Raw genomic sequence first — 144,179 nt, forward strand, 5'->3', positions numbered from 1 at the left:
AGCCGGTAACACTTTTGAAAAAGTCACGCCGCGCCACTGATTGTAATTGATTTTGCTAAGCAAATGCTGACTCAGTCACCTCTCGGTTCTTCCTGGGTTCCAATCTGTTTACCTGTTTACATCGTTGACAACCCGGTAAAGCTTAGGTAAGGTCTGACACTGGATTCCTCAGGCGGGTTCCTGTCTGGAATATGATTGTTGAATGACTGGGATTTGGAAGTTCTTTGTACTTTCAATTTCCAATGATTTTATAGACTATTACGGAATCTCGTCTCAGTGGCTGTTGGAAATGCTCTCCACGCCATCTACTGCCCCGTGAATGAATTAATAATGCAACAGCTCAGCAGCATAAGTTAAATTGAAGGAATCTATGGGACAGTGTCTTTGTGTCAATATCCTGCTACCTCAGAAAGGACAAAACGATGAGAAAGTTCTTTCAAAACCTGATTCTTCCATATTGTAGTACTTTGTATCGTTCTGGCAGTTGTCCCGATTGCATAAAGTGTCCAGTTCTTAAATTGGACGACACAAACTGCATCGGTGCAGGCTAACAGGGCTGAGGCGCCTCTATTTTCCGTGAGAGTGCTTCCTCTACAGGTCAGCCAGTGACGTGCACTGAGGAGTAGCTAGTCTAGCAGAGATAGATCAATCAATCTCACATCTCGAATTATATTCAAATCACAATATGTATTGTCTTGTTAAAGCCACAGTTCATATGCAACTCTTTCTTTTCCACGCGCTTCTCGTCCATCGGTGTGATCCGCGGACAAACTGGCTGGATACCCTAGCTCGCTCTTCTTCCGCCAGACCAGTTTCCAGGTAGAAACGGCCGGTCGAAGGAAAGAGGAAGATTTCTACCTCTACCTCCCTTGCCCCGTCGCTCCCCGCTGCAATGGTTGAAAGCCCAGGCTTCCAGGTTCCCCAGTCTATCTCCTATATGACAGATAGGGGATTGGTTTCTCATATTTTTTTTTTGTAAATCCTCTAAAGAATTCAGGGTAAAATTTTCTGCAGTACTTATGTTCTCTGTATTTACACAACCTTTTACACGTTGTACAATATGTATGTATAATATGGATGTAGTTTTATTATTTATGAAATGGGAACGTGCTATGTGCAGACAATAATGTTATACTTTCTTTCTTTTTTTTTCATTTATGGAATATATAATGATTAAATTACAAATGTGTGCTCAAGCTCTCTCTCACTCTCGTTTTAGTAGTGTTTTATTTAAATATACTACTCTTGACCTCTGACAGTCATAAATACGGATGTAGTATTTATTTGGGCAAGAGAACGCGTGTTCATATTGTTGTTGGTTTGGTTTATTTTACTTTACTTTTCTGCCACATTTGGTTATCGCAAAAATGAGGATGAGTATGATATTATGAAATAGATGAACAATCCAGGCCCGTGATGAGTGCTCATTCTTATCCTATGTGTTGTACTCTGCAATGAATAATGAAATAATTTGGAATGAAAAATGTATCTCAGAACTCAAAAGGCCAAATGAATATTATTGAAGAAACTACAAAAAAGTGTGTTTGTTACCTGTTTTGTTTCTGTGCATAACATGTACTTAAAACACCAAATCAACCAACCGTGGGGGAGTTTTTATAACAGCGCGCTACGACAACAGGAGTTCCGGGTTCGTACCCCGACCTGGGCATGGGTGTTCTTTGTGTTTGTCCCGTCATTAATTTTATCGCATCATCTTCGCAATTAACCAAATGTGAAAAAAAGCGACGCTAAGTAACAAAAATGAAATCAAATCATTGATTGATTGCTGGATTTGGTTTATTTTACTTCGCTTCTCCGCCACTTTTGGCTACTCGCAAAGACGATACGATAAACTTGATGAAGGGAAAGGGAGACACACAAAAAGAATACCCATGGTCAAGCCGAGATTCGAACCCAGGATCTCTGGCTTAGTAGTCAAATCGTTTTTTTTTATTTCGAATTTGGGTGGGGGTTACGTGTACTTTCTTTTAGTACTCATTCATCATTTTGCAATCTTTTCCTGTTATTGACATTCTTTTTTTAGGAATATTGGGCCCCAAAGGGGGAAGGGGTGTGACCCGCACTTCCCCTGAGTACTCCACTGACTGCTACCCCAACTGTCGACGTCACCGCACGTCACTGAGGTCAGCACCCCCTTCCTGCAACCAAGTTTCATCCTAACAGTAATAATAACAAAAAACGGTTATATTTGAAGGCAAGATTTCTGCATATTGGAATCACGCGATCTGCTCCTGCATATTAGATGGCGATACTCATGTCTAAAGTGTAATAATCAACTTCAAAGCAGTGACGCTTAGTTCCCATGCTGTTTACTATAGTGCGTCACTCATACGAAATTCGGCTAGTTTTCCATTACCTACTGCTTTCTTTTTTTCATTACAGTATTAATATTTCTTGCATGTACGGCATGCAAATTCTCATTCGATTAGTATTAAATTTACCAATTTTAAGCAAGGGCCGCCTGCAAACCCATACTATAATATATTAGATAAGTATTATAATTAAACTTCTAATGTGCGTGTGTAGGACTTAAAGCTGAACTTAAAATTATAAAAGATGCAAAATCAATCATGCAAACACTGTAGAATAATTACAAGCTGAGTCAATTTGTGTAAAAATAAATAAGTTTTTTTTTATTTTTTTTTATTTTTTTTATTTTTTTACGAAATAAGCCACGCACCCTTCATAGTAAACTCTGGACGCCTGAGCACCCATAGATGTTACATGTGCGTCTACTTGTCTTCGTGAGAAGCTTGTCTGTTAGCTATTACAAGTAACCAAGAAAACTGTCCACCTAAACTATCCTATCAACATTATAAATAACGTATTATTTATTAAAAAAGGATATATAATTAACATTTTGAGATACTCACCGCTGCATGCAGTCAGTGATGGCATTTGATTGTAGTTACATAGATACAGCTGTTGTATGCAGGCACGTATCCAGGAATTCCTTTCGTGGTGGCTTAACACCATCTTTTTAAGGGGTATAGATAGAACCTCACAATTGTGTTTAAGGCCAGTGGAGGCGATTGGGTTCCATAACGGGGAGGGGGGCGGTGCAAGGAAAGTTTACTTTCTCTTGTTAGACAAGGCTTGGTATTAAGAGGCCATAGTGATAGTGTGGAAGCAAAAAATTGAGATCAACTATCCCCTAAATCGTCGCCACTGTTTAAGGCTGCCATTTTAATCAGAACGGGAAACCGGAACTTTTTTATCAATAGACTCCTCTGTTTCCATGCATTAACATTAGTGCCCAAACGATCTGAGTTATGATTGAATTAGTGTTTAAAGTCCACTTTATGCACACTAAGACTAATCGGGACTGGACCTTCAGTTTAAAGTGGAATGCGAACCACTGGGTGCCTCCACTGGGTATCGAACCCGGGACCCTTGATTACAAGGCGACGACGCTACCACTGCGCCACCAGGGAGGACCTGGAACCATCTGAGTATATGTGTGTCCATTCCTTCTATAAAATCCGAAACCAACCAAATTGTTCATATACAGGCTTAAGCAATCGAAAGTGTTCAAAATTGTCTGTTACAGCTTCCGCGGTCTTGCTATATACCGGCACGAAGCAAAGGAAGTCTTCTCGAATACAGTCTCCCAAATTGATCAGAAGCTTACTCATTTTTCTCCAATGACGTGCCCAAAGGAGGGTTGGCCCAGTTGGTGGGGCCATAAGCCCATTTGAACAAGTATTAAAAAAAAAAAAAAAAAAAAAAAAGAACGTCAAAGACGGAAAAAGATGGGGCAAAATGAGGACTGACCACCAAAAATAACATGCATAACCCGTCTCCCTTCCGAAAATCCTGGACACGCCACTCTTTATCTCCTCATCAAAAGTTTTTATCATTTTGAATTGGAGGCTTAAGTAAGGTGTGTTCTTCCTGCAGGTTTGAATATTATCCTTTAGGGTGCTGTCACCTGCCTTCGCACCTAATTTTCCATCCTTGTGACTTGGATCTACAAGACTTAGGATGATTTCAGACCGAATGGACACACGATACATGTCGTTTGGAATGAGCTAATCAACAGCAACGTTTCACACCGTAGCGACACAAAAGGCTGCACAAACATGCGTTCGACATGTGAAATCCTCAGGCGACACGGTTTGAAATCTCCCTTAGTAGGCCACTGTCATCGTCACCTCCAAGCGGCAGCTCGTGTTGACTACAGAAGTAAAATGTCTCCTCAACCGGTGGGAATGCCCCTCAGTTTTTTTCTTTCTCCTTTATTTTATGTGCTTGTTCGTTATACAGGCAACATATTACGATTTGTCATACACAAGACATGTACTGTAGGCTACAATGTAGACATTTTAGCTAAAAATCAGTAGAAGTCAATGGTGGCTCTGTGGCTCAGAGCTCTGATTTGGGTCCTGGTAGAGTCTGCAATTTCCGCTAAAATGTCTATGCAACATCTTGCTTTCTCTTCTCGACATTCATGAACTTTTCGCCTGTCCCTTCAAGGTAGTTAAGTGTTTGAGTGTGTGTTGAACCCAGTAGGCTTAAACAAAAGTATGCCATGAAATTCTCAGACTGCATAACCGAAATTTGGTCCGGGCACAACTAATTCATCACTGAAAACTTTGATTTTCAGTTGATCTGTGCAGCTTATATATTTTTTAATAAACCACTCCAATACCCGGTACTGCTGAAATATTCACTTTAGAGATAGACCTTCCATATATTCGGCCCTCCACCTGAACTAGCACTACACTGAGGCTCTGGAAGTTCCACTATGGTCAATGTCTTCAGCTTTCGACCCAAACTGGAACTAGTAGACTTCGTTACCTTACGGTATTTAGTCCATTTCATTTTCGAATCATTAGAACTTATAAAGCTACTAATGGACACTGACTGATCACTAATCGACTGTGTGAAGTCACACTTACCTCTGAAGTCTCATTAACCGATTCTCTGTACAGATCAACCGGCAAATTGAAGCCGCGTATTTATATCCTCATTATATTTTAGAACGTTCCGCAGATAAAACTATTCGTAAGTATTGCCAGTAGTTCGACTCCTTATCTTATTCAAGAACGTTCCCACTCGCGCTTTCCAGAGATTAAAAATTACAACGAATCGTCCTACATGTGGCGCTAGCGCTACCTTTGTTGTGCAGCTTCCAATCTTTTCATAGTACTCAAAGTTCACTGCGACAACACCGAAAGCGTAAGAAAAGTTTACGTGCAATATTATCAACAATAGGGTTATAGAACATTCTCCGTTTTGCCTCGATAATATTTCTTCTCCCTAAATTAGTGTTAAATGTAGTGTAAACTGAAAATTACCCTGAAAGGGGTGGTCGAGCCCCATGTACCCCACCTTGGATACGTGCTATTATCAATAATAGGGATACAGAACATTCTTCTCCGTCTTGCCTCGATAATTATTTCTATCCTTAAATTATCGTCACATTATTTTATTTCACACCACAAGAAACCAAAAACCTCATTTTTATCTAATGTAAACCGAAAACTTTCGGGGGGCTCGAGTCCCCAAGCCCCCCCCCCCCCCCCCCCCCACTGCTTCCTTGAATATGTCCCTGACTACAACCAACATCTGACTGACTTTCCACTTCCACGATTTGAAACAAATGAACAACGAGTGCAGAAGTCTAGGAAAGAAGACTGGAAACTCGAATGCTGCAAGCTATTGGCTCGATTGCTCGTTTACTTGGTGCTTTCGAACTGCACTAGGTGACGTCACTTCCGACAAGACCGTATTTCGTCCTGCATTTTGGACCTCTCGAACAGAGCCTATATAGGGGCTATCCACCGGAAGGAAGTGCCTTCGCGCGGACGCCATACCTGTAGCACAACAGCTTCCGGTTCGTAGGCTCACAACATGCCGCTAAAGGGAGCTGAGATTGTGTCATGTATGAAAGGAACGAATGAGTGTGTACAAGGAGGATGTAAACTACGATCAGGGCTAAATGATCTTTCATGGATCTCTCTTCATCCAGTTCCTCGAGATCTAGGCGCCAAATAATTGAATTCAAGCTGTCAGGCGTGAAAATTGGAAGACCATTAGCAGGAGTAGACTGCGCAGTAATGACAACGGATGTGCAAAAACCCAAAAAGTCGGGACCTAAAAAAAAAAAATCCGATCCAGATTTCGGAAAAAATGATAGTTTAAAAGTAGTTTATTCCCTACATTTTTTTGTACTAAATGTCCGAAATTTATTGAAATTAGCAGTTTTTATTCCAGAAATGCAAAATAAATCATCACCTGAGGGTAAAATTGTGTGTATAATTAACATTTTTTTAGTATCGGATAATGTTGAATATTTTCCGCTCCTATAATCTCCCAATTTAGTCGGGAAATAACATTATTTTTCCCGTTTTGAACGTCAGGGCTTTAAAAATACCCCGTCCTGTTTCCTTCCCTACCAAAAATTTTGCGTCCCGCACCCCTTGCACTCCGTTAAAGGTAGAAGAGAAATCATTCAAATCTCGATTTTCTCTGTTTTAGTGATATGACCAAAAATATTACTTTTCCTTTCAAAAGATGCTCGGTCATGGCCAGATAGGTTACACGTTAAGTTCTTGAAGTACACACGAACTGTATTAAATTTTTGTGTAACCAGATTTTTTTTGTGTGTGTGTAACCAGAGGAAATACATTTTTGTGCAACCAGAGGAAATATTTTTTTTTGTGCAGCCAGAAAATTAAGTGCGGGTACTATTATTAATTTTCGTCTTTTGCAATGGAAATCTTTTCAACATTGATAGATAGAGTGCCTCCCCGATGGCGCAGTGGTAGCCTCGTCGCCTTGTAATCAAGGGGTTCCGGGTTCGATTCCCGATGGAGGCATATAGTGGTTCGGATCCCAATTTAAACTGTAGGTCCAGTCCCGATTAGCCTTACTGTGCACAAAGTGGACTGAAAACACCAACTCAATCAATCAAATCAACATTGATGGAGAAGAGGTCCTAGGTTTGAACACCATGGTGAGGCAATGGTGTGTCATTGTGTTTGTCCCATCATTAATTTTTCCAGTTTATTATTCATCTTCATCGTCATGTTTAACACAAATAGCAGAAAACTGACTTAAAATAACAATGAGCGTTTTGTATTTCTGCGTTCAAACGAGAACGAAACCAGCAAGTATGCATTATCGCATCCCTCTGACTCGTCCTGACTGAAGAAAGAAGAAAAGAAGCTCCTTTTTCCGTTTTTTATATGTCCGTACATCTCGCACGTTTTCACTTAAAACATAAATGTATGCATTTAAGCGCTCTCGCTCTGTAGGAAAAATTACTTTCTATTTAATATGTAGGCTACAAATATCGCCAATGAAACGACGATCAGCAAATGGATCTCATCTTGGAATAATGCCGTATTACTTCCTAGTTGCTCATCCAATTGACATGCAAAGGCCTCTACTTTGCCCTGATATCTCTTATTCTCCTCGTCGTTAAGTGCTTTTATATGATCCATTTCATCCGGTATACAAAACGGGAAGAAATGCCACAAGTACGCGCTTGAATTACCCGGCCGCCGTGAACCGGAAGTTGTTGTGCTACAGTTGGACAATCGATTGTGCCGTTCGATATGTTTTTGTTTACTCGTGGATAGCCCCTATAGACCATGATATAGACTGTACGTACACCGAGTGCGTGGCTATCTGTTTTAAAATAGAGTTGGAATTTATTGTTGGCTAGAGTTAAAGCTGCATGACATAATTAAGTATATTGCAAAATCATGAGCGAAGATATTTTTATTCTATTTTGTTATGTAAATAAACACATGCCTGCAATAAACGTGTTCGTTAACAGTAACATGAAAAAATATTTCTCGTCATTAAAACTGAAAATATATAGGCTAACATGGTCATTTATTTTCCTTGAGGAAAGCGGAATATAGGGGGACCAGGGTTCAAAGATATGGCGGCGTCAGAAATCCGCCTTACCCGAGTGAAAATTTTATTCGAGAGATTGGGAAAAAGCACTCTTTCGAAGCAAGATGCATTGGTACACCAGTGCTCTGCTATATGTTCGTATATAATTCAGCGACATATTCGTTGGTCATGCCACTAAACACGTATGGAAAGGAAAACTATGCAATGGTACAAAAATCCAGACTCTATGAAGCTCGTCCCGATCCCAATTCCAAGACCACATAATGCAGTCGGATCGCAAAGAATGCACCGACTTCCTCCTGCTTTCCCAGAGAGATTATCCCCTCCCCCACCCCTCGCGCGCTCTCCCCTCGTTGATTCGTATCTGACAAGTAGGCGGGAGGGAGAGGTGGGGAGGGGTTCTTTATTCCCGCCAATTTCTCGAAAACTTAAGCGTCTGGAGGAGAAGCAGTGGCAGTGTTGCCACATGAGGGAGGGAAACTCCATGAAAAATACCACGATTTCAGGGAAATTTGAAGCCATCAGACTCAATATTAGTACATATCATGCCCCCCCCCTCACCACTGAGATATCTGAGAAAAGACGATGTAATTCGAATGGTGATATATTATTACAAAATAATACTGCTCTCTGTGACTTACAGGCTATAAGTTACAGCAATTCCACGTCTAAAAAATTTAACGAAAGGACGTTTTCACAACAGACACTAGAACCATTTTGACTGCCGTGGCTAGGGGTGTGCGGAACGAAAATTTTTGATCGGGACTTGTATAATCCTCTCTTTCGGAACTGAAAATTACATTTCCGGACAAGTTTCGGGATGGGAAGCTTTCGAAATTTTCCGACGGGTGAAAATCTCGAATTTTACACACTATTCGTTCCCTCTTCAAGTGATCGTTTTTGCACTTCTGGAATAAAAATTATTAAATCTAACAAATTTTAGACACGTTTTCGCACAAAAAATATAATCACTGTTCGGGATCCCGAAAAGCCTGAAATAATTTCCAAAGTTCCGATAATTCACGAGCTCTCATTTTGAATTATTTTCTTATAAAGCATTTGACACGAAAAAACATGGATCATAGGTGCCACGAAGGAGAGCAGATTAAGTTGTCCTGTTTGATATCTGTGCATCGTAAAAAAATGCAAAAAGTTAAAGGACGTATTTAGGGGGTCCAGGAGGTCCGGAGCTCAACCCCCGAAATATTTACCAAAAACTAAAAATAAGATAATGGAAATGTAATTTTTAGCATTTGTTGTTGTACTATAATGGATAGTTGTTTATTTCCTCTGAACTTGGAAGGCAACGATTATTATATATTGGTCTCATACTGTTTCGAAGGATATAGGCTAGTACGCACACTACTACTTATGATAATATATTATCATAATTATATATTATCATACATATATGTATAAACTATTAATCGGGAACTTTATTTTTCGTCAACTGGATCTTACATCATTTTTTATTATTCAATAAATATTCAATTGTTTATCAATCTGACATTAATTTCCTTGGCGATCTTGAGTACACGTAAGCTAGTTAATAAATATGTGATGTTCTATATATGTTCTTATACCATCTATTCATGTAATAAAAAGCATGCAATGTTAAGAAAATTAGATATTTTAATCTAATTAATTTGTTCGGACCTTCACGAAATATATTTCTATATAGTCTACGTCTTCTTTGAGTTTAAGCCTGTATCTATTTATATTGTGTTTTATTTATTGTAAGTCACTCTTATGCATCTTTGGATAATAGCAATGATGAAGATACACGATTGTGGATGCCTGACCACAGGGTTCAAACCTGAGGACCAGGAAGCAATGAGGCTGACATGTATGTGATTAATTTGTTTAATATTTCCGTACGAACATGGATCAACGGAAATATTACTACTGGTACTACTTACTACCACCTCTACTACTACTACCACAGCCAAATTTAATAATAATAATAATAATAATGTTTTAGGTAAAGGGAAAAATTGGTTTAAAAAGGGATATTTTGCCCTTTGGAAAGGGAATTTATGCCCTCAGATTGTGGCAACACTGAGCAGTTCGCCAAAGTTGCCATGCAGCTGAGACATTGTGTCATATCCTCGTCGATTTGCCACGGGACAATAGAAGCGGATAGAATTAACTCTGGAAGCGGTACAATACTACGACCCCCTCAACTTTCACACGCTGGAGGAGAAACGTAGACCTTGGTTGGTTCAGTGACAATTGTTCGATAGAAATTCCCTCGAAGGAAGTAAAGAAATTCCCTACTTCTTTTAAAAATTCCCTCCAAACAAGAGAATGTTCAAAATCATGGCAACTACAGCCCGGCTTATGCCAAATCCTTAGACCACAATCTGATAAAACGAGGCCCTACATGGCTGATACATTTTCATAAAGTAAAAACACAGACTGTTTTCGTTTATCATAACTGTCTACGGGACAAACAAATAAGTTCTAACTAAAGTTGGTAACATTTGCGTTTTTTAAAAAGAAAAAGAAAACTCGTTTTAATGTTTTAAACAGTATTTTAATCAATAACAGAAAAACAGTATTTTAATCAATAACAGAAAAACATGTTTTAAACCAATATAACGCTTCAATTAATGTCAAGAAGACTTCATTCTAAGAATCATCCAAGGAAGGACCGTAAAGTAAACATTTATTAAAATACCCAGTAGTGTACGCAGGATTTCATCAAGAGAGAGGGGGGGTTATTTCGAAAACTTTCTACAAATTTATATTACCATTGTTTTATTATACTTTAATTAATTAATAATACTTACAATTAATTAATTAGTTTAATTACTACTAATAATACTACTAATGCAGCTGCTGTTGCTACTTATATCACTACTATTATTAAGTAGTAGAGATCTTCATAAATATATTTATGAAAGCAATAGAACAAAATTACCTTTTTTGTTTTCTTGTTACGAAATAATTGTCTAGTCCACTGTTATTTGTATATGATAGGTGAGACATTCTAAGTGTGAAGAAAATCCATAAAAACAAGCAAATATATTAAATTTATTGAAATAATCAAAATATGAAACTCATTGAAGGAGCCGCGGTGGTCTAGTCTGACAACCTCGTGGGAGATCCAGGTTCGATTCCCGGAATTGGTTGGAATTTATCCAGCCTCATATCAATGGGTACCTGAGAGCAACCCTGGGGGATAAAAGCTGCCGGAGCATGGTGCTGATCACATCCCTGCAAAATGGCCGAGATCGAGAATGTGTGGGCCCCAGCAAACCACTACACGTGCTACATGTGCCTTCATGGCACGGTGCTATATGCACGGGGAAATTTACAATACCTTTACCTATGGAACTCACCCAGGATGATGATGAGGCGCGAGAATACATGTTGCCAAATTCCACTGAGTCTATGTTTTCGTTCAAAAATAAGTTTATAGACATTCCAACACGTTTATCACTTCTAGGTGATTCACAAAGCACTTCTTCAACATTATTTAATGATGTGGATGTAGACTCAGCTTCACTTGAGAGTTCACAAGGGGATGTGAAATCAGTACCGGGAAGAACGTTTGCAATAAGGTCGGCACACTGCGACGAAGCAAGGAATTTTCACAATTATCGCGAGAGACTGCGCGACTTTTTGCAAAGGAATTGCAAAATTGAACTTTGTGGCCGCTTAGATTGTGTTTGGAATGTTGTTTTTCTCCATGCTGCATTGGAATAATAATTCAAATTATAATTATTACTATTATTATTATTATTACTGTCGCAGATCCTAGACTGTGATAAATTAGCCATTTTTATTTTTTTCTACAACATTTCCCATAAGATTTCAAAAGCTCAAGGGGAGGGGTTTAAACCCGGTAACCCCCCCCCCTGCGTACCCCACTGAAAATGCCTATTTTAAAAGTCGCATGTCTGCTCGAGAAAGTCCAACCAAGCCCCACTCAGCACTCTATCCCCGTGATACCTATACTCTATTTTCCGAATTATCGCATTTTATTGTGAATGTAACAAAATGCATTGACATTAACAACAATGTACCCTAAGCAGTGGCAGTTGCCACACTATGCTAAATCTTATACCAAGGAAAGTAAACTGTCCTTGGCCCCTAGTTTTGGACGCAATCGCCGCCACTGACGCTAAGTAAGGAACAAAGCTGTTTTATCCATATATTATTCAAGGGCCTTCCCGATGACGTAGTGGTAGCGTCGTCGCCTTGCGTCACGATTGTTATGGTCTCCCTCCCCCAGAATGGCCTGAAAAATAAACATTTACCAGGCGGGGGAAGAGGACTAATTTAACCAGTGAAATAAGATATTCCCTGGAAATAAATTTGAAAAACTTAGAAGGGAAAACAAAAGAAATTACAATGCAGGAAGTTTCATCATAATCACACGATATATATCACTTTAAGAATACTTCTGAATTTTGCAAAAATAATCTGAAAAACGATTCTCAACGCATGGAGGTTCGGGAAATTATCTTGAATCAGAATCTGAATTTGTCATGCCAACAATGGAGTTGTCCCGTAAGCCAGTGTATCTGCACCGGAGACCAAACTGCACTTCCGTATTCTTCTCGAAGGATGGACGGAACATTTTCAGCGGCGGCGCCAGGATTAATCATCTAGGGGTGCTGAGGGGGTGCGGAAAGAAATTTAGGGGGTGGGCATGGGTGTTCTAAACGGGGGCAAGTGGGGGCCGTGGCCCCCCTGGAAAATGAAAGTCAAACAAAAATTACGTATTTCACACATATAATTTCTTTTTAGCCACAATAATATGTGTTAATTATTGCATGAACACCATAAATTCAAATTTAAGCAATGTTTTTTAGGGAACAACACTATTTTTGGGGAAAATGTGCCTTGTTGGTCCCCCTCGGAAATAAATACCTTCCTTGCCCCTCCTTGGAAAAAATCCTGCGGACATGCATGGGTGGGATGCTGAAAATAAAGAAAACATGAAACACACATGCAACCTTTCAAAACTAGGGAAGCAAGGTGCCAAAACTGGGGATGGGAGGAAGGACAATTTACTTTCCCTTGGTAGATAAGATTAGCAAAAAGCGAGGAGCAACTGCACCCCTAATCGCCGCCTCTGATTAACATAAATTACTGACTGAAATGAAATTATATGTGTGAAGTATATAACTTTAGATTGACATCCATTTTCCAGGGAGACTGTGCCCCCTTGCTCTTTCCCTGGACGTCCATGATGATATGTATTAAGTCTTATACTCCAAGATAGTGGTCATACAGTGCAAACATTCAGATACAGGTTACAGTCTTATTGAACTATGTAGTGAAATACAAAATGAAATTACCCTTGTCTTTAAAAACAATTTTTGAACCTTTTCAATGTAACCCATGGAGGTACTACAAAATACATAGTACCCTCCGTCTGCTACTTCAGGACAAAAGGCGAAGTGCACAGCAACTGCGTTTTCGTTAAATTCCCTTCTGCCGCACTATTCCCAACAACGAACTGTAAAATTTCTTCGCGAACATTGGGTATCTTCCTAACAGTTTTCTTTTTAAACAAGCCTGAAATGGTACGTTTACTAGACATGTTACGTGGAACAAATACATAGAACGTGTTAACAAGAAAACAACCCTTCACGTTACAACTCGCATTAACTACAATTTCCCGATACCTTACCTTTGAAAGCAGCTGAAATTTTTGCTTCAGTGCGAGGAAGAACAAGCAGGAGGAAAATAAACAACTCACATTAAGCTACAGGCAATTATCGAAAACCAAGCAGACCACTTGAAGAAACAAACGAAGAAATATTCATAACAACAATGCTGACGAAATTAAAAACATCCTCTGCTCTTTATAGAGGCTGCCACCAGTACAGGGAAGTATGTGTATCGGCATCTCTTTCAGTGCTTGCCTGTTGCAATAATAGGCTAACGGTCTTACTTCAGTACTTAACATTCGGCGCTCAATATGACGACATGACATAATATGACACTCTAAGAGTTAGCGTTTTTAGTTGAACGTAGGGGATGCTGAAAATTAGAAAATTAAGGAATGCGCAAGCATAAAAAGGAAATTACGAAGAAAACAAAGTTGACAGTTTACAAAACAACGTATGCACCTACACTAATTTACGGGTGTGAATCATGGCCACTAACAACTAATTATTCTAGCAAACTTCAAGCAACTGAAATGAGATACCTAAGAAGAATAGAAGGAAAAACAAAACGAGATAGAGTAAGGAATCAGACAATTCGAATGAGCCTTAAGACCCAACCTTTACAACAACAAATAGAAGCGTCGCAGTTGAGGCGGTTTGGTCATGTTCACAGAATGAGTGAAGAAAGGATACCTAAAAAGATATGGCAAGCTAAAGTAGATGGAAAGAGACCAAAGGGAAGACCAAGGCAGACCTGGGACGGCTGGATGGAAGAAGTTTTGAGGAGAAGAGGATTGGATACCAACAGGGCAAAAATGTTAGCCAGAGACCGAGAAGGATGGAGAGCTCTTTGCAAAACCTCTACGCCTGACGGTAGAAGAGGATCGACTAAGTAAGTAAGTAAGTAAGTAAGCAAGCATCCCCTCGCGCCCCCCTGGCGCCGCCCCTGAACATTTTTGATGGACGCTACTAAGAATATTTAGTCGCAGTTTCCAAGATGGAATGAAGGTGCTACACTTTTTTTTTCTCTCTCTCTCTCCCCTTTAAGTCCATCTCTCTCTCTCTCTCTCTCTCTCTCTCGTCCTTCCTTTGTATCTTTCTCCATTTCTATCTTTCTCTCTTTCATCTCTCTTTATTTATTTTTATCATTCATCCTTTGTATCTCTCTCTCTCTTTGGCCCTACCCTTGTATCTCTAACTCCTTCTCTTTCAAGTTTCTCTCTCCTTTTCGTTCTTTCCTTGTATCTTTCTCTTTATCCACCCCTCTGTTTCTTTCTCTCCTTCAACCTTTCTATTTCCTTTTTCCTCATTTCTATCGGTCCTATATTATCCTCTTACTTCCTTTGTACATCGTCCTCTTTCGTTTTCTTCTTTTGCTGTACAGTTATCTTTCTTTCCAACTTCCTTGCTTTCTTCCATGTTCCATCCTTTCTTTTTCTGTTCATCACTTTCTCCGTTACTCTTTCTCTCCAGCCTTTATCTATTTTATACATACCCATTTTTTTTAAAAAAAATCTTAATACGCGAACTGTTATCCAATTTTGTTTGGCTTTTATTTGATTTTTTTTTATATTTAACGTCGTTTTCTGCCATTCTTGGCTGATCGCGGTGATGAGCGATAGAATGGTGCATTTGATGAAGAACATTCCTGTGGTTGCGCCACTGCACCCCTTTCCCCCGTAGTTGCTTTGAAGTTTAATCGGCTTGAGAATACTTCATTTTCTTTAAGAGTATAATATCGTTTAATAACGGCGATAACATTCTTCTCCACTATATTTCTAGGTGAAAGTACAGTACAATTTATTTATTTATTTATTTATTTGTCTTATTTATTTGTGGCGGAGATTAAGGCTCATGCCTTTTCTTACACTCAACCACAATAATGTTGGAGGTACATGGAGGTCTGGAAGGGGGGCAAGGATGGCCACACCTCCCCCTTAGAAATCGAATGTCAAGCTAAAAGTATATATTTCACACTTATAATTTGATTTCAGTCATAATAATTACATTAATGCGATAATTTCACATTCAAGTGGTGTTTTTTGAGGGGGCAACACTGTTATCGGGGTAATATGCCTCATGGAAAAATACCCTGCTTGTCCCTCCGTGGAAAAAATCTACAGACGTCCATGATTAGTAGGGGGCAATTGCCCTTCCTTGCAGCCCCCCCCCCCGTGTGCACGCCTATGCACCCTAATTGGAATGGAATATTTCCCATGTATGTTATTTGGGTTAGGGCCCACCTTCGCACATCCAGTGGCAATGTCCTGGCTTGAACTATAGCAAATTCTCTCGAATGCTCTAGGAGGAATTTTAAATATCTTGGAGAGATTTAGAATTTCCGTGTTTCTCGAAATGAAGGAAAACCAAAACCTGTTGAAACATGCCAGCTGAACAATCACGATAAATCAAATCCGTTCTCTTCTTTTTTACTTTTTCAGAATTTCCCTCCAAAGAGTGATTTTTCCCTTCGTCGCTTGGAGGCAACAGGTAGTCGTGGGAGAAAGCATTGGCAACGTGCGTGACCACTTGCCCCTGCCCTCAAGGAATCGCCGAGGTTCTCGGCTTCTCTAGCCTCCTCCCAGGGCACGCTTTATTGTGGCGAGGTCTGGGGGGGTTCATTAGTCCCTTTCATTCCACAGCCCAAATTCCGAAGCCGACCGCTGGGATGGTTTTTCAGTGCAGACATTAGGAAGATAATCAGTGTTGCCAATACAAGGCTCGGAGATTTCTCCAAACTTGGGTGCAAATGTAAACTAGGTCCTGCTACTTTTAAAACATTCAAATTATTCCGAATTTGAAGTTGCAAGTATCAAATTAACATGTCACAAACTCTCTCTCTCTCTCACTTTCTATTCACTTTCAAACTGTGTTGTTTCTATCTTTTGCTTTATCTCCTCTTGCATTTGTCTTTTCTTATGAATCTTTCAGCTTTTGTAAATAGTTACTGCGTTACAGTTACATTTACTTTGCTCAAAAGTAACTGAATAGTTTGATCAAAATGTAAGTCAATTACAGACAGTTAACCTTTTTGAAATTGCAGACAGTTAGTTACCTTTAACATTAACAGTACATTACAGTTATTTTATTCGACAAGAAGTACCTCGTAGAACTTGATGAATGTATTACCTGCAAGCAGGGTGCGAAATCCTGGGGGGGATTTCCCCCACCAACGATCTTGGCCTAAAAAATCCCCCACCAAAAATTTCCGGTGGGGAGAGTTTTTGTTATAACAAACAAAAGATATGCAATTACTTTTAATTTCAAGTATACTTTACTAAGAATAATATCGAAAACACACACAAATTAATGTAGTTGTGAGTATCGAATTCATTCTCTCTCGTTAACAAATCTACATCAATCCGCGCAATAAAAGTAAAACAAAAATGCAAGACAAAAATCTATGATTTATCATAAAGCACAAACTTGATAAAAACTTATTCATAATAAAACCACTTGAACTATTTCATAATTTATTAACATCTTTAACCAGGTAGTAAAGGAATTAATTAGCTGCTTTGCAATATCTGTAACGATTGAAAAATTTTTGGCAAATCTTTTTAATATTTAATAGCCCTCGTATAAATTCATTTGGAGTTTTAATCTTTTGAATGTACATTTTTATCTTTTATCTTTGTTAACATTGTAACGCAGTTTCGGCCCAACGAGAAAGAACGCAAAGCAAGTAGAAGCTTGCGTTGTTTTTCTTCCTTAACAACAATGAGTTCTTTTCGTTCGGCGCTGCGTGGGTTTGTAAATAAGTTTAGCTTGCATTGTGTTTCTGGATATGTCTTTTGGAAAGGGTAATTGTTAGATGCTAAAAATAACTTTTGAGTTTGTCGAAATCTTTTGTTGAGAAATAGGATTGCGCAATCTCGCAAGTATAAATATCAGCGTTCTCGCTGGCAGATTAATTCAGTATAGCAGTAGATTCCGGAATCGTTAGGTGATTAAATCGCTTGTCGAGGTCCAGGGCTGGGAGAACACAGGCGTTGTGAGGGGAGTGGCTGGTCAGCTCTCCCTTCTACAATGTCCTGAGTTTTCCGTAAGCCACCTTTCTGGATTTGTGCTGGTCAGCATGATCCTTAAAGGGGATTTTGGCAGGCTTGTAAATAATTTGATTTATACATAATTAATCTTAATAATTTAAAATTTTGTTTCATAAATTCTATCGAAGTCGGCACTGGTCAGTGTGACTCCGGTATAAATTCAAGTTATACTTCCTTCTCGTCGAGTTATTTGTTTTAATTCTTAAATCATTTTGAATTCTCCTGGTCAGGAGGTTCATTTAAATAAATTTGTTTCTTTGATACTTAAATCCGAGAGCATACCTCTGGTCAGAGGATGTCTCTTAAATCTAATAACTTATATAGTTTTACGTCCGTTTCTAAAGTCTGAGTATCCGGAACGTTTAATGGGTTTTCTTATTTTGGTTTTATGTTAGATATAATTTTGAAACAGTTATAATAGGTGACCGGTCGAGTAAATGTTTTTATAGAAATTCGTTTTATGTAAAAGTCTATTGTTTTGCTTTTGCAATGTAAGTAGCCAAAGAGGGTAGACAGTGTCCCCTGTTATGTTACGGAATTCCAAGCGAACATTTGTAGTTTGTGGCCGAGAGATGGCTTTGGTAATTGGGTAGAGACAGGCTCCCCTTATCTTTAGTTATGAATGTTATTGGAGGTTGGCCCCGAAGAGGGTAGTATACCTCGAGAGTTCTAAAGAACATAATACTGAAGTGAAAATATGACAGAAGCACAAATAGATATTTACGGATAAGAAGTTTATGTAATTTTCTTTTGGTTTTGGTTAATGGAAATTGTCGATCATTACTGTTAATTTGTCACCTGTTTATTGAAACCAAGTTAAGCTGGGATATGGACGATATATATATATCTATATAAGAGAGAGCTCTCTGGATTGTATTTTATGAGAAAGCAAGTTTCAGTCTATGTTTTTCGGAAGTTATTTGAACAGAAATTAAATTTTGGCATTGTAAATTTTTCTCGATCTGAAGATTGTATACTTTCTTTTATCCTAACGTATATATGGATTAGTAAATAAATTTATAATCGTTATTTGGTATTTCTTTGAAGTAAGTTTGCCTAATAAGTATAAATTAACTGACTTCCTTTTGGTTGGAGAGGTGTCCCGCCGTTACTGGTCAGTGAGGCGGAGGCCTTATCAATCCAAAGGACGCCAGAATTGATTATGCTGATTTCAATCGCGAATCGTATGCGTATCCTCACTGGTCAGTGGGATGCGGGTGCGATTGCGGTGGAGTTCAAGCATGAGAAAGGGCTAATATAATTTGAAGTCTTGGTTATGTAAGTGTAAATTTAACTTTTGATGATATTATTATCTTGAAACAGACCCTTACCCGAACTTTGGGATGCGGGGTCCCATGCCCCGCAGGAACTGAGCGTAGTCGTGGCATATATATATTAATAACAGAAAGATATTTAGTAGGCAGCGACGCCCGGTCTTTGTCTGTCGAGGGGACCGAGCCGGTGTGTCGTGTGTCTTGGCAACGGGCTATCCGCCTACTTGTTGCATATCTAATATGTATAAAAGTAACAAATTAGTTACCTTTATGTAATTAATAATAGTAGTAGTAATAATAATAATAATAATATATTTTTAATTGAGTAATTTATTTTTACTTTTAATAACATTACAAATATGTATCGTATAATTTACACGTATGTTTGTGGGGGAGGGGGTTTATAGATGAAGAACTTTCTTCTCCCACCAGTTTTCAATGATTTCGCACCCTGCGGCTGCAAGAACACTTTTCGTTACTTCCTACTAGTGGTCATCTAAAATTAACATTAAATTACAATAAACATTATGTTTACATACAAAACAAATGAATACATCAAAATTGACATTATGTTTCAATTTTTCAAACATTCATTTTGTTCATCATTGTTGAAACCTACACAAAGTAGCTCCTAATTATATTACTTGTTACCTGAAAAAGAAACTGAATTAATTTTATAATTACTCGTTATAAAGGACCAGCCCCCGTGGCAGAGTGGTTAGAACATCGCGCTGCGACGCCAGGGGTCCCGAGTTCGAATCCCGGCCTGGGCATGGACGTTTGTTAATGTCCATTCGTCAATTTCATCATATCATCACTCATCCCCATCTTCGCAAATAAGCCAAAAATGGCGCCAATCAATCAATCAATCGTTTTAAAGGGTAACAAGTTAGAGTTACCGTTACCCGAAAAAAGTAAGGAGTTTTACTTGTTGCAACGTTAAAAGTCACCATTACTTCGAAACGCTGCTTTCTCTTTCAAATTCAAGCAATTTTTGAAAAAAAAAGTTCCTTGCTAACCCCTTCTTGGAAGAAATCCTGCAAACATGTAGGAGAGAGGGTGGGAGAGTATGGGAAAATAATTTTATGCTATAGGCATGCAGTGGCGTGCCCAGGATTTTCGAAAGGGAAGGGGGTTACGTATATTTTTTCTTGGTAGTCTGTCCTCATTTTGTCATGGCTTCCTACCTTTGACGTTGTTTTTTTTAGGAATGCTGTGCCAAAGTGGGCGGAGGTTATAACCCCCACCAACTCCCCCTTGGGCACGCCACTGCAGGCATATAGGAAGAGGGAAAGTGAGATTGTATGGAGATCGAGGATTATTGAGAGGTACAGGTACAGTGGTATGTCCAAGGAGGACTGGGTTGGTGGGAATCATAACCCCTCTTTTGTCCCAGTATTACTAAAAGAACGCAAGGAAAGGAAAAATGTCAAATTGAGGGGTGACTTCTAGAAAAAAAGTATACGTACCCCCCCTTCTTTCGAAAATACTGGGCACGCCACTGGAAAGGTATAAACTTAGAAAGAAAGTGAGAAAGAGAGAATTATGGTATAAGCATGGAGGAGGAGAGAAGAAGAGATTACGGAAAAAGGATCTTGGTATAGGCATGGTATAAGCATACAGAGAGAGAGAGAGAGAACGAGAATTTAATTATTTCAGTCAGTCAGCATGGGTTTGGATGACTCGCAGATGACTGTTGTCTCTGAATAAGTTTAGCATGCTAATTCCAAAAATGAAATCCATTTTTACTCAAGTTTTTTCAGAAATCAGCAATATATTAATTGCCTTAATTTCACAATAAAATGTGTAGTTTCATCATTTTCTCAATAGATGGCTCTGTTTAGATGGTCGTAAATTATTGGTTTTCTACCATACAAATTCTCCAATTTTGAACTGTAAATGCATATAAAATATTAAGCATTTAATTTACCTTCTACCTGAACAAGAAACATTGGCATGAAAATTGTAAACTTTGATTACGTAAGTTCCATTTTCGACATCCCTCATAAAAATTTATTTCACAAAACGTCTTAAAATCAATGTTATAATATGGGTTGATTGCAGTGGCGCAACCACAAGGAGGAGGTAGGGGGCATTGGCCTTGCATTGCCCGCCTCCCCTCAAACTTGGACGGAAATGACGGTCAAGGGGTATCTGCAGGGGGCATTTACGGCCCCCGATTTCAAGTTTGGGGATTGCCCTCCCCCCAACCTTGGACGGAAATGAGCTCTGGGGGGGGGGGGCAAAACTAACGGCCAAGGGTAGCAGGAGGCACTTACCGGCCCTAATTTCCAATTTTATGTAAAATAAAAATACTTTTCGTAAAATTTTCTTCTTCGCTTCGCTCGCAATACTTTTCTTAGTCTTATCAATTCAGAACAGTAGCTATAGGGGGCGGCGGGAGTCGACCCTGGGCGCCGAACAATCAAAATGTAAAAGTTGGAAAAGAGAGAATGCCATGGCGCCCCATGAAATTATTTGCGCCCTATTAAATCAATATTGATTTCAGTCTGCAAAATAATAATAATAATAAAAAATGGGTCTAACAATTTTCTTGGTCGCTTCGCACGCAATGTGTGATTCTTTTCTGTAATGCATTGTAAATTACCAGAGAGGGAGAGAAGTAAAATTAATTGACTTTCTCTTAAATGCATGAGCAATTGTTTTGAGGAATGGGGCGTGCACATTAGTGTAATTTTTGCTGTTGGTTCATTATGAGGTGATGAATTGATTGTGTAATGTATTTAAATAATATATGTTGTGTATATACGTATGTATTAAAGAAACTTCGAATATGTACACAATTTAGTATTGGCAGGCACGTTGCATATGTATTATCTTATTTTACGTCACTCCATGTTGCAGGTATGTGAAACGTATACTATCGTGTATGTAAGTTATACATGTTAATGTAAAAAAATATATATATATTCAAGCATTTTCTGTCTTTCAAAAATAGGTTGTGTGCTTGATTTCCATTATTAATGTGAAATTGAACGTGTTGAAAAAATAATTCAAATAGTTTCTTCGAACACAAATGCTCTAGCACCGACTTCTACCTCTTTTTTTGCGTAATTTACGAGGATAATAACGTCTTTGATACTACTACTTCTAAATAATAACAAAAATAGAAATAATAATAACATAATAATAATAATAATTATTATTATTATTATTATATTATTGGTACGTTAATCCTGGTACTTGCCAGCCCCCCCCCGACAAAATTTCGTGGTTGCGCCTTTGGTTGATTGAACTTTTAATGACGTGGAGGAAATTCCTTCTTTAAATTTATTTTGTTCGTTCTGAAATAGATGTAATGTAATGGGGAATATGAGAATTTTGATTGTGAAATTGTGGAAAAGCCTGACGTAATGGGAAGAAATGGAAGTCATTTCCGTGATCAGCACTCAAAATACTTCCACAATCACCTATTGTTTTGCAATCATCAGAATTTCTTCCCCAAAATGCAGGGCTGTGTTATGGTCCAGCTATGGAGAATTCTGAGTTTATAATGATTCCATTGAAAGTTAATGGGATTGTTACAATCCAGAAGTATCCGGGACCTCGCATGTAAGAATGTAAGATGAGAGAGAGAGCTATGGAGAAATAATTATGGCAGAGAGAGAGAGAGAGAGACTGATAAGCTAATCGAGACTCTACCTACAGTTTAAAGTGGGATCCGAACCACCATGTGCCTCCACCGGGTATCAAACCGGGGACACCTTGATTGCAAGGCGATGGAAATAGAGAGGGAAAGAGTGACAGAAAAAGTCTAAGATCGAAATCCGAAGAGAACAGAACAGGAAGGGTGCAGATAGTGCGGCGCACACAAACTAACAGGCACATACACACACAGAGAGAGAGAGAGAGAGAGAGAGAGAGAGAGAGAGAGAGAGAGAGAGAGAGGTGGAGAGAAAATTAGAGAAAGAGAGAGAGAGCGTGAGAGATATAATATACATAGAGAGAAAAAGTGAGGCAGAAAAGTGGGCGACATTGAGACAGGCAGGGAAGGAGGTAAAGTGGGTGACAGAGAGAGAAAAGGAGACACATACACACAGAGCGAGAGAGATATATATAGAGAGAGAGATAGAGAGAGTGACTTAAAAGCGAATTACAGTAAAACCTCGTTAATCCGGACTAATGGGGGATAAGTTGACCGGTTTAACGAAAGTCCGGATTAACTGAATAACCTAAAAGGACAGTTGAAAGTGCATTAAAACTCCGTTTGTAGCAACAAAACACGTTTATTAGGGTGTATTTAAAGGGCATAGGCCTAACTACACTATGCAGTACAGTACAAAGTCTGCGGGAAACAGAATTCCATCAGTGGTTGACTGCCTTTTCTTTGGGAAGTTGTCTTGTTGACTTCTAGCCACATTTATAACCTTGCATTCTGCTTTGGGGGGGGGGGGGCTTTGCCTTTTGCCTGTCCGGATTAAGCAAAGTCCGGCTTATCGGGGTCCGGATTAATGAGGTTATACTGTATTTGAATTTCGATGATAATAAATAATAAACAATTTGTTTTACAATTTATTCACCACTTCTACAAAAATGAACCAGGGCCAATGAGTGATTTTTTGTTATTTAATGCATTTTTTGTACCAGCGGATTGATCGCGACGATGTAGATTAGTGGATGATAAATTTTAAATGAAAGAAAATGGCCTTTTCACGGTCTTTTTTCCAGTCAAAAGGGGCTTCTTTGCTTTGAAGTAAATTGCCGTGGTTTACACCTCCATTTCCTAACAAATGCTGCACACACTAAACAAGAGACTTTATGTCAAGTCATTTCATTGCAATTTCACGGCTAATAAAATTCTTCATAATCAAGTGAATCAGTTGCAGTTAATCGCTTCTTTTGATTCCTCCCGGTCAGTGATGGAGTGGAACAGTTTCCATTTCGCACAGATTAAAGACACGACCGAGCAGCCACTAAACAGGCCTCGCCAATAACTGCCGGGTGATTTGCAGAGAGCTACGTGCGAATCGTGTCGAAATGGCGCTTGAATGGGGCAGCGGTCTCCATTGGGCATTGCGTCATCAGCAGGTGAACAAAGGTGCAACGCTCCCATAATGCTCACGTATGTATGTGTGCATTCCGCGCTCTTTCGAGACTTAATTCGAACTCCAAGAAGACAAGCTAAGAAATTCGAATTATCACGAACGTGCATTATTAAAGAATATCAATGTAACACTACTGTACTGTACTGTACTGCAGTATGTATAAGCAAGAATAATGAACACTACAGCACACAAATACCCAAAAGACATCCATATCTCTTAGATATTCGTGTCGGGAATTCTGGATATCCACTAGATATCTATTGGATGTCCCCTGGATATCCATTTATCCGCATACGTGATACACAGGAGATGTCCAGAAAAGTATATGTTAAGGATGTTTCCAAATCACTTATAGACATATTTTGGACATCAAGTAGGACTTTATCTGGACGATATCCAGCTTTTGACAAGATATAGCTATGTATTAAATATCAAGAATTGGGTGAGTTTTAGATATCCAGTTCTGTATATCCCATGGACCTCCAATGGATATCTGAATTAGATATCCCTAACTGGATATCTAGTTGATATCCAATGGATATCCATAATATCCATGGATCTGATCAAGACATTGTGGATATCCAATGGATATCCTTTGGAGATTTGTGCTGTATGAGACTTTACTACAAAAATTGCCATATTTTTTTGTGCATGGTTCTGTAGTGTAACCAAGAACATTTCCTCTCACAACAGTAATTAAGCTACCAGTAAATGGAAAACACATTCAAATAAGTACAGTCACGGACAGTTCTGAGTTGTAACTGCGCCATCTAAATTCAATGGGATGGTATAGTACCCAGAAGTTCCGTGATTGTACAATGTATTAACACAGAGAATCAATTACACGTGTAACAACATTAGCTGCCTGTTCTCATTTATTGAAGTTGGTGATTTTTGTTTGCTTTCGTTTGTTAATTTTTACACGGTTAACAAATTCTTCAATTTCATTTATTGCGTGAAACAACATCACTAACGTTTGCTTGAGTTTCATAGCGCCACGCTTCGACACTGCATACCCTGCCAAATCACAACTGACAACTGAGGGCAGATAAGACGATTTTCACAAAACATTGGATAGTGGGGGAGGGGGTTCAATGGGGCGGTGGAATAACCGCGAAAGGGATTAAGCGCGAAACGGACAAAGAGCGAAAGAGCACAACCGCGTAGCATAACACAGGATTAAGCGCGAAAGGAATAAGAGCGAAGATTAAGGGCGAAACCGATTAAACGCGAACGAAATAACCGCGAAGAAATAAGCGCGAAAGCAACAACCGCGAAACGGAAAAAGTTCACTTTCGCGCTTAATCCCTTTCGTGGTAGTTCTGGCGACCCGTTCAAGGACACGAAAGGAGTGGGGGTCGTTCCATGTCAAATCATCCAGAATTTTGTGAAAATGTCACCCACCATCTCCGATTTTGATGAAATTCTGTATACTTATAGAACTTTTGATGCTAATTACAAAAATGACAACTTTTTTGAGATTGGTCAAGGGATTCAGAAATTACGGGTTTTTAAAAATCTCCGTGTACGCCACATGCGGCTCCACTTTGAATGACACGCATTACGTTATAAATTATAGTATCTTCTCTCAGGTTTGCCGTAGAAACTTCAAGTTTGATTTCTTTTGCTCAGGATAGTGTAAGCTTTTATTTAAATAAGATTTCAGATCAGTGTATCAATAATCATGTATTTTATGTATAGTTTCATGTATTTTTTTAGGAAAATAAATGACTAACTTCAAGAGCGAATTTCGTGCAATGCCCCCCCTTCAATTTCCCCCAAATTTTATATACAGGTAGTTCAGAGTGGGTACTGATGCTTGATGGAAAAATTGGGATGGGCGGTTCAGAGACAGGGTGATAAAAAAATCATTTGCATTAAAAGTTAATCTTATTAAAAATGCTTATGTATTTAGCACAAAGTCTGAAGTACAATATGTTTTGAAGTATAATATTCAAAATTTCTGTTCACTATGTGTGAAGGTAAGCATAGGCGTAACCTGGTGGGGGCAATGGGAAGCATTTGCCCCTCCAAAATTTATAGATTAATTAAAATTTACAAATAATAATTGCAGTGGAACCCTCATTTCAAGTTCGTCGATTTTACATTTTCCTGCATTTTACATTCAATATTGGTGGTCCCAACAAAGCAAATTGCTAAGAAATTTTCCTCGGTTTTACATTTTCTCGCATTAAAGTTTTTTTAGCTTGGTCCCCTGAACAACGTAAAATCGAAGTTCCACTGTATCTAAGTTAGTTTCAACTGTCTTCAATCTTTTAAAAAATTATAATCCTCATCATTAGCATTCCCAAGTTTAGCAAATTTTCTTCGAGAACATTCTTCTTTTTGTGCATTTTATCTCAATATGGATTTTTTTGCCACTCTTCACGGAGATACGTAATATGAAGTAAGAATTAATAATACACATTTGTGCTGATTGAAGTTTTTCCAAATGGAGCTTTTTTTGCCACATTCCACAGAAAATCTCCTTGTGATGGGGTGGTTGGAACACTTAGAAGACTTGTATAGACATCTACAGTATCAAGTAACAAGTGCAGCAATGAAGTACCAATTCCGTAAAAATAGTATTAGAGGCAAAAATTTCTTATTAATTACGTAAGGTAAAATGACAACAACCCGTAGTACAATGTGTCAGCGATTGCAAAGTGCTATACAACAGCACCAGGAAGATTAAGTATGCACTGTTTTGAACTTAGGCTACAGTCTATTTACAGTATTCGGTAAGTTACTTTTTACAAGTAACCGAGTTACAGTTACTGGTAATTTGAAAGTAACTGTATGTTACTTTACAGTTGCTGTGAAAGAAACTTACAGTTAATGATCATTGATTTGTGTAAAAATTACAAATTTTGTTTCTAGTACATAATATGTCTTCATATATTTACATTACTATTGCAAATAAATGATGAAACACAGAGTCAACTTTGCTTGAACGATTATAATTAAGAAATGATTTGTATGCTGACCACGGTATTTTGAATATGGTGTCATTGATTCCACTTGCACCTATTTTTTTCTCCTCCATTCCAAGTTCAACAAGATCCAAAGATCCACTCCTTCAACAATCACTTTTTTCTAGTTCGATAGTCCACCTAAAACACTGAAGTTTTCACATACAAATAGATATGAATTGAAGTAAAGCGTGGATGAAGTTAGCATGCAACAAAGCATAGCTTCCTTGCCAGGCCAGAAATTCCAAGAAAATCATTTTACGTAGCATCCAGAGAAGGTACAGATATATTTTTACAGTTGGGAACAGAACATGTGAACGGCACAATTTACAGTGCATGAAATTTTGGAAATGCATAGAGTACAATAGAGTAAGTATTATTAGGTACTATCTTCATGGGCGTAACTTGGGAACTATCTTCGGGTTAAGAGAATCACAAAGTTTTCCATCCCATAAAAATAGTGTCAAAGATTATTTGCTAAATACATTTGAAAAATCACAATAATTACTCTTTTTTGTTTGTTCCTCAAGTGCCAGGAGATTTACAAAATATATTGAACTTGTAATTTTTAATTAATCTATAAATTTTGGAGGGGGCGAATGCTTCACATTGCCCCCATCAGGTTACGCCTATGCTTACCTTCACACATAGTGAACAGAAATTTTGAATATTATACCTCAAAACATATTGTACTTCAGACTTTGTGCTAAATACATAAGCATTTTTAATAAGATTAAGTTTTAATGCAAATGATTTTTTATCACCCCGTCTCTGAACCGCCCATCCCAATTTTTCCATCAAGCACCAATACCCACTCTGAACTACCTGTATATAAAATTTGGGGGAAATTGAAAGGGGGACATTGCACGAAATTTGCTCTTGAAGTTAGTCATTTATTTTCCTAAAGAAATACATGAAACTATACATAAAATACATGATTATTGATACACTGATCTGAAATCTTATTTAAATAAAAGCTTACACTATCCTCAGCAAAAGAAAACAAACTTGAAGTTTTTACGGCAAACCTGAGAGAAGATACTATAATTTATAACCTAATGCGTGTCATTCAAAGTGGAGCCGCACGTGGCGTACACGGAGATTTTTAAGAACGCTTAATTTCTGAACCCCTTGGCCAAACTCAAAAAAGTTGTCATTTTTGTAATTAGCATCAAATGTTCTATAAATATACCGAATTTCATCAAAATCGGAGATGGTGGGTGACATGGCCTGGATGATTTGACATGGAATGAATGACCCGTGGGCAATCCCACGTTTTGAGGAGAGGGTGAAGACTGCTTACCAGCAAACAGAAACTTTTTTTCTCTCTGGGCTATCTCTGATAGCCGCCTTCGAATTATTCAAATAAAATGATCTAAACTTGTAATTACCTATGAATTTACAAAATTGGTTCAATAGGAAATTCAAGGGGGATAAACTTCTGTTCGAATTATCCTAGTTCGAATTAAAGAAGAGTCATCTGATACCCAGGCGCCCACGGGATTTTTCTCAGGGTGATCAGAGTCATAGAAATGTTTATTATTATTATTATTGTTATTATAATTGCTATTATTATTATTGTTGTTATTATTATTATTATTAGTTACTCCTGTACTACTACTACTTTACAAATAAAATTCAAATTGGATTGAAAATACTTTGGCGTTGTATACAAGTTCAGACCCGAGTCTACTATTTAGATAGAAACAGGATTACCCTTTCTTCCTTTAATAAACATCTAGGCTATCACTTCGTTAATGAACAGTCCTTTATCTTTTTGTACTTTTTTCGCAATGCACAGATATCAATCAGAGTCAGAGACCACTTAATCTACTGTCCTTCATGGTACCTCTAATCCATGTTTTTGCATGCCAAAGGGCACTGAAAAATAATAATAATAACGATAATACTACTAATAATAGTTGCTGTAACTTACGGCCTGCAAGTCACAGAAAACAATATTTATTTTATTATTATTAAATATTGCTACAAATTCACCATTCGAATTTCATTTACCAGTTCTCAATCATCCTAGATGTGGAGGCTCGTTCTATATGGAATTTCATAACTTTTAGGACATCAAGGAGTGTTCCCCCCCCGAGATTATGTTAAAAAATAATCTACAAGAACTAGTTTATATATTTGCCAATTGATGGCACAAATTTCACTTTCCAAAAATATCAATTCAAAACACGTTTTTTTACACAAAGTACATGGATGATTTTAGTCAAAGTATGTAGACATTAATATGTCCTCTGACTATTGGAAGAGCGTATGATCTTAGGCTAATAATATGGTGGATTATGAGACTAAGATACTTATAACTTGTGAGTGTATGTGTGCAATTTTTCCTTATCAGTATCTCGTTTCCTAACCTAACCATTTAGTTGTGAAGAAAATAAAGTTAATTTATCAAAGCATCAAGAAGAAGGCTAATCCTAGAGCTGTCTTTACCACAACCGACTGTGTGGAAGATACTCCATTGCACCCTAAAAAAGCGATCACGCCACCTTCAGGTGTTGCACAAGTTAGAAAGGGAGGACTAGGTTGTCGCGACACAATGTGTGCAGAGCTGTTACAGGCAGTGGAGGAGGACGATTTGATGGAACAAGTGTTTAGTGAGGAAGCCACATCTCACACGTGTGTGGTGTGAAACTGCCAACCGACACAAGTGCAGGGTGTGGACCAATGAACAGCCACACGAGGTCCTACTATGGGAACAAAAATTTGTGGTTGGGAATCACGAAGTCCAAGGTATACGTCCCATTTATCTTCGCAGGACACACAGTGACAGGCAATGCGTATCTCAATATGCTGCTGGAGCAGGATGGCATCTTGGAAACCGTGGTTTTCCAACAGGATGGAGTCCCACCTCACTTCGCAAAGACTGTTCGTGCGTACTTGGAAGCTACGTTTCCACGTAGGTGGATTGGTAGGGGATCACAACGCATATGGGCACCACGATCTACGGATCTCACAACTCTTGACTTCTTTGGATGAGGCTACATTAAGTCACAGGTGTACATGGTGAATATCACCTCCCTTCAACGCCTACGTCAACGTATACAGCACGCTGTGCGGAACATGACGCCGGAAATGGTCTCAAAGATGTTTGGTAAAGCGTTGCGCAGTTGGGATGCATGTGTAGACATGCAGAGTGCTCATGTGGAAGTACGTTGAGGTGACACTTTCATGGATTTTGTTCTGTACACCACTTATCATGTCCGAAATTTTTTTTCTTTCCATGTTGATTATATGTGTTACCATGTACCAGGAAGTTCATTCAATCAAACCTCTTTTTCTCAAAAATGGATCGAGACTTTATAATCACCCTGTATTATTGACAGTATAACTTTAAATTTTCTTACGTTTATATTTTCATGTTTAAACATACTAGGATAATGATCATTTAATTGAAATTAATGCAAATATTTGTTAGTCATCAGTAAAATAAAGAGCAGTCCGTTTGAATTCTTGCACGTAATGCGTTCTACGAGTTTTAACTTATCTGAAATAATGTAACTTTCCAGATACTGAACAATCATATACAGGCTGGTTAGAATTAAAGTACCCCTACTCAGAGCCCTCTGGAACCAGGTCCGTAGCCAGACAAGGGCCAGTGGGGAGGGGCTGAGCACTCCCTGGCGCTGTCGTCAGCCCCCTTGACATTAGGTAAAACTATCTTGTATAATTTCTTTGCAGTGAAACGTGAAAATATATACAGCATATATTATTTTGCTCACAACTTGGTGAAGGATATTCACAGAAAATGAACAGCAGCTATTATATTCGTTTAATCTTGTTTATGAGCCGAAGTCTAAGTAGCTGCAAGTATTTAGAAGATTCTCTAGACTTTAGAAAGTTCTTTCATAGGAGAAGCTTGTTTATCAGTCCCTGTTGCGGCCTATCTTTTAGACAGAAATCTGAGACTTTGACGTCATCATCCACATTCCTTGATTGAGCTTCATTGCTTCGGCCAGATGTGAAATCTATAGGAGGCACTATGATTGAATATTGTGCATTTTCTCTTGCATGATATAAATATCTGCATCATTAAAAGAAGTATGGGGTGTGTAACACGGTGCGAAATCCTGGGGGGACCAGGGTGATTTCTCCCCACTAACAGCCTTGGCCTCAAAAATCTCCTCCACCAAAAATTTCCTGGGGGAGAGTTTTTGTTATGACAACAAAAGATAAGCAATTAGTTTTGATTTCAAACATACTTTACTAAGGATAATATTGAAAACAAACTATCTCTAGGAGATCACTGACAGATCTACACAAACAGCAATGTGTGCACAATAAAAGTAAAACAAGAATGCAGTAAAAATGTAAGTATGAAAGCTAATTGCTTTATATTAAAAACCTATTTCATTTCAATCATTACGTAATAAAACTATTTTAACTATTTTGTAATTTATCGGCATCTTTAACCAGTTAGTAAAGAAATAATTTTGTTACTTTGTAAATATCTGATACATATAAACAGTGCTCGAAAATTTTCTTCAAAGCTAGGCGCCAGCTCTGAAAATCAGGCGCCAGGAAACCACCTACTAGCAATTGTGCATACTACAGTATGTTTCAAAAGTCGCGCAATCCAAACTTTGAAAATGTATATCATGAAAATCGTAAGAGACATTTACACCGGGTTTTCTGCACTAAACTAATCCTGAAGGCTATCACTGGGTTCATAAATTTATGTTAGCATTTATCTAAATAAAAGCAATTACATTATTTTAAAAAACATTGTTAATTTACTGAAATCATCTGAGAACTGATTTTCAACTATAAATACCCACTCAAGCAATTTGTGGGATCATTTGTTTGTGATTGACTGGCTGTAAAACGGTTGCTTTGTGAGGTACATCAGAACCAGGGAATTTTTATTGGAAAACCTCTTGCACATGAGTGTAAGAATGAGTAGTAAAATACTCTTCGGCAATGCACACGCACTGCTCCAATGAATACGCCATGCTGAATCAATTTAAAAACAGGCACAGTAGCGGCGAAAGTGAGCCAGGGGCAGCCTAGGATTCTCTCAAGAGTCCAATTTCGGCACAAAATCTTGATTTACGATTTTTCACGTAAATATATAGCCAATACTTACAACACATGTTGCATGCAACTGTTGGCATAATTTCGACCTGCTGGTGTTGACATATACGGATATACTTATGTCCCAAAAATGGCACTTTTCACTCAACCCATAAAATCGCCAGTTACAAATTCATCAAATGTTGTACATGACCAATATTGGTCGCTAATGACAGATTGACATGGCATCAGTCATCAAATGTCTAATTATGACCCTTCTATAATTTCTTACATATATTTTTGTACTCAGAAGATCATTTCTGGAAATATTTGAATGCTGCTTTCCGTCAGTTATTAATTTATATATTTTTCTGTACGGAGTGAACTGATAATTTTAAGCATTGAAAAATATATTAATGGTTTATGCTTTATAATGCAGAAAACCTGGTGTAAATATCTCTTACGATTTTCATGATATACATTTCCAAAGTTTGGGTTGTGCGACTTTTGAAACACTCTGTATAAGATGCTGAGCATCACGGTATTCAAAACATCGCTAAATTATTTGAGAAAGCAAAAATTGGGGTATTGGGGGACAAAGAGTAAGAAATTGTTAATGACTCTATGGAATGTTCACAACGTTGATAAAAAAAAATAATTTGCTAACTTACGCTGTACTGCAATTTGAACTTAGAATAATCAAAATTTCGTACATATTACAGCAAAAGATCACAGTCGCCAGGCTGAAATTTTTAGTCGCCATGGCGACCTGACGACCGGAATTTTTCGGGCCCTGCATATAAAAGTAACAAGTTAATTCCTTTCGACGTATTTAATAATAAAGTATTTTTTTTAAATATTTAGTAATTTATTTTATATTTAATAACATTATAAAATATTGATTGTTGTTGTTGTTTTAAGTCCACTTTGTGCACAGTAAGGCTAATCGGGACTGGACCTACAGGATAAAGTGGGATCCGGACCACTTTGTGGCTCCACCGGGTATCGAACCCGGGACCCCTTGATTATAAGGCGACGACGCTACCACTGCGCCATCGGGGAGGCTAACATTATAAGATTTTTCTCCCACCCCCTTTCCACCAGTCTTCATCGATTTCGCACCCTGGTGTGTACTAAGGGATAATGTAGTAGCAGTCAATTAACACTTCAAGAGAGATGTTTTAGACGATAGGCTATAGAAAGAAACTGTAGGTAGCATTTGTATAATACCCCCTCCCCCACCCTTAGCACACACATAATTTACCTTCATTTAATACTGTTGAACTTTTGAAAATTGGACTTGGTTTACAAAGCGCCCGCTGATAACCTGTGACCCCCCCCCCCCTCCCTCACCTGGAGATCAATTCTAACTACGCGCCTGTCTGGAACCCTTTCGAAGCAACGCATTGCTGTGAAACTTGGTATGAATGATGAATAGGTAATAATAATAATAGTTATAATAATAATAACCCGTGTTAGGTTAGGTGGCAGAGCAGCCCTTGGATGAACCTTGCCCGCTTAATAAAGAAAATTTATTATTATTATTTATTACGGCCCGTAAAGGCCTAGGTCTATCTTCCGACTGCAAGTCTCCCTTCCACAATCCTACCTAGAGATGTGTAGATCTTCAACCGGTAGTGGGGTGACATGGGGTCAACACGTCGAACCCTCAGCCGTTATAGGAGAGTTCCGAGATCAGGTTATGGCACTCACTCGTAGGTCCCCAATCTTCTCACGATGGTGGGTTGTCACCAGTCCTATACATAGTCCGAGAACCTAGAGACTGAACCCAGGCGGACTCGATCATATGTCGTCCCACAATCGGATAATAAACCTTTTCCTGCTCCCACAAAAATAGGCAATAGTTCCGTCCCACAATCGGAGTCCGAAGCACAGCGCATTAGACCGAACGGCCACGGAGGAGGACGAATGGTGCCCCTGAAAGTACATATGTGGGTGAAGCGGGCTCTTTCCGAGGTTTTTCCCCATTTAATATATATATATATATTCTTGATAGTAAATGTTGATTTTACGCGGACTGTAAGTATATATTTTGATCCAAAATGGCCATAAAATGATCTCCTGAATAATTTTAATAATTTTAAAGGATTCTGGGGGGGGGGGAACTGGTGCGAAGTTAGATGGACTGTTGAGCGAGGATGTATTTAGAAGGGGTCCAAGGGGTCCGGATCTCCCGAAAGACTTACCTAACTAACTAACTAACTAACTCTCTAGCCTTCTTAAACCCGAAGGTTCATGGCTGCAGCAACACAGGCCTTCCATGTTTCCCTATTTTGAGCAAGTTCTATATACTCTTTTCCATCCCTACCGATTTCCCTTAGGTCCATCTCAACGTTGTCCCTCCATCTTCGTCTTGGCCTTCCTACAGGTCTCTTACCATAAGGTTTCCCAACAAGAATCCTGTAAACTCCTCGTTCCTCTCCCATTCGTGCCACATGGCCTGCCCACCTAAGTCTTCTTGATTTAATTATTCTAATAATATCTGGACATGAATACAAATTATGTAGTTCTAAATTATGTAACCTTCTCCACTCACCTGTCTCCTCATCCCTTTTAGGTCCAAAGATTTTCCTAAGGATCTTATTTTCAAATACTCTCAATTTATGTTCCTCTTTCAATGTAAGGGACCAAGTTTCACATGCATATAATACTACAGGCAAAATTACTGTTTTGTATATTTTAACTTTCAGTTTCTTAGATATTAAACGAGAAGACAAAAGTTTATGAAGAGAGAAGTAACATGCATTTCCTGAATTAAGCCTACTTTTTATTTCCTCTTTAATATAATTTTCATTTGTTAATATTACTCCTAAGTATTTGAATTTGGAAACTGGTTCAAACGAGTTGTTATCAATAATTAGATTTTGATTATTACCTAACACTTGGTTTCGGCCTGTAAGCATATATTTAGTTTTCTCTTTGTTAACTTCCAAACCTATCTCTTTAGCAGTTTTGAAAAATATTTTAGCATTATTCTTAATTGTATTCACATCATCCCCCAGTAAGTCTACATCATCTGCATATGCTAACAACTGAGTCACACCATTTAATTTTAGTCCTTCTTTAGTTTCTTTTACCTTCCTAACAGCATATTCTAAGGCAAAATTAAAGAGCAATGGAGATAATGCATCTCCTTGTTTTAACCCATCATGAATTGTAAATTTGTCAGACATATTAATACCCACACGAATTTTACTTTCTGTTTCACTGGTGCATACTTTTATCATACTAACAAGCTTCTTAGGTATTCCAAACTCAACTAATATATTATATAGTTTATCTCTTTTGACTGAATCATATGCTTTTTTGAAATCAATGAATAGCTGATGGACATTTTGATTATATTCCCACTTTTTTTCAAGTGTCTGTCTGATGTGAAAAATTTGATCTGTAGTTGATCTGTTACGTTTAAATCCACATTGATAATCACCTATAATTTCATTAGCATATGGGGTTAGTCTTGTTAAAAGAATGTTAGATAATATTTTATATGTTGTTGAGAGTAGAGAAATTCCACGGTAATTATTGCAGTTCATTTTATCACCTTTTTTAAACACAGGAACCGAAAGACTTACCTAATGCTAAAATTAAATTATGAAAATATATTTGTTTAGCATTTGTTATGTGCACAAGCATTCCATTGAACTTATTGGAAGACAAGAATTATATTGGGATCATCCCGCTTTGAAGGACAGTACCAAAGATTTATACACACTGCTACTTGTAATAATATGCATAAAATATTAATCAGGAACTTTAGTGTTCGTAAAGTGGATCTAACATCCTTTTTTGTTAGTCAAGAAATATTCAATTCTTTATCCACCGGTATTGGACATTAATTTCCTTGTCATTGCACTTGTTTTATACAAATTTTGCCGATCTTAACTACAGTTAAGGTAGATAATGAAAAACTGCTGATATATCTATATTCTTATACCATATTTACCTATAATTGTAATAATAACAATACAATATTAATTCATTTACATATTTTAATTAATGATAATTTAATTTAATATAGTTATTTTAATTTAAACACTATAATTATAATAAGTATCGTTATTTGTGCATAATATACTCTCATCACAGATTCTTAGCGACTATTTCATGATTGCATACAAGGTTCCCAAATATAACACTAGTCAAAATTCCTTTTCTCAGTATAGTGGTAAACTAATATAAATACTAATAAATAATTTAAATGACGATGTGTTATGATTAATTTAAAATAAGTGGACGTTGTGATGTGTCTGGCCTTTAATCTGCTCAGCATTATTCATTTATTAGAGGTATACAGTAGTAGAGGCTAGAGGGTCTCATAGAAGACCATATCTTCAAATGTAAATATTTTGTGCTGTATTAGGTTGTATACTGTGCTCAGCACTTAAAAATAAACTATTAATTATAATTATTTCTGAGGCACTTGGTTAGTAACCCCTACCATATATTTCTAGATAAGTGCTTGGTGTTGAGGGTGTCCGCATAAATAAATCTCTCTGTCAGTAATACCGATTTTTCTATCTTGCTTTTTAGAGTTTTCCGAAGACTGGAGAAGAATTAGAGGAACTAATTCTCAAATGAAGTAATTTGTTGCTTCAGTAACGACGGAGAGAATCTGTGATGGCGGCGTCAGCAAAGCCACAGGAAGTGACTCAGCCGTTTTCGTTGCTTTGGTTAGCTGGCCGGAGAGGGTGAGGAATTTCCACAATCATCTGAGGAATGCGCATCGTCTTCTTCAATTGGCCTTAGCTTCCTTGGCTCGGAAGAACAACCGTTAAGTCATTGGACAAGCTTCTTCGGTCGAACGGTCGCGTGTGGAAGCAGTGGCGTGCCCAAGGTGGGTTTTTTGGGACCCTAACTCCTTTGGACATGGACATCGCCAGGAACTATTTTTTGCCGCGTTCAAGTCGAAATCGCTTACGAAACCATAACATTATCAGAACAATATATTTCACGTTGTCGCCTTGTAATCAAGGAGCCCCGGGTTCGAGTCCCAGTGGAGGCACAAAGTAGGTAGTTCTGGTCCCTCGTTAAACTATAGACTCACATTCGATTAACCTAACTGTGCAACAAGTGAACCTACAACAACAATTCAAGAACAATATATTTAATTTCAGTTTTGTTATTTAGCGTCACTTTTCTGCTACTTTTGGCTAATCGCGACGATCAGGATGAGTGGTAATATGCAGGCACATATCTAGGAATATGTGTCCGTACGGTCTGTGCTTTGGACTCCGACTGCGGGACGGCGTGCGTTCGAGCCCGCCTGGGTTCAGTCTCTGGGTTCTCGTCCTGTGTATAGATAGGACCGGTGGCAACCCACCATCGTGAGGAAATTGGGGAGCTTCGAGTGAGTAGCGTAGCCCGGTCACGGATATCTCCTTTAACGACTGGGGGTACGACGTGCTGACCCCACGTTACCCCCTTTACCGGTTGAAGATCTCCACACCTCTGGGTAGGATTGTGGGAGGGAGACTGGCAGTCGGGAGATAGGCCAAGGCCCTTCGAGGGCTGTCGCGTCATGGGTTATTATCTAAGAGGGGCCTCCCCGATGGCGTAGTGGTAACGTCGTCGCCTTGTAATCAAGGGGTCCCGGGTTCGATACCCGGTAGAGGCTCATAGTGGTTCGGATCCCACTTTAAACTGTAGGCCCAGTACCGATTAGCCTTACTGTGCATAAAGTGGACTTAAAACACAAAATTAATCATTAATTAGTATCTAGGTATATATTTCCGAGGGCCCGAACCAAGTGTCTCAGGAAAAGCAATAATAATTATAAAATTGATAATAATATAAATAATAATAATAATGTCTAAACTAAAATAAGTATATTATAATTATATTAATTAAATAAATACTAATTAAAATATAAAAATGAATTAATATTATATTGTTATTATTACACGAATAGGTAAAAAAGACGTTATAAGAATAAATATATAACAGCACCTTATCTGTAGTTAAGATTGGCATAGTTTGTAAAAAATCAATTGTCCTGGCAAAGAAATTAATGCCAAATATATGAAGAATTGAATATTTATTGAATGACGAAAAAGGATGTTAGATCTCGGAAAGTAAAGTTTCTGATTAACATTCTATGTATATTAACATAAAATAGTAGTGTGCCAGCATAAATCTTTGGAACTGTCCTTCAAAGCTCAATGATCCATATATAATCCTTGCCTCCAATAAGTTGAGAGAAAATTAACAACCATCGTTTATACAACACGTACTAAACAAGTATATTTTCATTATAAATTTTAGTACTTCCTATGTCTTTCGGAGGGGGAGGTCTGAACCCCCTGGACCCCACCTAAATACGTCCACGGTGAAGTGATAGAATTGATGAAGGGACACTTTCTACAAAGAACATCCATGCCCAGGCCGGGATTTCGAAACCGGGACCACGCCATCACAGCAATATGATCAATTATTATTATAAACTTCTAATGAATGTATTGGTACAGTCAATAGGATGTCTGACTGTCACGCGGGTGACTCAGATTCGATTCCTGGAGTTGGTGATCTGAGTTGAGAATTCTTCAATGTTCCTCCATAAGGCGGCTCTTAGAGATTTATTCAGGCTTCTGAAGATATACAAACACTTTTAAACAGACAATTCACCCGATATAACTTGTAGGCCTAAACCTATTACTTATACCGCAGCTTAAAACCCTGGTCTTTTGATGATGCAGGAGAATGTCTTATTCAGAGTTGGGTAATGAAATATCCGCCTTGGAATACAAGAACCCCAAAGCCGATCCGAAGAACGAGGCAAGATATTTCCCCAACGTCCCCTGAATCATCAGCCTTAATGTATAAAAATTGTCCCACATGTTTACGAAGCTATCGCTCTTTTATACAGAGAATTTGTTTACAATTTTCCAAGGTAACTCCATAGTTGTTTATACAATCATAGATACAAAACTTTTACAACGTTTTACAATTTTCTTTTAATTTAACAAAATACCAAAATCTTTTAAGTTATTTTTAAGTAAAAATTCCGTTTAAAAATCCTTTACATATTGTGATATTAGCAATAACACATTTTTATAGAAAGAAATCTAACATCCTTTTAAAGAAAACTGATTCAACATAGATTCATAGAACACAGATGCAACAGTTAGAGCTTGAAAAAGCTGCAGTCGACTAGGGCGACACAGGACAAACTTGACGAAAGTTCGACCTTACTCAATATTGACGAGGAGTGTGGCTACAATATGTAGTCACCTGCAATAAAAAAGAGACACCTAGATTCTGAAACACCTGCTTCCCTGCAAGGATGTTGCGTCAGTAGAAATTGCCATTGAAAATGTATATCCATAGATTTAGGCAACACACATATCCTCTTGCAGGGTTTCCGGATTTATGTGTCCTGCATTTATTACCGGTTACTGTACACGTGGTTTAATGATTTGCTTCATTTTACTTCGCTTTTCTGCCACTTTCGGATAATCGTGAAGATGAGGATGAAAGATGATAATATGAAGTGGATGAAATGAAGGAGCAATCACAAACACACACGAACAGCACACAACACAAGCCCTGTGAGTCCAGCCGCCATAGCTACAGCGCCTTGAATAGGCAGTGTGGAAAACGACCTAAAAAAACTGGTTCTCGAGGCGGGTGACAACATAGATGGCAGTGCGATCAGTATCGCAACTAATTTTCTTATTCATAATTACTTATAAAAGTAATACAGCTTAGTTAGTTTTTGGAATGTATTGTGTAGATTTGTTTATCTTGAAAGGTGGTAAGTGAATTGATGGAGACAGTTATATTTGTGGAGTGATTTGCAGTCACGAAATGGCATTAATTTGGAAATAATAAATTCATAGCATGAGCAAGAAGAAACATCGCAATGTAATTCCGGACGTCAGGTGTTGGATTGTGTACTAACTAGAGTTTATATTTCTATGTTATTATAATATAAATAGTATCCTGAGATATATTTCATACCGAGGCGACAAACCACAGGTGTCGCTTGGAAGCGAGAAGTCGGTAATCAATGCAACATTTCCAACAGTAGGGTCTCAAGCTCTGACTGCACCGTTTGCTCGAGGAGATTTTAGACCAAAGCGGCACGCGATAAACGATGCGGGGATTTCACAACAAAGCGACAGGGGTTCTTCGGTCCAAGGCAACTCTCAGACCGAAGCGACACGCGACACATGTCGCTTGGAAACGAGCCAATCAAGAGCAATGTTTCACACCGTAGCTGCATGACGGGCATCACAGGCCAGCGTTCTGTTGGTGAAATACTCGAACGACGAGTGTCGCGTGCCGCTTGTCACTTCGGTGCGGAATCTCCCTAAAGCAAGACCTCATCGTATGGCGCATGCGCGAACAACAAACCACGGCAACACGTAGCAAGCTATTGAGAAAATGGCCCAGTTTGAGCGACACGCAAGCAGCAAACGCTTGCTAATAGACTGAAGGCACCATGTCGCTTGTCTCTTCGTTGCGAACTCCCCCTGTGGCGTGTCGCTTCGGTCTGAGTGCCATTCCTTTAAGGAGCTTTCCGACTGAAGTAACAAGCAGCACGCGAATACGACACATAAACGTGTGCTGAACGTGTCGCTTGTTAGACCCTCAAGCGCAATGAATGCTACTTTACAGTCTGTAACTGCTTGTCCCATTGGTCTGAAAGTTTCCTTACACTCATGTCGATGGCACTAATGGAGTTTTATGGGTTTTCCTTTGTCGTTTCATGGAATCATCAGTTATCATCATATCGCCGCGGTTAGTTTCAAGCGATAGAAAAGCGACAGTAAATATAAAAAATGCAAATGCTTCAGTGTGTATTCCTTTAAAAGGAATCATGATGATGATGATGATGATGATCATAGTAATAATAATAATAATAATAATAATAATAATAATAATAATGAACCTAATTCATATACAACAATTTAGAGTTACCAAGAGCATTCCAAGCGTATATTTTCCCCCGTATTATTAATGAAAGTCACGATAACAGGACGAGGTCGACTGTTTAGAATGTCCGTTAATATCTTCACGACCACTGTACCAAATGTCATAGCAATTATCAAATTGATAGAAATGCTTCATGTAAAAGAATCAGACGTTGCAACGAAAACTCCATTTGCTTCCATTATAAGCAGACGAATGCCACGTAGTGTTGCCGACACCAGCGCCTCTAGCGGATCATAATGCAGAGGAACTGCCAGAGAGCCCATAACCGTGCCGTATTTAAGGCACTGTACTGTAGTACGTACCATAGCTTTGTTAGTCTGTAAGATAGCAAAACAAGATATACTACGTGGAAAAGAGGTTGGCATTTGCGTGTTTTCACTAAATGTCACCATCCAAGGATCAAATTATCAAAATTTTGAAGAAGTCCGGAACTATATACTATTGAAAAAATAGCCCTTCTCAAATATTTTGTTGTAACTTTCACTGGCTTCCATCAATATAATCTTTGAAATCGTATTGAATCGTTTAGTTTTGGATCATGTAGTAGAACATGAAAACATTAAGTTCTGACCTGTTTTATGTATTTTAAGCACTTTTCGAACTTCATCATTTTTTGTACTTATTCTGCAAAATACTAATGAACTTAAATTTAATTTTTTTGTAAAAATAAGTTTTTGCTCTTCCAAAAATTAAATTACCAATATCAAATTCTGGAGAAGACTGACTTGTTCAACCCAGTGGCGTGCCCAGGATTGTCAAAAAAGGGGGGTTATTTTGTCATATTTTTTTTTAATACGAGCCAAAGTGCAGGGTTATGACTCCCACCAAACCCCTTTCGACACACCACTGGTTCAACCTCTCGCGACAGTTATTCCCGATGGGCGTATTAAAGGGACGTGTCTCAGGAAAATAAGTTTTCTATATAGTTTTTCTGCTTCACGCATTGTTTCGACAAGAACTCTCGAAGAAGGTAGGGTTATCGATTTATTCGGTCAATCGAATCATCGATCAATTTTAAAATTCGATCAAATGTGTTTGATCGTTTAATCGTTTCGATTAATATTAACATGGTCAAGGGAACATAATTGCTCTTTGAATTCTGTTGCTTTCTGAGTGTCCCTCGCCCTCGGTGTCGTGCGACTAGCGCACGTACATCAAGCGCAAAAGGAAATTTCGTACATCGAGCGCACACTTCCTGAATGACCTTGAAACGACCGTACAACGAGCGCACACATATTTTTCTACCTTTATGATTAAATGTCAACCTTCCCTCACACTTTTTTCCAAACTTCGGACTGGACAATGTGTAATCTAATACACAATGTTGGTTTAAAGGGTGTTGTGTATTAGCAAAGGGTTCTTCAGATTTTTTAGGATTAATACTTTTTAATTCAGCACTCAGCTTCGTCAAAACCTTTCACAATAATATTTTCAATCTGCAATAGACTCGTCACATAAGGTTAATGGCTTTCAACCAAACTTGGACACATACGATAGAGCTCTCAGGCAGTGAAACAAGTCTTCAGTTTCAGCTTATTTTTCTAGAATGGCTTGTATGCGTCTGTCCGTTTCAATGTAATTGGATTCCCAAGTCTTGATCAGTGTGTGCACACATTGATGAAGTGTCGATTCCAAAACATCGTTGTTCGATGACGTTTTCACTGAACCCTTGCACTTGAGTTGCCATTCCTTCACACACCGCCAGTGGATATGTTCTCAGTTTGACGGCCAACGGTGTCCAGTAAAAATGGCAAAGGAAAAAATGGCAAGGGAAAAAATGGCCAAGTAAAAATGACAAACGGGAAAAATGGCAAAAGTTAAAATGGCAAACGGAAAAAAATTGCCAAAGTGAAAATGGCAAGTTTTCTTCTTTGGCAGTTGTCCTCTCTCTCTCTCTCTCTCTCTCTCTCTCTCTCTCTCTCTCTCTCTCTCTCTCTCTCTCTCACTCACTCAACGTGCAGAATGATCGCTTTCACTGTTGCATTTTCTTGCTGGATGCACCTGATTAGTTTCCACAATATAGCCTACAGTCTTTACTCTGTAGGATGTTTGAATTTGAATTGCATTACTCCATATAAACCATATACATTGGTATTTGGAGGGTTCAGTACAGTTCAGATAAAAAATATAGTTATAAAATTTCTATAATTTACAATCACTAACGCTATAGTATTCCTTATTAACTAATAGTTTTTTGTTTTAAAAAAAATGTTTTTGAAACATCATATTTCCTGCTTTAATATCATTTGATAGGTTATTGCATATTTTAATTGCCCTGATGTTCGGGTTCTTCTTGAACGAATGTTAACCTGGTGAAGTATGGCTTTAGAAGCTGATTATTTCGGGTGTTATATGTATGTTCTATTGAACTTCGTAGCGCAATATTTTTTCTCGCATATAATGACATTTCATATATGTACAGTGAAGGGAGGGTTAATTATTTTGAATTTCTTAAACTACGTTCTGCACAATTCCCTAGGCTTTATTCCTGCCCAGCAAATGGAAAAACTTGTTGTTTTATTGTTTCTACCTTCAAGTATATTGTATGCAATGTTCTCTTACACCGTCCAAAATTAGGACACTTGGCTATGTTCACAGCATCATAATCAGGTGAATGATTATGGTCATAGGAACACACAGGATTTTGTTTCAATAATTTTGTTTTTAGAATTCCTGGACACTTGAAATTGCTCCTCCACCATATAACATTCTTCAGACCAGACTGTTGTAGAAAGAAGAGATTATCTCCAGCTTTTCCAGATTTAACAATTTTCATTTTAAAAAAGTAAACATGTTCGTCCCTCTTAGTGCGAGGGGGGTTAGATACTTGATGTCCTACTAGTAACAAACATGTGAGACTGGTCAGCAGATGCGCGCTAAGCGTAAACTTGTTTTCAGTCAAGATGAAAACCCATTCTATGCTGCACCCCCCCCCTTAAGTTTCATCAATCACACATGCTTCAAATTATTTACAAAGGTTACCTTTTATTATCATGTGATTCTATAGCGACAGTAACTGCTCCCAAAAGAAATAAAGAAATAAACGGCATTATTTTTGGAAACATCAAATAAAATGTATCCATTCAAAGACAAATTAATGTTAAAAGACACCAAAATTGTATTAAATTTTAATTTCAAACTTTGAAATGCAAGACATAATTTCTCAGTTTTCATGTAAAATCGTAATAGGTAATATATTGTATTTGCCATTTTTATTCTTGTCATTTCTACCGTTGCCATTTTTTCCTTTTGCCATTTTCACTTTGCCATTTTTTCCGTTGCCATTTTTTTCGTTGCCATTTTTCCGTTGCCATTTTTTCCTTTGCCATTTTTACCTAAATGGCAAACGGAAAAATGGCAAAAGTGAGAATGGCGAAAGTAAAAATGCCGACAAGAAGAAAGGAAAAGCAAATGATAAATATTTGATATAAATAATTCACATGTAAATTGTAAAGAGTATTCATCAGGTTCTTAAGAATGCTATACCTGATACGTGTGAAATTAGTTTATGATAATTATACACTATATTACCGAATAAGGTTACCAAACCTAATAAAATGTTCGTGGTACAGTTCGAAATCAATCTTACATGATTGCATGAACGTAACAAAGTATCAGAATACGATTACTACAGGCTTATTCTTCTTCCTTTTTAGAATGCGAACGACTGCATGTACCCACAAAGGCAAACGTCATAGGCACGTATTCTGAAACTTTCACCTGGTTTACAGCAACAATTCTTATTTATTGTACATATCCAGTGGTTGCGTTTGGGTTCCAAAACTAGGGAAATATAAATAATTGTTATAAGCAAATCATATGTAATTCGGAAAGAAGAAAAACATTGATGCAGTGTTTAACAAAGATAGTATATATTCACCTTAGGTTTCGTCACTTTACAATTCTGTATTTAACTAACAATATGCATCACCATTGATTTCGTCACTTTACATGCATTGCAACTTTAGGTTATGTGAAACTCCTCGTAAGAAATCCTCCAATGTTCTTTTGTTAGCACTGTAATCAATGCACAAATTTCGCAGTCTGTGTTGCATGTCGGTATATATTCTCCTGGTTTTCTTCTTTGCCAGTTGTCCTCTCTCAGCCTGCAGAATAACCGCTTTCACTGCTGCATTTTCTTGATGGATGCACCTGATTAACTTCCACGCTGTAGGATGCTTGTAGCCCACCAAATGCGAAAACTTGTTGTTCCATCCCTCGCAGATATTATTTGTACGAGGGTTGTTTGTTAGCGTTGCCTCGTGAGTGTTCCAAGTATGCGGAGGGAAGCGTGGAGGGACGCTTCTGAGCCTCAACAATTTATCTATTCAAAGACAGTGTTAAGACATCAAAATTATATTATATTTAATTACAAATGATGCAACGCTAGACATAATTTCTAAATTTTCACATAAAATCAGAATATATTGCATTTCCCATTTCTATTCTTGCCATTTCTACCGTTGCCATTTTTTTCCTTTTGCCATTGTTTCCCTTCGCCATTTTTTCCGCTTGCCATTTTCACTTTGCCATTTTTTCCGTTGCCATTTTTTCCTTTGCCATTTTTACCTAAATTCCGATGAACGGCTTCTGTTCTGTGTGCGCTCCAAATACCGTGCGTTTGATACACGTGCGCTCGTAACACGTAATCGTATGAATTTCATTGTATCATCACTCATCCACATCTTTGCGATTAGCCAAACGCGGCAGGAAAGCAAAGTAATTGCTCCCCAACGATATAATATAATAATAATCATGGCCGGCCATATTTAAGGGGAGTTAAACGGCCCCCCCTCCCCTTTGGTTCATTAAAATTACCAGATTACCTGTTTATTACTTGTTCGTAAAAATTTCTTCAGACTTATTTTATTCTCATAAATTACAAGCGTATAGAACGGGATACGGAAGGGAAAGAAATTTATTCCACACACCAGATGGGACTCCAAAGCAAATGTCTGCAATTTCCTGAAAGTTTAGGAATTTCTCTGGAAAATACTTAGAAAACTCCTGACATTTCACAAATTCTATAATGCCACATGTAATTTCTGCCCGAAGCAGCTGCATGTAAACGTATAGCCCAATATTATAATTTCATTAAAAGTTCCCGATATGGTTGACTACCATTCAAGTTTTAAGTATTCCTCAGGTTCTAATTTTTTTATAATTTATTCATCTTTTACTTATAGTGCGTAGTTAGAGATCGGTTAGTTCATTTGAACTCTCCAGCGTAACTATTGCCTATTTTTGTAGAAGTAGGAAAAGGTTTATTATCCATTTGCCTTGACTCATCTCATCCAACAGGTCGATAGGTGCCGGGACTTGCCCCGAGTTGATAGCTTCCTGGAGATGAGGCCTGCTCGAAAAGGTTTATTATCCATTTTTTGATAATTTGAAATTTCCCAACTGTCTGATAATCCCGAAAGTCGATAAATCATTTTCCAAACTGTAGATCGGAATGGGAAACTTGTCCCTATTGGAGATTGTAACTGCATCTGGGTTAGCTTCAGCTATTAGTGCTTCTACTCTCTCTGGGTTGAGAGGGTGTGGATTTAGAAAAGAAAATAGTCTGTGAAGACTATGATGGTGATGATGTAATGGGTGGTAGAATTAAGGGGGTGAGATAGATAGATAATTTCTGAGAAGTGTCCAAAAGCAATTTTTGTACATTGTTCAACACATATTTTAACCCTGGCTATTGCCCATTTCTGTGGAATTTCTGCGATATTGAGACTGTAAAATCAGTTATAATTTTTCCCCTTCGAGTCTTCTCAAAGGAGCAGCCCCTGCGGTTAGCACATCGCGGGTCCTGGGTTCGAAATCCGGAATGGGTATGGGCGTTTGTGGATGTCCATTCATCAACTTCATCATGTCATCACTCATCTCGATCTTCGGAAATTAGCCAAAAGTGGCACAAAAGGCGAAGTGAAATAATGCAAATAAATCAATCAATCTTCTCAAAATAATTTGGTTGTAAAGAATGCAGTGCAAGATAGCTAGGGAAGTACCGTAATGTTCTCAAGTTGTTTGACACAAGATGGGCAGAAAAGTATCAATACTCAGTAGGGTGACTTGTGAAATCATATACACTAATAATAGAAACTTTACTGTTGTTCATTTTTGGACCATTTTGTAGTAGAAATGAACCCAAGTTTCCCTGAACACAGTCAACACATTGAAAAATTGCAACAACTTATTCCAATATGAAATGCCTATTCCTCATTCATTGGAACAGTGTGACGAAAAGGTTGCATGGCCTGGTTGATATTTTTTAAATTTTCAAATCCGAATGAAAAACGTGGCAAACAGTAATTGAAAAGACATGTCCAGGGTCTGCATTGTAGGCAGTAGAAAATTGTGACAAGCTCTTGTACTCAAATATGCACAAATTATTTGTGATCTTGGCTACACTGCCAGTTTCATCTTCAACACCCGAGAGGATGGGTTTAACATTAAGAAGGTTGAAATGATGTCCTCAAAATTCAACGGGAGATCCTCGACTTATGGACCCTGCACTGTTAAGTGTACATACATACGAATATTAAAATAACACCGATGATGTTGCAATTTTGTAGCAAGAAGGAAGAGACTAATTCTAACATTGTAATTCTGAAGCTGCGATTAGCTATTTCCCCCCACTCCCTAACAAGCTACCGGTCAGTAGTGAGCCGGATTTTTACTTACGAAATATTGGAACACTAATTGAACCAAGAGTTGATCCCCCCTTACATGAGCTGTATATACACCCATGATAATAATGATAATAGTAATAATAATGAAATAATAAATTTGAAGCAGGGGTGGTCATCTCGCCCCCCCCCTCGCGCCAATAGAGCGTTCTTCTCATATCATGTCAATATACCCATACAGTATCTAATTATCACAGCATCCTATCACTGAAAGTCACTTCGTTTTAGCTTTACTGAACATTTGATCTGTCCTGTTCCCTAAATTCTTCCTTTTCTTCATCTAACGGATTAAATATGGTGCATATATAATAATAGCAAAAGTGATTTGGTACCAGCTAAAGTAAATAAATTACTAAGGAAATAAATTGTGATTCCTCACCCGACAGTGCTCGAAGTTAGGGGGGAAGCGGGAGGATGATATATATATATATATATACCCAGCTAGCAAAATTGTTGCAAAGCATCTCCCCAGTTGTCTCATTGTCACTATGTATGTTACGTATCCAATGAGCAAAGGAAGAAGAAAGTTTACGTAAGCTAAGGATAGATGGCAGCACGACGCCAAACAAAATAAAAAAAAATAATAAATTCAAAATTGATGGAATAAAGTGAAATAGGAATAGAAAGGTTGCAAATAAGGATTACTGGTATAAAAAATATATATAGACAAGAGAGTATACATACTAATTGATATTCTTAATTAGATCTAAATTCTCATAAATAATGAGTAAATAAATTATAAGAAAGGATCGGAAAACAAAACCTTCGATGGGGACAACAGATCGTATTGTACGATATCGACATGATTTCCGAGGAAATTTCGCAGAACTCGAGTGGTGGAGCGCTCTAACCGCGAGTTTCAGTATTTGTTGTACAGTATAGCGTGTAGCGCGTTCCAACCGACCACCTCGAATAGTAGGAATATTGAAGCTCAAGCTGTAAATGTCCTAAGAGAGAGTAGAAAGTCGTTGTTAGAGATATTGATCAACTGTTGAACTGCTGACTGAGCTGCAAAAGTGGTTGCTGAGAAGCCAAGTTATCGTCGAGTTCCTCCACATTTGTACATTAAGAAATTAAATAATATGTTTATCGTATCCCTCTATACCAAGGGTCCCGGGTTCGAATCCCACTCGGGCTTGGTTGTTTGTGAATGTCCATCCATCAATTTTAGTGTTGCCCACGAGACGAGATTGGCCTGTCTCGTCTCGTGGAAAGGCTGTGAAATGCTGTCTCGTCTCGAAAATATTCGTTTGTCAAAGGGACACATGATCAATCTCGTCTCGTCTCGAATTTTTAAAAGCCTGTCCCGTCTCGTCCCGTGGGCAACACTAATCAATTTCATCACTCATCCCCATCTTCGCAAATTAGCCAAGAGGCACAAAAGTAAAATAAACTAAATCAATCAATCAATCAATCCCTCTATAATAGTCTAGTCTTAGCCTATTTCTAAAAAGAACCCCAAATCCTGAGGTAAGAGTATCTCTCACATCGTGGGGCCTAATGTACGTTTGCATGTTAAACCATAGGAAAATCCCCCCCCCCCCCACCGGTAAACCCGAGCCTCGGATAACGGTGATATCCCAACTCAGGACGTTTTCCAATTCAGGAACTATGACGAAAGTTCTCAATTCAGGAACGACATTTTCACGTAGAATGTTCCCAACTCGGGAACCTGCCTCGGAAGGGAAGGGGCAGAGGTGAGGATTGTGTTTTTTTGGTTCTTATTGTTATTGCACGTTACTCTGAAATACTACGTGCATCTATATTCATTTGCAGAAAAAAGTACTGTGCTTTACGGGAAGTTTCTTCTTTCCAGTAATATACGTATTTTGAGGTATTGCAGACAGTAGCGTACGCAGGATTTCATCAAGGGGGGTGTTATTTCGAAAACTTTCTACAAATTCACATTACCATTGTTTTATTATAGTTTAATTAATTAATAATAATAAATTAATTAATAATTCTTATAATTAATTAATTAGTTTAATTACTACTAATGCAGCTGCTATTTATGAAAGAAATAGAACAAAATTACATTTCTTTTTTTCTTTCTTTGTTACAAAATAATTGTCTAGTCAACGGTTATTTGTATATGATAAGTGAGACATTTTAAGTGTGAAGAAAATCCATAAAAAAAAGCAAAATATATTAAATTTTTTGAAATAATCGAAATATGAAACTCATTCAAGGAGCCGCGCTGGTCTAGTCTGACAACTTCGTGGTAGATCCGGGTTCGATTCCCGGAATTGGTTGGAATTTATCCAGCCTTGTCTCCGCACCCAGCCTCATAGCAATGGGTACCTGAGAGCAACCCTGGGGGATGAAGGCTGCCGGAGCATGGTGCTGATCACCACCTGCAAAATAGTTCGAGAATCTTTGGGGCCCACCACACCACTACGTGTGCCTTCATGGCACGGTGCTATATGCACGGGGGAATTTACATTACCTTTACCTATGGAACTCGCCCAGGATGATGATGAAGCGCGAGAATACATGTTGCTAAATTCCACTGAGTCTATGTTTTCGTTGAAAAGTAAGTTTATAGACATTCCAACACATTTATCACTTCTAGGTGATTCACAAAGCACTTCTTCAACATTATTTAATGATGTGGATGTAGACTCGTCATCACTTGAGAGTTCACAAGGGGATGTGTAATCAGTACCGGGAAGAACGTTTGCAATAAGGTCGGCACACTGCGACGAAGCAAGGAATTTTCAGAATTTTCGCGAGTCACTGCGCGACTTTTTGCAAAAAAAATTGCAAAATTGAACTTGGCGGCCACTTAGATTGTGTTTGGAATGTTGTATTTTTCTTCATACTGCATGGGAATAATAATTCAAATTATTATTATTACTATTAGTACTGTCGCAGATCTTTGACTGTGATAAATTAGCCATTTTTATTTTTTTCTACAGCATTTTCCATAATATTTCAAAAGCTCAAGGGGGGGGTTTAAACCCGGTAACCCCCCCCCTTGCGTACGCCACTGATTGCAGATCTCTTGCTTGTAGGTCAGGGCTTAAAGTGGGCAGGAACGCATTGGAACTCCGTTCCGGCAAATCAGTTTCGTGCCGGAACTCAGATCCTGCTGTGACACTGGACATCCATTAAATTTAATACACTACACAAAAGTCCATCCTCTGTTACTTTAATTCCATCCCTTGTTACATAACCAGCTTTATTTAAAGCTTAAATAATGTAATTGTTTCTAAGTGATTTCATTTATCTCAATTCCTGATCACTGGTCTACAAATTTTCAGGAACTTTCTGCTTATGTATATTTTTCAGTCTTATTTTCATAATTTGTACCCGCTGAACACGGATATGACATTGGTTTTGCTGTAATATCAGTTTTTCGGATAATATGGGTCGTTTATTATTTCTTATTGAAAGAGCAACGTGTAGCCTATATGTCATATGTATTATGTAGAAAAACATAAAATTACAAACACAGTACAGTCAGTACCCAGTAAATTACATATATAACGAACAGTACAACAATGAAAAATAGCTAAAGCAATACAATGAAATGAACACAATACAATAATATTACACATCAGTCCCTTAATTTAGTTCATCTTATGTGACAACATGCTCAAGAGTGAATATTTGTTGTTCGTTGTCTTTTTTGGGAATCTTTTTTGGGAAACACTCTCTTCCTCTTCGTCACGAACTAATCCCCAAATGTAATCACCTCCCTGGTATCTGCCTTCCATGAATTGAATGTCCTTTTGAAAGTGTTCGCCGTGTTCTTCGCTTATCTCTCCCAAATTCTGCCAAAGAAATCAAGATGCGAATGAAGCATGTGTAATTTTACAGACATTCTACAGCCCAGTGCTCTATACCTATCAATTAGTGTCTTAACTTGATCGTCAAGAGCTTCACTTCTGTTGTGGACAAGAAATCCCTTCACCAAGTTGTGGAAGGCCTTCCAAGCATTTCTTTCCATCTCGGTCATACTTTGTTTAAGTTCGTTACTATTTAGCATCTGTGGCCCTGTAAAAATGCCACCAACAACTTTTGCCTCTGACAGATTAGGATTTTTTTTATGTACTGTAGAGCAGCTGACTCACTATCCAATGCTGTCACAAATTTTTTTTGCCAACCTCCGTTTAATGTGCAGCGTTGGTAGGAGAATCTTCTCTCTGGGCACTTAAGCTGCGCTTATCACATTGCGTTTTCCTGGAATTAGCTCTGTTCTTTCAGGCCACACAGTTTGCTCGTGCTGTCCCAGAGACAGAGAAAACAAGAATACTTTGTATACCCACTTTGTAACCCAAGAAGAAAACCAATTATTTTGAAATCACCACATAGGCTATGTCCCACTGGTGTTAATCATATTGGATTTTCTCCAACATCAACTTCACACTTGAGTATCTTTCCTTTAAGTGGATGGAGTACGCGACTTGAATTTGTTCGTACTGAAAGCCAATTGCACTAAAGAGACCACATATATCAGAACAGTAGCACAGCGACTCTTCCACAGCAAGACAAGAAAAAAAAAAAACAAGAAAACACCTGGTGTCTCTTTCTGAATTTTGTTATTCTACAGGAAGGAAGTAGCAAGTTCCATTCCTTCAGCCGTGAAGCTAAAGTTCAGACTTATTTTTTGGTAAATTCAGGTATCGAATAAGGTCATCTAGCTCTTTCTCGTTCAGTAAATTAGGTTTCTTGCTATCCTCATCATCAGTAACTTGGTCACCAGAACTGTCCAAATCACTACCTTCTTCCGCAAACGTGGCTTGGATTGGAGGCGATGGTATAGGAAGAACTTCACTGTCAGGAACAGGTGCTCGGGAGGATGGTATGTCAAGGTACTGTAGCTGACGACTGTTCTTCCCTCTCTTGAAATGTAGCAGGTCGATCATGCAAAAGTAACAATCGTCATGATGATTTGTAGGTCCCCTCCACACTCGCAGAATCGCAAATGGCATGCTTTCCTGCTACCACGCAACCGATGTTCCATCGTCGACCTGCAGTTACCACACGTAACATGTGGAGTTCATGGTTTGTCCAGATCACCAACAGCCATTCCAAAGTACACTTTATACGCTTCACAAAATTATGTCCCTGGTACAATGACATGCTTAACTTGCTTGGGCCCAATATATATATTATATATATACACACTATAGTATCCACATACATAACAGAACGAGTCTGCATGTAATTTGCACTTCCGACCCGCTGACATGCTGCTCCATAACAAAGCAAATGAACTTAACGCAGATTAACACACACCCAGACTGAAGCAGTAGACATGGTGGCTAAGAAACAACCTTGAAACACATAACCACAAGGCCAAAGTAGGAATTCAGGTGAGCGCTTGTACTCTTAAAAAATTCAGCCATAGTTCCAAATACGCCATCGGCGAAATTGTTAAATTGATGGGCCGGAAGATGGCAAAAGTAATTGTCGACAATGACGTGGTTCTTCATTTTTCGAAGATCAAGAGGTATCCCGCTAAGGTTGGTGTACAAAATCAAAGTCTCTCGCGCGGCAACAACCCGGTCTTAGTTAGGAGGACTATCTTCCAGTACCTGCTGCTGAAGACCAAGTAGAGCCTCCAAATGCGACAAACGACAATCAGCCAATTAGAAGATCACAGAGACCAAGACGACCACCTGACTGCTATGGACAAACTCGGTGAAACAGGAGTCTCTTCTCCAAAGGGGGGAGAGTGTCGTGTACCGACTGAACATATACGCTGATCTACGCCAGATCTGATCTGCATCATCTGTGCACGCCCGACCTGGTTATTAAGTGTTTCTTGTCATCAGTATTCTGTGTTATAGCTTCCGTCGTGTATGCCTCAAAGTCATAGCCGTCCTTCGTGACGGGACGTCTTGCATTTAATCAACATATTTGTGTAAATTGGGTGCCTCCGATGGCGTAGTAATAACGTCGAGGTCTTATAATGAAGCGTCCTCGCGTTCGATACCCAATGCTGGCACAAAGTGGATCGGATCGCACTTCAAACTGTAGGTCGGTTCGCGATTTAGCTTATTTGTGAATCAAGTGGATTTAAAAAATATATATCAACCTTAAGAATATTAGAATACACTAATTCACCCACAGGTACTCAAATTTCACATATCCCTCTTCATCCTCGTTCATAGACTTCCTGCAATACTCTTGTGTATGTGTGTTGCATCCCACCAGGCGTGAGAAATGTGAAGATTTATTCTTTCCCTGTACTGCGTTATTTCTTTTCATAACACTAAGGCTAAATTCTCGTTTTATCTGAACTTTTGATAATGTGCAAAATACGTTTCTATCTTTATACAACCACCTTTTCTCATGAATGTGTAAGATAATCCCATCTCAGAAAACCTCTTCATACTATCAAATGACGGAATCAACTCTCAAGTCTCAACAATTATACATTTATGCTTAAATTTCCTATCATTTATGCAAGCAGTAGCACATATCACGTCCTTTGGTGTAACACTGTCAACAGCTAATGTTACTTTCCTCGTCCTAATAAATTTACTTCCAACCAGTGATGGCGCCAGGGAAATGTGACTGGGGGGCGGAAGGGGGGCAACAAAATATAGCTGGGGGCAGTCACATTAAAACGCCCGAAAACACTACATATACACATATACAATAATACTTAATAATAATAATTATTATTATAATTATTATTATATTCATGTATGATGTTTTGTGTTTTTGCTTTATTTAGAGTGGACGTTTACTGCCTAAATTTACTTCTTGCTTAAGAATTTATCTCCATATGATTCGTTTTAATAAAGGCATTGATTCTTTTTATTCGTAAGTTGCGTTGTCTCTAGTGGCCTATTTAAGTATTGGAAGACATTCATAATTTTATAATTCATCGTCTTTCATGAGATGAAACTACTGATATAAATATTTAAGTTATAAGATAATAATATAAATGATGAAAAAATATGCTTCGAAGAGTTTAATTTTCTTGCAAATTAATCGTGACGTTGGAAGAAATTAATCTTCTTAAGTATTAGAAACAATGAAAGTCACTTAGTGAAGTGCAATTCTCCTGTAGGAGAATTCTGCTCTACGTGCTTTGGAGAACATATTGCTCTTATTATTCGATATTTATTTAACTTCTGTTGGGGGGGGGCGTGGGGTCGAAGTGTCTGACTTGGGGCACCCACACCCCTGCCCCCTTCTGGCGTCCTCTCTGCTTCCAACCCTCTAATAACTTCCCTGCTGATAGCCTCAGCTTCGAAATGGAAGCTTGTGTGCCGGCGAATAATACAAAGGACTTGTTTATCTTACAAGATTCACTGTCCTTCTTTCATTCAAAGTCTGCCGTTTTCCATTTCTTTCAACTTTTTCTGGAAGCCGATAAGAATCCTAAGTGTCCCTTGTATTATTGTTCCTGCAAAACTTCTTGTCGAGAAGCAAAGTAAATTGCAGAATTTTTATTGCCCCTCCCTTGCATAAACTTTCATTCATATGTCTGGGTTTATGGCACTTACCCGCTACTGCAGGCCAAAATCCCACCATTTTGCCCCTGAAGCAACGGTGCCCATTGTTAAAAGCGAAACCTCTGTCAGTGGGGAGCGGCGAAAAATAGTCTCAGAATACACCTTGGGCGTAACCAGGCAGGGGATGGACTGAGCTCCCCCCGCCCCGGGCATTGCTGTCAGCTTCCCTCTCAATTTATATAAAACTACTTTGTGAAATTTGTTTAGTAACGACTGAAAATGTAGACAGTAGATACTACATGTATTTTGCTCAAAAACTTGATGAAGGCTAAATTCACAGATCAAAAAGATCAGCTATAACATTCGTTCATCTGATTTACAGAAAGCCTAATCGGAACTGGACCCACAGTTTAAAGTGGAATCCAAATCACTTCACCGGGTATCGAACCCGGGACCCCTTGATTACAAGGCGAGGACGCTACCATTGTACCATCGGGAGTCCCCTCATAGAACAAAGTTTCCTCCTACGACGATTATACAGAACTAAGGGCTCTTCCGTCATTTGAAATCTATTTCGTTATTACAATCCAAGGAATAGTATTCTCCTTAAATAAAAAATAAATAAATAAATAAAATAAAAACATTGAAAATAGTCTTCAAACGGAAGTAAAAAAATCGAATCCAACCACCTGTGGATTGCCTGAGGGAAACAACAAGAATTTTCTCAACAAATACATTTTCCGAAATTTTCATAACATTCTAATAATTTCGCAACCCGTGCAAATAATAATGTGGTAAAATCTTGTCATGGTTCCCAGTAAACACTAAAATCACCAAATTAGTTCTTTCCAAATTTTCTCCTCCTCTTTAGTTCTCAGCTGTTCGGAGTGGGATAATGCAAGATTATTTGTCCCTAATTATCTCCTTCTCTTAGTCTTGCTAATATCTTGGACTCCCTAATAACTTTCACAACAGCTCCTTATCAATTTCTACTGCCATGTTTCCTACGATGTTTTTCCTACTTCCTAATAACATTCACTTCTGTACACCCTTTGATGTAAAAATTAAATTATAATAATAAACCCTATCCGTCGGTCCGTTTATCTTTCCAACCTATAGAGCTGAGACTATTTTTACAAGATAAATCTCGGATTCAGACACTCCACGATGTTTTGGCCCCTCCTTCCACCTTCTCTACCTGCTCTTTTACTTGATGTTATTCAGAATTGTATTAGTATCTAGAGTACTATCGTAACATAAAATTATTAACCTTGAAAAAATTGAAAAAAAATGGGGGAGTAATGCTATGTTTCGAAAGAGTATAGAAAATAAGTTTAGGTATTCATTCATTACTTTCTCTAGAATAGTCTTCTTTTGACTTAATACAAGCGTATCATCGTTTTTAATTTAAATACTTTATTAAGCAAACAAGTATTTGCAACTGATTAAATATTTTGCTTTTATTTTTTCGAGACATTCGAGACGAGACGAGACTGCAATGTCGGATGCATCTCCTACCGCTACGGGAGCAGCCATAATGCACAAGATAAACGGAGTCCTAAAGCCTATCATGTATATGGCCGGTACTTTATCCGCTGCGGAAAGGAACTACACTCAATTGGAAAGGGAATCACTTGCATTAGTCAGTGGAGTCAAATACTTTCACAAGTACCTCATTGGACGACATTTTGTTGCGTTCACCGACTCGAAACCTTTATCTCACCTACTGGATCCTAGAAGTAACCTGCCCGCTCTAGCCATCAGCAGAATCAACAGATTGAATTTAGTATTGGAAGAATATGACTTCAAAACTGTATACACACCTCACGTTGAGTTGGCTGATGCGCTGTCGAGGATTTGTGTTGCTGATAATCCAGTTTATGATAATCATGATGATTTCGCATGTCAGTTGACAGCAGAGCCGGTTGTCCTTAATCTAATTGAATCTTCAGTGTTGACGCGCATTGCGCTGGAATCACGATGTCATCCTGAGCTTTCATCTTCGAATATGTTCACGGGAGATGGCCACAATTCATCGGGAGAACAAAAGGGCATCCTCTCAGAAAAATATTCGACAGGCGATATGATGTCCACATACAGAAGGGATGTATTTTCGTGGGTGAAAGACTGCTCGTGCCTGAATCTTGCATCCAAAGTGTCCTTTCTCTGATGCACAAATTCCACCAGGGAACGTTGAAAATGAAAGAAGTAGCTCGTACATCGTTCTTCTGGAACACGATGAACGAAGACATTGAAAGGCTCACGTCTTTGTGCGACACATGTTTGCGTTACAAGAACTGACCGAACGTACCTGGTACCGGATTCGAAACGTGGCCTATTGCATCGCAGCCTTTTGAGCGTCTTCATCTTGATTACTTCCATTTCTCAGATATGAATTTTCTGTTGCTGGTTGACGCTTATTCTCATTGGATATCTGTATGGAGAGTGAAGAATATGCAGTTTGACATCATGATCGGTCATTTAGATGAATTTTCTTCATGCTTCGGATATCCGAAAACCTATGTAACGGACAATGGTCAACCATTTGCATCTTCAGAGTTCAACTCTTATTGCTCAAAGAGAAATATTAAGCTTCTTCACTCAGCTCCGTACACCCCCCAATCGAATGGTCTAGCTGAAAGGAATGTTGGGGTGGTGAAGAACATGCTCGAAGAGAACTTTTCGAATCGTTCGTGTACCACTTTGCGAGACACGGACAAGTTCGTTCTTGAACTGTTGAGAAGATTGAGAAATACTCCAGTGCATGGGTATACTTCGGCAGAACGTTTGCTTAAGTTTCGGCCAAGAACGGATATTTCCACTTCTGACGCATCAGATGGTTCCAAGAATTAGCCTATTGGTCCTGTTCCATTTATGCCGGGGAAAACGGTATTAGTGGAACGTTGCAAGAAAAAAATTCAGCCATAGTTCCAAATACGCTATCGGCGAAATTGTTAAATTGATGGCCGGAAGATGGCAAAAGTAATTGTCGACAATAACGTGGTTGTTCATTTTTCGAAGATCAAGAGGTATCCCGCTAAGGTTGGTGTACAAAATCAAAGTCTCTCGCGCGGCAACAACCCGGTCTTAGTTACACTGTTAGAAGTTACCGTGAAATTTACAATATCCTACCGTTAAAATTTTACGGACTCGACCTTGGATTCGGAAAATACTTTCATACCGTTTTAGACCAAGCCGCGCATGCGCATTTGTGTCGCTCGTCAACTTTCACAGGCCAACATGGCCGAAGCGTATGTTTTTGTTGCTGTGTTTTGCTTGTTTATCGATGGTTGTACTACGAATGCATGCATGGAAAGAAAATCTACATAACTCAAGGTACGTATAATGTTTTTAAAATCATTTTTATTTTCTAACATAATGGAATGAACATTAATTGTACACTTAGCACAGTTTATTACGTGCTATATTATTATTATTGTACTGCTGTACTCTGCAACGAAGCCAATAACCACGTGCATTTATTCACTTCGTCTGTGTAGTGGAAGATATAAATTCACCGATGTCTTTATCACATGTACCACATTGCAAATACCGGTCACTTTCATTAGGTAGTGTACAAACGATATATGAAGTGCCTGTCTGTTGTTTACAAGTAGTTCTCAGAAATTTTTGAAAGCAGAAACTTGTAATTGCCGAGTTACGGGTGGTAGAAATTTCTAGTAACACAGTCTCAGATGTACATTTTTTTTCTTATTTGACAGGTTTTAATGTTTTATGTAACATAGAATGTGCTTCAAAGCATGGAGAGCACAAACAACTGCGATATTTGATCCCAAAGCACAGCTCACGTAAATTAAAAACCTCCTATCTCGGAGTACTTTCGCCACTTTTTATTGGTCAAAATTGGTGTATGCACATTCAAATAGCGTAAAATACGTGCAAATGATAACGTCACCAAACTTAGCACTCCTAACAATAGTTACACTTCTATTTTAGTTTAGTGTGTTTGATTTACTTTATTTTATAATACATTTAAAATGTAAAATTAATATTTATTTTCAATTATTGACTTTTATCATTAATATTTTGTGTGCACTTGCACGAAGCCTTCGAGCTGTCCTGCTTCAGGTTAAGGGTACTTTACTTCACCATAACTCATTTCCCTGAGCTAAAAACAGCAGTAAAGCTACATAAACAACAAAATCTTCATAAAAAATGCAAAAATTTTCACTTGGTGGTACAGAAAGTCAAGGGTACCTAACTTTTCATCTGGCATAACAGCCTAAAAGTACTTGCTGAAATTGTATGGATTTCATCAGAAGTGACTGAACAATACTGTCAATCCTAAACCTCCACACATAAATAATTCCAAGGCAGGGTTTAAAAGCTTTACGGGACAAAATAACACACGGTGTGCTTCAATCGTCCCCTTCCTTCACCTATCCTCTACATTGAAAAAAAAATCATGCAAATTAGCAGATATTTATCTGAAAGTCCCAAAATTATAGTAAAATTCAATTTTAGAATCTAGACCCCATCAGAGTAAAAATATTTTGATCTAGCTAAGGTTATCTATTGAGAAGTATTTAATCCCATGGGAGATTTATAAATTAAGAACTGGTCTCCCAATATTGTTCATTTTATTATTTTATTCATCATTTTGCATTATTTAGGTAAGTAGAATTACATAGCTTTGGCAAAAAGTCAAGTGAATGGTTAAAAATACAAATTCATGAGTAATTATAATACTGTACATTTACACAAGTTGGAGGTGTTATATTTAACTTTGTATGTTAAAACAAAATTGAAACTTAGAAATTTTTATCTGCGGAACACTGAGGAATTTTCTAAAAAATTAGATGGCAACACTGATTTTCACTAATATTAACCATTTGGATGTTCCATAACATATTGAGCATCCACTTAAAATCCTTCTACTAGTTCTAAGCAAATAATGTGAAGTAAAAGCAAAATTTTTGTAATAATTCAAAATTCTTTCGGTTTTACGGCATTTCCCAAGAATGACACTTTTACATAAAAACTGAGTAATACTGACATGAAATATGTTAGTTCTTGGTGTTATTTTGTATTTCCCTTCAAGATTAAGCTGTTTATGACTGCAACAATTAGCATTCATGCATATTAGCTGTAATTAGGTATCTTATGACTGCTTTAAAATTCTTTTTCTCTCGCAAGAATTACAATTTTTGGACAAAATTTGGATTTAAAGTTCCAGTAATCAAAACAATGAAACAATATAAGTTTAATACACTAGATTTAGGTAACTTATGGTTTAATTGTTATCATTAAGTTTAAAACTGTACAAAATTGTTAATAATTTATGGTTTTCATGCTCAAAATTCATTTAATTACAGGTTTTTATGAGAAATTCTGATTTTAAGTCTGGAAAGTAAAAGATATGCCAAGAATTGCGCCGATGGGTAGTGAGCTGTGAAATTTCTGTGGGAGGTCCCAGAAACTGCATTGCAACTTCTTTCGGACAAGATCCACAAGTAAGTTGCTTTTCATGTTTTCAACTAGAACCTGAAGCAACAAAATACCCAACCCTCCTCCCATTAGAAATGGATCCAATAAGTTTTTTTTATGAGAAATTTGAAATGTTACTCACTCAATGGTTGGAAGTTAGCTTGAAAGGTAAATAAAATAAATCATGGTAAAGGTTATTGAAGGTTTTCAATCTTGTGTTCTGACAACTATTATTCAATCCCTTTAACTTTACTTTCCATGTGAATGACTGTATGTGGAGAGAGTGGGTCATGGAATTGAACAATTACTTGAATTGATACTAACACATAGGGCCTACTTTTTTTTTAAATGCTGCCAATTTATCATACAAACTCCTGTAACTATTTAAGGTCAGAATGGGCTTTCCTTAAAAGTGGGCCAATTGACATTCCTTGAAATAACTCTTCCGTGTACTGAATGCAAGTAATTTTTTTTTGTTCATATATTTGATATTTTGAATGAGATTCTTAAATTTATTATTGTTATTACAGGATCGTCCCTAATAGAATGCATGGAAATTATGCTTTCAATTGAGCAAGAATTGATAGAATGCTTGGCTTCCTGAATGCTCTATCAGTCTCCATTTCAAGCATTCAACACATTGGAGTTTGGCAAAAGTTATGTTGTATCATGTGTGAATGGAACACTGCACAAACTTTCTCATAATAATTAAAAAGCTCCAAGTTTGTAGTTAAAATATTTTTAATTCTCCTGAAATATTCACATCAACTCAGTGCATAAAACAGGTGGTTGGGTCAGTGGCAATGTGGTTTTAGTGCTAGACCCATTCAGAGTTTGAGTCTTCTTGTCAGCTTAAATGTGGTTTGTTGTACAGTGAGATGCATAAGAATTGCAAAGTAAATTGTCCATCGCCATGTTTATTGCTCTTGTTTTATGAAATGAGAGCTTAAAAAAATTAAACAAAATGCCAAACAAGCTGCTGAAAATTTCTACACCAGCACTTGCATACATAAAGGCCATAAAAACACGAAAGATGCAAGAGAAATATGAATGAAAATTGTTATGGACAATTTGCTGAGCAATACTTATGCATCCCACTGTACCATTCATTATTTAATCATAATATTGGTCATTCCTCATGTTAGTATTGTCTCTTAGATCTAAAAGATGAATGGTTTAAACACTGAATGCAGTACTAGGTTTACCATATGATTTGGCACACACGGAACGGAAGTAAGGTAAAGCTCCTCATGCACCATGCCATGAAGGCACAGCGCAATGTGGAAGTTGGACCCCACCACTGATGTGATACCATAATTTACCACAGCTATACACTAAATTTCTTGAAACGTTAAGTGGAGACCATGTTTCCAATAACTATGGATTATGTTTCTATTAAATATATGGATGAAATCTGCAAGCTTCTCTTAAAATGTGTCACTCGTGGTGGAATACTGATGATGATGATGATGATGATGATGATATATGGCATTTTACAAATAGAAACAAATATGGAATACATATTTTCATGATTGCATTTCAACATGCAGGCTACAGTACAGCATGATATTGTATCTCCATTTCTTGTTTCATTGCTTTTTTTAATTTTAGTTTTGTTTTCTGTTAACAACTTAAGTTCTCTTCTTGTTTATAACTGACATAATACAGACTTCAATTGTCTCATGGCAATAAAGACACCCAACTAACTGGATCGTCATGGTTCACACAGGAGATGTACTGTGGAAATTTTTGCAAAAAAAATTCAGGCTTGACCAGGACACAAACCAAGGTCTTTGGCATACCATGTCATTGCTCTGAAATAAACCAGGCCTGGCTTGTAGCTAAGTTAGTATAGTTACTTTTTTCAAATTAATTACTCTATGGGTATGGGAAGGGAGGGAGTGAGGCAGCTGAAACATGGTACTGATCACATCATCTCCACTGTAGCCAGTAGAGAAGGTGGAACCATGTGCCTTCATGGAATGGTGACAATTTCTGCCACCTTTCCACATATGTATTTATTTTTTGAGGGAACTGTATCAATGGGAAACCCCCCCCTGAACACCTTTGACAATATTAGTCTGTTACTTGAGAATTAATGAAATTTTAAATTTAAGCTGTTGCAATTGCATTTGGTTTTGTATCAAATTCCTTAATGGTATATTTCTTCTTCCCAGGTGCTTTAATCCAGCAGAAGGGTCCTAAGTTAAGAAGAAAAAAGCACAAGTGCAATGTAGTAATTATTTGACAAAATGCAAAGAAACAAGTGTAAAGTGAACATAAATAAAAGTAAATTATAATTATGTACTTGGTTAATTTGAATAAATTATTTATATTATTTATATTATTTGAATTATTATGTCTCATTTGAAAATTCCTCTTTTAAAACTGAACAGTATTTCAAGAGGATTGCACCAACAGCAGGGATGGAAGATTGGTAGTAATGCCAGTAAACGCCAGTTTTTGATCTTATTTTACTTATTTACTTATTATTTTTTTATGTTGAATTGATTCTCTTGGGCTATCGATCAAGTGGGTTCTGCAACTGTTTCTGAGCTTTTGAGAATAATGCCACTATCTTCAGGCTAGAATTACTTCTTTACCTTTACCCTGAAGAGAAGATTAAAGTCAGATCTAGGAACTTCTGAGACTTTTATAGAATTCATGTGGTCAAGGAGAGAGAATCTGTTCATCATTTGCCTACAGAAAAACTTCGGCTTATTATAGTATTGTGTGTGTTCATGAGTGCAATTTGTGATTTATTTGTTGCATTGTGAGGAACTTGAAGTGAAAATATTTTTTTTTCAGTTCAACTACAGATATTTTTGTAATTTTTCCTAATTTAAGTAATAATAATTATTGTACTAACAAAGTAGCCTCATTATGGAAATGTATTTCCATAAATTCTAAAACATTCAAATTTTAAGGTTTCAGGGCTATGTTTTCCTTTCTGCATTCTTTCACAGGGTTCCTGAATATCTGAAAAACACTGAGAATTTGTTTGTTTTTTGCTTGGAAGGATTGTAAACATATTTCACCTTTTCCTCATAAGTGTTTTTCTTTGTGAATGTATCATATATATACTTACAATGCATTCGCGTACACACACACACACATATACCCCAAGTCCTGAATGTATCGCCAGTTCGGCATCTTTGACAGAACCCCAGAGGAAGCCGACCGGACCCGTATCTGGTTTCGAGCCACCACCTGTTTTTCGGCAAAGCGCTGTTGTCACTTTTACCTCCAGTGTTTAGACATCCATTCATTCACTGTGACGTTTTACTCCCAAGGTCTTTATATTGCATGAAAAAATAGCAAAACACAATAACACAACCTAGCAAAGATAGAGAACCGCAACCTCGCGTTTAGAAATCTCTAAAGAAACTGAATTAACAACATCTCATTTAGTCCACGTGGACTTGATGAGAGCTGTCATTTCTTGGAGGGACGCTATTGGTTGGAAAGGTTTCAGGGGACGATTTATTGCAGTCCACGTGGATCTGACATGTTGTTCTTAGGGGGAAAACTGATCTTTCGGAACTTTCTTTGAAGTAAAGTGAGGTTTCTTTGGGGACCAGCACTATACATATTGTAGTAAATGGAGAGGTATAGTTTCAAGTCCACTTTATGTTCAGATCAGTAGCGTACGCAGGATTTCATCAAGGGGGTGTTATATCTAAAACTTTTTCCAAATTCGCATTACCATTGTTTTATTATACTTTAATTAATTAATAATATTGATAATAAAATATTAATACTGATAATTAATTATTAATACTGATAATTAATTAATTAGTTTAATTACTACTAGTGATACTACTAATGCAGCAGCTGTTACTACTAATATCACTACTATTATTAAGTAGTAGAGATCTACATAAATATATTTATGAAAGCAATAGGACACAATTATTTTCTAGTCATTCGATTGTTAACAAATTCTTGGGAGTTTTTTCTTTGTTACGAAATAATTGTGTAGTCAATGGTTATTTATTTATGATAGTCCATAAAAACAATCAAATATATTAAATTAATTGAAATAATCAAAATATGAAACTCAGCCAAGGAGCCGCAGCATGGAGCCGCACTAGTCTAGTCTGACACCCTCGCGGGAAATTCCCCGGAATTGGTTGGAATTTATCCAGCCTTGTCCCCGCACCCAGCATCATATCAATGGGTACCTGAGAGCAACCCTGGGGGATAAATGCTGCCGGAGCATGGTGCTGATCACATCACTCCCAAAATGGCCGAGATTGAGAATGTGTGGAGCCCCACCACACCACTAAACGTGCTTTCATGACACGGTGCTATATGCATGGGGGAATTTACATTACCTTTACCTATGGGAACTCACCCAGGATGATGATGAGGCAGGAGAATACATGTTGCTAAATTCCACTCCACTGAGTGTATGTTTTTGTTCAAAAGTAAGTTTATAGACATTCCAATACATTTATCACTTCTAGGTGATTCACAAAGCACTTCTTCAACATTATTGAACTTTGCGGCCACTTAGATTGTTTAGACATATCGACGGATCCCAAACTACACTGTAAAGATTTATGAGAAACACGCCAATGCCGCTCTCAAAATCTACTATGCACGGGCACTATAATTCAGACCTGGTTGTCTCGTTGTTCTTACCAACAAAACATTTCACAATAGTTAAGCTTATTGTAGTTCGAATTCAGAAATTCAAATGTACCGCGCAAACAATGGGAAAGTGGACTGGTGATCGTGTGTTCTTGTAGGCCTAGCATTTGTCTACATTAGCAGCTTACAACGAACCAAGCAGGCACGTATCCAGGAATTCCTTTCGGGGGGGGCTCAACACCATTTTTTTAAGGGGTATAGTAAGAACCTCACAATTGTGTGTTTAAGACCAGAGGTGGCAATTGGGTTCCAAAACGGGATGGGGGGGGGGGGGGTGCGGAGGGCGTTGCAAGGAAAGTTTACTTTCTCTTGGTAGCCAAGGCTTAACATTAAGAGGTCATAATGTTGAGGCAAAAAATAAAATATGGGGAACAACTATCTCTTAAATCGTTGCCACTGTAAGGCTGTCATTTTAATCAGAACGTGAAATCGGAACATTTTTTACCTCTCGACTCCTCTGTTTCCATGCATTAACATTGTGTGCCGGAACCATCTCAGTATGTGTGTTTGTCCATTTCATCTCATCAGACATAGAAACATCTATGGTGTCTTTGAGTGTTTTTACGAAGCTGTTACACATGCACGGGATGGACAATCCACTCGACAACGCGAGATTCAAATTGTGGGCTGCGAACTGGACGCAGACAGCTCTCGAATATTTCTCTCTGATTCGAGCCTGAACACCACTAACGTGTCTTGTCCTCTCATTTTTCAGCTCTTATAAAATCCGAAACCCACCAAATTGTTCAGATTCAGGCCTTAGCACTCACAAGTGTTCAAAAATGCCTGTCACAGCTTCCGCTGTCTTGTCATATATCGGCACGAAACAAAGGAAGTCTTCTCGAATACAGGTGGATCACGAAACAATTAATGCACAGTGAAAACCCTTCCGTTCCCAACACATCTAATGTTTCGTCTCCCAGTATGATGAAATGCTTACTCATTTATCTCCAGTGACGTGCCCAAGGGAGGTTTGGTGAGGTAATAACCCCATTTGACCCAGTATTCCCCCTCTCCCTTCGGAAAATCCTGGGCACGCCTCTCTTTATCTCGGACATTTTTAAAATCAACTCACCAGAAGTTTTTATCATCGTATTGGAGATTGAAGTAAGATGCGTTCTTCCTGCAGGTTTGGATATGATCCTTTAGGGTGCTGTCGTCTGCCTGCCTTCACACCTAACCTTAACAAGACCCTAATTTTCCATCCTTGTGACTTGGATTTTCAAGACTTAGGAAGGTTTCAGACTGAAGGGACACGCGATACATGTCGATTGGAATGGGCCAATCGACAGCAACGTTTCACACCGTAGCGACACAAAAGGCCGCACAAACCTAATTTCGATTTGTGAAATCCTCAGGCGACAGGGTGTGAAATCTCCCTTATTAGGCCACTGTCATTGTCACCTCGAAGTAGTAGTTCTTGTGGACCACAGAAAAAAATTTCCTCAACCGGTGATAATGCTCCTCAGTTTTCTTCTCTCTCCTATATTCTGTGCTTGTTCACTATACAGGCAACACCTTACGATTTGATATACACAGGACATGTACTATGTAGACATTTTAACGAAAAATCGGTTGAAGTCAAGGATGGCTAGGTGGCTCAGTTGGTAGGGCCCTGATTTGGGTCCTGGTAGAGCCTGCAATTTCCGCCTAAAATGTCTACATATGCAACATCTTCTTGCTTTCTCTTCTCGACATTCATAAAATTTTCGGCTGTCTCTTTATGGTAGTTAAATGTTTGAATGTATTTTGAACCAAGTAGGCTTACACAAAAGTATATTTTATATCATGAAATTCTCGGACTGCATATACGAAATTTAGTTCTGGCAAAACTAAATCATCACTCAAAACTTTGATTTTCAGTTCATCTATGCAGCTTATTTCTGTTTTAATAAACCACTCCAATATCTGGTACTGCTGAAATATTCACTTTAGAGAGAGACCTTTGGTCTCTTCGGCCCTCGAACCGAACTAGCACTACACTGAGGCTCCGGAAATTCTGCTGTCGTCAATATCTTCATTTTCGAATTACTATATCTTATAAAGCAATCAGAGGACGCTGACTGATCTGATCACCAACGACTGTATGAATTGTCACACTTACCTCAGAAATCTCATTAACCGATTCTTTGTACAGATCAACCGAAAAATTGAATCCGCGTATTTATATCCTCATTATATTCTAGAACGTTCCGCAGATAAAACGATTCGTTAATATCACCAGTAGTTGACTCCTTCTCTCGAAGAACGTACCCCCTCCCGCCTTCCAGAGATTAGAAATTACAACGAATCGCCCTAAGTGTGGCGCTACCTTTGTTGTGCAGCTTCCAAATGCTGACAAGTATCTACATAGTGCTCAAGTGCGCTGCGAGAACACCGAAAGCACAAGAAAAGGTACGTGCAATATTATCAACAACAGGGTTATAGAACATTCTCCGTCTTGCCTCGATAATTGTCTATCTCCTTAAATCATCGTCACATTATTCAAAAAGCCAAAAAGCTGATTTTATCTAGTGTAAAATAAAAAAAATCCTGGGGGGAGGGCTGGAGCCACCTCAACCCCAGCTTGGATACGTGCTATTAACAATAACAGGGTTATAGAACATTCTCCATCTTGTCTCGATAATTATTTCTCCCAAATTATCATCACATTATTCAAGAAGAAAAAATCCTAGTTTTATCTAGTGTAAACAGAAAAAATTCCTGAAGGGGGCCTCAAGCCTCCTGATTCCCACCTTGGATACGTGCTATTGACAATAATAGGGTTATAGAACACTCTCCGTTTTGTCTCGATAATTATTTCTCTCAGATTTATAAATTTATTATCTTTACATTATTCAAGACGCCAAAAATCTAATTTTATCTAGTGTAAATTGAAAAATTTCCTGAGGGAGGGGGGGGGGCTCGAGCCATTAACTATAACAGGGGTATAAAACATGGTCCGTCTTGCCTCGATAATTATTTCTCTCCTTACATTATTTTCACATTATTTAAGAAGCCAAAAACCTAATTTTATCTAACGTAAACTGAAAAATTTCCTGGGTAGAGGGTCTAGCCCCCTGTGCCCCATCTTTATACGTGCTATTATCAATAACAGGGTTACGGAACATTCTCCGTCTTGCCTCTATAATTATTTCTCTCCTTAAATTATTGTCACATTATTTTATTTCACACCACAAGAAATCAAAAACCTCTTTTTATCTAGTGTAAACCTAAAACTTTCGGGGGGGGGGCTCGAGCCCCCTAAGCCCCCCCTCTGGATACGTGCCTGGAACCAAGAACTTTATTTAGTTAAGGCTCATTGTTCACAGAAAAAAATGCATGTTCTTTGAACATTGTTGCAGCTGATGTACAAAACAACTTTTTTCTTTTAAATCATAGTTGCCCTCATATTTCATTTTCAAGAATTTGTGTTTATTTTCAAGGCATTCACTATTAAAGATGCGTGTGTTTGAAATGTGCTTTTCTCCATGCTGCATGGGAATAATAATTCAAATTATTATTATTAGTATTGTTAATATTATTATTATTATTATTATTACTATTTTAATTTTTATTACTGTTGCAGATCTTTGACTGTGATAAATTAGCAATTTTTAATTTTTTTCTACAGCATTTTCCATAATATTTCAAAAGCTCAAGGGGGGGTGTTTAAACCCGGTAACCCCCCTTGCGTACGCCACTGGTTCAGATAGGCTAATTGGGGCTGGACCTACAGTTTTGAAGTGGAATCCAAACCAATGCATTATGCCTCCACCGGGATGTGGAACTCAGGACTCGATCACAAGGTAAAAATAATAGCATTGTGCCATCAGAGGTGCCTGGAAGTCTCTAATAAAATAAATAAAACATTGCCTTTAAAAACATGTTAATTTTGTCCAATGAAAATGTATGTCATTGCTGGTTATGGAGTTGGTGGATGCCATAGAAAGGCTATTTTAATAATAAGTTGTAATTCTTATTTTGGTATTTTTGTTTCTTTCTGCATATTGGGTTAAATGTGATAATGATTATAAATGATGGAATGTGTATAAGAAATACAATTATACACTCATGTATGAACTGGGTTTAAACCTGGCACTTCTAACTTTATGGGATGTTAGCTCACCAGTTCACTACAGAAGCCAGAAGGAGCTCTAATAGTTCAGTATTTCCCCTAGTTAAACAGGTAATTTTAACTTTCTAACTACTGTCGACCTCTGCAAGGGTACGTAAATCAATTGTGTGTTGTGCAAGTGTAAAATTTTCTCTAAATACCTTAGTATCGTGGAAAACGATGAACTGTGCTGCCAAGGAGTGTTTTAAGCGCATATATTGGCAGTGAAATTGGAAATTATATACCTATGCCAGAACAAAATCAATCATCAATATGTAATGTGAAAATAACTTTTTGACATTAAGTCTGGCCAAAAAAGTATAATTTTTTACATTGTGCAATAAAGTATTCCATCTAAATACAGCCAATTATTGTTTAAATTACGGCATTATTCCGTATTTTTTTAAAAAAACAATCTTGTTAAAATTACGGTATATTACCGTCTAATATACAGGTATCTGTAAAAAGAAATTTACGGTTACCGTAATTTTTACGGTATCTGGATGGCAGCGAGAATTGACGGCCTTAGACCGTTTTTTCTACTGTCAACTTTTTACAGTGTAGAGAGGAGGACTATCTTCCAGTACCTGCTGCTGAAGACCAAGTAGAGCCTCCAAATGCGACAAACGACAATCAGCCAATTAGAAGATCACAGAGACCAAGACGACCACCTGACTGCTATGGACAAACTCGGTGAAACAGGAGTCTCTTCTCCAAAGGGGGGAGAGTGTCGTGTACCGACTGAACATATACGCTGATCTACGCCAGACCTGATCTGCATTTTCTGTGCACGCCCGACCTTGTTATTAAGTGTTTTTTTTGTCATCAGTATTCTGTGTTATAGCTTCCGTCGTGTATGCCTCAAAGTCATAGCCGTCCTTCCTGACGAGACTTACAATATAATACAATACATTTATTCATCTTTAGAAATTGTACAATGCAATAGATGTCGTCAGTTATTGGTTACATATTTGTTATTATATAGAGAGGGATTACATGGAACTACAACATGTTATAGATACTAATATGAGAGTATATGCCTGTATAAAGTAAGAGTATGTAGACATAGTAAAAAAAAGGTAAAGTGCTCCCCTGTGCATAGCACCACGCCATGAAGGCGTATAGGGGGTGAGGGGGTAACGCCCCACACTTTCTTGATCCGGGCGTGAGGGGGGTGATGTGATCAGCATCACGCCTCTGACCGCCTTTACCCCCCAGGGTTTCCCCCAGGTACCCATGTTATTCGACGCTGGGTGGGCGCCGGGGCCGCTTCCATCGTTAGAAAAGTTCCCGGATTTGAACCGGCCAGGGATCGAACCCGGGACCTTTAGCATGGTAGTCAGACGCGTTACCGACTGAGCCACAATTATAATATTAATATAATATAAATAATAATATAAATATGGCAGTGGTCATATACATAACAATAATACATAAAACAGGAAATAAACAATACAATACATTCTAGAATATTAAATCATTTTTGGGATAGATTTCGAATTCTTCTTGTAGAAGACCTTTTCTTTTAACCAAAGTTGAAGTACACTTTTAATTTTTTTAAGAGAGACACTGTGAGCAGCTTCTGGTAACATGTATAACTTAATTCCTAAATACTTATAACTATTATGTGTTTTACTTAATCTGATTGATGGTGTGTCGAGCTTGTAACAGAATCTTGTATTGTGTCTGCACAGTGTGTCTTGCGTTATAATTATGTACATTTTCTTTTGTATACACTAGACAGGTAAATATATATAAGCTTGGCACAATCATTATTTTTAGTTCTTTAAAGAGATTTTTACAGGAAACAGACTGATCAAAGACTCCTGCCATGCTTCGTGAAGCTTTTTTCTGCCAAATAAATACATCCCCAGCACCAGATGAGTTTCCTCACAAGAGAATTCCATAAGTCAGAAGGCTATGAAAAAAATGCATAATATGATTGCAGCAACAAATCCTTGCTAATGCATGTTCTAAGCATTTTAAGTAGAAATTCCACCCTGGCAAGTTTGGAACATAGGTGATTTGTTTGGGACTCCCAAGATAATTTGGAGTCTAAGTGTAAACCAAGAAGTTTTACAGAAGTCCATTCATGGCCATTTCCTAATGTAAAAAATATTTTCTCCGTTTTATTTTCATTAATTGTAAGTTGATTTGTTTCAAACCAAAAAGTGGACCTTTCCTCTATTTCCTTATCAAGCTTCTCAACTGTAAATTTGTCACTGCCCACTGTAAGGAATGTGATATCATCTGCATATAAAACAGTCTTATGAGGAATAATATTAGGTAAGTCATTTATATAAATATTGAACAACAATGGGCCGAGGACAGAGCCTTGTGGAACCCCATTTTTTATATTTAAGAATTCTGATTTTATGTTGTCTACAGTGACTATTTGTTGTCTATTTGACAAGTAGAATTTTATTAGAGCAAGTTCAGTTTCTTTGATGCCATAGAAGTGTAATTTTTTTATTAATATTTGATGGGAAACAGAGTCAAAGGCTTTACTCAGATCAATAAGTTACAGAAAGTTTGGATTCAAATGCATCTAACACAGTGGAAACAATGCTTTCATCCGCTTTCACAGTGGATAGATGGGCTCTGAAACCATATTGTGCACTTGAATATAAATTATTATTTGTGAAATAGCTATCTAGTTGATTATATAAACAGTGTTCTATAATTTTGGAGATTATGGAAACAAGTGATATTGGACGGTAATTGTTGGGGCTCGATTTATAACCTTTTTTATACACGGGAATGACGACTGAGAGCTTGAGGCAGGAAGGAAAATGCCCACAATACATCATCCAGTTTATGAGAATGCAAAGTGGGTACTGTAGAATATCAATGATTCTTTTTAAAACAAAGTTCGACATTCCATAAAAGTTTTCAGATTTTGAATTATTTAGTTTTTGTGCTGCTTTTAAAACATCAGCAGGTTGGGTCTCATGCCACCGAAAGTCAGTTAAAATGTTACCGATGTCTTGTGACATGAGATTATTATATTCATAATCAAATTGATTCATAGAATTGTGGTTTGTATCCAATTTGTTACCTACCCTGACAAAGAAATCATTAAATTCGCTTGGAGTAATCGGAACATTTTCTTCTCTTCTGGGTTTCCCTCTGCCTAAGTCTGCCTTAATGACATTCCAAGCTGCTTTGCATTTATTATTGGAGTTATTAATAAATTTATCATTTGCTGTGCATTTATACCATTATGTAAGACGTTGTACTAATTCTGTTATTGTGTTCGTGAATTATACACTTTTTTTTGTGTTGGAACTTCAGTCATATTCTTTACTCCATTTCCTGGTTTACCGAAGAACAGAAAGAACCCAAAACTCAACAGCCCCCTCAGAAAACACTATTTCAGTCTGAAATTATCATATGTTCCTTCAACGTATTCATAATAATTAACATAAATTACCGTGGCTGATATGAAATTATGTGTGAAATATATAATTTTCAGGTGTACATCCATTTTCCAGGGGGGGGGGCCGCGGACCCCCTTGCCCCCTTCCAAACGTCCGTGGTTGGATGCATTAATAAAAACACCAATTGTTATTTTAATATGCATTTGTATTATTATTATTATTATTAGTAGTAGTAGTCAGTGGCAGCGATTGTGTTCCGAAACTATGGGGGCAAGGTGCCAAAACTGGGGGGGGGGGCAAAAACAGTATATTTCCCTTTATAGATAAGGTTTAGCATAGTTCGTGGGCAAAAGTGGCGAAAAGTGGAGGGCAACTGCCCCCCTCGCCCCCCTAATCGCCGCCACTGGTAGTAGTTGTAGTAGTATTGTATGTTCATTTGTGATTGACGTTCTGGCTATTGACTGAAACCACTTTAAGTACTGGGTTAGGTTAGCAGTTACATAGAGGTGTGCGTAATGTCAACTATTTCAAACCGCCAATTCATCCTCCCACGAAGCAATTAGTAGGACGTCCTGATTTGGGAAGACATTCCAACTGGTCTGTTCCTGAAATGGCAATGTTCTCATTGGAATTCCCGTAGTTCCTGAGTTGGGAAGTACTGAATCGGGAATAAATCGACCAAACACCGCCCCCACCCCCTTCCAGCTAAGATTTTCACTTCAGGCCCTGTTCATCGTACATATTGCAGAATGGTGTCAACGTGCAAATCACCCCGAAATTTTGATGGCTCAGTCTGCGCCATGATCCCTTCCTGTGGCTGTGGTCATATCTCATTTGGAATTAAATGGATTTATTTTTACAAGTTTATAATAGTTATTACTTTATAATCATAATTAGTATTGTTAGTATTTGTACTATTCAAGTTTTATCAATGGTCCCTCTACAAAAATTTCTGGCGACCTCCATGCCTACTGGTGATTGAAAATTTTGAAACCGAGGGAAAGCAATGCAAGGCATGGCAAGGCCCCTCCTTGCGGACACCCTTGCATATCGAGGATATTTTCTACATTTTCAAAATATTCAATCTCATGTTGCTAATGTGTTTGTGTATGTTGCAAACAGAAAGAGTGAGCGATACTCTTACTTTCTTATTCTTCTTTCAATCGCTTGCAGCTGTCTTTGCGTGGGAAACATGCAGATCGCGTGCAAATATTGCAGATAAATATTCAAGGTTGGCCACACTTAGGTCTCACAAACTTCTGCAAGTAATTTCCTCGGAATTCAGCCGATGTAGGCTGTCGGCGAGGCTAGCCTCTCCCCTAGGCATGACGCTACCCGTGGAAGGGGATGGCGATCGCTCATTGGTCGAAACGAAGTGACGCGCATCAGCGGGGGGAATCTGCGCTTCTGCACGCACAGATTTGAATCTGCCGGGTCCTTCACAACAGGTTGTTGCATACAGATTGACGTTACGTCCACGTTTTCTTGGAGTACTGGAAACTCATTGAAGTAGTTCGGTATTTGTAATCTTACATTTGCTCTTATGTCAGAACGGCGGACTGCAGAGGAATTGGAACGTCAATGAACTTCTTTGTCCCGGCAGTAAAGGAGGAGGGGGACGCTCGGTGTCGTCATCCAGAGGCCCAGTGATGATGACCTTGCTTCAGAGATCAAGGCGACGATCGTTGAATTTGAGTCAAGTTTCGCGGTGCAGTAAGTTTCGGCTTCAAGTTTGAATTTTTGCAATTGTGAGGATACGATGTTGTCTGTGTAACTGACGCAATGCCAGCTCAATCTGTTCTAAGCAGGAACGCTTGAAGGATTCTTGCAGTGAGGTTCCTTTTGGGGTGAATCAGTTGTCCATTGACTTAGTGATGCGAGAGACTTGTGTCCCAAGATCTGTTCACAAAAAGAATGTTGGTAAGTATACATTAACTTGAAATATAGTTTGAAAGCATTTTGTAGGTATCTGCTGCACGTGGCTCTAAGCTTTATTTAAATTTAATGTTCATGCGGAGGTCAATGGCTGACTTTACTAAGCAACGGTTTTTCGTTTCCAAGAATCGCTGCAATGGTTCCTATAAACGTGGAAGTCTTGAGAATTGCTCGAACAGAATTCAGAGTAGCGTTTTCTAGATCCTTATAATATTTATCTTCAAAGCGCGATAACTGAAAACAAATTTGGAACACGATATTTCGAAATCATTTGACGCATTGTAATTAACTTTATGGTAAACCAAGGAGCGAATGTACAATATAGAGAATGTCTCCAATTTTGTTAATATTAGGTATACTAACTAAATTTGGCCTTCTAATCATGAATCTGTTGTTATCTCAATATATGAATTGAAGTATACTGGCCAATAATGTTTTTGGGGGAAGGGGGATATCCGGGATGCTTCCGAAGATCCTGGGTTTGAGCCTTTCGCAGAACATTGTTGTGCATTTTAGGGAATTCACTGTTGGAAAACATATCTCGAGTGCAATCACGAATAGGAAGAAACTTATCTCTAGTTCAGATAAATTGAGTTCTTATACTCCCTGGGGGGGGGGGGGCAGCCCATTTGCTGAGAAACCTGCATGTGAATTGACAGAAGTGCATTCCAAATTTCATCTCTGCATGTACCAGAGATTCCCAAACTTTTTCGTTTCACGACGCCCTTAATGTTTCAAGATCTTTTCCGCGGCCCCGAAGTCAGAATGTAGGCCTATGTAACACTTGCAACGCTCAGTTAAGTAGTCTGAAACATATTTCAAATTCAGAAACATTTTATATGTAAAAAGTACAAAATAAGTACATATTTGGAACAATCATATTCATATTGACTAACAAGTAAGTGTCATTTCAGTGAAAATATTGGAACATTCCGCGGCGCACACTTTGGGAACCGCTGTCATATACGAACGTCCTATGAGCCACCGTAATGATTTTAAATTTAATTTTGACAAGCCTGGACTCAAAACAGTGGCGATATGTTAACGTTCTGTTTTGTTGCAAGGTTCCGAGGCTTTGATTCTGGTTGGGAACTCCGTGATTTCGGTGCTGATTCAACACCGCTAGAAAATTGTGAGGTTACTGGAAGTAGCAACAAACTGCCGCTCTGGTGCGAATCAGGCTATCGTGCCAAGTTCTGTGTTCGAATCCTTTGTTCATTCATCTGTTACATCAATTCCCCATTCACCCTCATTGTCGCTATCAGCATAAAATAGGAAGAGTAAGCAAGTAAGTGTTGAGTAGGGAGGGACGATAGCGGAAATTTGATATCGCGATATATCGTCTCCACGATATTTATCACTAAATATCGTGATGGAAATATCGGCGACACGAAATATATTACCAAATATCGTGACGATATATCGTTTAGTTAATACGCCTGGACGATATTTTTTACAATATCGCGATATATCGCCAACACTAGTGTCGAGTTATCCTACTGAAGGTGCATTTCATGGGTTGCTGCCGCATGGAATTAAACGTTTTACTTTAGTGGTCTAAAGATGGTGCTGTTAGTTTAGTTACTCAATGATTTACCGCTAGTTAATCTCTCACATTGCAATGTAGTTTTAATTGCGACCAAATTTTGCATTTCCTTCAAATATTATTGGTCAAAGATATTTACATATTGGTGGTCCTCCATTTCTCATTGTCTTAGCACGTGTCCGTATCTTGCGCGATTACGGTTTAAGTAAAACACGATTTCAGTAATTCCGTCTCGCCATAAAACGTATGGTTTTCGGCTTCTTTCCATGTATTTTTGTGTAATTTTACGTTGCTTTTCTTCAGATTTGTGTAATCGCGATGATGAGAACGGATGATAATTAGTTAAAATTGAAGAAGGAAGAGTCTCAAAGAGCACCTAGGCGGGGACACGAACCCGGGAACCGGTGTCGAGATTGAAACTTTACCGTTTTGCCACAAAGTCTGTAGATCTTAAGTTCATTTTACACAGGTAGCAAGGGTCTAAATTTGAATTTATGCAAATACCCTAATTGTAAGACTACTTTTTTTTGGGGGGGGGGGGGTGCGTTGCCTGTGTTGGTGTCACAAGAATCAATAGTAATGAAGGATTGGTTGGGAGCCAGTGGCGGCGATTAGATGAGGCAGTTCCCCACACCACTTTTGCCCGCGCAGTATGCTAAACCTTATCTACAAAGTGGAATATACTGTATTTGCCCCCACCCCGGGTTAAAGACTAATAGGGTGCAAATGAACATGTTACGAAGTCGTTATTTTATTTAGTGGTTAAACAAGGAGATGCAGGTTTTGTTACACACTTTAGACAGCTTTAGAGATGTGCGTTGGGGCCGTTCACCCACTGTACTCCCTCGAGAATTAAGTTGTTTTTTTTTAAATCGACAGATTTCTATGTTATATGAAATTGGTTCCCGCGTAAATAAAAACTGCCATTTCGATTTCGGAGAACTTTCCCCCACTTTTTATTATAGTGGAACCACCAGCAAAAAAACCTGCGCAGACCCGCGACTCCTGTGAACCATTCTCCCGCGAGGCGGGTAGGGTGAGAGTGGAGCATGCTTCCTTATGGCCCCAGCTGAACGGATCGAGGGTGTGCGGCAGGAATTTTAGCCGAAGGTTCTTTTGTTTGTGTAATGCACACTCAGATAGCGAAAGAACAGTCGAAAAATAACCTATCGGTCCGAAACTTAACAATCCTAATCTAACAACGTAAAATTATAGCTGCTGTTGTGGAATGTCGTCTTGGGTGCTATATTCACTTGCGAGAAGCCTTCGGTCTCTTGTACTTCAGATATTTCCGCGAGCTATAAAGAGCTGAAAACATTCATTGGCTATTATCGACAAGTGCGTGTGCGACCAACGAAATTTTCCGAAAAAGTACATTTTAATCAGACTATAAGTAAATATAATATACTTTCTATTGCTTCATAGAAGAAATAGTATCTAGAAAGCAGTACACACAAATTAGCTCAACACCCCCACTCCATTCCATCTGCTACATAGTTTCCCTTCCCATGTATTTATTGTTATTCTTCAATGACGAAAATTTCCGTGGCTTGAATCGTGGATAAAATTACGGGAATTGAATTGAAATAATGACTTCAGTAAGCAGAGAACAATGCCTGCTTCGAACCAACATAGTTTCATTCCTTAAAACAACACAGGATGTAGAATACAGAAGTATTGAAAATAGCGGTGGACAATTTGCCTACCATTATCTTTGCCGTTGATTGTACGATTACTGTGCAGAATAACTTCTCGCACGCCACGTGTATTATTGACTTCATTCTTGTAGAGGGCGTTAAATAGTAATCCCAATTAGAATGTAAAGATTCTAATGTATATTGAGCAATACTATTTTGCTTTTAATTTTTCTTTGGAAGTGGTGTATTTAGCAATCCGAATCGACTGGTCCTGGTGCGGACAACCTTCACGTTCTTCCTTTACCTTGATGATGGTGCGTGGAACTTCCTGTGAAATAGTGAGATTTGCATGTTTGTGGTGAACAAATAAGTATTCCTAAATATTGTGTGTTAATCCTAATTGTGTTGTAGCCTTGAATTTCCGAAAATGTCGCATTGAAAACCAGAGGTTATACTATTTTTTTTTATCTTGTTGGGGTAACCATCCTATTTACTGTATCAAGAGTGTTTGTCATAATTTTGAACGACAGTGTTGCTTCTTTCTTACTGCGCTCAGCAAGAAAGGGGAGGAGACCTTGAGGAGCTTCCTGCTTTCGTGAAGTAGGGTGAAGTCCAAAGGATGAATGAGCACTTTCATTAGCTCCTCTTATCCTTATCTCGGTTTTTCTTTGCTTTAGTCTTTACTATGCTTGTATGTAGTGCCAGGTTTAGCTGTAAATTTCTGGCCTTCGTATCACCAGGAATATTTTGTATTAAACATGTTATGTACCACACTGAAAAATACAGTGATTATGACACACTAAGGTTACACTAATAGTTACAGTATATTGGTCGAATTAGGTTATTTTACGTGAGAGAATACCAAAGGACGGGATTCGAGCCCGGAACCCACTCCTCCACGAAGGTCTGCGTTTTGTTTTACAAGTGTTAAAACAATCACTTGAGGGGGGAAATAGTGTGTAGAATTTAAGATTTATACTGTGTCGGGAAATGTATTATTGTACGTGTTATCTTGTTTTAATCCATATATGACATGCCCTTATCTTTTTTGTGGCATGTTTTGGTTAATTGAAAAGTATACTATTCTGTAGAGTCCCTAATTGATTTTTTGAAGTTTATGTATTTTTCTCAATTCTCATTGGATTGATATGAACTTGGAGCGAAAACTACCAGGCGGGCAGGGAGAGGGGCAAATATGCCAGTAATAAACCAATAAGCTAATGTTTAAGATATTTGTTTTTTGAATGGAATTGTGCTGTTGTCCTCTTCATAATGGCGTTTTTGTTGCAAATTGTGGTCTTATTGCGGAATGAGAGAATGAATGGTTTGTCGGTTTGTCTCTATTACCTTTGGTACTGTCTGTAACGAGTAATCTGTATGGTTTTGAATGGGACTTGTGTTTGTCGGAATGTCAGCATGCGTTACTGACGGGGTCCTAGAGGTAGTTTCGCAAAAGCACCATGATTAGTGAATGCATGAATGAACAAAAGAGCATCCGGGAGGAAGTCCACATGGAAAGGCTAATCGGGACTGGACCTACAGTTTGAAGTGGGATCCGAATCATTCTCAGCCTCTGCTGGGTATTGAATCAGGGTATTTTTGACTATGCAATGGAGGAGGTACCTCCATGATTTTGATTTGTTTGGTTTATTCTACTTCGCTTTTTTTGCCACTTTTGGCTAACCGCGAAGGTGCGGATGAGTGATGCTACAGTGAAACAAATGAAGGGACACTCCAAACACCCGGGCCGGGATTCGACGAACCCGGAACCCTGGCGTCTTAGCGCCCTGAATTAACCACTCCGTCACGGAGGCCGGCATGTACTCTTGTGCTTGAATTATTGTTTCTAAGAAGCAGACCTAATTAATTGTGAAGTAAGAAGTCTGAATTTTATTTTGCCATATCTGCATTCCACTTGTTAATGTGTATTGTGTGAGAGATCCTCATTCTCTAGAATACGAAGAGTCAGGGATTATTTTAGCTATCATAATTACATTTTGTTTTCATTGAATTTTGCCGCTGTAGTGACTTAACGTTGTTTCATATAAAGTGATATTTCGCTTCATGATTTTATTCTTACATAATTGAACGAATATTGCATACTACCTCTTTTTCATTAAAATATTTGAACACTATTTTTATGTAGTAATTTCTTTAGAATACGATTTCGGTAATTTGGGATATTTTTAAATATGTCGAAACAATCCACGAAGTTAGGAACGATCAGTTTAGTCTCTCAATTGGAAACACAAGCATAATTTTTTATAAACCGGTAATAAAACTCTCACAAACAATTATTTTCTGGCGTGGGGTAAGTGCCCTAAGTCCTCCCCCTTCCTAGGGCCGCCTCTGCAAAGAGCATATAATGAATTAAGAGCTCGCGCGTAGGCATATGGTTTGGTGCGAGCGGCGATGGGACTCTGCACTGACCTTGATCGCCCACTGAAATGCATTTGTTTAGTTCACCCCTGGCCCTGAAAGGGCTGTTGCGCCATGGGGTTTTAAGTCCAGTGGTTCTCAAACTGTGGTGCGCGTACCCCCTGGGGTACATGAATAACTTGAAAGGGATACGCGATCAGATCGAAAGAGAAATCTGGGGACATATGCAGACATATCCTTCTCACTAGAAACTCTTGAGTATTTACAATAAAAACTCCAAAATTGTGCTTGACAGTTTATTTACAAACTTATTTTTGTTCTTTACTTTTTCCAATAGCTCTGGAAAAAATATGTGAAAGTTTGTTATATATTTCTTAGCATACATGTGTTTCATATTTTTATTTTTGTAAATAATCATAAGGATTGTAAACGTAGAAACACCCAATGAGAAAATAAACAACATAGGATTCTAATGTTATTTGGTTACCATCTTTTCACACGCAACCCGATTGTCAGATACACGTCCCCAACGTATCAAAAACGTCCCACCAATCAGGCAGCCAAGGAAATTCCCCACAACCCACTATTCGAAGAAAACCTATGGGGGGGGAAGTACAGTAGACGTTTAATTACGACTGAAGGGTACAATGAGAAAAATGTTTGAGAACCACTCCCTTACTGTATATGTAAAGAAGTGTAAGGTTACTTTGAATGGTTTTAGTCAAATGTATGTGTAATCCATCGCTTTAAGAGTTCTAATCGGCAGAATGTGAAAGTATACGACTGTCTCAGTCAATGTCAAATGCTCGAACAACAAGAGCCATAAAACAACCCCCTCCCCTTTCCACTTCACCATTCATCCTCGTCGTCGCGAGTAACTGTAGGGAGAAAGGCGACGTAAATAGGAAGGAGAAGTATTTTGAACTCTGAAAACTAGTGCAATTGCTCAAGCTGATTTCGGGTTCTCGATAACTTCGTGCATTCCTCCACAGCCAGCCATTGTGACAGCTAAACTCTGGTGCAACCTATCTTGACAGTGACGTAGTAACAGCATTGCAAACTTCCATCGTTGATACTTTCACTGTCTGCACTAAGAAAAAAGACAAACAAGGGAAAGAATTTCAATAGTTTGAAATGCAAGGGAAGGAAGTCCAACATGTCGCGATGCGAGGTTTCTTTTAGAATGGAATCATGTAAAATAAAGAGCAATTAAAACGAGCACGATGTATAAATACAAGAAAATGAACGGAATCGGATAATGAATACGAGATGGCAACGCGCCTTTGAACGGAAAGTTCGCAAGGCTTGAGCACAAAAATATAGTTCCTTAATGAAAACACGTTACAGCGTATACAGAGCATATAAATGTGTTAAAAATATTAGGTACTTAAAAACTTGTTGAAATGTAGAGTGTTCGGCACGATTATTTTGTTACAAGTCGAAGTTAAAATTATATATACTGTTCAGCAAAGAAGAAAAAAACCTCGGAAAATATGCGAACTAAAATCCACCCCCACTTGTTTCTGTTGCGGTGAACGGCAGCAGACGAGAATATGGGGGAAAAATCTTCTCTTTCTCTGCTCTCAAATGGCACGCTGTTGCCACGATGCCTCACAGCTGTTCTCTGACAGATGAAATTCTGGCGGACCTGCCGCAAAACACGACGTTCAGGATGGCGCGGTCAGTGGTTGAAGAAGTATGGATAGCGTTCGTGATGATTCCCGATTTAAATAATTAATGACAATAAAATCTATTGTCATGGTTGTGATTCTTACTATGCGATAGTAAATATTACCATCTAAGAAACAGATTTTATCTTCAATTTAATTATAATTATATCCTTAGAGACAGTGGCGGCGATTGCAGGTACCAGGTCAGAGACGCTAACTTGTTTCGCCTTTACTTTTCGCAAGACCTTTTCCATTCTTCTTTGGGAAAGTTCTGAAATTCTTCTCTTGCAACTTCCAGTACTCTGCCCAAATTACGATCCACATTTTGTGATGCAATACGACCCTTTATGATACCCCAAACATACTCAATAGGGTTTAGATCGCAATGATAAGGTGGAAGACGAAATACGGTGTGGCCGTTTTCTGCTGCAAGAGTGTCGACCCGATATTGCGGGGGATTTTTGTTGGTTTTGATTAGCTGATATAACTAATATATAATACTATATATATTATATACTATATAATATATAATACTACCAGGTGTATAAGCTTAAATCTGCTGTTTGCTCATAGATGGCGTTAGTGAGCGTATGAAGCTACCATGAGCACGCCATATCTGGTGTTTTTATGTGTTGGACATCTGCCAACACAAATCAGTGCACATCGTTAGCAGGTGCAGACAACAACAGACAGTGTTCCTGTGGTAAGCATGTCTAGTTTTGTGCCAGAAAAAGAGCATATGCGGGAAGCTCTGCTTTTCTGCTTCCATTTGAAGAAATCGGCTGCCGAATCGCATCGAATGCTTGTGGAGGCCTATGGTGACAGTGCTGTATCGGAAACAACGTGCAGGGATTGGTTTCGTCGGTTCAAAGACGGCAATTTTGACCTGAGCGACAAGAAGCGTGAAAATCGGCCCAGGAAGGTTGAGGACCATCAATTGCAGGCTCTTTTGGACGAGGACGATACCCAAACGCAAAAGATGCTTGCCGAGCAATTGGGTGTTACTCAAGCAGCCATTTCCATGCGTCTACGTGCCATGGGAAAGGTTCAAAAGATCGGAAAATGGGTGCCGCATGAATTGACCGATCGGCAGCTGGAGAGACGCCAAAACACATGCGAAATCTTGCTTGCCAGACAAAAAAGAAAGTCTTTCCTGCATCGGATTGTGACTGGTGATGAAAAGTGGATATATTTCGAGAATCCTAAACGCAAGAAATCGTGGGTTGATCCCGGCCAACCATCAACATCTTCCTCGAGACCAAATCGCTTCGGCCGGAAGACGATGCTGTGTGTTTGGTGGGATCAACAGGGCATCGTCTACTTTGAGCTGTTGAAACCTGGTGAACTGTCACTGCCCACCGCTACCACCAACAACTGATCAAATTGCACCGTGCTCTGTGTGACAAAAGACCGGATTATCAAGAAAGACATGACAAGCTGATTTTCCTCCACGACAAAGCCCCATCACACACGTCAAGACTGGTCCAAAACTACTTGGAGACACGCAACCGCCTATTCACCAGACCTGGCCCCTTCCGACTACCATCTGTTTTCGTCGATGGGCCACGCCCTCGCTGAGCAGCACTTCGATTCGTATGCAGACGTCCGAAAATGGCTTGATGAGTGGTTTGCCTCGAAAGAGAAGGACTTTTTTTGGCGTGGTATCCACAAATTGCCCGAGAGATGGGCAAAATGTGTAGCTCGCGAGGGCAAGTACTTTGAATAAATTTCTTGTTGCTTTTCTGACTACAAAACAGCAGATTTAAGCTTATACACCTGGTATATAATCCTAAGTCATTGCAAATAATGTTGCGAAGAGTTTCACGACTACCCCGAGAATTAATTTCTTTCTTTAATTTCGAAAGCACTTTTTTTTTACTGTTGGCACTTCATGTTCAACCGTATAAAAATTACCAATAGTTCTTCTAATCAAACACTTGTCAAAGTCGTCTACAACAATTCTATGCTTTTCGGCAGACGTAAATTTCGTAAATTTGCCCCCGGAATTTCCTTCCTTTCTAATTTTCTTAATGAAAGTGTCCGACATTTGAACTGCAGCCGCCGCACGCTTTGTAGTTTGATTGACCGGAAACGTGTAACATCCTTCTCTCGCTTCGTTGTCAAGAAATTTAACAACATTCGAAATCACCTCTCGGCTCTCACTATGTACGGTTTTGCCCTTCATTTCGGTACAAACAACAGACGCACTCGAACTCAATTGACCTTTCGTCCATGTAAGTTTGGCAACATTGACAGGGTGTCAGAAGTCGAGCAGTCCTTGCTACCCCCCACCTCCAACCCGACCCAACCCTCGATCAGCTGTACACAAAAACGTTCCGTTCCTCCTGTGTGCTTTCTCTGCGGACTCTGAGACACAACTGTGACAGAGAGAATCTTTCATGCTCTGCGCGGAGTGATACAATGGTTTCGGATCAACCTGTAGTGCGGTCCCAGCTGACGTCACTGTCAAGATAGCTTGCACTTTAGTATAGTTGGCGAGTATGTTGCATGCTGAGGTGAATACCAGGAAAAAGCATGGTGATTGGCAGTGAATCATCCAACGGTCTTGCAACTCAACCTTGGTGCTCAACAGCTGTATGCCCTTTCACTTTCAGGGCATGAAATTTCGGCATGTTTCTTGCATCTGATTTCACTGCTCGCCTTTCAACGAACGTAAATCGTAACATTGAATCCCTTAGTATTTTCCGTAAAGTAAACTTGAAAATCTTTGTCCTGTTAGAACAATTATATTTTCGAAAGAATCGACTTCCATCTCACAATAGCCAGAGTTCCTAGTGATTTTTTTAAGCCGGTATGCCTAGGTGATGTAGGGGAATTAACATTATAAACCGGGGAGGGGGGTATATTTACGGGGTTAAATCCCTGGGCAAATTGTTTTATTTGCCTTGTACACCACGCTTTACGATAACTGAAGAGAATATAAGGAGTTATTGAACATCTTTCTGTTTATCGTCTACCCACAATCTAGTTTCTTGGTATCTGTAGAAGGATATTTCAGGATGTTTTTCACGTTTTCTCCCCCCCCCCCCAGGTGCCTCAGTAATAGTGAGATGGCTGAGAGCTTGTGCCTTCTGTAGATCCAATCCGTGGTTAGCTTGTGTGTGAAAGAACTTGAAAAGGAAGTTTTCATTATCGTGAGACTTGATAAAATTCGAAATTTGTCCCCGAGTGTTCATGTATGATGATGATGGCTATCTTGTATTTAGTCTGTAAATTTAGTGGAAAATTGGGAACAGATGTGTTACCTATTCATGGAACTCCCCCATCCCCTTCAAGCAAACAAATCTTATCTCCCCCGTCTTCCGCTGTGAGGTTGTCCCTTGCTCCAGTTGAAATTTCCCAGAGAATGAAGAGCAAACAAGAAAGTGACATCACCTATAACGGATTTGATCTTTTGTATCCACGGTATGATCTTGCAATGAACATTGTGTGTAAACGATGTGCAGGTTTTTTTTTATTTTCAGTGTCTGTCTGTCTCTGTCACTCACTCACATATATATTCATGTGTGTGTGTGAACAACACATCCATTCTTTACCACTAGCAACAAAAATTCAGCCTTATTTTTTTTAAATATATATTAATCTTGGTAATTGAAATTTTCAGCTCGCACTGTTTACAACCAAGACAAGATTGCTTCACTTAGAAACATACAGTATCCTCAAAACATCCCTGGCCAGTGAAATTTTATGTTGATCGAATTTGCAAATGGTGTAATTGTGTTGTATACAGAAAATCGAAAAGGAATTGAAGAAAATATACAGTTATAAACTGTACCGGTTTACTTTGGTTTTCCTCCCAGATCTCAAGAAGTGGTAAAATAAGAAAAATATAAATTCTTGGTATATTTTGAAAATGGGGTAGAACTTCCGATAATTTCACATGTATTAAAAGGTATGTATACACATTGGAATTTTATATTGCTAGGTATGTGTATAGAGATGGAGGAGAACCAGGGATCTGGATGTTATTAGATAGGGAAATATGTTTTGATAATCGAGGCATTCGTTGAAGTAATGATCAGTGTAAGAAATTTTTACTTGCCCATTGCTGTATTCAGGTGTAAACGAGAAATTCATAATTTGCAAGAATCTTTCTTTTGATTGTAGATAGTGGATAGTATTATTTATTGTTAGCAATAACTTTACAAAACATTAAAATAAAATAAAAGATTCCTGAATTACCTAACACATGTAAAGTTTTCGATATTCATGGTCTATTTTGAAAGTGTGAAGGAACGTGAAGCTTGCAATGGTATAAATTTTGTCTTATCAACTGCTTGAAATGATGTATTACAATACTATTCTTTCTTTAGCCAACAATAAAGAATACTTAGCATATTGTACAATATTTCTAAATAATAAGCATCGTTCCTATCGTCAGTTTTGCAATAGTCAGCTCAGGTATAGTGGTGCGCATTGACGAAGTTTTAAAATCGAATGTTAATACTGGGACAAACATTAGTTTTTTGGGAGGATAAAATTCCTGGCGTCCTCCTGTTAGTTCTCACCCTGGTATAATAATAATAATAATAATAATAGGGCTCATAATAATAACCCTATTTAATTTATAATGTCATGGTCCTAAGGCCTTTTATTTTGTATTCAGGGCATAATGAAAATACAACCTATGAACTCGATTAAAGATAATGTTGATGTTATAATAAGTATCTGTTAATTGTGTTTCTACGCATCAGTTTATTGAACTGTAGAGGTTTTTAATTTGAATTTTGATCGTGAATGCACGCACTTGACAACACCAAGGCAATGGGGCTGCTATGACCATGGTGAAGAAGATATTGCTCATAATACGTATTGCTCCACTGTAATTTATATAGGTAGTTACATGATTAGAAATTTATACACAAATGCATCAGTGAAATCAGTTAACTTTAGGCCTACGTATTATGTCTTGTTTGTATAGCAGTTTTACTTTTCATATTCTTTAGAATAAGGAGTAGAATTATATCGTAATTGCTGCACTGTTTATTTTTATTTTGCATATGAACCTCCAGTGTAATAATTATAATTAGACAACAGCCAGTACACTTGACGAAGATTCTTTACAATGCTATGGAATCCATGTACTGTAGATAATTTAAAATCGTAGCATAAGATTCGTTAAGTTTGTTTACGAAAATATGTTCCTCAATGGCGTTTTTGAAGGTGGTTTGAATCCGCCGAAAGTACTAAATTTTTTGGTAATTTAATAAACAAAAAAACGTGTATGCACTAGTTTGTTGTATAATATGTAGTTTATTTATTTCCACCCAAATAACAGTTCGATTGGGATGAGTAAGATTTGTATGTAGAGTGTGTACGAAAATTAATGAATGTATAATTATAATAGTGAGGCACTTCATTTTTAATCCACTGAAAAGCACATTTTTGTGTAAATCGTGCATTTTTGGCATTGTCTTTGTTAAACTTTATTTGAAATGTTAATTTGAGTGGCCTCAACTAGAAATAAGTTAGATGACGATTTTGTTATTCTTGGTAAGTTATTACATGTGAGACACTTTGTTATTGTGCAAGGACTTCTTCCCGAACTAAGTACCTGGTTATATGATTGGTTGTAAATGTACTGTATAGTGTGCCGCTCTGTACGTGTTACCTGCTACTCCAGTACTGTACGGCGGCATTGTTCTTTGCTTTGCTTGGATGTGTATATTCAGTATGAGCCGATTGAAGGCCATGGTTACGCGGAATTCCCAGACCTTCGCCAGCGACGAGCAGAGGGTATTTCAAGGTTACTCGTTGTTTCCATCCAGAGATCTTGCTACGCCCAGCCCATTGAAGGAACCAGTGGTGCCGAACAATGGAAATGAAGAACAATCTTGGAAGAAAACTCTTTCTCTGTGGATGGTTGTGCTTCTAGCCATGTTCATTTCTAAGTAATTTCATGACTAGATCCACACTCATCCATAGCGTTTGGGAAGACCTTCGTCGACTCCAGGAAGTCTGGCGCCAAGACTTATTTAAGTGTTTGTGCCTTAGCTACCATCACGCTAGTGCAGTTTTTAAGTTTGTTTTGCCACCTTGACTGCGCGGACGTGGTGGTTTTAGCAACAGGTGACAGTCGCAACCAGGAACTGGTCAATATGCAGCTGAGTTGAATGGATGAACGAACTAGTTCTTTCTTGCATTTTTAGTACATATTCATAATTTTATTTTGTGCTCTGATACTAAGCTAGATTGTCTAGTCGTCCCTTTACAGGAATATTCAGGTAAAATATTACATCAGAGTCTACCAGTCATGAAAGTCGAGAAAGAGTAAATAAATCAACAAGTAGGTCAGGTCAAGAAGTCAATAAAGTCGAGAAATTATACTTGTGATCAAGAATTTTTCTATCACAATGACTCATTTAGTTTATTTTACTTCACTTTTCTACCCCCCTGACTAATCGCGAAGATGATGATGAATGGTGGTAAGATAAGATGGATGAAGGAATAATGGAGGACAAGACGAGTCCCACCCCACATAAGGTTATACTGGCTGAGAGTTCAACGCCAGAGCCTCGCTAGTGTGCCAAATGCAGTCCAGGATGCATTAATATTTGAAACAAGCCTAATTCTCTTGTTAAGTCCAGCTCCAGTTTTCATCTTAACCGGTTATTTGGTAGGGGTTTTTCATTAAATAAATTTTTCTTAATTCCTAATTTCGAATTTTAGCTAAGTACAGGTCGAATAAATAAAGGTTAAAAAAATCAAGAAATTTGGATTTGTTATTTTGGTAGCAAACTCTGTATGTTCTAATGGAAAATAATAGTCGGGGCATTCCCTACCACGAAAAGTGGTCCTATTCCACGTAAATAACAAAATAAATCAGCCTGGGTTTTATTATTGTTTTAATTGCATCAAGGTTTTAAAATATGCTTATAATGTGCATATTTCACCAACAAAAAATTTTAAACTCGTATAGTTTTCACAGAGAAAGGAAGTATAAAACTTTGCTACAATTTTTAAAACTTCACACACGTAACACATTTTCGTTAATACTTTAATATATTGAGACTCATCATACTCTAGTATTTTCGTTTGTTACCATATACTATAATTCTATGAAATCAGTTAATTATCAATATTTTTATTCAATCCCTTGTCTAAAATCTTACATTTTATGTGAAAATGTCACACATGATTTTGAAATACCTCAGTATGAAAAATATGAAAATTGCAGGGAAATTTTGAAGATATCTGGCATATTACATTCAAGGTCCTATCCTCCTTGCTTTATTCCTCATTAAAGGAGTCATAATTATAAGTTAAAATTTACCTTAGGAACAGTCAATTAATCCCTTCCCCAGTGTCTTGACTCTTTAGGTAACAACACAGTGTAAACTAAATGTTAACTATTGTCTTCAAAACCTTTTCGTAATTTTTTTGAACAGTAAAGTTGGCCATGAATAACCTTCATTATCTCTTATTTCCATTCATTCAGTCATAACATTTCTGTGAACTTATAATCTTGTATATAAAAATGGATGTGTGTGTATATGTTTGTTCCGGCATAACTCTGGAACGCCTGGAGCGATTTCAACCAAACTTGGAACACGTATCACTTGCAATCTCGAAAGAAATAGTTGGGGGTTAAGAGACCCCTGGCACCCGTGGGGTTGGAGGGGGTGACATGTAAAAATAATCGAAAACTACCAATATTAGTGTGGAGTCCATAGTTTTCGGGGTCGCTAAAATGAATAGTGACACTCTAATGCCGTTCAACTCCCAAGTTCACCACCTATCGGGATGGGGGTTGAGAGGGGGTGAAAATTAAAATGTCAAAAATGACCAAGGTTGACATTCACGATGACCAAACTTGGTACACACATGGCTTACAATCTGGAAAGAAATACTGTGGTGATAAGACACTCCTGTCACCCAAAGCGGTGGGAGTCGGTAGGGGAGACATGTAAAAATAATTGAAAACGACCGATATTAGTGTGGAATCCATAGTTTTCAGGGTCGCTAAGATGAATAGTGAGATTCCCAATGCCGTTGAACTCCAAGACACCTCTGGCACCCCTAGGAGTGGGGGTGGGAAGGGGGTGACATGTAAAACGACCGATATTGGTGTGGAATCCATACTTTTCGAGGTTGCTAAGATGAATAGTGACACTCCCAATGCCGTTCAATTGATTTAATCTTGCTCTTGGAGGTGGGACTAAAAATGTTGTTCATAAATTGTTGTTAAATTTATATTATAGTGAATTTGTAAAATATATTGCTTTATAATTTGTATACTGTACTTATACTTTTAAATACCTGTAAATAAAATTAGTTACGTTTTACGCTATAGTTAGAATTCATTAATCACCCGGGCAACTCCTGGTAATCAGCTAGTAATTTATAATAATGGTTGAATTTTTGTGAAATTTTACACTGGAAATGGAAATTATTCTCTCATGTAACACTTGGCTCCTTTCTCTCTAAGCGTCTACAGACACGAGCAAAACTGATTGTCTAAGTAATTATATATTGTTTGTTTTGAAGGATTGGGTTTGGTGTATCCATGCAGGCAGGTATCAATGAATTTGTGAGATGAAAACTCCAGCGTATTGGTATTAATGTTAACATGTTTATGTAAGTGCTTAGATGTATATTCTTTTACGTACCTGTCTAACCTTTATTTGATGGTTTTTAGTGAACACATTTTATGTAAAGTGGTGGTAGCGTGTGTACCATTGCATGGTAAAAAAAAATGTTTACTTGTTTGTAAGAAATCGTACATTAAAGAAAGTGCTCTGATGTTAGTTTATAGTAATAACAAATGGTAAGAAACAGCATTGGCAATTAAGGGGCGCGGGTGACTGTTGCCTTTTAGGTTTGGCAACCAATCGCCGCTACTGTAGGATGGTAGGAAAATACTTTTGCAAAGCATTACTTAACACCTTGAGAATCAAAATTGTCAAATTTTATTGCAAGTTCCTTTTGTTAATTTCCTGGGTCCTGAGAAGTAAAGTAATAGAGAAACATATTTGTGATTCCGCAAATGTCAGTTATTTAGCAAACAATCCTGAACGCTGTTTTTATGTGATTATTATTTATATGATTATGTGGTGCCACCACAAGTTCGGACACAAGTTATATTCTTCCGCATCAAAATTTAGACCCCAAATTACACTATGCTGTTTCACCATATATCCTTCCCTTTGGGACAAGTGTAATATTGTTAATGTTATTTGCAATAATTGTAGCTAACTAACGATATGATTTTGTTCTAATATTTTAGCCTAGAGATGACATGATATAGATCGACCACAAGGAAAAGAACCCACTCACTGACCGTAGCATTCGCGCATCTTCCCTGCCGTGCTCGGGGCAGTGTTGCCAGGTCAGACTTGAAAAAATCTGAAGATTCTTCCTTGGAAACCAGATCTGCTAAAAATCCGATGATCTAATAGTAACGGATGAACGACGTTCTCTGGGGGAAGCATAGGCGTGCGCACTGGGGGGCAAGGGGGTATTCCCATTATAATAATGGATGTAAATTACTGTGACTGAAATCAACTTATGTGTCTGAAATAATATGGACTTTTAGGTCAACATTCATTTTCCTGAGGGGGGGAGGTGTGGCGGCCATCTTCTCACCTCCTGGACGTCCATGCCCCTATATAATTTTGTAGAAAATTAAGTATAGAATAGTATATTAATTATAGAAAATTAAGTGTATTCAAGCCGATGAAAGTTCCATGCAATTAAGGGGGAGGGGGTGCATTATTTCCTTTGTAGTTCAACTATCCAGCTTCGTTCTCAGCAATTTTTTTGTTATAAAATTGTAATATAATTATGCCTTGTTTCCATATTAAAAACACTAAGTTGTTAATTGTTTTTATCTTAATAAACTGCCTTGGTCAGCAACTTAGTGTTTTTGTTATAGAATGTTGTGCATTTTGTAGCTGAAAATATGCATACTTTGTCACTGATGCATTGAAGATTTAGCTAAAAAAAATTAAATTGTACACTACCAAAGTAGAAGAAAAAATATAATCTGTGATATTTTCAAATCCTTCGTAACTAAATGTTATCATTTAAAGGTAAAAAAAAAAGGTAGTTAATAAAGCTTCTTAAATGTAGTCAAATAGCTGGTAGCTTTGTTGAAATGTTGTAACGAGCTACTTTTATTTTGTAGCGTTTCGGTACCTCTAAAATAAAATGGATGTCATTCAACTCGACGTGATCACGCAGTGCACTTTGGGAAGAAACAGCATGATTTGCGATGCCGTATTTCATCGATTAATCATCGATTTTTTTTTTTATATGTATCAGGATAATCATACCTTGAATCACTTCGGTAAAGACTGCATTTACTCAATGCTTACGCGACATTTTTCAATGCAGGATCTGATCTGCTAGCAGAAAATATGGCGACGGGAATTATTTTCGGCAATGAGTTGTGCGGAAAGTTGTTTGCTGAATATCGTCCACTTAGACCTCGTCAATCTCTTCAAACTTAACAGAAATTCGAATACTTACCGCCATTACGCAGATCAATCTCAAATACAATTCGATCACCGACAATATGGCTGATCTGCGAAACAATTTATAAATCGCTTTATACTTCGTCATTCTATCAACCGCTAGTCGGAATTACGGTTTAGATTAAGAGGAAAATAAAATCAAGAAGCGAAAATAAATCAAAGCAGGTGAATGAAGTGCTTGGTGAACTATCGTGCTGGTGAGTTCACAGACCCTTTCCTGCACGTAAACGCAATGTACCGTAACGTGACCTGCTGAATCGTGGAATTTCCGAACGAGAACCGAGGTAGGGGGAACCATCCCAGATCCGCTATGGCACCTGAAATATCGGTTTCAGTAGAATTCGAATCCGTTTACGTACTCTGTCGGTTAGTGGATGGAGTGAGAAGGATTGTCTTGGAAGTAAAGGAATGTAGCTGAACGATAAGTTGGCTGGACGTGTTTCAGCAGAAAAATAAAGGAATTTTATCTCCTTTCGAAATACTGGCGCGATATTCAGGCCCGGATTCCATTCTCAAGAAAGTTTGAAGAACCGTTAGTTTCTTAGGATGTAATCAGCCACATTGTATCTGGTCCGGACCCCTTGGATTATGTCAGCAGTCGTAGAATCATTACTACGTTTCCACGAACTCGTAGGAAGAAAAAGTAATTCGTAGATATGTTAAGGTTTGTTAAATAGATTAACATAAGGAGGGAATAATGAAGATTTTTGACAGCAAATTGTAAACTTAATGTAAAATGTATACATAATTTTTACAAGCATTGCCTATGAACTAGCAGAATTATTGCAATAGTTTTTAAAACTAAATGAAAATAGGAAGATGTTCATTATTTCCAAGCCAAACTAACTTTTATTCTGGTTCATTTTTTTTGGCAGAAATCCTTTAATCGCCGAGAGAAAGGGGAAAAAAGTATTGTACGATTCAATGAACTTGAATTTAATATGTGAGGAAAAATCATCATTATCCTCACCGTCGCGAATAGCTAAAAGTGGCAGAAAATCGACGCAAAATAAACAATTACAATTATGTGGTATTAGTTAATGTGGTTTCAACCGAGTAACGTTTTGCAAGATGATAATGCCGCGCTAGAAAATACAGTTTGGAAATCCACTGTTTATCTAAGGCTCGCTTGCTGTATTGCTTATTCTCATGAGTGACGTCATCAGATAAGAAATCCGGAGCTTGAACATTGGAACGTGCCTTTTTGACCTTATCCAACGACTTCTTAGCTCAGTAGCAACAATAATAAAGAAACAGAACTGCTACATTATTCGCTCCCGGCGGAAACTTCCAATACTTATCATGGCGATTATATATTTCCACTCCATGCTGCCAGGCCCACAGTTTTTTTTTTTAGATTTTTCAGCTGTGAATATTTTTATAAAAATCGAAAGTAAATTACATTGTTCCCTCGGCCGTTCCCAATATTTCTATATTACTTTAGTTCATAAAATAATGATGGTAACATATACATAAGAGGAAACTTCACATGGTGGCTCATCCTCCCTCCTTTTGTGACGTGTCGTCAGAGATGATACTCATGCCAGGAACAGTGTACAATAGGTTGGCAATAAATGGTAATTTTTGTAATTATTATAATAACTATAATTTTGCACCCGTATAAACAGCCGACATCCGTAGCGGAGTGGTCAGCACACCGCGCTGCGATGCCAAGGTTTCCGGGTTCGATGCTGGCTGGCATGGGTGTAAGTGTGATGTCCCTTCATCTTCGCTATTATCCAAAAGTGGAAGAAAAGATAAGTAAAATCAATCAAGCAAGCACCCATATAAACCCATGCAAAAGAAAGGGTTGATTCAACATGTTTTTTTGTAGGTTTAGTGAAAAAATTTGTATGACGCTCCTGCAATAATTGGTTTTTATTGCCATGGTATTTTTTGTGATTATTACATAACTGCACCTACATGTACCAAAGGAAGCAGTGTATGATATTGAACAAGAGTTTGGAACATAGATATTAACAATAGAACCTGAACTCAGCAACTTTGGCTAGAAACTGCAAACGCGATGTGAGCCATGAAATAAAGAAGAAGAAGCATCAATAACATTTTGTTGAGTCGAGTTAATTCATCAACATTTTGGAACATAGATATTAACAATAGAACCTGAACTCAGCAACTTTGGCTAGAAACTGCAAACGCGGTGTTAGCCATAAAATAAAGAAGGAAGCAGCGATATTCAATAACAAAGTGTTTTAATTTTAGTGATATAAAACGTGTTTGCCTCTGAGCCTCCTTCAGGTAAGTTTCTTGTGCTAGTTTATAGAGATGGTACAGAGGGAGTAAAAGTCGGTAAACAACCAAGTAGCTCCAAGCAGCAAATTTGTGCAACTCTACATGCAGAATCCTACTAGATTAAACACGAAAACAAATTAAGGTTTTTCATTTGACTGTCCCTCGTATTGTTTTGCTACTGTCGGATTCCGAAAGCAAAAAAATCCTACACGAGAAAGGGGAGATAGGCAGAAACGTTGGCGACACAACTTTGTAGGTTTCGGATACTTATTTCCTTTGTGTGCGTTATTATTATTATTAAAGCTCTCTCGAATAGTTTTTGCAACTCGTAACCTTTAGCGAATGCAGCCTCGCTCGCATTTCTAGCCTCAGCGGACGGGACTTTTCAAGCGCGCGATTTTCAAACTTGACGCGATGTGGAATAAAATGGTAGTTCGGGAACTAATTCTCGTAGAGAGATGAAATCTGTTTTGTTTTCTTTCCTGAAGACAGGGCTTTTAGTGAAGATGAAATTTTTACATTGTCTCTCCCCATAATGAATGTAGAGAAAGAAGAAGAAAATAGATTAATAAAAACTCCCTTGTGACCATTACAATAGAGAAGTGCATGAAAAATGTATGTAGCAGTGGTATATGTATCCGTACTACTATGCCGGCCCCTGTGGCAGAGTGCTTAGCACATAGCGCTACGACGGCAGGGGTCCCGAGTTCGAATCCTGGCCTGGGCATGGATATTTGTGAGTGTCCATTCATCATATCATCACTCATCCCCATCTTCGCAAATTAGCCAAAAGTGGCACAAAAAGCAAAGTATAATAAAGCAAATCAAATCATACTACCATGCAAAGTCGCGTTGAAATCAGATTGCTACTCCTTCTTGGGATGATTGATTAATTTTGATAATATGAGCACTTTAGCACAGAGAGTATATTGGTCCGGTACGTAATACGCCCCTTAATTAAAACCAAATTGAGGACAGACCTCTAACAAGAAAATAAAAACCTCTGTTGAAAACTTCCTTATCCAATCTCTAAAACTAATTCATACATTCAGTGCTTAACAGGAGCTAAAACTATACTGTCTCTGAAGTCTAAAAATAACCTTATCTACGAGTATCGTATTACAAGCTGAGGCTGTAAAGGGGCACTCAAGACGCCATGCCCTCGTTGGGCTCCAAGGAGGAATTACCGGGGTGTACTACGTTGAAGTGAAGTTGACTTTAGGGTGCCTTACCAGAAGGTCGCCCCTTACACCCCTGGGAAACAATGTACGAGAGCGGCAATGTTGCCAGCTTAACGGAAACAATTTCGCTTCTATCGTCGGCACTATGGATGCTAGATGGACCAAATTTGGTGGGAAGCACGACAAGAACTCCAAATGTATTTTCCTTGCGACGTTACTAGGTGTGAAACTTCAATGTTTCATCACCAGACGATATGTCTCAGACCTATTTTCCCTTCGTCCGATGTGCCACTGATGCGGTTCGTTATATTTAATAACAAAACTGGGTGAATTTAATATCAAACTATTATTCTACCTATCAAATGGCAATTTTCAATCAATCATATCCAATAAAATTCTCTTTTGTTAACGTTCATTGAATTTTGACGCTGTGGTGAATTTACATTGTTTCATATAAAATTATTTTTGCTCTTTATGATTTCATTGTATAATTAAACGAATAGTGCATATTAACTTTTTTTATTGAAATATCTGAGCCTGATTTTTATGTACTACTACTTTATTTGGAATACGATTTCAGTAATTTTGGATGTTCTACAAGTATGCCAAAACAACCCGTGAAATCAGATTAGCACCAGCGTCCTATAAACTCCTAATAAACTGTACACAAAGAATTATTTTCATGTGGCGCGGTGCCTCAGTCACCGACATGCTCGCATCTGTAAACTTAACATTTCCTGCAATGCAAAATATGTAAGGTAGGGGCCCCACATTTCATCTCCTTCAGTTTCTCGTCACTGCTGCAAGGAATGTCAGCACCTTTGTATAGGAGAAGGCAAACAGAGCCAGTTGTGAAGTTTTTGTGATGCAGGAAGCTCCTGTTACGGTTTTACGAAGATTTTTCGTTTCCTTGGTAAAATGAGTTATTACAATGTCATTATTGTAAGCTCTTTACGCCTAGTATGGTCGTTGTTTTTATATTCTCTGCATGTCATTGGCTTGGGTTCTCTGTCAATAGAAGGATGTGTGGGTTGTGTGCCGTCAGGTTCACTTGTTGAGAAGGTGGGGGCCGCCATGTTACTTTGAGGATTGTTCCTAATTCCGTCCATGATATCGTTTTGTTTTTTGTTAAAGACGGGGCCCTGGAAACATGGGATAAGGGTGTCAGGAAGACGGCGATTGATGCAGTGGGCCATAAGATACAAGCCAGCCAGCAAACTTTGCAATGTTTCTAGGGCAACTTTGAAAGATTATGTCAAGAAGAGACGTTACACATGGTTTTATGAAACATGCTCCGGCGCTAAAAACCATGTGAAACTTATTTGTGATACTTGCTTGGAAGACTAAATGCTAATCTTAAAGAAATGATGATAATGTTATTTATTTGTTCGAGCAAACTTAAGTTTTTAATAAAAGCAAGTTGCTAACTTTTCCCCGCGAGACTTAATATTAAAGGTTCTATTATTTTCGGTAGCCACCATCCACTTGGGAATATATACTACATGTGCACCTATAGGTATAATCAAGAAATAATTGATGCAAGAATAATAAGACACTCAAAATGTCCAAGCCAAAATGTATTGTAAACTAAGACACTATAAACTTTAATATTTCCACCCTCTAACAGGGTCTTCTTCAGACTAAGATTCGCAATAAATTATTACAACAACAATGTGTATAAATTTACTAGAATTTATTGTGAATCTTTGAAGAAGACCCTGTTAGAAGGTAAGAATATTACGTGTATAGTGTATTATTTATACCTAGGTACAGTAAATTTTGCCTTGGTCAGGTTATGAAACATGGAAACAAGGCTAAATACTGTCAAAATTAAGTTAAAATTAAGTTTCTTTTTATATTTCGCGAATCATAAAATATGTGTGAGACATTCATTCAATAATTGGTCCTTTTTTTATTAATTATTGTAATTTTTAAAATTATTTAGATGCACCTTCATAACTGTCAGAGAAGCAGTGGTTCAATTATAAAATAGTTTATTGAATTGTAGTGATAAAAATGTGTATAATATAATATAATTTTCTGAGTGTAAAATTTCGTATTAATTCACTACATCCCACTAATTATGTTCACTTCTGTAATGACTTTTTGTAAATAGTATGAATATTTAAGCTGGCAATTAAAAAAAATATATATGAATTTTTCAAAGGGACGAGATTAGGAACACCTTTTTTTGGTTTTACAGAAAATATGCACTTTTGAAATGTATTTATTTTGGTATTAGATTGACAATAAAGGCTTCCAGGTAAAGGGATAGCTAATGAAGGTAAAGTCAAATTTTTGGGGCTCTTACATCGTTTAATAGGTCTCCAGGCACGAAAATGTGATAAGGGGACACCATTTTTGCCCCTTACCTTATCGAACTGGCAGCAATAATGCCTACAACAATGTATGTCTTAACCTAGATGTGGTACAATGTTACAGAATTTGGCTGCCGTATCTGTCGGATATTTCTGTGATTTGTTAGTTTTTGTAAATCTATTGTGGATTAACTTTTCTTTGACAGTAAGAGGTATGTAAACACATTTTGACACATTTGCAATCTTTTGAAGAGCGGAGACTTGAAGAGGAAGCACTACATGGGTGAATAGTTACGATCATTGAAGTAAACTGGAATTTTGATATTTCATTACTTGTTAATTTATTTTCTAATATTTAGCTTAATATATTTTTAATGTATTTCACTTAAATTATTTGCAAGAGTTTTTACCTTCCCAACTGTTAGCATACATGATGGATGGTGATGACATTTTTTTAGCAGAGGTTTTTAGCTTTTGGAACAGAGCAGGTCTCTTCCACTGTCTGTAAGTTTTTTTTTAGTGTGTGCCCTTATCATTTTGATGTGTTGTGTTTGTCATGTGAATGTTCCTTTACAACTTTGCATCTTTAAACCTTTCCCAAGTGGCTCTTTACACCCCTTTTTTAACTTTAAGGTAACGGTTTAAGATTAGTTTGATTTTTCCTCGTATACATTGAAGGGTGTAGAACGGTCATAGTGCGGATGCACCTAAAAAGATTGTAATTCAATCAATATTTATTGGAAAGCGGTAAAATTCATAAATAACGAAATTCTTACATTTAAAAAAGTAAACAACAAAGCATTTAGACAATACAAGGATCAAAGCAAGTTTGGAATCTGACAAAAATGCTACAGTGATTAATTTGCCGTCGATATCTTCACAGGCTATCTGTTTATTGGAGATGGTTGAGAGGGGGGGGGGCTTGTTTTGCGAAAATTTTGCTAGCCGTGGGATACAAACAACAAGAAACTTATCTTGCAATCAACTCTTCGGGGGAAGCATGAACGTTCAGCAGCAATTTTTTGTAGGGAGAGGCAAGATATATATATATATATATATATATATATATATATATATATATATATATATATATATTAGGGTGTAGTAGCGAGCGATGCATATTTACCCCATAATAGCGTTTCCCTATCAAAAAACACTCCATCGAATGTGAAGTTTGATCCTGCGACGACCTAATAATTAACATAAATTACTGTGGCTGATATGAAATTATATATGTGACCTTCTTCCGGACGTCCATGCACAGCGATTACAGAACCCACGATTACACCTCATTCTAGGCACAACACACATAAATGTGCTTACATTCAGAAAAAAAAGTCCCGTGTTTGTGCAGGGACTGTCAAATTTTAACGATAGAATAGAATTGACTGTAAATTAGAACAGTATAAATACCAGATGAACGAATCTAAATTTAGAACGTTTTTAGAAATTGATCTACCACAGATTCCCACTCAGAAGAAATTGTCTACGTGGGGGAACTTTCATGTATATTTTAGGTACAGCTAATTGTCTATGTGAGCAAACTTTTCTGTGAAAATTCCACGCATAATCAATTGTCTACAGGAGCGAACTTTCCGGAAGATTCTACGTAGAAGAAATTGTCTTCGAACTTCGTGTGAAGATTCCACGCACATCAAATTGTCTACGTGAGCGAACTTTCCTCTGAAAATTCCACGCATAATCAATTGTCTACGTTAGCGAACTTTTGTGCGAAGATTCCACACACGATCTATTCTCTACGTGAGCGAAATTTCGTGCGAAGATTCCGCGCACAGTCAATTGTCTACGTAGAACTTTCTTGGAGATTCCACGTGGAAAACATTCTATACGGGAGCGAACTTTCGTGTACAGATTAAATGCACAGTCAATTTTCTACGCGAGCGAATTTTCGAATGAAGAATCCATGGACAGTCAATTCTCTACGTGAGTGAATTTTTCCTGGAGATTCCACGAAGATGAAATTGTCTTGAGAGAAATTTCTTGTGAAGATTCCACTCACACTAAATTGTCTACGTGAGCCAACTTTCGTGGAGATTCCACGTAGAAGAAATTGTCCACATGAACAAAATTTCTTGGGGATTCCACGAAGGCGAAATTGTCTACTTTAGCGAATTTTCGTGTGACGATTCCACGGACAGTCAATTGTCTACGTAAGTGAAGTTTCTTGGAGATTCCACGAAGACGAAATTGTCTACGTGAGTGAACTTTCGTGTGTTTGAAGATCCTACGCACACTTCACTATCTACGAGGGCGAACTTTCTTGGAGATTCCGCGTGGGTGAAATTTTCTACTTGAGCGGATTTTCGTGGGAAGATTCTACGCACAGTCAATTGTCTACGTAAGGTGAACTTTCTTGGAGATTCCACAAAGAGTGATATTGCCTACGTCAGTGAACTTTCGTGTAGATTCCACGTAGAAGTTGTCTACGTGAGCTAACTTTCGCTATCGATTTCACGTAGGACAAATTGTCTACGTGAGAAACCTTTCTTGGAGATTCCAGGAAGACAAAAGTGTCTACTTGATTGAACTTTTTCATGTGAACATTCCACGCACAATCAATTCTCTACGTAAGTGAACTTTCCTGTGAAGATTCCACGAACTGTCAATTGTCTACGTGAGTGAACTTTCTTGGAGATTCCACGAATGCTAAATTGTTTATTTGTCAGCTTTCGTTTGAAGATTCCACGTACAGTCATCAATTGTATATTTTGTTCAATCTTCTTAAATGTCTTCCGTTTCCCCAGTCGGAGAGAAAACCACCGCTATAAATCTAGGGGTGTATTACTCACTGACAAAGAGATGCTAGTTTAGGAGTTGCGAAGCGTCTTGCCACCCCCCATCCCACTCCAACAAAACAAGACAGGGAGGGGATGGCGTCAGTGGATGTACTTCCCTTGCTCGCTTGAGCAGAGAGGAAGACTGGCTGCTGATAGACGAGAAGAGGGAAAAGATGTGGCAACGCTTTTGACTGTCAACCATGGCACGCGGTCTGGTTTCGGATAGGGTAAGGACATTTATTCATGGCAAAAGGATTACGTGGCCGAACTTGCCTGTGAAGATTCCACGCACAGTTAATTGTCTACGTGAGCAAAGTTTTCTGGAGATTCCAGGGACAGTCAATTGTCTACATGACCGAACTTTCTTGGATTCCACGTAGGTGAAATTGTCTACGTGAGCGAACTTTCGTGTGAAGAGTCCATGCATAGTCCATTGTTTACGTGAGCAAATTTCCTGGAGATTCCAAGTAGGAGAAATTATTTACTTGAGGGGACTTTCTTTTAGATTCCACGAAGACAAAATTGTTTATTTTAGCAATTTTCGTGTGAAGATTTCATTCACAGTCGGTGGTCTAAGTAAGTGAACTTTCCTGGAGGTTCCACGAAGACGAAATTGTCTACTTTAACTTTCGTGTGATGATTCCACGCACAGTCAATTGTCTAAGAGAGCGAACTTTCGTGTAAAGTTTATACCCACAGTAAGTTGTCTAAGTAGCGAATTTTCTTGGATATTACACGTAGGAGAGATCGTCTACGTGAGCGGACTTTCGTTTAAGGATTTCCCTCACAGTCAATTGTCTACGTGAGTGAACTTTCTTGGAAATTTCCAAGGAGGCGAAATTGTCTACTTGAGCGAGCTTTAGCGTGAAGATTCCACGCACAGTCAATTGTTTCCGTGAGCGAACTTTCGTATGAAGAATTCACGTACAGCCCATTGTCTACGGGCCTCCCCGATGGCACAGTGCTAGCGTCGTCGCCTTGTAATCAAGGGGTCCCGGGTTCGATTCCCGGTGGAGGCACATAGTGGTTCGGATCCCACTTTAAACTGTAGGTCCAGTCCCGATTAGCCTTATTGTGCATAAAATGGACTTAAAACAACAAATCAATCAATCCATTGTCTACGAGAGCAAACTTTCTTGGAGATTCCACGAAGACGAAATTGTGTACCTGAGCAAACTTTCGTGTGAAGATTCCATGCACAATAAATTCTCTATCTCAGTGAACTTTCCTGTAGATTTCTCCACGTAGAAGAAATTGTATACGTGAGCGAACTTTCACTGAAGATTTTACGTAGGAGAAATTGTGTACATAAGCGGACTTTCGTGTGAAGATTATACGCACTGTCAATTGTCTACTTGAGTGAACTTTCGTTTGAAGATTCCACATACGGTCAATTGTTTACGTGAGCGAACTTTCGTTTGAAGATTCCACAGAGTAAATTGTAGACGCGAGTGAACTTTCATGTCAAGATTCCACACACGGTCAATTGTTTACGTGAGCGAACTTTCGTGTGAAAATTACATGCACAGTCAATTGTGTACGTTAGCGAATTTTCTTAGAGATTTCACGTAGGAGATGTCGTCTACGTGAGGGAACTTTTGTGTGATGATCACACGCAGAGTTTTTGTACAGGTCAGTCGGTGCAAACATCTCTGAAGTCGTAAGAGTGCATAGTCGTCCGAAGGAGGGTGGCATGGGAGGGAGTAGTCAGGCATTGAAATTCCAGCTCATTTTGGTAAGTCACATGTCCGCCTTTCCATTTTGAAAAAGAAAATGAAGTTAACTCTGAGATGGCTGCCATGCTTCTCCTATATTTGTTATTATTTATATTTTAGATGGCGGAGTTAAGACCGTACATTAGTGTTTAAAATTTTCTTAGACGGACACAACACACACACTCACAAAACATTACAATGCACTCATACAGACAAGGCTTGTTTGTTTGAATTGGTGTTTTAAGTCCACTTTATGCACGTACAGGCTAATTTGGAGTGGATCTACAGTTTAAAGTGGAATCCGAACCACTGTGCCTCCACTGGGTATCGAACCCGGGCATGGGCGTAGCCAGAAATTTTTGCAGGGAGGTCAGGCAAATGATAAAAGTTGAATAGTAGAAAATAAGAAGTATTATTACCGCAGTTATAAATGGTATTATACAATAATAAATATTATAAACTAACAAAAATAAATTTTATTCGAAATAATAATAATAATTATTATTATTATATAAATGGGGAAATTCGATCCACCAAACGAATGAATACCAGCACAACTATTTTCCATTATTTATTTTGAATTTTATGCAGTTAGTATCTGAAATGCATTTTGATATTAACTTTTGCACGTCTCGTTCAAGAAAAGACTTTAAAAGTTAGGGGATTTTTTTCATAAAGTTTGTTGTGTGACCTCTCACCTACAATTGTAATTCTTAAGAGTTTTGAAAACTGTAGAACCATTTGTTGTTTGCATGAAATGGTAGGATATAACCTTGTTCGTGTATTTTCAACTCAATGTTTTCCATCCAATGCATTTTTACTTTGATTATTCTCTTCGAATACTAACTAAATGAACTTTATTTCTGTTGTTAACAATAAGAGTAACAAACTTTCGATTTTCTTGTATCTTTAAATTAGCAATGTCAATTTCCAGCTACCCGTTCGAACAAGGCAATGAAGTTACCACTACGCCATCGGGAAAGCACCATACGTACAGTCACGGGTTGTAATGAATGCATTGACTTTCAATGGAACCATTACAACCCAGCAGTGTCCGTGACTGTACAAGGTATATGAGTATAGTATATAAAATAATGAATACAAAATCTGCAATAGTATTTTTCTGAGTAAAAGATATTTTAAAGTTTTCATTCATGCTGGTATCATTCATATGTGCATTCCTTTCAATCTGCTTGACAGGGAAAGATCTAACGATTACTCTGAAGAGAGTGACGTTCACGGCTGCCGAAAGCAGCGACGGAGCTTACGCTTCTAGTGCTTTCTGACAACTGATTCCACAGTCAATACGAAATAAGGGTTGGAGAAGTTCTATCGGTGGACGGAGATAGAGAGAGATGAGGAGTCGGGTGATCTGGTATCACAATCGTCAAATTTGTGAAGATATTGGACACGTCACAGGAGGAGATTGACTTTAGGTTGACAACTTTGTAAAGACAGACCGGAGTGCAGGGTGCGAAATCCTGGGGGGACAGGGAGGATTCCCCCCACCAACAACCTTGGCCTCGAAAATTTCCGGGGGCGGAGAGTTTTTGACAACATAAGATAAGAAATTCGTTTTGACTTCAAATATACTCTTCTAAGGATAATATGGGGGGGGGGAACACACGAAGTAGTGTGCTTTTGGGTGTTGAATGCTTTCTCTCATTCACTCACTCTCTCTCTCTTCTGATAGATCATAATAGATGTACACCAATAACAATAAATATAACTATGAAATTTACCGTATTTGCCGTCGTACAAGACGCACTTTTTTCTATCAAAAATAGGTCTGAAAAACAGGGCGCGTCTTATGTGCCAATACTCTGGAAGAAAGAAGGGGTCAAACATTATACAATGTTGGTGAGTGAGTCAAAGCTTCATGGGATGCTGTGAAAACTAAGACAATGGTTAAATCATTTAAAAGGTGTGGCATTAGTAATGCACTGAACACTAGAGGGAGATACAAGGGTATACAGGACAATTTGTTGTATGAGGACTCCGAGCCTGATTTAGAAGAGGAGAAGATTAAAATGTACTGTTTCCATGGGCGTCCGCAGGATTTTTTCTAGGAAGGGGCAAGTAAGGATTTTTTTCCAGCGGGAGGCAAACAAGGCATATTTTTCCTCATTATAGTGTTGCGCTCTCCAAAAACATAGTTTCAATATTATTTTTTCATGTTAGCCCATATTATTTTGGCTGAAATGAAATTATGGGTGTGAAATATATAATTTTTGGTTGACTTTCATTTTCCAGGAGGGCGTCCCCTTGCCCCCACTTCCGGACGTCCATGACTCTTTTCTAGTTAGATTAAGTAAGTTATCTGTTTAAAGTAGACCTACATATTACGTTATATTTGAAATATTATAAATTAATTCGGTAAAGCTCTTTCCTAAAAAAATGTGTATAAAAAAGGGGTTGCGTCCTATACGCCGGCAAATACGGTAATTTGAGAAAGCAAAAAGTAAACAAAAATTGATACATGGTATGTAGAGCTGTTTCAACTATTTCGTAATTTATTCATATCTTTAACCAGTTAGTAAAGGAATTACTTTGTTGCTTTCTAAATATCTGATACTTGTAAAGGTAACAAATTCAGTGGCGTAGTAAGGGGCGGGCGAAGTGGGTGACAGCCCGGCGCCTCGCGTCTTATGGGGTTGATACAAAAATGCTTTAAATAGAAGTGAGGGGGGGGGGGAAAGATGGAAAAGGATAATTTTTGAAGGCAATAAAATTAAAAGATTCTGATTTTATGTGGCTTTAAATTCTAGTTAAACGTTATAATACGTCAAATCAAGGTTGTAACATACAGGCGGGCGCACTGGCGTACACAGGATTTTTTCGGGGGTTGGGGGCTGAATTTGTGAACTTGTAAGACGCATAGGTCAGTTCTGGAGTTTACAAAATATGACCCCTCTCTCTCTCTCCCTCTCCCTCTCTCTCTCTATCTATCTATCTCTCTCTCAATAATATACACACACACACACACACACACACGTATATATATATATATATATATATATATATATATATATATATATATATGTGTGTGTGTGTGTGTGTGTGTGTGTAATGTCCGGCATGGAAAATTCTATTTTAGAAGAGTACACACTGATTCCTGTTTTTTAATCGAAACTATACATAAATACATTTTATATATTTATTTTTTAGTTTTTTTTAAAAAAAACAGCAGATAATTCTGGAATATATAAAACTCTTGCTCTCATTTCGAATGTGATGGAACGGAAAATCTTCAAAGGCTTGTCGTTTGAAAGTAGCGAACAAACATCGCAAAATGCATCTTTTCACTATAATGCAGGGTGCGGTTTGAATGGAGAACAGGAGGGATCCCTTGTTCTGTTTTGAACCATCAAATCTCTGGTTATGAATCACACATCTCAATCAGGGATCATTATTTCCTTAATGCATTTGACAAAGTAGTTATTTTTTATGTAATTGCTATATTTTAAGACTCTCTACAACTACTGAAAGTGAGTTACCCAGACTGAAACATTTTTGAGGAAGTTACAGGCTGAAACTTGTCTGCTGTACAACCTTCTAGAAATATAATATTATTAAATGAAGTTATGCAGAATTTTTAAACTAGTTTTGGTAAATAAGATGTTCAAAATTACTTCTGAAAGCATAAGAAGGAAAAGAAGAAGGGTTCATTTCAGTTCTTAGAAGAAAGCAAGAAATCGACATGGCTACTCTTGAAACATTGAAAACGATTGATTCACCGTGAAGAAGGACGGTAGTTCAGGAGTTACAGGAAAGTTAGAAAGCATTGTTTTTTGCTATCTTTTGTGGAAAATGTGAATAGCCGGTTTGAAGACTTGGGTTACTTTTTGCATGTAGTCCTAATAAAAGCGCATACAATCATTTAGATGATTAAGAACGTGGTTTTATGGTAACCTGTCAGGTGAATTTTAATGTAAGCAAAAGCATGTGTGCATCACTAGTTAAAGATTATCACATCTACAAAGAAAATCCAAAACACATTTCGACGTCACACAAGGATTACGCAAATTCAATTGAAATTGTACAACAATCTATAGCTAAATTTCAACGCGGGTTCAGTGTAACCTTTACTGGACAGACACAAAATATATTCGCTTGGATCACCGTAAATCAATTTCGGTGATACCCCGTTGTTGGCGTTTTATTTTCTTGAGATATGAGCTGCAGTTACCATTTTAAACCTTCGTTTTAAAAGTTATTCGAACAGAAAAATGGTTATCTGGAGTCATTGTTAAGTTTGTTTCCGAGTTCGTTACTGCCTTCATTTGAATTTTGTATTACGTGCAAATTTCGGCGGGGGGCTGTAGCCCCTTCACCCACGCAAGCCAGTGGGTGGGTGGGCTCTAAGCCTAAGGGGGGCCGGAAAAAGTAAGAATTATTGTCATATTTCTCATGTGAAACATTCACGATAACTTGCGTGGACATTTTTACCCATTTATTATTTTCTGGAATAAAAAGCAATTTGCCTTGTGTTTTCTTCTTTCTCTCGACCTTGCACTCCCGATTTCAATATGTTAGCAATAAAGCACCTCCAACTGTCACGAAGCAAGTGGAGGCATTTAAATGCTTGGATTGTTTGCAACTCAAGAAAGCATTACTTCCTTCCTACAGCTTCATATTTCAGCTCCCGGAAAACAAAGAAATACAATTTTAAGGTGAGTGAAATTATTAAATATAATTTTCTTCAGTCATTTATTATTATTTAAACATGATAATTTGCTGACGTATCCCTGAAAATTTTCTATAGATTCGCATTGAGATTTCAAATTTCAAAACTGATGGGGGCCTCGCGTTCTAATCTCGCCCATGGCCTCCGATATGTTGCTGCGCCACTGTATTTATAAAATAATGTATTTTTAAATATTTTATAATTATCGTTTGTAGTTAATAGCATTTATATATATATATATATATATATATATATATATATATATATATATAATTGTTCTTCAATGATTTCGCACCCTCAACACCAGTTCATGCTAAATGTTAAAAATGAGAACACGTAACCGTAATAATAAATCATATTTTGTATTATCATTCACTGTTTATTGGTCATGTTGTGTAAATATTTAATTTTAATATAATATTTAATGATTATTATAATGCCTTTTTTTATCCTACTTACGTTGTCTAGTTAAATTTGGACACACAACAATGAAAATAAATATAACAACAATGAAAATAAATATACGTCGTCATACTCCGAAACCGACCATTGTTATTTTAAGTAGAGGTAAAGGTGGTATTATGAGCCCCCATTTTGTTTTGTATTTTTTAAAATTTGATTTTTAACTTTTTTGTTCAGATTCTTATGATAACTTTAACTACAACATTTCATAAAACTATTGTTAAAATATAAACCAATTTGAGCAACTTTAAGGATATGGAAAAAATAAAATACAAAACAAGTCAATTTGTGGAAAAAAAGTTTTGTGCTGGTAATATGAGCCCCTAGGAAAAAATAATATAATAACTGGTTTAGAAAAGTGTATGGCAAATTAACTCATACAAACAACATTTTACTCATTATAAAACCTTTAAAAAGATATTATGATGTGAAATACCATAAAAGAGTTCATAACAAGATCATTGAAAAAATCATTACAAAACCAATTGTAAGAGTAATTAAAAATGAATTGAAAGGGTCATTAAGAAACCATTTGAAAAGTTTTATTTTGTTTCTTTGTGATGTATATTTACGAAAGTCGCAAATGTAAATATCCTTCTCGCATCCAGCGCAGTCGTTGTGTGCCCACATTTCACAGATGAGACATTGCACCTACATTTCTCCTCGGTCATCTGCCGAAAATAGACCCTCGCAGAACAGACAAACTCCTTCTTCATCACTGGGACTTTCTACTCGGACTGGTGTTTCTAAGACATTTTCCCCAGAATCGATATCTGATTCACAGGATTCCTCATCTGAATCTTGATGAAGCTTCGGTTTCACTGCATGCTTTTTTTTAGTTTGTGTTTGAAGAGTAGGTCTTGGAACAATAAACATTTTTGATGCCTTTTTCAATCCGATATCTTTGTTTCTTACAGTCTTGATCGCCTTAACCATATCTTCAGTATTCCAGTTTTTTCTTTTAGTCTTGTTTTTTGGACCTAGCACTTTTCGTGACATCTGAAAAGACAAAGTTGAAACCACTCCTGTAGTGTATATAATATGAGCCCCTTAAAGTTTGGGGGCTCATATACCAAGCACGATGGGGGCTCATTTTACAACCCTCGCCATATTGGAAGTGGAACATGCATAACGAATCTTTGTTACTTGCAAAATTACATAGTATCTACACGGAAACAATCTTTTAAACATGCTTTATCCAATACAATAATGTACTAGGATGAATTTAAATGAATAAGTACTGCAATTAAAAGCAAAACACTTACCTTTCAAAGTTTTTCAGATCGAGAAAACAAAAAGAACACGTTCACTCTTAAACTATCAGCTGCAACTGAACGAGAACTCTCTGGCGGCAAAAGGCGTTACTAAATTAGCATTTCAAATCATCGCCACCAGGCTGAGGCCACTCCATGAACAGATATTGGGGGGGGGGGGCTCATAATACATGAATGGCTCATAATACCACCTTTACCTCTAAGTGTCGTGCGACAGAAAACTTGTACTTGCACATAGATCAAAAACAGTTTCGTCTATGTGTTGAATAAGACAGAACAGTTCTGTCACTTGTTCTGTCTGTATGCATTAGCATTATGTAATTATATTCTTATGTAAATGCATGTGTGTGGGGGGGGGCGCGTGTGTGTGTGTGTGTGTGTAAAGGAGGCAGGAGGGAGAGATGTTGACTGAGGGTGTGTATGTGTGTCTAACTTTGTAATGTAATGTAATATTATAATGCTATCTTCCGTAATTGGTTGAAGGTAAATAAATACATAAATATATTGTTGTGAAGGTTAAGATTATATTAAAAGGGCAGTTGCGCCAAAGGAAGAAGCTATGAACCAAGGAAGCCAAGAGCATTTTGAAAGGGTTCAAGGACAATAGTTGGCGGCGACGCTTCGGTGTGCTTGCATGAACTCTTTCCCACGGTACCGACTTCGGGGGTCGAACTCATAACGCGTGAAAGACCGGCTTTGTTACTTTATCCTTACTTATGCCGCATTGTCAGTGTTGCAAACCTGACGATTTTATCTTCAGCAAGGTTGGTCCCTGACTTAATTCTTAATACGCTTTGACAAGTAATTTATACTTTTAGTGAATCTCTTGAGTGTACTTTTGAAGCGACTTAAACAGAAATCAAGTTACTTTTCCTCTTTTTTTATTGCCGCATTATACATTAATTTCACTACACTTTCTTCTGAGCACTTCAGAATTTATATATGAGGAAACCGGGAGAACATCCTCTTCCAGCTGTTACTTTTAGGTCAACGGGCCTCCCCGATGGCGCAGTGGTAACGTCGTTGCCTTGTAATCAAGGGGTCTCGGGTTCGATACCTGGTGGAGGCACATTGCACAGCGGTTCGGATCCAACTTTAAACTATAGATTCAGTCCCGATTAGCCTATTTGTGCATAAAGTGGACTTAAAACATCCAATCAAACTTTTAGGTCAAGTGATGTCAGATGGGTAGTTATATGTTTTACATATTCTTTACTACGTTTCAAATAACTCTGTTCTTCATTTTGTAACCCTTTGCAAAGTAAGATATGGGATTGAGCCCCTGCTACTTGCATAATCAATTGTATTCTTCCTCACATTTCTACCTTTTTTGTCAATGTCAGAATGTCAGAATGAGTAGCTGCTAACCTAACCTAACCTAACCTACAAGCAAAAGATCTGAAATATACTCAAAATAGAATTAAAGGAAAGAAGAAACTCCCCTACCGCACAGTGCTTTTTCTGTGTATAGAATTTCAAGGTTACCCTTCAGTAACGATATGAACCTTTTAAAAAAACGGTCCGTACCTCTTCTCTTTTCCTCCCGAGGCAACGGTTCCTGGGTTGGGAACATTCCACGTGAAGATATCGGTTCCTGAATTGGGAACATTCCACGTGAAGATATCGGTTCCTGAATTGGGAACATTCCACGTGAAGATATCGGTTCCTGAATTGGGAACATTCCACGTGAAGATATCGGTTCCTGAATTGAGAACATTCCACGTGAAGATATCGGTTCCTGAATTGGGAACATTCCACGTGAAGATATCGGTTCCTGAATTGAGAACATTCCACGTGAATATATCGGTTCCTGAATTGAGAACATTCCACGTGAAGATATCGGTTCCTGAATTGGGAACATTCCACGTGAAGATATCGGTTCCTGAATTGGGAACATTCCACGTGAAGATATCGGTTCCTGAATTGAGAACATTCCACGTGAAGATGTCGGTTCCTGAGTTGGGACAAATCCGTGACGCTGCCAAATCTCGTCTAATCTCGATAACATAGTTGCACACTGGCCATAATAAATGTAACGAAATTTTAAACTCGATTTCGAAGAAAGGCCCACATACAGGCACGGCTAAAAATAAAATTTTCACCCGGACGAGGTGGATTTTTGACGCATCCCCTAACTTCTACCTTGCCACTCCTTCTACGTACATTTCTACCCTGGTCCCCTTTCTTTTGACCACCCCTTATATATTTATAGTTTTAACAACGAAAAATAATAACCTTATTTTTCAAATATCTTACGTGTTACTGTTACGTACAGGAACACGTTTATTGTAGACTTGTACAGGGTGGGCGAAAAAAGTCCCTTTACATATTAATAGCATAGTAGAGTTAGACATGTAGATAAACATTGTTATGAATACAAAATAGTATATTTTTTTACATTTCAACATTTATTTTGAATAAACAATGTCTGGTTAACATTAACATTTATTGTGAATAACATATTAAAATTGTTACAAGGGTTAAAGGTTCATTGATCAATAACGTCAGTGTGCACTCCTCCATGTTCGATGCAAAGGTTGGTGCGTCGCCATGTTGTGTGCATCGGCTGCAGCATATCAGGGGTGATCCTTTCAAATGCCATGCTAACTCCGTCTTTCAGTTGATCGTCGTTGACGAACGTCATTCTTTTATTATTCCCAATAGTGCATTGTCCGGTGTGGTGAGGTCTGGGCTTCGTGGAGGCCATGGCAACGGTGCCGGAAGGTCTCGTGATCCACGTCCAATCCAGCGGTTTGGAAACAGTTCATTTAGACGCTTGCGGACACTCACAGCAAAATGTGGTGGAGCGCCGTCTTGTTGAAGTGTAACGATGTCAGCTATTCCTCTTGCCGTTAATTATGGAAGCAACCACGTGTTAATCATGTGAAGATAGCTTTGCTGGTTCACAGGACCATCAAAGAAATATGGTTCAAGTAGATGGTCTGCAGTTATTCCTGCCCAAATCATAACTTGCGGCGGATTGCACTCGATTTCCTCATAAAAGTCTAACTGTACTATGCTATTAACATGTAAAGGGACTTTCCGCCCACCCTGTATATAATCCATACCTACATAATGATATTCAAAATACCAGTAATCTCTTAGCTTAAATTGCTACACGATTTTGCAATATACTTCTTATCATGCAGCAATAACGTAATGTTTGAAATTCAACTCTTCTTAAAACAAATGACCACACTTATTGCGCTACGACGCCAAGGGTTCAGGGTTCGAATCCCGGTCTGGGCATGAGTGTTTTTGTGTCTCCATCATATCATCAATCATCCTCATCTTCGCGATTAGCCAAGACTGACAGAAAAGCGAAGTAAAATAAACCAAATCAATCAAGCCACAATCAATTTCTTCCCGCAATATTTTTTTTTACACCATTTAGACATTTTGTTCTTGGGTTGGTATCACTTCAGGCGCCATTTAGGCTTCCATCGTTCCGTAACGTAGCAAAGTATGATCACGAAACGTCGATCTTCCTTTGTTACTTCGCCGAGAACTGTTTTCTGCTATACAAAGGCCGGAAGCTACAAGCAAACCCATTTTATGTACACGGCGCATTATCTGGAAGTTCCTTCTCTCTCACACAACAATCAGAACAATTAGCAGAACGGATTGCAGAAGACAGGGACGAGGAAGAGGGGGGGGGATACGCCATTGATTTCATAGATGTTCCAAGTTATTTGTGAACTTCATTATTAGGGAACGGAACTTTATGTGCTAAAAAACTCAGAAATATTTATTTTTTATGTGTCATAAATGTTGAAAATATGTGATAAAAACAGGAAAATATGTGACAAAAATAAAAACATTTGGTAACAAAAACAAACTATAACATGCATTTTAAACACCTGAAATCAGTTTCTAAATGATTACCTCTTAGTGAGCTATTTTTTGGAAGAGTTGCAGTGGATCACCATAGTTTGTTTCCAAATTCTCCATTGTAAATCTGTCACGATTATCTCTAAATAGCATCTTATATTGTGAGAAAGATCGCTCCACGTCACAAGAAACAATTCTTGCATATTTGAAGCACGAAATGTCACTAACGCTGAAGTTTTCCAAAGCTTCCTCTTCCTCTACTTCACTTTCCAAAACACGTGCAATTTGGCCCAAAGTTTGAAAACCTTGTTTTTTCCCAAAAAATTCTGTACATTTAGACATTTGCACTCGTGCGTTAGATCCAGTGAATTCTTTCAGTTTCGTTTCTACTATACGCGGACGATTCAAGCTTTCGTATGGAATTGGAGAGAAAGGACAGGTTTCTTGAGATGTATGCCAATTCAACTTTTAAGGAGGGTTCCATCAACAGTTCTTGCAGAATTCTTCTTTGTCGAGATCATTTACAACAGATACAATTTTTTCAAAGTTCTGGGCATAACATCTGCATCCAACCAAGTGCCCCATCGCGTAACTACAGATGTAGGGGGAAGGGGAACTTCAGGACATTTTTGTTTAAAAATGTCTATTCTTCTAGGCGACTTGATAAAAACTTTCTTCCCATTTGAAACCAGTTCATCGACATTGGGATAAAGAGCTCTTATCTTTTCACATATTCTATGCAACGCATGAGCCACACATGTAACGTGCACCATTTTGGGGTAGCTAACAGCAAGGCCTACTGCATGTAAGCTGCAGCATCTGTCAAGAGAAGAACATTGTCAAATTTTATGCCTTCCGGCCACAATAGCTGCATTGCTTCATTAAAAAGCCTTGCTATCGTTACGTGTAGCCAGCCCCAGCTACTTACAGCTATTTTCTCCCAATAGGATCGTAGGCGAGGTGCCAGAAGTCTGCCAGCGAGGGTGCTTAAAGACAAAACAAACCTAACACTCTCGATATGAAAGAGGTGCGGAGAATAAACATTTTTCCTTCGAGGATTTCGAGGTAGATGAAGTCAATGAGCGATTTTATGCATTTAAAATGAAAATTCGCAAAATATGTATTTACATACGGAAAACTGGAAAATATGTGTTTTTATGTAAAATAAAATTTTCTGTGTTGACATATAAGGCTATGATCAGAATTTTGGCAAAAATGAGGGTCTCTATTTTATCGCAGAAAAAACATTTATTTACCTGAAGTTCCTTTCCCTATTCATTATTATCTCCATTGGTCAGCTATATTCAAGAACAGATTAAACTTAAAAGCAGGCGCTCTATTTACCAGTGTTCGGGAAATTACATCTTAATAGTAATTAAGTTACAGTTATAATTAGTTCAAAACATAACTGTAATTACTTTTAGTGCTGGAAATTTTCTTGCAAACAATTTAAACGCAATCCAGGATCATTAATTGTAATAAAATAAATATAAGAAGACTTACATGTGTTTTATTTATGTCTCTGTTTGTACATAGCTACTAGCCTATAAGTCTTCATGTACTAATGTCTTTGGTACATAATATACGGCTTCATACACTAATATTATTACAAGAAGAACAAAGATTAAGCAAAACACTGAAGCCTTCAAATAACGATGAGTTGCAATAAATCGCAGATGTTCTAAATTTAACATGCAATGAAGCTTAGCTTCCTTGCCTTAGGCAATTTCACGGAAATCCTTTCACCTTGACATCCAGAGAAGACACATAGTTGACCACAGTGTTGCCAAATTTACCACTTACAAATTTTCAAGTTAACAATTTAAGTGTTGAAAAAAAGTGGGAATATAATCAAAATGTCCATCAGCTATTCATTGATTTCAAAAAAGCATATGATTCGGTCAAAAGAGATAAATTATATAATATATTAGTAGAGTTTGGAATACCTAAGAAGCTTGTTAGTATGATAAAAATATGCACCAGTGAAACAGAAAGTAAAATTCGTGTGGGTATTAATATGTCTGACAAATTTACAATTCATGATGGGTTAAAACAAGTAGATGCATTATCTCCATTGCTCTTTAATTTTGCCTTAGAATATGCTGTAGGAAGGAAGGTAAAAGAAACTAAAGAAGGACTAAAATTAAATGATGTGACTCAGTTGTTAGCATATGCAGATGATGTAGACTTACTGGGGGATGATGTGAATACAATTAAGAATAATGCTAAAATATTTTTCAAAACTGCTAAAGAGATAGGTTTGGAAGTTATCAAAGAGAAAACTAAATATATGGTTACAGGCCGAAACCAAGTGTTAGGTAATAATCAAAATCTAATTATTGATAACAACTCGTTTGAACCAGTTTCCAAATTCAAATACTTAGGAGTAATATTAACAAATGAAAATTATATTAAAGAGGAAATAAAAAGTAGGCTTAATTCAGGAAATGCATGTTACTTCTCTCTTCATAAACTTTTGTCTTCTCGTTTAATATCTAAGAAACTAAAAGTTAAAATATACAAGACAGTAATTTTGCCTGTAGTATTATATGGATGTAAAACGTGGTCCCTTACATTGAAAGAGGAACATAAATTGAGAGTATTTGAAAATATGATCCTTAGGAAAATCTTTGGACCTAAAAGGGATGAGGAGACAGGTGAGTGGAGAAGGTTACATAATTTAGAACTACATAATTTGTATTCATGTCCAAATATTATTAGAATAATTAAAGCAAGAAGACTTAGGTGGACAGGCCATGTGGCACGAATGGGAGAGGAGTTTACAGGATTCTTGTTGGGAAACCTGATGGTAAGAGACCTGTAGGAAGACCAAGACGAAGATGGAGGGACAACGTTGAGATGGACCTAAGGGAAATCGGTAGGGATGGAAAAGAGTATATAGGACTTGCTCAAGATAGGGAAAGATGGAAGGCCTGTGTTGCTGCAGCCATGAACCTTCGGGTTTAAGAAGGCTAGGGAGTTAGTTAGTTAGTTAGTCAATTTAAGTGTCGTAAAATGACTGTAAACGTAATTGTTGATAACATAACTTTTATTGCAAAAAGAATTAAACGATGTTGCAATTACTTATTTTTAAAAGTAGCTCGTTGCCGTTAGAATTCCTTAAAAAGAAAGTAACAGTTACGCTTACGTGTAGCTATTTAGTTTCAAACACTGGTATTTACAAATAGTGGAAGTATTCACAAGTTTGCTAAAGTTGCTCCACTTTTTGCGTAAATAGGCTGATTCACCGCCATATTAGTTCTTCTGGCTTGGGAGTAGTGGTGCTAGTGTCGCATTTAAATCACTTTGAACCAATGGCGTGCGCAAGGGGGAACTGATGTGGCTACAACCCCATACGAAATTTTGAAAAAAAAAATCAGTCAAGAATTCGGAAGAAAAAAAACAAGTAGAGGAGAAGGTCTAAATATGGGCGAAGTTTATATATGGGTTTTGGAGTTATCAGCGCTCTCGGGTGCTGCAGCCAGGCAGAGGATATTGGAACTGGTTATCTGTCAAGGACAAAGGTTGCGGCGCCAATTCGTAAGAGAAAGTGGTGGTTACTTTCGACCTTGGACGCTGTTATAGAATTGCGACCTCCGAAAACTTTTTGCAGGTATGTTTTAACTTAGCGTTTTCTGAATTCTCATCTGTTTGTATAGGTTATGATACAAGCGGTGCATAAAACAAATGTGGGCTTTTATAATGCCATGATTTGTTTGTGAAATATGTACCACAGAGACCGAAAATAAATTAAAGAAAAAAAATAGCGTGATGGCCTAAATATGGGCTATGACATGAGGTATAATGTTGAGATCTCATTTGGAACAAATATTTGGATGTTTTCTTAATTTTCATTTTTGCTATTCCGCGTGGTTTTCAAAACAACAGATTATTCATAGATATGAATTTTATAATGTTTTAGCGATAAATGACTGTTTTTTTTAATTTTAATTGCTTTTTGTGACATTGCCACCAGTAGCCCATATTTAGACCACAATTTTGAAATACATTTTACCAGTTTTTGGAAATTGCTACTTTTTTAAAAAAAATGGAGTCCTTCTATACTTTAGTATGCTATTACATTTAAGTATATATTTCATTGATGTGCATTTTAAAGGCAGGTGCTTGATATATATTTTTTTCCTCCAAAAATGACAACATAAAAAGGGGGGCCCATATTTAGACCTTTTCCTCTAGTAAATGCAAATCCTCTTTAAAGTGTCTCAGATTATTATTTTTGTCTTGGAACAACTTTTCAAACTAAGGTTAAATATGGTATTTACAAAATATTTTGTAGTGTATCCCACCTTCCTCCCCATAACGCCACCTTTGCAATTTCAGTATCCTCCGAAAAAGATCGTGCGTACAATAGGTTAAAACAGTTAAAACAGCGACAGTGAAAGATCAGGCGAAGTCCGGGTGGCTCAGTTGGTAGAGCAATGGCACGGCATGCCAGAGACCCGGTTTCGAGTACTGTCGAAATTTCTGCATATGACATCTGTGTGTGTCCTAAGTGCTTGAAGCAACTTTTCTAACTTTCAAATGTGGAATTTTCAAATAGTTTAGAAGGGGTTTTCTAGTTCGAAAAGGGTGGAAATTTTCATTTTCAAGATGGGGTGCTGTAGTATCGTCGCCTTGTATACTCTGTTCCGGCTAATTCTGGATCAGCCTTCGAGCGGCGTGTACTGCTTCGCACTGGCCACTCAATTTCCGTTGACGTGTCCGCGGCCTTCCTCTACAGTTAGCTGGGACACGGTATAATCAAGGGTTCCCGGATATGATACCCGGTGGAGGCACATAGTGCTTCGGATCCCACTTTAAACTATAGGTTTAGTCCCGGTTAGCCTTGCTGTGCATAAAGTGGACTTGAAACACGAACTCAATCAATCAAAGAAGGGGTGCGCATAAAGCTGCTCTGGGGCTCACTCAGCCTCAAATCAATGGATATCTCCAACATGGCCGAGATCGATAGATTGTGTAGGGCCCTAACCCACCCAACATCCCCCTATATACTCTATGTGATCAAAATTATCCGGACACCAGTCAAAATGTGTGTTGTGCATAGTAGGCCACTCTGTGGTGCCATCTACAGCAAGGTGAGGCAAGCAAGGACCACTACAGGCAGCATAGTGCACGAGACAGCAGAATGGGTCGGTCGAAGGAACTAACAGACTTCGAACGTGGTGAAGTGATTGGGTGCCACAGGAGTAACAAGTCAGTGCGCGAGATATCCACCCTCCTAAACATCCCGAAGTCCAGTGTCGCCAATGTGATAGTAAAGTGGAAACATAATGGGACGTGTACAACCGCAAAACGTTCTGGTCGAGCGCCCATGTTGACAGACAGAGACCGCCGAGTGCTGAATACGGTAGTACGAGAGAACCGGCAATCAGCGATCACCACCATCACACAGGAATTCCAAACCAGGGCAGGATGTAATCCTATATAGCAGCATGACTTGTGCGACGTGAGGTACGACGACTCGGTTACCATGGACGAGCGGCTGCCCATAAGCCCCACATCACCCAACGAAACGCAAAGCGCCGCCTCGCATGGTGTAAGGAGAGGCGCAACTGGTCGTTAGAACAGTGGAAATCCGTGATGTGGAGTGACGAATCGCGTTATACCATGTGGCGATCAGTGGTCGTGTGTGGGTGTGGCGAATGCCTCATGAACGACATTTAGCATCCTGTGTTGTGCCGACAGTGAAATTCGGTGGAGGTGGGTTGACAGTGTGAGCATGTTTATCCTGGAAGGGGCTTGGTCCCCTCGTTGCTTTGCATGGTACTGTCACGGCACATCATTACGTTGACATTTTACAAACGTTCATGCTGCCTACCATAGAAGAACAGTTCGCGGATGATGATTGCGTGTTTCAACATGACGATGCACCCGTCCACACTGTGGACCATGCGGGACAGTGGTTTCAAGAGAACAACGTCCCACTTATGACCTGGCCTGCGCAAAGCCCCGATTTGAATCCCATTGAACATCTCTGGGATGTTTTGGAACGCCGACTTCGTGCCAGACCATGCCGACCAACATCCACTGCTCTTCTCATCTCGGCACTCCGCGAAGAATGGGCCGCCATTCCACAAGATACCTTTCGCCACCTGATTGCCAGTATGCCTGCGAGAGTGAAGGCTGTCATCAAGGCCAAGGGTGGCCCCACATGGTATTGATTGCCAGTGCATCCGATGGAGGATGCTTTGAACTTCACACCCTAATTCCAGTGAGTGTCCGGATATTTTTGATCGTCTGGACCCATAGCCAGTTTAATCCTCTGTGGAACTTGTTTGACTGATTTCGTTTATTTTACTTCGCATTTCTGCCTCTTTTGCCCATTCGGGAAATGAGAACGAGTGACAATGTGATGAAATTGGTGAAGAGACACAAAGAACACCCATGCCCTGGCCGGGAATCGAACCCTGGACCCCTAGCCTAGTAGCGCGGTGTGCTAACCACCCTGACATGGAGGCGGGCTATGTGGGACTTGTGTGCTGTCCATTGTCCTTTCGACTACTTCATCTTATCATCATTCATCCTTATCTTCGCGATTAGCCAAAGAGTAGCAGAAAAGCAAAGTAAAATAAAGCAAATCATTCATTCATGCGAAGAGCAGTGGAGGAGGTCTCAAACGTTAACACGGAACTGGATATCCAGTTAGTTGGCGCTGAACTGGATACCTGTCCGGATGTGATGTTCTAATTGCTACTGGCTTTCCTCGACTGGATTCTGTGGAACAGCCAATCAGAGCAAAGTTTGGGCATTGTGAAGATAATCGCTGTGCGTTTGCAAATTGGAGTTTTTTTTTATCTGTGGTTTCCGAGTGTTGGCTGTTTTTGTTAGTTTCTCGATACAAAAAAGAAGCAACGAGATGACGTGCAGTACATTTGTGTTCAGTTCATTAATATTTAGGTATTTATGCAGAGCGATGAGATGTGTAGTGACAAAAAAAAATTAGCCGAAAATGAAAATCCTTATTATTACAAGTGTATTAAATTAAGGTTTGATTTTTTAAAAATTTGTGAATGAATCCTCCGAATCTCATGTATGAATATTGAATATGCATACCCGAGTTACTTAAAAAGCTTGTTCGGGACGCATTGATTATTATATTTTTTCGAGCCAATCTCTAGTCCGCACTTTTCTTTTTTAATTTTTAATAAAAGCACAAAGCAGTAATTTTCCTACAACATTCTTCAAATTGCTCGTCCATCTTTACACTACAGATTGTCTGCTCTGCGCAGTAACAAGTGTCGTGAGGCGAAAACTAGCAAATGGGTAGCCAGTCCAGCGCCAACTAGGGCATTCCTACTGGAAATCCAGTTCCGTGTGATTCAGGCTTTAGCCATGCTCGTTGGCAAATAGCAACATAACCAAACACGAGGACGTCCCAAATCAACAGAAAAACTGTCCAAAGCGCAATTTCTTTATTTTCCCTGCCCAGCAAGTTCAAGGTCCTCGTAATTACGAAATTATTTCTTTCGGTGGGAGAACAAAGTCCAAGGAAGTCCCAGAGAGCGCTAATGAGAGATTAATTAATATTCAAAGGTAGAAATAGGCTTTTGTCTGCGTTCCACAGACGGCTTGCAACAGGAAGCCAGCACACCCACGCCTCTCCCCCTCGAAGACAGAGCGAGACCCCTCGCATCCATGAGTCACGGGAAGGAGTTGGGAAACTGCCGCTTGTCAAAGGAAGGATTGTTCCCAAGGGGAGAGTGTGGAGGCACGCGAGCTTCGTTCTTGGAAGGGAAAGAATGGGCTGCGAATGCGAAACCAAGCGAGAAGGAAGCCAGAGAGAAAGACCGTTCTGCAACCAATGTGCATGGGAATATGAGCGAGGAGAATAACTGCTCTCTCTCTCTCTCTCTCTCTCTCTCTCTCTCTCTCTCTCTCTCTCTGCTCTGTGTAGTGTATTTTCTCTTTCTCTCTCTCTCACTCTGCCCTGTAAATTTTCTTTCCCTTATTCTCACTGTTCTTCGTATATTCTTCCTCTCTCTCTCCCTCTCCCTGTGTGTCACTGATGTCAGTATTCTCTCTTCATCTCTCTGTCTTCCTTTCTTACTCTCTCTACTCTGGGTATTCTCTCTCTCTCTCTCTCTCTCTCTCTCTCTCGCTCTCTCTGCTATGTGTAATTTCTCTCTCTCTCTCTCTCTCTCTCTCTCTCGCTCTCTCTGCTATGTGTAATTTCTCTCTCTCTCTCTCCTGTGTGTATTTTTTCTCCGTATGTCTGTCTCTGATTTGTGTATTCTATCTCTTTCTCTGCTGTGTGTATTTTTTCTCCGTATGTCTGTCTCTGATTTGTGTATTCTATCTCTTTCCCTTTTCTCCTCTCTCTTGTCTGTCTATTTCTCACCCCCCCCCTCTTTCTCTATCTCATTTGTGTACACTCTCTCTCTCTCTCTCTCTCTCTCTCTTCTCTGTAATGTCTTCTTTCTCTGTGCATTTTCTCTCTCCCTCCTATTTCCTTTTCGCTCTCTGTCTTCCACGCGAAGATTTTCCATCATTCTTTTCTTCTTCCCTCTCGTATATTTTCTTTCCTTCTTTCTCTTCCTCCCACTCGTATATTTTTCTCTCGTTCCATCCCCGTTGCCCTCTCGAAGGTTTTTCTATCGTTCCCTCGGGTGTCATGTTCTTCTCTCTCGTATCTTTACTTCAGGAAAATTCGCCACCAGTTTCTGTTTTGATGCTACCAAATACCCAGGAATAAAAAAACACGTGGGTACATTAAAAATCCTGTTTCCAGCCATAAACCGTCTACTTCTGTGTTGTGCAAAAACATGGCAGATAGTTGCCAAATGAGATTTTTGAATCGTCTCCGATTTTCGAGCTTCGCTATTTCGCAATCACGCAACGTGAGGGTATTGCTCCGAGCAATGGTCCTTTCTCGCATGCAAAGGGGCTTATTATAATGTTCCACCGTGTTGTTATCCGAGGGAGGGGTCGGCGCATGCGCACATCCGGCTTCTTCACGCAGTCCTGAAGATTGCTATCGTGACGAACTGTGGAAAAGAAAAAGAAAAAGAGGAGGAAAGGGTGGGTGGGGAAATGATGTGAGCACAACTCTCAAGTCAGTCCCAAGGATGTTGTACCGTGGGTATGAGTGGGTTCAAAAAACAGGAAGGGGGGAGGAAGCCAATTTGCATGAGCAAATGCATAAATTGGAAGACACGTTGCATTTTCCTGTGTGTATTGTCTGCCAAAAATTAGCTTAACCGCGGAAAGAAACACAAAAGCAGTTTTTGGAATAAGCTGTTTTGGAGGAACGTTGTTTCTTTTGCCAAGTAACGTAAGAATTGTTCAATTATGCTTTGTTTTGTATGGATGGAAATTTTGGATAACATTGAAATTTCTTACCTCTGTATTTTCATATTTAAATATACGAGGCCCATTAAAAAGTTATTGACAATGAAATTTTGGTGGTCATCGATAAAGAAAAACAACAGACTGTAGCGACGGCGAATACGCGACAAACATCGACAAAACGTACCTACCACCTGGGCGGCTACCTGCGAAGGCTAATGAGTCTTAAAATATTTCCGATGCGACAAAACGTACCACTTGAAAGTCCTATATCTTGAACTTGACGCCAAAGGTATTTCTTAAAATGGAAGAAGCACCCACTGATTTCTGTCGAAGGAAACACTTGGCGAATCGCATATATGGCTACCAATTCAAAATCCACGTTCACTCTTTCTGGTTTCCACTCCGGAACAGCCTGAACGATGAGTCGAAACAAGCGAATAAAGGTCTCTCTATCCTTATTGGGCAATAGAGCAAAAACTACGGGGTTGATATTTGTTTATTCAGCCGTGCTTCCAAAATCTGCATGGATGCTGTAAATCTGAGAAAATTGTTTACTACAGCACTTAAAAAGTACCATCCATGAAAAAAAATAATAGTAAAGCGTTTCAAACTGTAACTAACCTAACCTAACCTAACCTAAACTAATATGAAAACAACCAACCAGGAAATATGAATGAAAGCTACATTAGCAACACTTAGCTCTATTTCCTTGAAGTGGTACGTTTTGTCGCGGAGTAAATATAAAAGTTTATCCTTCACAGGTAGCTGTTTATCTGAGTGGTACTTTCGTCGCAAAAACCCAAGCGGTACGTTTTGTCGCTGGTACGTTGTGTCGGGACACGATTCGTCTGTTCCTTGGGTGGCAAAGTTGCGTAATCATCACACATTTCTGGACTTACATAGATAATTATTAAACTTATTTTGTATGAAATAATAAATATGTCTTGAGTATTTCACTGTTGTTGCCTATGCACGGGATGGAAATGTCTGTTGTTTTGCGAAGTGGTACCACTTCAAGCCGATTTGATTGATAACCGCATTTTCCAAATGACTTTCATGTCTTTCCATTTTTCGCTATCTGTTCTAATAACGTAGTTGTTCTGTGATGTAGGACTTTTGAATCACCCTGTATAATAAATATTATTATTTCATGAACTTCTTTTGGCACTAATTCTCGTACCACTGTTGAATTATTCAACCTCCACAATACAGGGAGTGATTCCAACCTGATCATATAGGCGAAATGATTTTTTTTTTAGACTGTCGACCATTAGTGTTGCCCACGGGACGAGACAGGACAGGCTTTTAAAAATTCGAGACGAGACGAGATTGATCATGTGTCCCTTTGACAAACGAATATTTTCGAGACGAGACAGCATTTCACAGCATTTCCACGAGACGAGACAGGCCAAAGTCTCGTCTCGTGGGCAACACTATCGACCATCACATTGACCACCATATTTAGGTGAGAAATCCCGGGAGGATAGGGGGAATTCCCCCACCAACGATTTTGTCCTGAAACCCCCCCCCCCCACCAAACGTTTCCGGGAGAAAGAGAGTTTTTGTTCTCACAACAAACACAACCAATTAGTTTGGGAGTCAAATATACTTTACTGGAATAAGATCCAAAACATATACAAAGAATGTGCAACAAAGAGTCAGTCTCATCTCTAAGGCCACTGAACCCAGCAATCCCCAGAACACAGAAATTCGTCCGACTTGTTATTTCTTCTCCATTTCTCACCGCCTTTCGTCAGCTATCGCAAAGTATATAAATATATTAACAAAACACACAATAGCATTTATATGTGACTTTTATATAGGGAACTATTATTTTTTAATGTCTAAATTTTTTGCTCTTCCTTCTTAAATCATATAAAAATCTCCAATTTGCAATCGAATTTTGAATGAAGGACAGTCGATATAATATATTGTATATTTTATAATATGTATAATTTGATTATTTAATAACTGACACATGGCTATTTATTTAAATACATTATATATGTATTATATATACACGCACACACACACACTACTTTGTGTGTGTGAGAGAGAGAGAGAGTGAGTGTGTGTCTGTCTGTCTGCTGCTTCCTTCCCCCACCAGTCTGCAGTGATTTCGCACCCTGATGTTATGTGATAAAGTGGATCTCTTTAATTTCATATTTTCACAATAGAGTTTTAAACTGCAACTTGCATAAAAATAAGATTCTATGATAGATAAATAACTGTAACGAAGTAAAAAGTGTTCAAAAACAGAAATTTTCACCACGCCCGCCATTTTGATGACGTCATTACAGACGAACGAGAGCTCAAAAACCCCAAAGGGCATGTTTTCCGCCAGAAGTGAAATATTCTATTACATTTCCTTTCTTTCATGAACGTCCGCAGAATTTTTTTTCAGGGAGGGCAAGGAAGGTATTTCTTTTCCCCAAAAATAGTGTTGTTCCATAAAAACAACGGCTTAAATTTGAATTTATGATGTTCATGCAATAATTAACACACATTATTGTGGCTAAAATGAAATTATATGTGTGAAATACATAATTTTTGTTTGACTTTCATTTTCCAGGGGGCCCCCTTGCCCCCCTCCCCTTCCGGACGCCGATGCTTTCTTTCCAACCATGCTAGTGGAGTTGTATAGACATGCCCTAATAAAGTTAAAAAATAATAATAATAATAATAATAATAATAATAATAATAAACTTCCCTGTTATATCCATATAATGCAATATAATGTCCAGATAATATTCAAATTTAGTCTAAATATTGTACTTTTCGTATCCATACGATATCCAAAGTACGTACAAAAAATGTCTAAATCAAAGCATATAATATCCAGAAAACGCCCAACATGATGTCGAAAACATGTCTACCAAAAGATATCCAATGGATGTCTTTTGGACATTTGTTGCGCTGTATGGGATATTATTTAATATCATCAACACTGCATGTTTTTGATATCACAATATGTTTTGTGATTAGTTAACATCATTTATTTTGCGGATGAACTATTGGGCATTCCATTTATGATATTTTCTTTAGTTCTCTGTAAAGTTAAAGTGCGTGTGCATTTGATTAAGACCATACGTTCTGCACGAGGTTTCAAAGTCAGGTGTCGGGCAAACATACCGAGACTATTAAATTTGAGAATGAAATAGAAAGCATAGGCAAAATGATCACAGAAAACCTCTTTCAATGTCATATTTGGTGACCTTTTCAGGCAATCTCACTAGGGTTATGTAAAAGTTGTTGAGTAAAATGAGATAGTAAACCCCCTATGATAAAATCACAAATCAGACCCTGGGGTGGTGCTCATTTTCAGTTGGCCGAGAGACCTACACAAGAGAATATTCCCTAACAAAATGCTGAACATTGTACGGTGTCTGCAATGAGACGTATCGAAACATGTCTAAGGTCAACCATGGGGCAAGGCAGATTTTTTACCTTGGCACTGTTGAACATATAAAAGGAAACGGTAGTGGAGCGACAAAGTTCAAGAATGTATATACAGCAGAGCAAAAAAGAGCACTCCTATTGAAGTTTTGGATAAGACAATTACGTAATTGAATCGGCAGGTTTAAGAAGGGAATGAAGACCAAAAAATGGCAAGATGACCTTTTGTACTCGACATCATCGGAAAGAGTCGCTCTACACGTTAGTGTGAAGAACGATATAAAAAGCAGTCCCTAGAGGAAGCTAAAGAACCCTGAAATCAACGTAAGTTGTAAGAAGGAAATGAATCCCTAACACTTATACACTTCTTTTTGATTTCCCACAAATTTATTTTTTTGGACTTATTCCCTTCTTAAACCTGCCGATTCAATTGGTGTAATATCTTAAAGTTTAGTCACGGATCTAATTGCAAGTGTGGTTCTCAGTTGTAGTAAAATTAGGAAAATGTAAAAAGTTTCGTTGTAGAGAAATCAAAGAAATTAAAATTTGTACTGTCTACATTACCTATGTAGATAGTGCTTTTAAATGTCTTGCAGCATTATAATTTGTTCATTATCATAAACACAGGATTACCCATTAATATAAATGCAATTAATATTATAACATATTCAAATTATACCTTCTTTTTCTAAAGAATGCGTTTCTTTTAGTATAAATTTGCTCCCATCTATATAATGGTGTCTTTATTCCTTTCATGAAAGTGACATTCGAAAATCAACATGCGCTACGATCCAGTGGTCCCGGGCGTGGGCATGGGTGTTCTTTGTGAATCAATTTCATCGTATCGTCACTCATTCTCATCGTCACGATTAGGTAAAAGCGGCAGAAAACGAATAACAAAACATAAATCAAATCAAATCGACATCAACACAATTCCATTTCTTTTCGATGTGATGAGGTGCGATCACCTATTTCCCGAGGAGAATGCCCTTGATGATTTCCCTCTGATTAGGGGGGGGGGGGGCAAAACCCTTGATGAAAATTCATTCGGGAAAGAAAAACCTCATTTTTTCTCACTGCTTTAGTTTCATTGCATTGATGGGTGTATGTGTATACCTATATATGATGTAATGCAGGAATATAGAGGCACCATAACGAATAAATAAATTGTCTCTGAAATGTGTTGCGCTCCTTTTCCTCCAAACAATTGTGTTCATGCATTTAAGACAAAACTGTTTAGCATCAAGAGTCTGAAGTACTTAGTAGTTATAATTTTTAATTTACAATGCATTACAGAAAACAATAAAATTGCGAGCGAAGTGAGCAAGAACATTTTTAGATCCAAATTTTGCAAACTGAAAACAATATTGATTTAATATGGCACAAAAACAAATCATGGGCTGCCATGGCATTCTTTTACAATTTTTTTCATTTCGGCGCCCAGGGCCAACAAGACTGTAACAAAACCAGATATTGCGAGCGAACCAAGCACGAGAATTTTACGAAATGTATTTTTATTAGTACAAAATTTGATATCGAAGGGGGCAATTGCCCCTATGTGCTTCCTGCAGGTACTCTTGGCCGCCTGGAAGAAATAATGCAAGAAAGACGTGAAAACAAATCCCATCTTGGGTATATTTTTGTCCTGCTACTTTAGATTCTACTAGTCTTGCTTTCTTTTATCTCAATGTTTGCCCCCCTAGAGATTTCAAGAGATTTCCGTCCAAGGTTGGAGAGGGGCAATAAGAGTATAATATCGTTTAATAACGGCGATAAGATGCCTCTACACTAAATTTCTAGGTGAAAGTATAATAATGTAGGGACATAGACGTCTGGAAGGGGTGGGGGGCAAGGATGGCCATGTCTACCCCTTAGAAATCAAATGTCAACCTAAAACTATATATTTCACATGTATTATTTGATTCCAGTCATAGTAATTTACAGTAATGCGATAATTTCAAATTCAAGTGGTGTATTTTGAGGGGGCAACATTATTATCGGGGTAATATGCACCATGGAAAAATACCTTGCTTGTCACTCTGTGGAAAAAATCTGCGGACGTCCATGATTAGGGGGGGAGCAACTGCCCGCCCTTGCCCTTCCCCCCGTGCGCCACGATACCACGAGTTAGATTATATGAATTACATACATGCAAAGTGTAATGTACAGTCACGGACACTGCTGGCTTGTAATGAATACATTGACTTTCAATGGAATCGTTACAAGCCGGCAGTGTCCGTGACTGTACAGTCACATGCAATAAAAATGGGTGCATCTAGATCCTGAAGGGCGTCATGTGTGTTGCCTAACTGTACGGCTATGAGCGAACTTCAGCAGCAGGTCTTCAATGGGAACTTCGTTTCTCGTCGTAGAGTTATGCAACACACATAACGCCATTCAGCAAAACTAGTATTTCAGGATGTAGCTGTGCAATTTTATTGCGGGTGACTGTACGGTACGAGACTACACTATAATGTACCTGGAAGTTTTCGAGTCAAAATTTGGAGTAGGTAAAAAATAACGATGTAATTGTTCTAGCATTACTCATATCCGTTTCAGACCAGACGTATCTCTTCCATAAAAGAAAAAAAAATCTTGCGTGGAGCTGCACCGCGCTCATTGGTCCGTGACGGGAGAGTTTTGCTTAGACAAATTGTTACGAAGGAAAAGAGTTCGGTTGTTCACATCTTTTAGCCTCACGCATGGCTGATCGCCTCGCAGGAAAACTTGTTTCCGTTTAACTTTACACATCGTCCGAAGACATGAACAGCGAAAGAACAAGCTGTTTTCTCTTCCGAATAGGCGGACAGTTTGGCCGAAAAAAAATACAGTACAAGCGTGGACCAGAAGTTCTTTTGGGGGTGTCAGGCAATTAATAAAACTTGAAGAGTAGAAATTAAAGCAATAAATAATTATTATTACCTTATGATTATTATTACACAGGGTGGGAGAGGCAACTAGGCATTGAAAGTTTGCTGTAGTTTTTTGTAATATTTAAGCAATGTGAATGAAGCTTTCTGTACATATACATTATGGAATAGGGTGTCACGTGCAAACGAATTTCACAATACGATGATGATTTGTTATATTTTCCGTAAGATGACCAAGCACTTGACTGTCCAGAAGCGAGCGTAGATTACGGCACGCTACGAGGCGTGGAATTCAGTAATGTGCAATAATGGCAAAATTCAAGTAAAAATGTCATCGAACTTTGTCTCTCTATAATGGTAGAGCGGTTCATTGCACTATTAAGGTACATAGAGAGTGTGCAAGTAGGATACCGCACATTCTCGATCTGAACCATAGTTGAGGTGATGTGATCAGCACCATGTCCCGGAAAGATTCACCTCCCAAGGTTTCCCTCAGTAAACATTAATTACGGGCTGCTGGGTAAGCCCGAGATCCCCTTCGTAAAGGTTATAATTTGTAGTAACGTCTGTGATCTCATAATGGCATGGCCCCCATTGCCCCATGCTTGGGTAAAGGCCTGCAACAATACAAAATTTATGTAAGAAAATTTCCTTCGTCGCAACAGTGCTCTAGGCATTGTTGCCTCTATCCTTTGTTTCCATGTTGAGCAAGGGAAATGTTGAAATGTTTATTAGCCAAATAGGTAAGCATATGTTATAAGTGATGCCATAAAGGAGAAGCAAATGGAACGAAATGAAAAGAAAGGTTGGTTCATTCATGTTAGCTGTAATATAGCCATAATTGTAAAACTCGGAGAGATTATACGAGAAAGAAAAGGCATCCAAGTTGTGTTTATGTCATTAGCGGTGTTCCAATGGGAAAAAAATCAAAACGTGTGTATCTGTACCAGCACGATTGTTACTGTTCTCATAGGCCAGTGGTTCCCAAAGTTTGTGCAGGGGCCGCAAAATGTTCCAATATATTCACTGAAATTACACTTATTCTAAATATGTGCTTATTTGGCATTTTTTTAATTTTATTTTTTTCTGAATTTGAAATATGAATTGAAATTTAAATTGTTTTTTAAGTTAATGCAAGCAACCTGACCACCCTAACTGAGCCAGCTAATTTTCTGGCTAATTGCAACAGAAATGAAACCAACTGCCCCTATAGTAGTGCGATGAATCCGAGTCTACTACTCTCTGACCTGTAGGTTCGCCGCCATCTTGAAAAAATGGCGCCAAAAATTCACCTTGAAAATTAAAAGAAATATGTCGAAAACAGTGCATTGTACACAAAAGTGAAGACATTCGTAATTAAATTTGATAAATGAAGGTTTTCGTTTGATAGAGATACCATAAATCTTAATTGAAATAGAAAGCTTCAATTACTTTCTTTAATTTTTAGAATTAGCCTAAAAGTTGGTTTCCAACAAAAATTACAGAAAATAAGTAACAAACTATGTAAATTACATTCTAAATTGTGTCACTGGCCCAAATTATTAGTTCATGATTTCCTCTACAGAATTGCTTTTGTTTCGTGCCTGTAGGAACCAGCGATTGAGGAGATATGTACTGTAGTTTAAAACAGAGGCATGTGTATCCCTGTATTTGATATATTCCATTTCTTGCGATATTGGTGAGAATATTATAATTTTTTTCTGCAGTGTTTCGTTCACTTTCGTTTGTTACATGTAGTTTTTGTTGTTGAAAAATATATGCACATAGTTGCGGAGATAGAGTGTCAAAACTAGGGGGAGGACTGTTAATTTATCATAGTAGATAAGGCTTAGCATTAAGAAGCCATAATGGGGAGGAGTGGAAGTGGGCATCTGCTCCCCCATGCCTCCTAATCGCCACCACTGTCAATATATTTAACTAATATGATACGGTAAAATTTGGTTCTGTATAACAAGATCAGTTGACAGACCATCGCAAAAAACTGTCAATTTGCATTATATAGTCCATTCCAGAATTTTTGGAAAATATCTGGTGATAACATGTTCAGTTTCATCATTTCCTGTACATGCAGACGTGCACTTGTAGCACAGACGACATTAGTTATACTGCTATTAATAAAGCATGAGATGGATGTTAAATGAACAGCTTCTTTCTGGTGGTCGTGATGGCAGATCTGCAGGCTTGCAGGATCCATTGCAGCACGGTGTCCTTCCTAAGTCATATTTCAGGAAATTTTGTCATGGAAAAATCGCCCACTGTAGGGTAATTCACATCAATAAATGACAATGCACGTAGTATGCCTACCTAAGCCTATTAAATACTTAGACATTCTGCAATGGCGAAGAAAACGCAAACGAATATTCAGGTGAATATTTTTTCTTTATTTCTTTTCTCTTTATTATTATTATTAATATTACTAATACTTTGTACTATAACGGTACTCGAATTCGTACCATTATATACAAATAATGTAAAATGCTTGACACTCGCTCAAGATAAGGTACATACCGCATCCAAAGGATAAATCGAAAGGTTCACTCAAGATAAGGAGGTACATACCGCATCCAAAGGATGAATCGAAAGGTTCACTCAAGATAAGGAACATACCGCATCCAAAGGATGAATCGAAAGGTTCACTCAAGATAAGGAGGTACATACCGCATCCAAAGGATGAATCGAAAGGTTCACTCAAGATAAGGAGGTACATACCGCATCCAAAGGATGAATCGAAAGGTTCACTCAAGATAAGGTACATACCGCATCCAAAGGATGAATCGAAAGGTTCACTCAAGATAAGGAACATACCGCATCCAAAGGATGAATCGAAAGGTTCACTCAAGATAAGGAGGTACATACCGCATCCAAAGGATGAATCGAAAGGTTCACTCAAGATAAGGAACATACCGCATCCAAAGGATGAATCGAAAGGTTCACTCAAGATAAGGTACATACCGCATCCAAAGGAGGAATCGAAAGGTTCACTCAAGATAAGGTACATACCGCATCCAAAGGATGAATCGAAAGGTTCACTCAAGATAAGGAGGTACATACCGCATCCAAAGGATGAATCGAAAGGTTCACTCAAGATAAGGAACATACCGCATCCAAAGGAGGAATCGAAAGGTTCACTCAAGATAAGGTACATACCGCATCCAAAGGATGAATCGAAAGGTTCACTCAAGATAAGGAACATACCGCATCCAAAGGAGGAATCGAAAGGTTCACTCAAGATAAGGAGGTACATACCGCATCCAAAGGATGAATCGAAAGGTTCACTCAAGATAAGGTACATACCGCATCCAAAGGATGAATCGAAAGGTTCACTCAAGATAAGGAACATACCGCATCCAAAGGATGAATCGAAAGGTTCACTCAAGATAAGGAGGTACATACCGCATCCAAAGGATGAATCGAAAGGTTCACTCAAGATAAGGAACATACCGCATCCAAAGGATGAATCGAAAGGTTCACTCAAGATAAGGTACATACCGCATCCAAAGGAGGAATCGAAAGGTTCACTCAAGATAAGGTACATACCGCATCCAAAGGATGAATCGAAAGGTTCACTCAAGATAAGGAGGTACATACCGCATCCAAAGGATGAATCGAAAGGTTCACTCAAGATAAGGAACATACGGCATCCAAAGGAGGAATCGAAAGGTTCACTCAAGATAAGGTACATACCGCATCCAAAGGATGAATCGAAAGGTTCACTCAAGATAAGGTACATACCGCATCCAAAGGAGGAATCGAAAGGTTCACTCAAGATAAGGAGGTACATACCGCATCCAAAGGAGGAATCGAAAGGTTCACTCAAGATAAGGAACATACCGCATCCAAAGGATGAATCGAAAGGTTCACTCAAGATAAGGTACATACCGCATCCAAAGGAGGAATCGAAAGGTTCACTCAAGATAAGGTACATACCGCATCCAAAGGATGAATCGAAAGGTTCACTCAAGATAAGGAACATACCGCATCCAAAGGATGAATCGAAAGGTTCACTCAAGATAAGGTACATACCGCATCCAAAGGATGAATCGAAAGGTTCACTCAAGATAAGGTACATACCGCATCCAAAGGAGGAATCGAAAGGTTCACTCAAGATAAGGTACATACCGCATCCAAAGGAGGAATCGAAAGGTTCACTCAAGATAAGGTACATACCGCATCCAAAGGATGAATCGAAAGGTTCACTCAAGATAAGGAACATACGGCATCCAAAGGAGGAATCGAAAGGTTCACTCAAGATAAGGTACATACCGCATCCAAAGGATGAATCGAAAGGTTCACTCAAGATAAGGAACATACCGCATCCAAAGGATGAATCGAAAGGTTCACTCAAGATAAGGTACATACCGCATCCAAAGGATGAATCGAAAAGTTCACTCAAGATAAGGTACATACCGCATCCAAAGGAGGAATCGAAAGGTTCACTCAAGATAAGGAGGTACATACCGCATCCAAAGGAGGAATCGAAAGGTTCACTCAAGATAAGGAACATACCGCATCCAAAGGATGAATCGAAAGGTTCACTCAAGATAAGGTACATACCGCATCCAAAGGATGAATCGAAAGGTTCACTCAAGATAAGGTACATACCGCATCCAAAGGATGAATCGAAAGGTTCACTCAAGATAAGGTACATACCGCATCCAAAGGATGAATCGAAAGGTTCACTCAAGATAAGGAACATACCGCATCCAAAGGATGAATCGAAAGGTTCACTCAAGATAAGGTACATACCGCATCCAAAGGATGAATCGAAAGGTTCACTCAAGATAAGGTACATACCGCATCCAAAGGAGGAATCGAAAGGTTCACTCAAGATAAGGTACATACCGCATCCAAAGGAGGAATCGAAAGGTTCACTCAAGATAAGGTACATACCGCATCCAAAGGATGAATCGAAAGGTTCACTCAAGATAAGGAACATACGGCATCCAAAGGAGGAATCGAAAAGTTCACTCAAGATAAGGTACATACCGCATCCAAAGGATGAATCGAAAGGTTCACTCAAGATAAGGAACATACCGCATCCAAAGGATGAATCGAAAGGTTCACTCAAGATAAGGTACATACCGCATCCAAAGGATGAATCGAAAGGTTCACTCAAGATAAGGTACATACCGCATCCAAAGGAGGAATCGAAAGGTTCACTCAAGATAAGGAGGTACATACCGCATCCAAAGGAGGAATCGAAAGGTTCACTCAAGATAAGGAACATACCGCATCCAAAGGATGAATCGAAAGGTTCGCTCAAGATAAGGTACATACCGCATCCAAAGGATGAATCGAAAGGTTCACTCAAGATAAGGTACATACCGCATCCAAAGGATGAATCGAAAGGTTCACTCAAGATAAGGAACATACCGCATCCAAAGGATGAATCGAAAGGTTCACTCAAGATAAGGAGGTACATACCGCATCCAAAGGATGAATCGAAAGGTTCACTCAAGATAAGGAACATACCGCATCCAAAGGATGAATCGAAAGGTTCACTCAAGATAAGGTACATACCGCATCCAAAGGAGGAATCGAAAGGTTCACTCAAGATAAGGTACATACCGCATCCAAAGGATGAATCGAAAGGTTCACTCGAGATAAGGAGGTACATACCGCATCCAAAGGATGAATCGAAAGGTTCACTCAAGATAAGGAACATACCGCATCCAAAGGAGGAATCGAAAGGTTCACTCAAGATAAGGAGGTACATACCGCATCCAAAGGATGAATCGAAAGGTTCACTCAAGATAAGGTACATACCGCATCCAAAGGATGAATCGAAAGGTTCACTCAAGATAAGGAACATACCGCATCCAAAGGATGAATCGAAAGGTTCACTCAAGATAAGGAGGTACATACCGCATCCAAAGGATGAATCGAAAGGTTCACTCAAGATAAGGAACATACCGCATCCAAAGGATGAATCGAAAGGTTCACTCAAGATAAGGTACATACCGCATCCAAAGGAGGAATCGAAAGGTTCACTCAAGATAAGGTACATACCGCATCCAAAGGATGAATCGAAAGGTTCACTCAAGATAAGGAGGTACATACCGCATCCAAAGGATGAATCGAAAGGTTCACTCAAGATAAGGAACATACGGCATCCAAAGGAGGAATCGAAAGGTTCACTCAAGATAAGGTACATACCGCATCCAAAAAATGAATCGAAAGGTTCACTCAAGATAAGGTACATACCGCATCCAAAGGAGGAATCGAAAGGTTCACTCAAGATAAGGAGGTACATACCGCATCCAAAGGAGGAATCGAAAGGTTCACTGAAGATAAGGAACATACCGCATCCAAAGGATGAATCGAAAGGTTCACTCAAGATAAGGTACATACCGCATCCAAAGGAGGAATCGAAAGGTTCACTCAAGATAAGGAGGTACATACCGCATCCAAAGGAGGAATCGAAAGGTTCACTCAAGATAAGGTACATACCGCATCCAAAGGATGAATCGAAAGGTTCACTCAAGATAAGGAACATACCGCATCCAAAGGAGGAATCGAAAGGTTCACTCAAGATAAGGAGGTACATACCGCATCCAAAGGATGAATCGAAAGGTTCACTCAAGATAAGGTACATACCGCATCCAAAGGATGAATCGAAAGGTTCACTCAAGATAAGGAACATACCGCATCCAAAGGATGAATCGAAAGGTTCACTCAAGATAAGGAGGTACATACCGCATCCAAAGGATGAATCGAAAGGTTCACTCAAGATAAGGAACATACCGCATCCAAAGGATGAATCGAAAGGTTCACTCAAGATAAGGTACATACCGCATCCAAAGGAGGAATCGAAAGGTTCACTCAAGATAAGGTACATACCGCATCCAAAGGATGAATCGAAAGGTTCACTCAAGATAAGGAGGTACATACCGCATCCAAAGGATGAATCGAAAGGTTCACTCAAGATAAGGAACATACCGCATCCAAAGGAGGAATCGAAAGGTTCACTCAAGATAAGGTACATACCGCATCCAAAGGATGAATCGAAAGGTTCACTCAAGATAAGGAACATACCGCATCCAAAGGATGAATCGAAAGGTTCACTCAAGATAAGGAACATACCGCATCCAAAGGAGGAATCGAAAGGTTCACTCAAGATAAGGTACATACCGCATCCAAAGGATGAATCGAAAGGTTCACTCAAGATAAGGAACATACCGCATCCAAAGGATGAATCGAAAGGTTCACTCAAGATAAGGTACATACCGCATCCAAAGGATGAATCGAAAGGTTCACTCAAGATAAGGAGGTACATACCGCATCCAAAGGAGGAATCGAAAGGTTCACTCAAGATAAGGAACATACCGCATCCAAAGGATGAATCGAAAGGTTCACTCAAGATAAGGTACATACCGCATCCAAAGGAGGAATCGAAAGGTTCACTCAAGATAAGGTACATACCGCATCCAAAGGATGAATCGAAAGGTTCACTCAAGATAAGGAGGTACATACCGCATCCAAAGGAGGAATCGAAAGGTTCACTCAAGATAAGGAACATACCGCATCCAAAGGATGAATCGAAAGGTTCACTCAAGATAAGGTACATACCGCATCCAAAGGAGGAATCGAAAGGTTCACTCAAGATAAGGTACATACCGCATCCAAAGGAGGAATCGAAAGGTTCACTCAAGATAAGGTACATACCGCATCCAAAGGAGGAATCGAAAGGTTCACTCAAGATAAGGAGGTACATACCGCATCCAAAGGAGGAATCGAAAGGTTCACTCAAGATAAGGAACATACCGCATCCAAAGGATGAATCGAAAGGTTCACTCAAGATAAGGTACATACCGCATCCAAAGGAGGAATCGAAAGGTTCACTCAAGATAAGGTACATACCGCATCCAAAGGAGGAATCGAAAGGTTCACTCAAGATAAGGAACATACCGCATCCAAAGGATGAATCGAAAGGTTCACTCAAGATAAGGAACATACCGCATCCAAAGGATGAATCGAAAGGTTCACTCAAGATAAGGTACATACCGCATCCAAAGGAGGAATCGAAAGGTTCACTCAAGATAAGGTACATACCGCATCCAAAGGATGAATCGAAAGGTTCACTCAAGATAAGGAGGTACATACCGCATCCAAAGGATGAATCGAAAGGTTCACTCAAGATAAGGAACATACCGCATCCAAAGGAGGAATCGAAAGGTTCACTCAAGATAAGGTACATACCGCATCCAAAGGATGAATCGAAAGGTTCACTCAAGATAAGGAACATACCGCATCCAAAGGATGAATCGAAAGGTTCACTCAAGATAAGGTACATACCGCATCCAAAGGAGGAATCGAAAGGTTCACTCAAGATAAGGTACATACCGCATCCAAAGGATGAATCGAAAGGTTCACTCAAGATAAGGTACATACCGCATCCAAAGGATGAATCGAAAGGTTCACTCAAGATAAGGAGGTACATACCGCATCCAAAGGAGGAATCGAAAGGTTCACTCAAGATAAGGAACATACCGCATCCAAAGGATGAATCGAAAGGTTCACTCAAGATAAGGTACATACCGCATCCAAAGGAGGAATCGAAAGGTTCACTCAAGATAAGGTACATACCGCATCCAAAGGATGAATCGAAAGGTTCACTCAAGATAAGGAGGTACATACCGCATCCAAAGGAGGAATCGAAAGGTTCACTCAAGATAAGGAACATACCGCATCCAAAGGATGAATCGAAAGGTTCACTCAAGATAAGGTACATACCGCATCCAAAGGAGGAATCGAAAGGTTCACTCAAGATAAGGTACATACCGCATCCAAAGGAGGAATCGAAAGGTTCACTCAAGATAAGGTACATACCGCATCCAAAGGAGGAATCGAAAGGTTCACTCAAGATAAGGAGGTACATACCGCATCCAAAGGAGGAATCGAAAGGTTCACTCAAGATAAGGAACATACCGCATCCAAAGGATGAATCGAAAGGTTCACTCAAGATAAGGTACATACCGCATCCAAAGGAGGAATCGAAAGGTTCACTCAAGATAAGGTACATACCGCATCCAAAGGAGGAATCGAAAGGTTCACTCAAGATAAGGAACATACCGCATCCAAAGGATGAATCGAAAGGTTCACTCAAGATAAGGAACATACCGCATGCAAAGGATGAATCGAAAGGTTCACTCAAGATAAGGTACATACCGCATCCAAAGGAGGAATCGAAAGGTTCACTCAAGATAAGGTACATACCGCATCCAAAGGATGAATCGAAAGGTTCACTCAAGATAAGGAGGTACATACCGCATCCAAAGGATGAATCGAAAGGTTCACTCAAGATAAGGAACATACCGCATCCAAAGGAGGAATCGAAAGGTTCTCTCAAGATAAGGTACATACCGCATCCAAAGGATGAATCGAAAGGTTCACTCAAGATAAGGAACATACCGCATCCAAAGGATGAATCGAAAGGTTCACTCAAGATAAGGTACATACCGCATCCAAAGGAGGAATCGAAAGGTTCACTCAAGATAAGGTACATACCGCATCCAAAGGATGAATCGAAAGGTTCACTCAAGATAAGGAGGTACATACCGCATCCAAAGGATGAATCGAAAGGTTCACTCAAGATAAGGAACATACCGCATCCAAAGGAGGAATCGAAAGGTTCACTCAAGATAAGGTACATACCGCATCCAAAGGATGAATCGAAAGGTTCATTCAAGATAAGGTACATACCGCATCCAAAGGAGGAATCGAAAGGTTCACTCAAGATAAGGTACATACCGCATCCAAAGGATGAATCGAAAGGTTCACTCAAGATAAGGTACATACCGCATCCAAAGGATGAATCGAAAGGTTCACTCAAGATAAGGAGGTACATACCGCATCCAAAGGATGAATCGAAAGGTTCACTCAAGATAAGGAACATACCGCATCCAAAGGATGAATCGAAAGGTTCACTCAAGATAAGGTACATACCGCATCCAAAGGAGGAATCGAGAGGTTCACTCAAGATAAGGAACATACCGCATCCAAAGGATGAATCGAAAGGTTCACTCAAGATAAGGTACATACCGCATCCAAAGGATGAATCGAAAGGTTCACTCAAGATAAAGAGGTACATACCGCATCCAAAAGATGAATCGAAAGGTTCACTCAAGATAAGGTACATACCGCATCCAAAGGAGGAATCGAAAGGTTCACTCAAGATAAGGAACATACCACATCCAAAGGAGGAATCGAAAGGTTCACTCAAGATAAGGAACATACCGCATCCAAAGGATGAATCGAAAGGTTCACTCAAGATAAGGAGGTACATACCGCATCCAAAGGAGGAATCGAAAGGTTCACTCAAGATAAGGTACATACCGCATCCAAAGGAGGAATCGAAAGGTTCACTCAAGATAAGGTACATACCGCATCCAAAGGATGAATCGAAAGGTTCACTCAAGATAAGGTACATACCGCATCCAAAGGAGGAATGGAAAGGTTCACTCAAGATAAGGTACATACCGCATCCAAAGGAGGAATCGAAAGGTTCACTCAAGATAAGGTACATACCGCATCCAAAGGATGAATCGAAAGGTTCACTCAAGATAAGGAGGTACATACCGCATCCAAAGGAGAATCGAAAGGTTCGCTCAAGATAAGGTACATACCGCATCCAAAGGAGGAATCGAAAGGTTCACTCAAGATAAGGAACATACCGCATCCAAAGGAGGAATCGAAAGGTTCACTCAAGATAAGGAACATACCGCATCCGAAGGAGGAATCGAAAGGTCCACTCAAGATAAGGTACATACCGCATCCAAAGGATGAATCGAAAGGTTCACTCAAGATAAGGAGGTACATACCGCATCCAAAGGATGAATCGAAAGATTCACTCAAGATAAGGTACATACCGCATCCAAAGGAGGAATCGAAAGGTTCACTCAAGATAAGGAACATACCACATCCAAAGGAGGAATCGAAAGGTTCACTCAAGATAAGGAACATACCGCATCCAAAGGATGAATCAAAAGGTTCACTCAAGATAAGGAGGTACATACCGCATCCAAAGGAGGAATCGAAAGGTTCACTCAAGATAAGGTACATACCGCATCCAAAGGAGAATCGAAAGGTTCACTCAAGATAAGGTACATACCGCATCCAAAGGAGGAATCGAAAGGTTCACTCAAGATAAGGAACATACCGCATCCAAAGGAGGAATCGAAAGGTTCACTCAAGATAAGGAACATACCGCATCCGAAGGAGGAATCGAAAGGTTCACTCAAGATAAGGTACATACCGCATCCAAAGGATGAATCGAAAGGTTCACTCAAGATAAGGAGGTACATACCGCATCCAAAGGAGGAATCGAAAGGTTCACTCAAGATAAGGAACATACCGCATCCAAAGGATGAATCGAAAGGTTCACTCAAGATAAGGAACATACCGCATCCAAAGGATGAATCGAAAGGTTCACTCAAGATAAGGTACATACCGCATCCAAAGGATGAATCGAAAGGTTCACTCAAGATAAGGAGGTACATACCGCATCCAAAGGATGAATCGAAAGGTTCACTCAAGATAAGGTACATACCGCATCCAAAGGATGAATCGAAAGGTTCACTCAAGATAAGGAACATACCGCATCCAAAGGATGAATCGAAAGGTTCACTCAAGATAAGGAGGTACATACCGCATCCAAAGGATGAATCGAAAGGTTCACACAAGATAAGGAACATACCGCATCCAAAGGATGAATCGAAAGGTTCACTCAAGATAAGGAACATACCGCATCCAAAGGATGAATCGAAAGGTTCACTCAAGATAAGGAACATACCGCATCCAAAGGATGAATCGAAAGGTTCACTCAAGATAAGGAGGTACATACCGCATCCAAAGGATGAATCGAAAGGTTCACTCAAGATAAGGTACATACCGCATCCAAAGGATGAATCGAAAGGTTCACTCAAGATAAGGAACATACCGCATCCAAAGGATGAATCGAAAGGTTCACTCAAGATAAGGAGGTACATACCGCATCCAAAGGATGAATCGAAAGGTTCACTCAAGATAAGGAACATACCGCATCCAAAGGATGAATCGAAAGGTTCACTCAAGATAAGGTACATACCGCATCCAAAGGAGGAATCGAAAGGTTCACTCAAGATAAGGTACATACCGCATCCAAAGGATGAATCGAAAGGTTCACTCAAGATATGGAGGTACATACCGCATCCAAAGGATGAATCGAAAGGTTCACTCAAGATAAGGAACATACCGCATCCAAAGGAGGAATCGAAAGGTTCACTCAAGATAAGGTACATACCGCATCCAAAGGATGAATCGAAAGGTTCACTCAAGATAAGGAACATACCGCATCCAAAGGATGAATCGAAAGGTTCACTCAAGATAAGGAGGTACATACCGCATCCAAAGGATGAATCGAAAGGTTCACTCAAGATAAGGAACATACCGCATCCAAAGGATGAATCGAAAGGTTCACTCAAGATAAGGAACATACCGCATCCAAAGGATGAATCGAAAGGTTCACTCAAGATAAGGAACATACCGCATCCAAAGGATGAATCGAAAGGTTCACTCAAGATAAGGAGGTACATACCGCATCCAAAGGATGAATCGAAAGGTTCACTCAAGATAAGGTACATACCGCATCCAAAGGATGAATCGAAAGGTTCACTCAAGATAAGGAACATACCGCATCCAAAGGATGAATCGAAAGGTTCACTCAAGATAAGGAGGTACATACCGCATTCAAAGGATGAATCGAAAGGTTCACTCAAGATAAGGAACATACCGCATCCAAAGGATGAATCGAAAGGTTCACTCAAGATAAGGTACATACCGCATCCAAAGGAGGAATCGAAAGGTTCACTCAAGATAAGGTACATACCGCATCCAAAGGATGAATCGAAAGGTTCACTCAAGATAAGGAGGTACATACCGCATCCAAAGGATGAATCGAAAGGTTCACTCAAGATAAGGAACATAACGCATCCAAAGGAGGAATCGAAAGGTTCACTCAAGATAAGGTACATACCGCATCCAAAGGATGAATCGAAAGGTTCACTCAAGATAAGGAACATACCGCATCCAAAGGATGAATCGAAAGGTTCACTCAAGATAAGCGAAAGGTTCACTCAAGATAAGGTACATACCGCATCCAAAGGAGGAATCGAAAGGTTCACTCAAGATAAGGTACATACCGCATCCAAAGGAGGAATCGAAAGGTTCACTCAAGATAAGGTACATACCGCATCCAAAGGATGAATCGAAAGGTTCACTCAAGATAAGGAGGTACATACCGCATCCAAAGGAGGAATCGAAAGGTTCACTCAAGATAAGGAACATACCGCATCCAAAGGATGAATCGAAAGTTTCACTCCAGATAAGGTACATACCGCATCCAAAGGAGGAATCGAAAGGTTCACTCAAGATAAGGTACATACCGCATCCAAAGGATGAATCGAAAGGTTCACTCAAGATAAGGAGGTACATACCGCATCCAAAGGAGGAATCGAAAGGTTCACTCAAGATAAGGAACATACCGCATCCAAAGGATGAATCGAAAGGTTCACTCAAGATAAGGTACCCGCATCCAAAGGAGGAATCGAAAGGTTCACTCAAGATAAGGTACATACCGCATCCAAAGGATGAATCGAAAGGTTCACTCAAGATAAGGAGGTACATACCGCATCCAAAGGAGGAATCGAAAGGTTCACTCAAGATAAGGAACATACCGCATCCAAAGGATGAATCGAAAGGTTCACTCAAGATAAGGTACATACCGCATCCAAAGGAGGAATCGAAAGGTTCACTCAAGATAAGGTACATACCGCATCCAAAGGAGGAATCGAAAGGTTCAGTCAAGATAAGGTACATACCGCATCCAAAGGATGAATCGAAAGGTTCACTCAAGATAAGGAGGTACATACCGCATCCAAAGGAGGAATCGAAAGGTTCACTCAAGATAAGGAACATACCGCATCCAAAGGATGAATCGAAAGGTTCACTCAAGATAAGGAACATACCGCATCCAAAGGATGAATCGAAAGGTTCACTCAAGATAAGGTACATACCGCATCCAAAGGAGGAATCGAAAGGTTCACTCAAGATAAGGTACATACCGCATCCAAAGGATGAATCGAAAGGTTCACTCAAGATAAGGAGGTACATACCGCATCCAAAGGATGAATCGAAAGGTTCACTCAAGATAAGGAACATACCGCATCCAAAGGAGGAATCGAAAGGTTCACTCAAGATAAGGTACATACCGCATCCAAAGGATGAATCGAAAGGTTCACTCAAGATAAGGAACATACCGCATCCAAAGGATGAATCGAAAGGTTCACTCAAGATAAGGTACATACCGCATCCAAAGGAGGAATCGAAAGGTTCACTCAAGATAAGGAGGTACATACCGCATCCAAAGGATGAATCGAAAGGTTCACTCAAGATAAGGAACATACCGCATCCAAAGGAGGAATCGAAAGGTTCACTCAAGATAAGGTACATACCGCATCCAAAGGATGAATCGAAAGGTTCACTCAAGATAAGGTACATACCGCATCCAAAGGAGGAATCGAAAGGTTCACTCAAGATAAGGTACATACCGCATCCAAAGGAGGAATCGAAAGGTTCACTCAAGATAAGGTACATACCGCATCCAAAGGATGAATCGAAAGGTTCACTCAAGATAAGGAGGTACATACCGCATCAAAGGATGAATCGAAAGGTTCACTCAAGATAAGGAACATACCGCATCCAAAGGAGGAATCGAAAGGTTCACTCAAGATAAGGAGGTACATACCGCATCCAAAGGAGGAATCGAAAGGTTCACTCAAGATAAGGAACATACCGCATCCAAAGGAGGAATCGAAAGGTTCACTCAAGATAAGGTACATACCGCATCCAAAGGATGAATCGAAAGGTTCACTCAAGATAAGGAGGTACATACCGCATCCAAAGGATGAATCGAAAGGTTCACTCAAGATAAGGAACATACCGCATCCAAAGGATGAATCGAAAGGTTCACTCAAGATAAGGTACATACCGCATCCAAAGGAGGAATCGAAAGGTTCACTCAAGATAAGGTACATACCGCATCCAAAGGATGAATCGAAAGGTTCACTCAAGATAAGGAGGTACATACCGCATCCAAAGGAGGAATCGAAAGGTTCACTCAAGATAAGGTACATACCGCATCCAAAGGAGGAATCGAAAGGTTCACTCAAGATAAGGAACATACCGCATCCAAAGGAGGAATCAAAAGGTTCACTCAAGATAAGGTACATACCGCATCCAAAGGATGAATCGAAAGGTTCACTCAAGATAAGGAGGTACATACCGCATCCAAAGGATGAATCGAAAGGTTCACTCAAGATAAGGAACATACCGCATCCAAAGGAGGAATCGAAAGGTTCACTCAAGATAAGGTACATACCGCATCCAAAGGATGAATCGAAAGGTTCATTCAAGATAAGGTACATACCGCATCCAAAGGAGGAATCGAAAGGTTCACTCAAGATAAGGTACATACCGCATCCAAAGGATGAATCGAAAGGTTCACTCAAGATAAGGAGGTACATACCGCATCCAAAGGATGAATCGAAAGGTTCACTCAAGATAAGGTACATACCGCATCCAAAGGAGGAATCGAAAGGTTCACTCAAGATAAGGTACATACCGCATCCAAAGGAGGAATCGAAAGGTTCACTCAAGATAAGGTACATACCGCATCCAAAGGATGAATCGAAAGGTTCACTCAAGATAAGGAGGTACATACCGCATCCAAAGGATGAATCGAAAGGTTCACTCAAGATAAGGTACATACCGCATCCAAAGGAGGAATCGAAAGATTCACACAAGATAAGGAACATACCGCATCCAAAGG

This window comes from Lepisma saccharinum, chromosome 10 (genome assembly GCF_977018435.1).
Source record: "Lepisma saccharinum chromosome 10, izLepSacc3.1, whole genome shotgun sequence".
Taxonomy (NCBI): domain Eukaryota; kingdom Metazoa; phylum Arthropoda; class Insecta; order Zygentoma; family Lepismatidae; genus Lepisma; species Lepisma saccharinum.